Source organism: Melanostigma gelatinosum (genome assembly GCF_949748355.1).
Source record: "Melanostigma gelatinosum genome assembly, chromosome: 22".
NCBI classification, from domain to species: Eukaryota; Metazoa; Chordata; class Actinopteri; order Perciformes; family Zoarcidae; genus Melanostigma; species Melanostigma gelatinosum.
In genome coordinates, this window is record NC_136655.1 from 12,959,281 (window position 1) to 13,081,176 (window position 121,896).

Below are 121,896 nucleotides of genomic sequence, written 5' to 3' on the forward strand. Positions count from 1 at the left end.
GCAAGCTGGGATTTCAACACGCGTGCTGTCCAAATGCACCAGATGAGAAGATACTGAAGCCTGCAGCTGATGTATTGAGGGCTTCGTCTCTGTTCACGGAAAAGAGACCTCTGTTCGTGGACAAGAAGATTTAAAGACGGAGGTTTTCCTCTCCCCACTGCTCGACTCTTAAACATCTGGACAACAGAGAAGATGCAGCAGCCCGAGAAAGACTTTGTACTGAGTTTTGTGGACTGTTGGACGAACTCCGTTGCAGAGCAGGAGGACCGAGGGTCCGGCCGGACCTTCGCTCCTAACAACTCCAAAAGAACTTTTTCATCGCACCATTGAAAATCCAGCTCCAACCGAGCCGTCTCGGCAACTAAAACTAATGAGTATAATCGAAGAAGATAATTAAATTGACTAATCATGTGTAGTGACATTTTATGTGAGCTGTAGCTGTAACCCCTGCAAACTAACTAAATATAACCTGCAATAAATATCTAATCTGCATTTAAAGTGAAATCCTCAAGTGCATTAATTTGCCGAAGTAGTAAAGAGTTCCTCGTGACAGTAAAAAGTTAAAGCTATTGTATGTCTAACAACTGAGTTCTGAAAGGTTATCCTAGAGACCGAATCCACTTAACAACCCCTTACGGTTTTAGCAAGAAGTAATCCTAGCCGTTAAAACCTAACCTGGCATTTACCAAGAGCACGGATCCATAAGAGGGAAGCTGCCATAACCGACGCGACTGGTAGGAGCGCCCGGGGTCAGGGTGGCCCCTCGACCGAGTGCACTCAGACCGGAGGAAGCAGGGTAGACGTCGGGAGTAACGGCAGTTAGAAGAGCCAGGCGAGTTCCCTCGCAAGAACACCAGCTCGACAATCTTTTAATAGAGAGCTGAGTCAGTAAGTAGCCCCGTATCGGGCCAGAAGTACCCAGGATCTAACATGTGGCGCCCATAACGTGGGGCTCGACGGAAAAGGAGTACGTTGAGTCCAAAAGAAGAACCCCGGCAGCCAAGAGAGGCTGTCGTTCGTGTACGAAAAGACCTGAGGTGAGGCGTTGGGGTAGAAAGTAAAGCTGCCCAAGCCACGAAGAAGTCCGATGGCGAGACATCCACGCATCGAAGCTGTGTGTGGTATTTACAAGCCAGCACAGGAGAAGCCGCAGGCGACGGGGAGCATCGACCAGACTCGCCCGACCTGTAGAGGGGCCAGAGCCTGATCCCATCCCTTCCTCAACGCGCGACGAGAGGCTTTGGGAGGAAGGCGACTCGAGACAACAAAGACAAAGACAAAGTCCAAGATGCAAGTGCAGCAGAACGGACCAGATGTTCCAGGGACCGGCCGGCAGACGGAGGCGACCCAGCGGGACGAGCCAGCGGCCCAGATGAAGGAATCGCCACCGGACGGCAGAGAGGACCCGATGGCGACGAAGGCAGCCCGCAGACGACGACGACTCAGCAGGACGTGCCAGCGACATCGACCCAGGACCCGGCAGCAGACGGCAGCGCGGACCAGGAGGAGGACGGCGCTGGAGCTCGAAGTGGTGCACCAGAGGGCCCACACGCGAGAAGAAATTCACTGGCAAGGAAACGAAGAAGTGGATCGTTTCGTCCAGATGACACAAATTGTCTTTGTTGGGATCGAGAAGTGGGAAGAATTGCCCAAAGGAAGGGTAGTCCCAGAAGAGAGCGTGGAGGAGGTGGTGCAGGCAGTGCATGGCGCACTAGGATATGCAGGCACCGTTCCAACGCAAAGGGAACTGGAAAAGCAGCGACTCTGGATTCCTGAAAAAGAAGTCCGCAGAATCCTAAAAAAACTGTGAGTTGTGTGGTCGATACAACGCAGGAAGGAGAGGACAAAGGGAGGGGAGGACTCACCATTAAGAAAAGAGGAATCCAAGGAGTAGGGCAGCTGAAGCCAGTTCTGCATTAGGAGAAAACCAGGAACTCAAGAATGGCCACCAACATACAAGATTTACCACCCTACGTCAGAGTGGCCAATGTCAAAGGGGTGGTTAACATGAGAAGGAGTACTACGGGGCTCTGGGCAGGAAGAGCCCTGAGGAAGTTGGGTTGTGCAAGAAGTGATTTCTCTCCGGAGAAAAAAGAAGTGTTGCAATGGAGAGAAATTAAGAATGACTGTGTGGTCTGCCTGCTGCCGACCACCCTAGCCGTTGCATGGCAGGGACCCGGAGACCAGAAACCACTCCGGGTCACAGGAAAAAGAAAAGAGTTTAACCGCATGCGCCATAAACCGGTGAAGGTTATGGATGCATGCATATGCGGTACATGCCGTGTGGAGAAGTTAACAAGGTTAACCTTCATCACCGAGTGGTGATCGACAGCTGGGAGCAGGCATCAGGACCGTCTTCACCAGAGGACGACGTGCTCGTCATCACTGCCCTGGCCGACGAAAGCTTCCTGTGAGATTCCTACTAGCTAAGGCGAGGCAGCCTGTGACCTCAAGAAGGGGATGTCAAGAAGAGTTGAGCCCACAGAGCTGCCTCGAAAACATGCATACACGATCAGGGGAAGGTCAGGATATAAAAAGCATAAAGCATATACTCAGAAATCAATAGTTAAAGTGTAATCGAAAGATAAAGTGTATGATCATTATATAACAAAATGTTTAATCAATATGTAACGAATGTTTAATACATAGAGTGATTTAACAAATGTAAACCTGATAATAAGTGTTTAAGTGTATCTGAGTATAGTGCAGTCTGAGTGTAGAAAGTACGGAGAAAGAGGAAGTAAGCAGGGTGTTGGCTTCAAGGGATGGGGAAATAATGATGGTTGAGAAGAAAAGACACAAGGCACAATAATGATGAAGGATGAGATCAATAATCATTTTATAAGCAAATGTGTACTAACCAAACCGATTTAACAAATGTAAAAACTGATTAACAAATGTTCTGTGTGACCGGAGCTGCGATGTAAGAAAAGTGCTTGTCAGGATGACTTGCAGAAATTAGGAGAAGACTGTTGCAAGAGATGAGTCAGAGGCAGGAAGCCTGGACTTATATGGACATGTTCGAACCCAACATCCTTTCCAGAGGGTGGGGGGGATGAGAGCATGTATTGAGCAGGAGGGGGGCTAACAGCCCAAATGATGAATAAAAGAAGTGGTTTGCTGGCTGCAAGCTGGGATTTCAACACGCGTGCTGTCCAAATGCACCAGATGAGAAGATACTGAAGCCTGCAGCTGATGTATTGAGGGCTTCGTCTCTGTTCACGGAAAAGAGACCTCTGTTCGTGGACAAGAAGATTTAAAGACGGAGGTTTTCCTCTCCCCACTGCTCGACTCTTAAACATCTGGACAACAGAGAAGATGCAGCAGCCCGAGAAAGACTTTGTACTGAGTTTTGTGGACTGTTGGACGAACTCCGTTGCAGAGCAGGAGGACCGAGGGTCCGGCCGGACCTTCGCTCCTAACAACTCCAAAAGAACTTTTTCATCGCACCATTGAAAATCCAGCTCCAACCGAGCCGTCTCGGCAACTAAAACTAATGAGTATAATCGAAGAAGATAATTAAATTGACTAATCATGTGTAGTGACATTTTATGTGAGCTGTAGCTGTAACCCCTGCAAACTAACTAAATATAACCTGCAATAAATATCTAATCTGCATTTAAAGTGAAATCCTCAAGTGCATTAATTTGCCGAAGTAGTAAAGAGTTCCTCGTGACAGTAAAAAGTTAAAGCTATTGTATGTCTAACAACTGAGTTCTGAAAGGTTATCCTAGAGACCGAATCCACTTAACAACCCCTTACGGTTTTAGCAAGAAGTAATCCTAGCCGTTAAAACCTAACCTGGCATTTACCAAGAGCACGGATCCATAAGAGGGAAGCTGCCATAACCGACGCGACTGGTAGGAGCGCCCGGGGTCAGGGTGGCCCCTCGACCGAGTGCACTCAGACCGGAGGAAGCAGGGTAGACGTCGGGAGTAACGGCAGTTAGAAGAGCCAGGCGAGTTCCCTCGCAAGAACACCAGCTCGACAATCTTTTAATAGAGAGCTGAGTCAGTAAGTAGCCCCGTATCGGGCCAGAAGTACCCAGGATCTAACAGGTCTCAACCTTACTTTTCCTTTGATCAAAGTGTCGATGCATCACCGTCTCCTGATCCAGTGTGCTATTTCAGTCCGGCCCCCACCTTCCAATATTCCCCGGCACCGTCAGCACGCAGCAGCATTCAGTGTACCTCTCCGAAACCTTTTTATAGTCGAGGTCTCATAACTCAACAGCCTACTGTTTGCCTCCCTGTAATTGCTCTCTTAGCTGAGGCTTCATGAATTATCAATGAGGCCAGTCTAAACATTTTAGTAAAAATAAGCACGTTTGTGTCTCGTTAGAAAGCAGAAAAACTGGAGAAATGTACTTTTTACTGCACTACATTTTGACAGCTATAGTTACCAATTACATTTCAGATAAAATATGATATAAAAAAAGTCCAAATAAGCTCCATCATAACCAAGTACAACAGTAAAATACTGCTCATACAACATCAGCTCAATATGATAAATATTAGTGCAGCACTCAGAGGACAGTTTTCAGCTTTTTGATACTTTGAGTTTTCTTAATAATATTCAGCACTTAAGTACTTAGTTCAGTAATAGAGTAGTTTGAAATTTTGGAAAATATACAAATTTACTTTCTTATCCAATGTGTTGGATGAAAACATCATCCACATCCAAACGCTACACAGCTACAGCCCGTTAGCTTAGCATATCACAACAGGGAGAAACGGCTAGCCTGCCTCTGTCACCGACTGTCATCACCATGTGAGCCTCTTACACTCTGGGTTTTGGGATATTACTTGTACTTTTTTCTACAATGCGGCATTGATACTTCTACTCTGAATACAAAAGATAATTTAATAATAAACGATACAACTGATGAATGAATAAACATCAGTTGTGAGTAGTATTGTCCCATGATTGTCCCCAGAAACGGTCCATAAGAGTATCAGGACAAAAACCAACTGTCATACTTTTAGTACTTGTATTTGGTGATAAGAATTTTATACCAAAGTCAAATTTTTTACAACTTTTCTTATGCTGGAGTATTTGTAGATTGTGGTTTTGATACGTTCATTAACGTAAAGGATCTGACTAAGTGTCATGAACTCTTATACTCTACATACCCTAATGATATACGAACTTTGTTAAAAAGAAATTCAAATCATTATGTCCCATGATGATCTAAATGAGTTTCAGAGGCTTGATTTCCACCTCAAACTTGTCGTCTTCCCCGTCAAATTATTCACAACAAAAAGTTCAGTTGTTGGCCATAAGCTTCAGTACGAACGTGAAAGTCAAAACAAGTCCAATTTCATAATCCCAAACAGTTTCATGAAGGACATGAAGTCAAACTATCAGAACGCCATCAAGGTCCAAAGTAGGTCGCATCACCAAGTGGCCTTCTTGTCAGCTCTGTGAAACGAATATATATTCGTGTCACATTGTGGTCTCAGAGCGTCCTCGCGGAGTCCGTCCCGTAACTGGAAGGACGCGGGTCTGATGCCCGCGACAGCCCGGTGTCCTTGTGCGAGAGTCCCTCCGTCGCTGTGCATCGCTGTAGATGACTGCGGGACAACATGGAGGAGAATAAAGAAATGATGGATGAAAAATGATGTTTATACATGACAGCCAGTCAGGTGCGTGGGAGTCAGCAGGAAGTCCGATGTGATTTCAGCCTCGTGGGTCTCTGTGTCACGCCGTTGCAGTTTCTCATGTGTTGTTTGATTCAATTAAATTGGCTGCGGTGCTTTTCGTCTTTTTCCCGTCTCACTCAACACCTCAAAGGAAAAATGATGATTAAAACCTTTGTGGCAGTACCTGGAGTTGTGAAAAGCCAGAGCTGATTGAAAGGCTTTCTGATTTTTACATGCATCAGAATATGAAATGCCATTCTTCTGTTGTCCCAGTTTGACAACAGGAGAGGAATTACATTCTGTATCACAGAGCAGATAGGAGGACTGTGGTTTTCACATTAAACAGTGCGTTTAGTTGCTTTATATAAGGTGTTATCTGCTATTTAAATATTTATTATTTTGTTTTACATTATGGTTTAACCCCCACCCCCCACCCCACCCCATTTAGCATTCATGAGCACTATGTAAGCGGTTTACAACTGACGTTAAGTAACGTAGCTGTGAGCACATACACATTGATGTTTGCAGCATTTTTCAATAATTATAACATCTCCGTCGAATACATATTTCATATTGTCGCAGCTGTGTTTTCCGATATTGTCATTCATTATGTGTTGACACGACATCGTGCACTTCTCCCACTGGAGGAGTTTGTAGTTGACAAATCAGCTTACAGCTGCATCATAAAGCATGTGTTACCCTTTATTTATTCATTCAACACATTAAGCCATTCAGTGGTATTTACAGGGATTGACCCACAAACACAATATTATGTGTAAACCTTTCATACGATAGCATTGAACAATAATAACCTCAACATCCTTTTGTATGCATTAGTTTACAGTACCGGTGACAAAAGTGAGGCCAAATAGAAAAACACAAGGTTCCCTGCCTTTACCTGCTGTCTGCCTACTGAAAAAAAAAGAATAATAGAATACATACGTGAAAATACATACCTCAGACGCACACGGTAATGTCACAACCACACACACACACACACACACGTGTCTAATGTAGAAAATAGATTTTTAATGTTCGCTCGACTCTAAAACAATATCCTCGACTTTGCTGATTATGTCTCTGTGGCAAGAGTTCTGCCCCTGCCCGAAGAGAACATGTACTGTTGCCAGAACAAATGATGAGATCAGTCGCGTTTAGGGGCCACACAACGTGCCCGAAGTCATTTCCGTACGCGTAAACAGCCCAAACACAATCAAAGTGCAGCTAAATCCTGCCGGCAGCGTGGAGGGACTGATCACTGCTTCTGTACCGTAATCTGCTATTCATTACCAATTCACAGCGGGGTGGACTTCTCTTTAAAAAAACAAAATGAAGAAGAAAAGCTATTTAAGAAATCACATGGGAGAATAGGAATACATTACACTCCGAGGGAGCCCGCCATGTATCATCATTATCAAACAAACAGCCAGAGCCTGAGTCTGGTGCCTGTACGTGTCAAAGCGTGATGCTCTCTGGATGCTTTCTCTCCCTCGGCCCCTTCTTGCCTTTCATCCCTGACACCTTAGAGCACACAGAGGAGCGTTTGGCAAGTTTTCTTTGCTCTGTGAAATAATCATGGCTGCATTATGAGTAACATAAGGTGTTTTGTTTTTGTTGTATAAACTGGTATGACAAAATCCTTGCTGTGTTTTTACAGAGAGTGGATTTTATATTCAGGTTCAACATGGAGCTGAAAGAACGTGGAAGCGAAAATAAACAGCAACAGAAGAGGAGTGTCAATCAAAACATTGTGATATTCGTGTGTGAAACATCTGTCGAGGCTGCAGCCGCCGCGCTCTTAAAGCTAAACGGGAGGATAAAGCGATCAGATATAAACTAGGTGAGAATGTGTGTCTGTGATGAAGACAGCAGAACACTAATAAGTGATGTGGAAAGCAGTGGTTGTGCGTTCTCAAGTTGTCTCGCCATGTTTAAGAGCAATTTTCCCGATTAATTCCCGATTAATCCCGAGCAATTTAGATTTTGTTCTTTGCAGCTCTGTCTTCACTCGTCACTAAAGGCGTTCTCCTGTGACAGGCTCAGCCGGCTCAGCCTCGGCACACTTCCTTCTGTCTGTGAGATCGGAAACCCAGAAATCACCACCTCGGATTAGTCGCAGCTAATAAGCGCTGGGGGGCATGAATAGCGTTGAATCTCGCACGCTTTGATGAGAAGAAAAGGCGAGGAGTGAGGTGTCGAGGAGCGGGGGAAATCTATTTTTAGGCATCTAATGGAACTTTTCAACGCCGCACCGACGACAGCAGAGAAGTTGACAGCCGATTATGAAACTGTCTTAATTAGCTCCCGAGCGCCAGTATGTCTGTTAGCCAATGATGCCTCCCACCCAGCTTTTATGTCGAAGGGCCAAGAAAATGTGGATTCATTTTGGACTTAGTGTTGGCGCCAATGTGCGCGTGACTTTTTATGTGGAGACTCCATGAGCAAAGTGGCACAAGTTCCATCTTCACCAATGGCGACAACAGTTGTAGCAAAATGTGTGATCTAAAAAACGTCAACTGTGAAGACCAAGGGCTTCTCTCTCTCTCTCTCGCTCTCTCTCTCTCTCTCTCTCTCTCTCTCTCTCTCATTTAGCCCTGATGTTTAACACCATTGACGTGGAGCCATGGAGGCCAATTTATGCACCCGCAGAGGAAGAAAACAGACCAGCAGCAAGACTGGGTTAAGGGTCTGGGTCAGTTGGGGAAATCTCTCACCGTCACTGTCTTCCTCTCCTTCCGTGTAAAACCTTTGTTGTACCTTTAAGTACCCCCAATAGTGACGTCAAGGTGTACTGACAGTCTGGAGTACAGATCTACATCACTGCAGCGTCAAGTTGAGGGAAAAAAATGACAGCATTGAATTTGCACTTATTTTTCATCGTTTTGGCCATCATTCCTGTCAGTGATACCGGGTTAACTGCTGGGATCTAGAGACAGAAATGATGCCAGAACTATGAAAATAATGTTCGATTCACTGTGTTTCCCTCAAAGTGCAAATTCAATGCTGTCATTTTTTTCCCTCAACTTGACGCTGCAGTGATGTAGATCTGTACTCCAGACTGTCAGTACACCGTGACGTCACTATTGGGGGTACTTAAAGGTACAACAAAGCTCTTCTTACCACAGAAAACAGTTAGAGGTGAAACAGACCGCAAACAGTCAGCCAGAGAGGGCAATGAAACCGTGATTTAGTTCCATTATAACCAAGACTGAGTTGAAGCGAAGTGACGGCCAATAAAATGCTCTTGGAATTGTGTTAGATAAAAGTGTGTGTGAGGACAAACAACAAACTGAGAGGGAGGGCAGCCGTGCCAGCTTATCATAACTGATCCTCACACACACACAAGTATTCACATTCCGAACGTGTTTGTATTACTACGCTAGCTGATGGCGAGCGCTGCCGACCTGAGCAATAAATCAGCAGCGCCTCGTGTCCCGTTATCTCCCGCTCTTTTGCGTTCGACCTCTCTCGCGTGTCGGAGCGGAAGCATGGCGGCTCCTCTCTGCCGAGGGCTGGCGGGACGAAGAGGCCAGAGGAAAGGGGGGGGGGGGGGGTCAATTTAATTACTCAAGGCGATTGAGCAGAGCGCACAGGCTTTAAAATGAAATTGCACCTGTTCTTTTTTTTCATTTTTGTGGTTACACTCCCCTCTCCGCTGTTTTACATCACAGAACAACGAGGCTCAAGTTATTTTAGCCGTGGCCCTCGTGAGGCTTATAATCCAGGCTAAGTGACAGGCTAATTTGTGGTATTAGATTGCTTTCATCGGGTCGTTTGGGCCTGCTTTGAACGTTAGCGGTATGAAAAGGCAGCTCTGCCTCAGCGGTCACATTGACTTGTATGCTGTGTGACTGCTGGGGGGGTGGAAGTGGGAACTGAGGGGGAGGGGGGGTTACAGCGGCTCTCAGAGGCCATATTTCCTCAGTCGTGTTCAATCTTCTCACTGCAGATAGAGAACAAGCACGAAGGACTGAGCCAAAGGTATGAATATCGCAGCCGTGTGGCAGGAAAGTTTCCAACCAGCCGAGATCAGTCGGCTGTTCAGTCCGATCACAATGAATTTAGTCGGTTTATAACGAGTGACGAGACTTAAAATGCACTTCGGGTCCACGGAGTGAGAAAATGGGCTTTCCGCAGAAATCCATCAAAAGGCACAAGAGGCGACTCTAGTGGTGCTAAAAGTAAGACAAAAACCGCTGTCTCTCCGTGAAGAAATCAAAGTCTGTGCATGTGCGTGCGTACGTACGTGTGTGTGTGTGTGTGTGTGTGTGTGTGTGTGTGTGTGTGTGTGTGTGTGTGTGTGTGTAAATGCCAGGCTAAAGCCTCGCGATACGCCCTGAAACACAGACACAAGGCCGTTCCCTTGAACAATAAGATGGGACCCATTGCTCAGTCAACTTATCGCTGATGACCGTTCACGGTGTCAGTGGCCAGAACAAGTAATTAAAGGCAATAGAAAAATGGAGGATTAGTTCAAATTAATCCGCAACTTTCCCCCATTTTCTCGCAGAAAACACTGAAATGGAGGGATATGGAAATCTGCCGGAGCATAGCAGAACTAATGGCTTGGCAGCTCTCGGCTCTGAAACGAGAAGGGCCTCATGGATCCGCCGCCCTGGCTAAGATGGCTGAGCCAGATTGCATGTGGATTTAAGTGAACATGGTGGCCCCCGGTCCATCTTCAGTCAGAGAAAATGTAATGTATGACAATGAATGCTAAAATATGAAATTCCACATTTAAGGAATCAATCCACAGAGAGTTCAGGGTGCAATTCACGCCTGAGCTTATGAAGGTATATGCTGTTGGAGGGGGGGGGGGTCAGCAGGAGTCTGCAAACGGCCACATACTCAAATAATAGTTGTGAAAAAGTTTTGTTTGTTCCCAATGCCATTGAAGTGATTTACCTCGTTCACACTGGTTCAAAAACACTTACGATGTGACACAGTGCTGTGGGATTATCTCACCCGATGAGCAGACTATTGGTGAATTCAATAGATATCACAGGGAGCTTTTTCATCATTTACACAATGTGTTTCAGCAATTTAAAATATAAGAAAGTGAGCCTTTTGCTGTGCATTGGCAAAAAAAAAGAAGTATCCTAATAATAGGGCTAATTAAGTCAATGTTAAAGCACATCTCCAACTAGAACGGCAATAATAATACTGAATAAAATGTGACAAGTTGTAATAAACGGAGGAATTTCAGCACATTAGTGGCCCTTAATATTCTTATTGGCTCATCATTTAACATTGTGTTATGTCCATGATGGCAGATAATGTAATACTGTGATGTTCTCTTATCAGATAATTGATTACACACACACATTATTACATTATTGCATTTTTAAGCCATGTTAGGACAATTTATTACATTGCACCAAGTTATTACATCATCTATCAACAACATAAGGGAAGACTAGAGTGCTGTGTGTGTGTGTGTGTGTGTGTGTGTGTGTTAGTCTGACACCTCAGAGAAACTGAATTAAAATGTACAATTTACAAAGTTACAAATTGGAAATGAAGGCTTTCGGAGTCAGAGGCTGGATTTGTTTAGCCATGTTATAAAATGATATCTTTTTTTATGTATGTCATATCTAAACGACAGTGGGACGTTTGTCACGGCACCTCAAAAACAACTCACGTAGTTAAAGGCGCAGTAAGACAACAATGTATAGACTCATACAACCATAATCCTTCACAACGAACCCCCACCTGAAGTGTCTGTCTTTGACCCTGCCCTCTGTATTTTCTGTATAGTTTCTCATTTTGCTGTGTTCGGGACGTTTCGGGGCGTCCAGGTGCCAGATCGTAAGCACACAACCAAGAGGAAGCTAGGAAAATGGCGGACTCAGTGCCAAAACAAAAAACGTGAATATAAGCGAGGCAAAACACCAAGCGGAGGAAGCTCTTTCCAAAACCGGAGTAAGTCTGGGGTTGGCTTTCACCCGCTGGCAAGCACCGTAACCCTCGTTGAGCCGCGGATGAGGGGCCAACTTTGAATGTTTTGTTTACAAACCGCAACCGACAAATCCTCCTCATTGTGCCTTTAAGTCTATGCATCTAAAATGACCCGGTTAAGGTCTGGTCGAGTTCACTGTCATGATTTGAGACCAACTCCATCTCCAGCATCAATGTCCCACCGACTTGTCGCTGCACTATAAGAACATCATCCTACTTTGAGTCGAAGCAGGTCATTTCAATCCCTCTGAACAAATAACTACTTTCATGTTACTTTAATGCAAAATCAAGATCTACGGTCTAAGGGTCGGGTAATGCTCGAAGTTCATACGTCGCGTTGTCCTGAACGTCTCCTAAGTTATTCCACATCCAAAATAACCGGATAACTCAGAGAAAGCAGGAAATCAGAGAATGCACTTAAATGCACTGTAATAAGCTCATTACTGTAAATCCACAAACACAATTAGATTTCTGTTCTACAAGAGAACTTCACTGGTACGACTCAATTGAACTGCTTCCTGATTGTGTGTGTGTGTTTGAGAGTCTGTCGGCCGAGTGAGAGGACAGACTCTATGGTGATAGCTTGAATATATGGAATATATAGTTTTAGTCAGACTTTTGATGGAAGTGTATTGAATATGATAATGCTTGCTATACATGGATATCACTTCTTGCCACTCTGCTGCCACATTGATTGTGATTCTGTCATGTACGTTTCCATGCAAAGCTGATTAAACATTTTTAAAAAACAGGGTACATTTGGTGCAGGTGAATGCAACACTGCTCGACAGCTGACTAATTAGGCAAAAGTGCTGAGTGGAATCTTTCCAGTTTAAATGATACAAACTGATCTCAGTCATTCTTTAGTGACTCACCGTCGAGTCCAAATCTGCTCGAAAAAAATGGACAATTCAGAGAGAAATTAATTCCTTTCATAGAGCGTCTTTGAAATATACAATCCATAGCAAGCCCCCCCCCCCCCCCTCATAATAAGAAAGTAGAGGACATACAAAAGAAAGGTGTGGGACTGCGTTCGTGCCGTCTGACGGCCCCACTCAGTACAGCCACGACTGACTTCGACAGGTGCCGGCGGATAATTGGGCGCCGTGCCGGCTACAACCGCAGCGCTGCTGTCTCCTGGAGCTCATTACTATCACTCAGAAGTTCCCCCTTAAAAAAAAAAAAAAAACCTCCACAGCCACATGACTCGACGTATTTGGTAAAACGGCGACTGAAATCTCTTGAAACGCTGCCATTAAAGGGCCTGTCACTCTGCGAGCTGTTGAGGTGCTGTTTGGATGGGTAAACGATTGCACTCAGCATGAGATTCGACACACAGTTTCAACTTCATGCAAATGCATGCACGCGTGAGGTTCAGTCAGTCCTGGTATGAAACAAACGTGTATTAGCTGGTGAGCGCAGCTTGAAAGCGGGACTTTTTCTGCCTGCCTGCCCAAAATGTTTGCAAAAGATGACAGCATTGGTAATGAGCTTCAGTGAGCCAACAATATGTTCGCTTTCCACGCATTTACAGTTTCTGTTTAAAATGTTGATATACATTTTTGCTCGCTGATTTGGTCTTTTTTTGGCATTTTAGCCTTTATTACATAGTTAGAAATAGACGGAGACAATAAGGATGGAAAGACTTGTGGGAAGATTCCCACTAAGAAAGAAGGATGTTGCAATTACCCTTATGACTAACTGACAACCCAGAATGCCACCCACCAGGGCTATTCAGACTGAATATAGCCCTCAGCAAATCACTGCTAGGGTTGGTGGTGGTGTGTTCCCAGTGAGACACTGGATGAGTTTACATTATACTCCATTAACGTAGTTTTGTACAAGAGTGGGCGATGATTTCTGTTTCTCCATCTCAATGTTTGTTAGATGAATTGTAAAATTAGCAAAATGTTCCAAACTATAAGATGTCCAACTGGTACGAGAGTTTGCACATCATTTTTTTTTAAGATGTTTTGCCAGACTACCGTGCAGTGTTTTACCAGAGCATTCTGTGACGTTGCAGCAACAGTTAAACAACGCTTAACCTTTTTGCAGATGACACTGCACTATTTTTTGCTAACGCCGTCTGCGTTCACCCCGGGCTAAAGTCGGTCTGAGCGCAGCTAAACGACAATTAACGACGAGCTCGTACTTTCAACATTAACGGCTGCACATGCTTTCTTCGGCAACTGTTTTCATTGGCCTATAAGCGAGGAAACCTTTGGGTTGAGATTATTTTGTCACATGTACTCTTAGCGGTTGCTACACAAACATTGATCTTACTGGGTTTAAAATGGGACTTTTACGTCAAGCCACTGTAAAATAGAATGCCTTTATTGTCATTGCACACATTGTACAATGAAATCTGCCGTGCAGCTCCTGAAACTCTACATTTAACATTCATGGCACAATTCAAACAAGATTAAAATAAATGATTCGTCTCTCACCATTGACTACCATACATATTTCGACTGAAAAATCGTGACTGAGATGACAGCTTCAATGGCGCAAGCGAATGCAGCGGTTTGATATCAGGTTCACTTACACGGTTGGGATGATTGTCATTGTAGATGTTGTGTTTTTAATGTCACTAAAGAAGATATATTTTAATTCAAACCCAAATCAAAAGTCAACATCTGCATTGGTTGCTAAACACGTGTCGTTAGTTGTGATGAATTTTCTTGAGCTTTTGATAGCAGTGTGTTCTTGTAAACAGGGCTCTGATACCTTCATGTGCAAAACCACACACACACACACACACACACCCCTCAGTCTCATTACAAATACAGTGCTATGCTGAGCAGATGCTCCTCAGCATGTATCACATCTAACACCTTTGAATAAAGCCTCCTCAGGATGCAGATTGCCGGGGTGTGCTGATACCCTGAGTGCCTTCATGAAGTGGATGTTAAGAGAGTATTTACATTTTATTTTACGTTTTAGTCTCCACATCTGCCCTCGTATCACAATCTCTTCATGATCTAAACCCAAGCCGTAAACCCGTAAAGTGTAATATCATCACGATTTTAGTGAATTACCAAGAAGAGCCAAGAGTTACCTTGAATCGAGGTAAAGATGTACTTCTTTGGTATCCCAAGTTGGGGGACTCACGTGAGGCTGATTTAACGAAAAAAATATCAAAATAAATGGAAGGATCCTACAATTTCCATGATGCAGCTCAGCAGTGTTGTAGTACGCACGATTGGTCTTGGTCTGGAGGCCGGTTGCATTACCACTTTTCTTGAAGGTCTCGTCTCGGAATCAACCCCGTTTTTGTCTTGGTCTCGGACAAAGGGGACTCCGTGTTTATTTCTAAATTACTCAATTATTTGTGCATTGTCTGACTTACCATTACTGTGACTTTTCAAAGATGACAAAGGACTATTGCCATACATAACACAATGCCTTTTGAGTATTTTATCAAGACATTTCTCACTGTGCACCAATACACACATATAGGGAAGTGAAGAGGAAAATTCTTGTGTTTGTATTCTTGGTCTTGACTCGGCTCAGCCTCGCCATGTCTTGATTTTGACTTGCTCACAACCCTTCAAAGTCTTGGAGGGCGGGCATTCCGCTTTCGCAACATTGCGGTTCCGCCACCGTGGTTCAGCGGCGGCTTTATAGTCGCTGACTGCTGTATGCAGGTGTTGGTGCTGGCATCGAGATTATTTTAAAACAGTACCCGTCCGTAGGTTCAATTAATTTCAATTACTGACTAGATTCGTTCTTTCCTTTAGGTGAGTGGAGAAGTTTACACACAGCACCCATCAACATACATTAGTATTTGCTAATGTGATGAATTCATAGCAGCTCACCTGATCAGGATGGGATAGTCTCCTCTCCAATGAAAGAGGTGTTTTCACATGTACAGTACTGCCTGATGACGCAACAGTCATGTGTGCTGTCTGAGGAGGAGAGACTTATTGCAGGTGTTTCTGGTTCTGTAATTAGCTGTCAGCACCTTGAGATTGAGCATGTAATTGGTTCCGATGCTGCTGTTGAACTCATTAAAGTTGACTATTTGAGAACTTGATTTGCTCCGTGTCCTTCAGAGTGACTCAAAAGAAAAACATTCAGTTTAGGGAGCAAACCGATCCTCCGATAATGTGCGCAGGCGTCTTAAAAAGAAGGAGACGGCTGAGAAGCTTACTGGGTCATCCTCCTCTGACAGTCAGAACCAATACTTGACCGGTCACAGGGCATTGATTGGCACTGCGTTTCCTCTATCACTGACAAACATGACACCCTCCATCAGTGCAGTATATCTCATATATTTGGATTTCACCACAGCCTCTCCAGAGATGACACCTGTTGCACCAGAGAAATACACCAAAACGACACAGAAACAGCACTAAACTGTTTTAGTTTTTTAAGATGTAAATGAGTAAGTTATGAAAGTGAACAGTTACAATGCTCACCGTATATGTCTGAAGCTGCCGCATGTTGCAACGTATGGTTATTAAATGATGGACCTTTTGCATAATCATCGGAAACCACTCTTCACTCTGCTGTTATTAGCTCTGTGTTGGTCTCCACTGACTCCTGAGATAAATTAAGAAGAGAGAAACTCTCACCAGCTACTGGGTTGTATGTCATCCGGTGCTGGGGACGAAAGGTACAGAGATTCTATCGGAGATTTCTACAGAAAAGCAGCTGCCTGCTGTGGCCTGAAACAGCTTTGACAGTGGTGGGACTGAATCAAAACAGTGAAGTTGTTGGCAGTTGGATAAGAAGATCAACAACACTCTTATATCTGTCAGGATATAAAGCTAGGGCTGTGCAAATAATCCAATTTAAATTCCAGTTTTGGCTTTCTAACAATCATGAAAACAAGACAATCGGCATAAAGCGATTATTGTACCGCATTCCGTTTCACCACATGTCTTTTTCCTTGTGTTTTAAATCCAGCGCGCCCCGGGGCCCGAAAACACGCTGCTGATGAAATGAATATTTTAATATGAGTCTTTCCGGTAACTATAACAGATTGGCAACCGTCTCAAGTGGCACCTGCAACATCTGGCATGTACATCAGCAAACCAACAGATCCCAGAGCCTTGAGACTGGAGCTCAGTGGGTTCTGCAGTCAGGGGGGGGGGGGTCCGATGTACTCGCAGGGCAATGTGACTGCGTTTCTTCTTCTTTCTCTCCCACAAGTGTATAGTAGCCTGACGTTGAGCCAGAGCGGATAGGGAGCTACAGAGGCAAGGACGTGATGTCGAGTGTATTCATCAACGCCTCCACCGCTCCTTATTCTCCATCAGAAATTGTTTTGGTGTTTTGATTGCAAGAATGGCAGCTGATCACACTTGAATACACAAGACAGTCTGTGTGACATTTGATGCAACACTATGAGCCCACAGTAGAGCAGACTACACACAGACCAGCTTTATTGTTACACTAACAAAACGTGCTTCAATGGATCATAAAATAGAGTAGCCATACACATTTATAAAACTACAGTGATTGATTTTGTTCTTCATTGATGATCACGGCATTCGTGTTGTTGAAAGGTCACCAAGTTAGCAATCGATTAGCTGTGGGCTGACATGGCTGGCCTAATCGTGAACGGTCTGCTGTATTTTACCTCTGATCACGTATTTCATTCCTTTTCTTGCGGTTCAGTCGAGTGTTGGGTGGATCAATAAAAGCATCAATACTATCAATACTGAATCTTCTTCTGAGCATCAGTAGGACTGATACAAAAATGGGTCCTTCTCTCTTCTGCATTGTACCCATTTTGTTATTTCAGTGCAGAGCGAAGAGGCTGGCTCAGGAACAAAAAACCTCTGTTGTCTTCAGGTGTTCACGCTCCGGGTATGGCTGCTGGCTGTAGCTTCATGGTTAACGTACAGACAGGAGAGCGGTACTGATCTTCTCCTCTGACTCTCCAAAAAACAACAAATATATGTATTTCCCAAAATGTCAAACTATTACTTTAATGTTTGGCAAATCATTTGGTCTTTATGGAAATGAAGAAGTAGCCTATCAATGAAGGATTACAGATTACATTGAAAAGCATGACACATTGCTCTTCCCTACATGATAGCGTACAAGAGCACAACTTGATACTCATTAAGTTGATATGGCTAACGTGTTATTTACACATCCAACAGACGCAGGATTTAGTATTATTTGGGGACCTCCGGTAATTTATTTGTGATAATTGCGGAGGTTGTCTTTAATCTTAATCCCGTCCGTAATTTACACACCAAACACAGAGGTCATGCGATGATATTAGCGCCATGCCATATATTGTATTATTATTTTTTTTCAAGTTTTTTGTTTTCTCCACGCCTTTATTTCTGACTCATTGTCGGTCAGGAATTATTGAGGCTGCGTTTGCAGTTACAAATGGAAGTTTTTTCAGAATTTTGGGTGCAAATTCAGGAGGTCCATCGTGTTATTTTTGGTTGTATAAATGTAATTTATGGTGCTGTAAGATTGCTGCTAATCAGTACGTGCGTTCGTTTGTGTGCAGAAAACACAAGTGAAAATGTTGTTTTATGGAAGGCTAAACGCTAACAAATATGGATTGAAGCAGAATATTTTACGAGACAAAAACATGTTCTTAGTTTTGGAAATGATTACTGTCATTAGATAGTAATCATCGCTCGCTGTGTGAGGGAGAAGGAGAGAAGGTGGACTACCGGACGCAATGTTTCTGAATCAATTCTGCTTCCGAGAAACGTTTGCAAACCGAAAACTAACATGTTTTCTCCCGCTGCCTCTTGGTTTCTCCATCTCTCTCTCTCTCTCTCTCTCTCGCTCCCTCCCTGTTTCTACCTCTCTCCCTCTCTCCCCTCATATCTCCAGCTGTCGCCTGGTAGAATGTAAATGAGGCTCTCAGCACTGAGTCTATGATGGTGTCAGCCCTCTCCTTTGTCTCTGGTCTCATTAGAGGCCAAGCGTAGCTGACATTTACCCAGCCGCTGTGTTGACTAGCTCTTCATGCGGGCCACATGGGTCAAAACAATACACAGCGAAACTTCAACAATCCAAATCTCTTCGGAAAGGGAGGTCGCTGGGGTCTGTAAAATAACTGAATGTTGACTAAGCATCTGTAAGTTGTCAGTGTGTGTGCATTAACGTCAGCAAGACAAATTCCTGGCAGCTGGACAAATTAAGATTCAGAATTAACGGCAAAATGCTCCACATTTGTCTTATTTTTCTCTCTGCTCAAAAGAACGCTCAAACTCTAAAGGTCGTTCTGCTCAATAACCTGCGTGATTTCACACATTACTTACTCCCAGTCTGCCCAGTGATAACGTCAGTGCACTGCTATCATCTTAAGGAGATAATTCAAATGTTCTTTGAATTCGGGGGGGGGGGGGACAACAGCCGCCTCCTGAGCCCTACAGTGAGCTGGAGGAACGGCTTGAAATTAATAGGATGGCCACAGCTATTTCCTGACTCTGCGTCCTCTTGGGACCCCGCAGCTCTGTTTTTCTGCGGTCCTCTCATCCTGTTACTAATGCCTGAGTCTGTGTAACCCTTATCTCCATGCTCACGACATGGCCTGATAGGGCTCTGTGTGTAAGCAATTAAAACAGCTTATTTGCCAGATAAGTGGGGGAGAGCGGTCAGATTGAAAGCCACAGGCTGCCAGTATCGGGGCTTTAGGTTACAGCCCCCCGGGTTAAATAGCCCGGAGGCACAGAGTGAGCCAAGCGAGGCGCCCAGCTCAGTGTTACTGTGTGGAGGGGCTGACACTGTGCCAGAGGGAAACACACACAAGGCCCGCAGTATGTTTTCCACAGAACCAACATACACCAGAATGAATATTTGACCATCCTCATAAATAAAGATAAGTGTAGCTGTAGAAAGGATAACTTCCTGTGTTCATTGGTGTGTGGATTTTAGCAGCCGTGCACAGATAGAATGTCATATTTTCATATTCTATCTCCATGTCAATTGAACAGAAGTAATTCTCTGTGAAGTAGATCCTGTTTGTATATCAAAGCCTGTTTCCACTCCTGATTTCTAGCAGGCAGACAGGTGCAATCTACTGTATTCAGGGATAGAATACATAAGAAGGAGTTGCTTTAATATCACTGTAATACTAATCACAACACAGAGATTAATTTAGTGCTCTGGTGTCCAAACAGGAGGTCTCCAGCTTTGAGATTTATAGCAGGTAGCTGCACAGTTACCTTTAACTCCCCTGTTTTTTTGCTGTACCTATAGCCTGCGCTTTGGTGTAATGTTTGTTCCCATAAAGATTTGACCTTACTGGGATGAAAAATGCCACGTCCAAAAAAGCATTTTTGCTAAAGTTCCCACAATACAATGACTTGCTTGTGTGAGTAATGCTTGCTAAAAACTACAATGCCCAGCTGTTCAAGGGAGATACTCTTTCAAAGGTTTACATCTTCAGGAGGAATGAATTAGCATACAGGGAAAGGAAACGTATTTAGTACAAGCTAGCATAACCTGCTTAACGTTAGCATCATTGTTGACTCTGCATGAGCTTGATGGCTAGTTAGAAACAATTTGTCCAGGTCAACTAAGCCGACTCTTCTCAAGTACTTTGAACCTTTTTGTCTTTATGAAAAGGCGGTTGCAAACAAGTGGCTAGTGGTGGCATGGAGCCATGCTGTCGTGGTGTAGTTTGTTTCTAGCCTAATGTTAGCTTTTACTTCTGGTGATTGTATTCACGCTTCATAAAGTGGTTTTTAATTTGTGAAGATTATCTAAACGTGTGAGAGTCATAAACCCTTGTTAGCTTTTTTTCTGCAACAATCCAAAAGCCAATGGAACAATCCCATTGGCTTTTTTTTGTCGAGGGAACCAGAGCGATGCTAACTTCTGGGGTCGATACAAAGATACGTCATCTCTGCAGCACTCGACTGTCTTTTTTTTCCTTCTGCTCTACTCTATTCTGTCAGCTTCCCTCTCTCACTTGATTGTAATGTAACAGACGGATCACATCTCCCTCATGACTGACAAAGGCAGCAGCTGACAATAGCCTCAATAAGCTGAACGATAAGAACGAACAGAAGAAGGACAGACAAATATAATTAAACAAAATAAGAGACCTTGAAATACAGGAAATGATGAGTTGACAGCGTCACAACTACATTTTGAAAGAACTCCACCACATCAGTCACATTGTAATAACGCAGCAGATCGACAGGCGATATCAAACAGCTCACTTCTTCAGCTCAGTCAATTATCTTTTGGACCGACCACAACAGCTTCAGATGTGGTTGCTGGTAAATTTGCTCACAAAGGATGACATGACAACATGTGTAGATTGGACAAAGAGAGAAAAAAGAAAACACAGGAACAGAGGCTCTCTGAAGATTACGCGGCAGAGTAACGGAGACGGAGAAGAACTCAACCTTGGCGGTGACCTGAACAAACTGTAATGAGTTCTGAACTTCTGCCTCAGCTCAGTATTGTTGTGGTTTCCAGAGTGCTGAGAGCTGGTAAACAGGATATTGAGTCCCAGATGGGTTTAGCTCGCATCATGAAAGTACTGTAGGCCCACAGCTATGCGCATACCATCAGCCATCGAAAATGAAATGGAGGGAAGGGAAGGGGATGGGTGGGAGATAGGAAGGAGGGGCAGGGGGAGGGAAGAAAGATGTTTCTGCTGTCCGAAATGCATGTTGGTGTGTTTGTTTGGAGGCTTTCGGAGGCTAGACTTATCCTGCGTGACGGGCACATGTTTATGAGCCACTGGGCCACACACAGAGCAACACTTGGACGCTGCTGAAGAGATAAAACGTCCCACACTGGGGAGAAACCCCAGACACACACCAGCGGATCTGCGTTTTCTCTCGCTGTCGTTTTCAGATCCTCTCACACTCTCGTCGTCTGTCTCCTCCTTTCCTTCTCCCTCTGCATGAAATAGGATCACGGTTAACTGATCACAGCTGCAAGTCGATCCATTTCTTTAAGAGGTTAAAGGAATATTCAATATTTTTCTGGGTCCTCTTTGGGGGGGGGTGTGGTCGCCATGAGTTACTATAATAATTTATTCACCGATAACATAGCTGTGATTTCGGGGAATAGGGACACCAAAAGCCACAACTATACAACTGATTCAAATAGGGCAAGCAGGCAGCGCAGTATAAGTACGTACTATTCTGCGCCATACAATCTGCATGAATGCCAAGTAGTGAGCCCTTTATGTTGAGAGGGGAAGAGTAAGGGTGGATGTGTATGTTTTGTTTGTTGCATCAGTGGTATAAATTATTTGAAATATTTTTTTTAAATGCTTATAATCGGCTTACTACTATATTATAGTGTGTTGTGAACCATTTATTGAATGTTGATACACTGCTTATTAATGCTCCATAAGGGGGGGGGGGTTAACCTTAACCATGATCTTTCCATCACCTTCACTTCACAGTACTTGCACAATCGTGCAGATTTTGTAGAAAGACAGACATTTACAAAGTTATTCTGTAATTTCCCGTTGCGTTTTTAAAATGTGCTACTGGACTGACGGTCAACGCTGAACCCCAGAGTGGCTGCTTACAACCGATAAGTTGCCAGATCTGTCTCTGTACTAATCATTGCAATATAATTATTTTGTCAGCATTGACAGACATGACTCACTAAGCAGGCGAGGGGATTAGAACCAACAACCTCCGGGTTCACAGTGTGGGTACCTGGAGTTTACAGCAGTGTGGTTAGAGGGTGTTTAAGCAAAAGAAAGGCAAAATTAAAAGTAGTGGTGATCACACTTTTGCTCCAACAAAAGTCCACGGCAGCAATTCTTAAAAACAGGGCCAGTCAAAACAAAGCCCCCCCCCCCCCAAAAAAAAACTGACAGCAGGAAATGAGACAAAAATCTAATCAGAAGAAGGACAAGGGGAGGAGTCAGGAGAAGAAGACAGAGGTCAAAGGAGAAAATGTAGAGGAACCTTTTGTTATTTATTATTTAATCTTTTCTGCAGAGCTCCTGTTAATTCAACAGCTGATACATTTTTTGTTTTTTTTTTACTCCAAATGAAACGAGCTGCAGATCAAATGGAATGTGAAAGAGAGTGTATGTGGGGGGGGGGGAAGCTCTCGCTTCCTACTTCCATCAAACACCCGTTCAGTGGGTGCCAATCAGCCGCCGATATCTTACACACATTCCATAGTTTCAGGAGAAGAAAGCGCATCGTCGCCGATCAAGCACCTGACCTCCTCCTTTCATCTGGAGCGACAATGCAGAAATCGAACATGTCCTGTCTCATCTTCAACACTGTTCTCTTAGAACAATGAGGAGGAAACCTGCCAGCTGTAATGTCATCATTTCTGATTCCGCTGCGGTTTCACGAATTAAAAGCATTTTTCTGGAAACAGGTGACGATGTGCTGCTGCAGATGGCTCCGTTTTAAGATAACGAGTTAAGCCAGTGTCGACCGACTGAGCGAATTAGAATCAGTTCACGGTTCAGTTGACTCCCGCAGCGTCACCTCCAGCATCGGAGATGACGCCTCGTCAACGAACAGAGAGATCAGTGTGGAGATCATTTCAGTCCGTCTCTCACATGAACAAGCTGAATTGTCACGGTCGTCACGAGTGTAACTCTTCACATCGCAGTTTACAGGACTGTTACAGCTTACAAATCATCTACGCTGTTTTTCGACTAAAAGTAACCTTTTGTGCATGTTGTAATAATAAATAACATTCTCATCCATCCACCTGTTTATCCTTGATAGTCAGGGGGGGGGGGGGGGGGGTGGCCGGAGTAGATCCCAGCTGACATTGGGTGAGAGGCGTGTACACCCTGCACAGGTCGGCAGTTAATCACAGCGCTGGCAAGCACACTTTCACACCTACAGGCAATTTCAGAGAATTAACCCAGCCTGCATGTCGTTGAGGAGGAAACTGTTGCACCTGGAGAAAGCTCAGGCAGGCACAGTGACAACATGCATGCACCGCACGGAAAGAAGAAGAAAAAGCCGGCCTGCAGAACCTTCTTGCTGCGAGGCAACAGTGCTAACCACTGCACTGCTGGCTCTGTTCAGGTACACCTCTAGAGCGAACTCGCAGGCCTTTCGCACAGTAGACGTTTGGACTTGTCATAGAAGGGAAAGTGCAGATGTTACTAATAACATTAATGATGGCTCTGTTCTAGCCGAGTGGTCGTCTCTAGATGGTAGGCATTGACGTCGAATGGTTGAGGTTGGGCGTTGATCTCCAAAGGTTACGGTTGGGATAGGTTATCGGGCAGCATAGGCTCGCAGGAGTTTTCGCAATTTGTGGGGTTAGACCTATTAAAGTGTCCCAGTAAGGCGTGACAGTGAGCCAGCATGCACAGGACCCTGAAACTGAAGAGGCTAAATGGAATTCAGCCGTATAACTTTCTTACTTCCTTGCGTCCCTTCATTTGCTTCTGTTACAGTGCTACTGTCACTATCGTGGACTTTTCACAGCACTTATTTGTAAATGTAGGTCCAAAAATGTATTATGAAAAATGTTAACAAATAAATCAGCGACCAAGAAGACAGACCAATTCAAAGACCCCCCACTGTTGGTGTGTTGCATGTCACAGCTGTTCGGCGGCAGTGCTAAGTCGACCTTGTTGGCGAGGAGCAGCGGACCGTGACGCCTCGGTGTCATCGCTGTGGATCAATGGCGAGGCAGCACGAGGACGAGGTCACGCGACCCGCCCCCCAAAAAAAGGTGACATTGGCTGATCCGCCATCGCTGGCCAGACAGCCGGCACCAGGTCGCCCAGCTGGAGGGGGAACCGGTCTGACCTGAGCCAGGCGGCGCCAGAGCTCTGAACCCGATCGTTCATGGTGGAGGAGCTGCTGCTCGTGCCTCCAGCTGACTGGGGACTGCCTGGGCTGCCAGTAGGAAGTAGGAAGTAGCTGCTGGCTGCTAAAAAGCGGCTTCAGGTTGCCAGATGACGTCATGTGCGATTTTGCAATCCTTCTGCTCTGTGCCGAGAGACGGCATCAGTGGACGAAGTACTGTATATACCCTCGATTCAAGTCAGAGTCCCAATTCACTCATGTAGTACCTTTACCGGTAAAGGTACTACATCAGTTTACCAGTAAAGGTACTACAATCAAAAATGTATGGAAGTATTTGCAGCCAAATGTTTTTAAAGTATTGAAGGTAAAAAGTAATTGCCACTTGGACTGATATTATACTTTACATTCAGGTTGTTTGTAACTGTTCATACAGTTACTCAACCTAGGGTTTGGGTCCCTCCAAAAGGTCGCAAGATGAATCTGAGGGGTCATGAGATGATTAATATGGCAACAAAGAAGAAAATGTCCTGCTGCACAAATTTCTCTCCGGTTTAGTACAAGTCACACAGTTACCGGCGGAGTGTGAAGATTGACCGAAGTAGAAGTAGAAACATTAATTGGAGTTTTGCAGTTTGTGTCTTTTTTAAGGCATAAATGCTCTAATTGGTGAACTTAATTGGTCCAACAGTTTATGACTGGAGGTCAGGGGAGAGGTGAGGAAGGAGGAAGCTAAGTACACAAAGTGCATTCTCAACCATGCAAGTGTGCTTATAATTAAGGCAGTGAAAAGAAGGAAACAAAAAGGTGTTGTTCTTCGAGCAGCTCCATCTCTGATAAATATATGCATTACACTCTAATTTTGACACCTGCCCCGTCTCTGCTCCACTACTCTTTGGTGAGTGTTTTATTCTTTTATTTCTGTCTGCAGTCTGTTCCTGTCCTCTCGATCATCCCTGTGTCGTAAACCGACAGCATGTCATGTCGTTCTTGTTGTACTTAGCAAATGAAAAGCATGAGGTGTGTGGCTGCAGGCGGAGGACATAGGCCCCCCCCCCCCCCCCCCCCATACCTCCTACCGCTGTGTCAGTGTATTTCATCATCAGAGGACTCACTCGATTAGCTTCAGGTGAGCTGACATTAGTCTCGGTGCAGGAGGTCAAATCGATACGTGGCTATTAAAATGAGTTGATTTCCTGTCAGCAGTTTGGTCGTTCCACTGACACCTGCCAATAACACCGACGCACAAGATGTTTATACATCCAGTATCAGTTCAGAGATCTTATACAGACCAGAATATGTCTTTAGCCGTGAGTTGATCTGCTCCAGACTGCAGTGTAGACGTTGTTTACCTCTACTGACTGCATAAAACTCAACCTGGTTGTATATTCACTGAGGACTCGATGGAAGTATAAGCACTGATTTGGTGAAATAAAAGCGAGTTGATGGCAGGGACTAACAACTGGGAAATTGCACTTACTGAAGCCCACATCTGAATTAAACTAAAACATGATTCATGTTACACAGGGGTCTGGTTTAGATGAGGTCATGTTTCAAAGAGAAAAATCGAGCAATTAGACAGACCCTGTAATGATATGAAGTCAAATAAAAATGAAAATAACACCAAATAAAAACCCATGTGAACAAGTATGAGGCATCACTGCACTAGACAGGAATGACTCCAACAAAGATGATGTGTCTGATGTTTGTTAGTGGAGGAAAGTTCCGTTGATGCGTTCTCCTGTTTTTAAGAAATGTATTTGATGAATCAGTCACAGATAAATGAATGCAAATGAAAAGTACAAATGTGAGCCTCAAGAGAATGAGGAGTGACATTTAAACCGGGCCCAGTAGGCTACTTATTTCGGTCCTGATTGGATATTGATGCGGGGCTGATGGTCAGAGAGGCTCTCTGTGCGCACTATAGCCGGAGAGGAAACTCCCAACGGCCCCCGAAAGAGGGCAGAAAATGACCGTTGGGCTCGCGTAGATGGCTCTTACCTGTAATTGTCCCACTCCCTTCCCGCGGCTTAACGCCCTCTCAAACCATCGGTGGGGCTGCTGCTACAATCCAGTGGTGTGTCTCTGATGTGGAGACATTTGCGTCCTAGACTGGCGCAAAAAAAACCACAAAAAACGGGAGTGGTGCCTCTTTTTTTTCCTTCTTCGGATGAAATCAAACAGCCTTGTCAGAATCACACACGAGTCTTCTTATTCGGCAGCGTTGCCATCTCATCCGCCACACAGCCGAGATTCTCCTGCATCCAAACCTCTGTTTATTCCGTTATAGTCCAGAAACACTCTGATAATACGCTTTAATTGCGTCCCGCTGGTGCGCCTTTGGTGGCTGACAGTGACCCAGACGATCGCAGCGCACTGTAACTATGAATGTAATAATTTGTCAAAGTGGGATCGATCCTGATCGATCACTTCAGCCCGCAGTCTTTGCTCCGCCGCGTCCTTCCCCAGTCTGACAGCTTCAGCTCTGCGCGCACTAACTTTTATGGAGACTCCGGAGCGCACAGCGCTACGCCGCTACCTCCGCCGCTAACGCGTTACAGTATCCCGATTACCGTCAAAGCACGTGTGTCATATGCAGATGTCACTTGTTCACTTGAACATCACCGGTGCAAAAAGAAGGGCGCGTTGCTTCTGTTATCGCCTCCAAATTGAAGCTCGATGTGATCATCAATAACGCTGTGATTAGATGTGGAAAAGCACTAATGTCGAAACGAAACCAACGATCTGCGCGATCATGATACGTCAAGGCTCATTTGGACATTTGTAGAATAATGATGCATTGAACTGAATTATTCCGATTTTGTCACACGCCTAAAGACAATCACTAATTTATGAAGTGTGACGTAAAATAATGTAGAAAAGTCCAGCTGCAATTAGTGAATTGCTGCATTGAAATGGAAATGAATAAGTAATAAATGGCATTGGATTAATAATTGAGCAGTGATAATTTCCCACCGAGACATCACCAAATGCAAGACGTTCACAAAAGACTAATATGCGATCATTTCTTCCATCCCCCAAAAGTTGCAACAATATGATGGAGTGCAGCAGTATTTAATCCTGTAAATGACCCTTTAGGCACGTTTGATTAACTGCAGTCAGAAGCCTCTGCTGCTCCGCTCTCACCAAGGAAAGATAAATGAAAAAGGTGCAGTACTGCCATCATGTGGACATTTGACGTTATTTCGGCACCCTCGATGGTGGGTGGATGCTGGGGGAGCGGCTCTGAACCACGTGGGGCCCGCCGTACCGTTTCTGTGGTTCCAAAAGATACAACATGGGATCAATACCTTCAGCCAGGGGCGTTTCTAGGATTGAAAGAAAGGGGGGGCTTAGCCCCAAGGAGAGGGGCCAGTTTGTGTGCGCTTTGCGCGGCAAATTGTTTTGGGGCCCATTTGGGCCCATTGTTTCAGACCGTTCATAGATTGGTTCAATCAGAACGAGTGTGATTTTGCTCTGTAGTTTTGCTTGCATTCAGTATATGATGACACAAGAGACAACAACAGTATCGAGTATATATTATGTTGAACCAGATATACAGGTTTTGTTAAAGTCACGGTCAGAAAGAATTTAAAGGTGGCTGTACTCAGAAAGCAAATCAAAAGGAGATATACAGTGTTAATTAGTGGGTTTAAGAAGTGCTGGAAGCTGGATTTTGTTACCTTTCAACGTAGCTAGGCTAGCTGTTACCTTTCAACATAGCCAGGCTAGCTGTTACCTTTAAACATAGCTAGGCTAGCTGTTACCTTTCAACATAGCTAGGCTAGCTGTTACCTTTCAACATAGCTAGGCTAGCTGTTACCTTTAAACATAGCTAGGCTAGCTGTTACCTTTTAACATAGCTAGGCTAGCTGTTACCTTGCACAGCAGCTGGATTATTGTGATGTCACGTGAGAGTTGGAATAATGTAGAACTTGGTGGAAACTCAGAGATAACATGTAAACTCAATGTGTGCTTAAATCCACATTCCTCTCCCCCAAGACACAAACATCTAGTTGCCATTTTGAGGACATATGTAGGACAATAGATGGTTTATCATATTCCTAATAATGGGAGGTGGTGGGTGGATGTTATGCGGCAGGTGGTGGGCCAGGTTCATTTCCCAGGCATCAATCAGATGAACATTCAGTCCTTTGAACATGGCTCTGAGCACCTTATCACGCTGCAGCGAGTACCAGTCGCTGTTGGTAATCGTCTCATATAACGTCAAGGCTTTGGAGTTTGCGGTCCGGATGACGATCAGCGTGCCTGGAGCCCTGTCCAGCAGCCGCACCACCGCCCTGCGGATGCTCTGTAGCCTCCTGATGTAGATCTCCATGGGGAAAGAGCCGAGGTGAGACCAGATGCCAAGGACTACAACGATGTTGTTGCCTCCTTCTAAGTCATCTAGTTCATTGGCAATGTAACGGAGTTCTCTAGTTGGGACGGCAAAACGGATAGGAGGACCGTGGCAGCGGTACGTCACCAAGATGTTGTTTACATAGTCCAAGGACATGTGAGGTCCACTTCTCTCCACGCTGTGCAGGTCAAACTTCTTAAGACCTGAAAGTATGACAGGGGGAACACATTAAGCTGCAGTGGGAAAAAAAATCATTTGTTGCCAGAAATCCCTGTGGATCAGCTACCTGGTAGAGCCTCGTTGAGGAAGTCAAACCACTGCCTGATGGTGGAGTCTCCATACATGTGGACCACCTTGCCTTTCAGACACTGACTGATGGCAGACGCGCTGAATTTGCGGACTGTGGTGCCACCTAGTGCTCGCCACACACCCTGGTAGTAGTAACCAGAGGGTCCAGATGTCACAGTGCTGCTCTTCTCCTTTAGCTGACCTGAGGAAGTTAAATAATACGGTGGATTTATCCCATAAAAAAAACAAAAACCAAGGTATAGAGTGATTGTATGAAGCTTTGATGGACTGTCCTTACTCCTGAGAGACTACATACACTGCTAACAGGAAGAGCAACATTCATCAACTTTTAGCCTAGTGCTCCATGCTCCCAGCATTCTTTTATTGTCTGTCGGACATTCAGTTTTGAATTATTGTTGTTATCGTCAGCAGTAAAATCTTGTTGTACCTTCCAGTTTTGGCAACACAGTGACATTGGAAGGTCCTGAAGCCTGAATGGAGACTTTCATGTTAACACCACTGAAGAAAAAAGCACAGATAAAAAGGTCTTAAACATACAACAACTCAAATAAAAGTAAAGGGGAACAACATTTGAAATCATTAAATACAATTAAAACTAGAAAGATCCAGTCGTAAAATGGGAAAAAACGGCTTGAAAGTTCATTCAATATCCCACAAAACTCAATCCCTAAAAATCTATTTTGCGAGTTAAATCTGCACTTCTACATTTTTTCAAATAAGCAAATGGGTCAATGACTATGAGCAATCTGCTGCACTGTATGTCGCTCGCACTGATTAAGACACAGATAATTCTTCCCTGACTTTGCAGTTCCCTCAGCTCTACGGAACATTGTAGCATCTTTCAGCTCATTGTTTTGGTTTGACGGTCTTGCAGGTACCAATTAACACAACTCCAAATAAATGTTAATGTTTCTCCATGTCTTCTATATATTTAAATCGTCCAGTGTTTGCTCACACTTTAGTCATATCAACTTTATAAGGTGTTCATATGTCAACAGCTTGTTTTGCTGCCCCCCAATTGGCAGAAAATAATAATGTGTGTTTCTCAAAAGACCACATCCAAAATAAAATGTATACATTTACAACTAGAAAGGTGCACTCAGTCGAGGGAAGTTCTCCGCCTGGTGTGTCTGGAATGACCAGTGTTGGATTGTGTCATTGAAGGAATACAACCCACAATTGGCTAACCCCACATCATCAGTTGCCTGTTTAGCTTGTGTACTGGTAGTTCCACTGGGCGTTAGCCAAACACATCATCCAAAACAATGAAAGTGAGCTGCAAAGCAGTGACCAAGAGGTACGCAGCAGTTTGTGTACTGGTAGTAATGTTAGCTGTAAGCCAAACACAACTCAAATCCCAACACTGTGGGTGCAGAGTAGCAGATACAAGGGACCAGATAAGCACTCTTATTACCGGTACAAGCGGTCCCGACTGACCAGTGGCCAGTTAAGAGTAGTAAGTCACTGGCAGTGTTAAACAGGCTGTAAAAAGTGTTTTGAGAAAGCATGAGTCAATGCAACCATGAGAGGTCCAGGAGCATGCAGTCATAACTGGGCACACAAGAGTTTATGCAGTTCGCTGCATCAGAATGCGAGATTAGCCGTGGACAGATGCAGAGGTGCACACTCACTCAAGGACAAACGGACGCATGCACAAACAAGACCAATCACATGATTATTCTGGCAGAGGTGATGAAAAGTAAATTAATAACAGAAAATACAACCCAATGTTGAAAATGAAAGTCAAGTAGTATTTGTATTTTCTTTACATCTCAAGATATTTAGGGTCAATAATACTGCCTGTGGTAACAAACTTCTATGCCTGTCTTTGTCTCTCTGCTCCTTCACCTTTTAAAGAGGTCCTTCTCCTTGGCCTTGAGATTGTTTGTGTATCCTCCCATATGGTGGTTGATCCTGGCATCACAGCTCATGTTCTTCGGCTTGTAGCAGAACCAAGGCTCACCTGTACGGAGGTCAGTGTAGTTACACAGTGGCTGCTTTGTTGGCCGTAAGCAGACGTTACAGAGGGTGGTTTCAGAGAGTGAGCCTGAGCGGAAGAGGCTTTTGAAGTAAATCCTGTCAGGCTGTTCTCTGGTCAGCCTGTTCAGCACTGAGATGCCCTCACTATGGTGAACCAGCATCACCTGATTGGAAAGAGAACCAGAGTTTTCAATAGAAAGCTACAACTCGTGCCTAAAAATGACACATTGCTTTTGTCTGAAATGAAAAAGTCCCGTTGTTTATAAATAGACTTACATTTTTGAGTGTTAAATTGGCCACTGTTACCATTATAAGCTGCATATGTGCAGTACGAAAAGTGAACGTTAACCGGCATAACAACAGTAACCAAGGGAGGGCTGGCTTAGTGATCAATCATTTAGAAGATAAATTGTAGTGTGTAGGATTTAGTGACAATCGCATTACAAAATAATGCGATATTGACTGAGTATCAGCAGAAAACTGCACTTTAAAAGGCTGATGAATTATTATTTTCTGTTGGTGCCTTCTGTGTACAATTGACCCATTGCTAAAATCAACCATTGAGCCCACACTGTCCCTGAAGAATTATTATCGAAATACAATTTTTTTTTAAAGCAATGACAACAAGTTAAACAGAAAAGGAGAGGCTAAAGCCCACAGATCACAGTGTAAAATATAACCACCAGATCACCTGGCCTTGGGAAAGACAAATGAAGCAAGAACACTCCTGTAAAGGCTCCACAGCTTTTTATGAAGAAACTTAACATTTTAGAAATGTATATATTTGGCTTACGAGTATCACTACCTCGAAATGTTTAATCATGACTCGCTCCAAATCCACGAAACCAGCCTAAAATGGAGAAAAATCTGAAAATATTGCACGACAGCCAAATAGTTGTCAGACCGTGATCGGAGCTGGCAGACGCTACGCTATGATTGGAAGGACCGAGTGAGCAGAGGTGTATTCAGCTGGTTGCAATGCGCAACCTCACCACTAGATGCCACTAAATCCTACACACAGAACCATAAATGTGATTGTGATGGGAGTTTTTAGCATCACCTCAACCTGTGCGTCTCCTTCCCAGAGTAAAGAGAAGACAGCAGAGTAGCTCCCATTCAGATGATCCACCACTTGCCCAGCCACACCTGCTTCAAGCGTCTGGTTGTGCAGACTGGCGAGTAGGAAGTCCCCCCCAGACTTCTTGGGACGACCCTGGAAGTCAGAGGTTTGTATCATGACCTCCAGCTGATCCCCTACATGCCACTCTCCCCCTTTCCTCCCTGGTAGAATGATGAAGGTGCTGTGGGCTGGATCACTGGTCTGCTGCAGGGAAATAGGAGCTGGCAAAAGTGGAGTTTCAGGCCAAGCAGTGGAGTCGAGTATGAGATATTCCTCCAGAGCGTCCTCAGGGGACAGTGGCTGGAAGGTGCAGAAGCTGTGAATCTCGTTCGGGTGAGTGGAGACTCTCGGCATGATGATGGTGGAGTTGAATTTAGGCTGAAACTGGCAGTGGGTGGAGAGAGATGGTGTCAAAGATACATCAAAGACATGCACTGAAAATAAATGAACCAAATAAAGTAAAAGGGCCAAGATTTGAATATTATTTGGAGGGTTGCTAACAACTGTTCTCAACATTAACCCAGGGGGAAAGTTTCAAGATAATCTTGCTTTCTGTTTTACACAAGGCAAGAAAGTGAACGTTAAATTCAAAGATTGTTTTTTCGTGTGATTTCAAAGTTTTGTTCACTGAAATTCATGTTTTGGGATATTCAGTCAGAGATACAACTCTGACAGATGCAAAAAAAGGCAGAAAATAGAACCTGTTACAAAAACTTTCATGGGGCTTTTTAATAACTATACTTCTGACCCGTTTGTTGAGATGTATGTCTCAGTAAGAACGAATGGGAACCAGTGGGTTGTAACACATGGAGGTTTGCTCTAAAGTATAGAATACTGCCAGCTTTATCCTTTAACTACAGGAGCTGCTGCTGTCAACAAGCCAAGGTGCAGGATTGAGAGGGAAAATACAATTGAACTCAAATTGTATTTATTTGCAATGAAGACCATTAAAACACACATTTTAAAACAATATCCAAAAACCTGACTAATATTCAACATTTCAAACAGGGTCCCCCCTTCACACGATCCCACTAAAACGAAGTTCTCACCTCCAGAATGTCCATGTGACGTAGCACAGAGATTAAGACAAAGACATTCAGGAAGAGGAAGAGGGCGCAGAACTCCCTTCTTGTACAAAATGTGGCCTTCATGATCAGTGATTGGTCTTCACCTTCAGCATCAGTTACTTTGGTACTGGATTGAGAAAATATATATAAAAAAACAAATGGTTATTGACACTTTGTAATGCTGAAGAATATTACTTGTTTAAATCTGAACTCAGTTGTGAAATCCTCCCTCTCTATACTAATAGTGTGACATGTTCAGCTTTCAATCTTTAGGACCAAACTAAATCCAGTCACCCAGGAAACTCCTTTGATTGATCATCCGTCAACCAAGACCACAACCAAAGACAGCATCCCCTCTCTTGCTGTTCAACATGATCCATTCTATCATGTACACTTTGCAACATCATTCAGTCCTTTGTAATCCACATCACACTCTGCAAAGTAACCCTTCAAACAAATATCTGTTTTCACTCTCACGATACAGATCAGAGGTGCTCGTGTCCTTCTGCTTACTACAGTTTTTCACAGTTGTTCAAATCTGGACAAGTTTTATTTTCAGTTCTTTGACATGATTACTATGACTAATAACTGCAGTGTTGATTGTATGTGTTCCTGAAAAGGATCTTGCGGAGGGGACATGGAGAAGAAAACAAAAAATCAACTGTTGAAGAAAAAGAAAAAAGAGCAGTACAGTTACAAGATCTCGCTAGTTTGATGAGATATCGCAAAAGATGTCAGGTAACAAAAAAAACAACGACCCAAAAAATCTGTAATGTAGGCTACATCTAACTAAACATAGAAACTAAACACAACAATGGAGCGCACACACCTGTGGGAGTGATGCATTTTTACCATCTGAAGCGTTGCATAGCTCTGAAACAGCTGTGGCAATCACAATTAAACATGATGACAGCTCAGCAAACTGAAAGCTTTACCTCATGTCTCGATGGTTCAGAGCATCACGACATTAACACAATACACACATCACCACAAAGAGAGATAATATGATTCAAGGCTACAGCACGAGGCGCAACCTTTGCTAAAAAAGAAAGATGGAAGGCTCTGATGCTGATGTAATCAGACCACAGCGTCATGCAAAAGCAGAATATATTTGTCATAACCGGTTCGACCAGTATGATCATAGCCTATGCTGATCAGCCTTTTGTGTTCATGGAATTTATTTAATGAAGGTTAACACAGTGAACGCCCGTGCTGATGGCACTTTGTTCTGCGCAGTACTTCTCACGGATTTATCAAAAATATTTGTGCCCTCAGATGCTGCAGGGACTTCATCAACTGAAGGAGCTTTTCATACAGTAGCCTATAAAGCAGCTGTAGAAAGCAGATACTGTGTGAGTCACCGACATTCATTCATAGAATGATGCAGACTGATTTAGGCCCGAAATGTAGGTCTTATAATCAGTCCTATTTTAACCAGTGTTTGATTGAATTAAATATTTTTTATCTAAAGCATTAGTCCCAAGGGTGGAGGCATATGCACAGTATGGACGCGTCCCTCCCAATATTTTGGGAGAACGAATCGTCTCCACCAATTGTAACAGGAAGGCACGGAGGACAGAAATTAGTGGCAGCGCAGCAATCACAGGCAGAGTCAGTACTGCAGGTTTTTAAGGGTTTTTAATCCAACAAACCTCAACCAACACAAAACAACAGAAAACGTAGCTCCTTCCAGAGCTCGATCAGTTAACTCTATCACGAAACTAAAACAGCCGGGCCGCTAGCCGACTTACCGGGCTTAGTCTTCTTCTCCTCTCTGCTCCGTTTCTCCCCTGTACTGGCCTTTTGTTCCCCTAACCCAGTGGTTCTCAAACTTTTTCTGTCGCGCCCCACTTTGGAAGAAGAAAAATGTTCATGCCCCACCGCCCCAACAAAATTGTAACAAAATGGTCTATGTTGAATTTGTATTGAAACAACATTTTGTGACTCCTCCATCTGTGCTTTTTCAAATAATAGAATAAAGAAAATTGCAATCACTTTTATGTAAACCAGATTGCTCCATCAGACAAAAACAGATCAAATGTGCAATCACTTTATTAGAACAATGCAAATAAAGTTATATCTGTGCAAAAAAGAACTACAATTTGGCAAAAAATAGCTTATTGCAATTGGCTGCAATTGACCTGTTTTGCACAAAACATCTTTTTAAGACAACAATAAAGTGCAACCTGTGAAAAACTAAACAAAACAAGTTTCATACTATCCGCAGCTAGTTTTCAGACATAAATCACAGACTGGTCTCTCCTCATCTCCTACCGCGTTCACTGTGAAACCCAGAGCAAGAGAGGCTTCATCATATGTTCTTCTTGGCTGCTTGCTGTTCGTCTCAGATGCATCGCTTGCGGTTGCTTTTCTGTTCCCGCCTGCCAAATGTCTCTTCATTTGGAACACTAAGCCACACATGTGAGTCGCCAAGGATCATGGCCGTCGCGCATGCGCAAGCGTAACCTGTTAACGGCGTTACGTAAACATTTACACGAAAGTACAGGCATTTCGCCATGTATTTATGAATTACTTTTTTAAAAAAAGAAAAAAGTTTTTAAATGCAAAAATTCTGCATTTCCCCCTGCGCCCCACCTGTAATACCACCGCCATTCACAGTTTGAGAACCACTGCCCTAACCTGATGCCAGGTATGAGGTCACCGAGGTATTTATTTCCTAAAAAGCCCACCGCCTCTCTTCATTTGAATGACGCTTGAAAATGACAGCCATCAGTAAGACAGCTACCTGTGGTGGTGAGGTGACTGGAGAAGCCATGTGGACCACCGCGGCGTCTCCATTGCGCTCTGTGCGGCTGACAGCACATCTATGGTCACTGCAGCGATTTAACACTCAAAAACTAGATAAAAACTGAAACTGTACTTGGTGATATATGCACAGTATTAGAAGATATTATCGCTGTCGCTCTATTGTGCCATTATTTCATGCTATTTGATGTGATCTTGGATTTCTACAACCGATGATGATAATTTCATCAGCTGATTCACAGCTGACTACGCACGTCTGTAGCACACAGTCCTCCCTCTCCTTGTGAATGTGAAGGTGAGACAGTACTGATGAAATGTCTGATTAGAGATTTGAGGGCAGATGAGGACAAACAGACTGACGTCAGACTGGTTTGTCTCGTGCTTCAAATCTCTCTCAGCTCTACTGGATCTCAGGTTACAGGTTCATAGTAAAGACTACAGCCATGGTGTCAAAGAAACCAGACAATCTGACCGAATAGACTTCGTAAATCCCAAATCTCGTCAATACTCTGCTCAGTGTTCACATTGAAATATCCTGTTATAAAAACTGTTTCTACAGCAATGTGCAAACACAAGAGAACAAGAAACACAAGATGAAGATGAATTTAGTTCAGCTTTCAGACACTGCAGTATGAACTTGGGGAACATATAATATAATAATATATTATTCTAAAATGGGCCTTCTGCATTATGAGCATCTTTGCTTGAGGTACTTGAGGTATATTTTGATGATAATACTTTTGCACTTTTACTTCCATCAAGTTTTGAATGCATGATTCTATAAACTGGTCATACATCTTTAACTTTATGTAAATCTTAAATCAACAAAGTATCCAATAACTACAGTTGAGTAAATGTAATGTAATGTACAAAGTACAAATTTCCCTCTGACATGTAGCGGAGCAGAAGTATGAAGTAACATATAACAGAAGTAGTAGAAGTAAAATTAAATGTCACAAATACAGTATATTAGAACGGTAACTGATGCTGATTCATGATAAATTAAACTTCATATGTACTTTGTTTCAGCGTTTCATGTGTCTTACCTCAGCAGAGATTCATTTGGAGATTCTGTTCATCACAGTGTGATCCGTCACTTTATCCCACAGGTTGACAATAAACGTTCTCTGTGTTTGACTTTCAGGAAATTAATTGAAGGGTAGTGACATCAAACAGCACTGCATCATGAATCACTGTCACAGCTGGAGACAACATTAGAATCTCATGTTGATGACGCCTTCTCTTCTTAACCACTCCCATGTGCCAAAAGAGCACAGAAAAAGCAAAGAATATGGGCTTCTCTGTTGAAGCTTTAACATACCTAAATTGAAACAATCCTAAAAAAAGAACAAAGTGATTATCGTGTCCTCAAGCTTTTCTTGACCTTTGCACTCTGACTGTCACTTCCATCTAAATAGCTAAAAGTTTAATTCATGTGAAGTATGGAAGATTGAAACTCCCTAAATTAAAACAAATCAAATTACGATATGAAGTTAAATAGATATATATACATATAGATGGTGATATGTATTTTTTGGATGCAATACCTCTTATAACATCAGCATACCACTCCAGGGATATGTTTCTACCACTGAACAACATCAGCATACCACTCCAGGGATATGTTTCTACCACTGAACAACATCAGCATACCACTCCAGGGATAGGTTTCTACCACTGAACAACATCAGCATACCACTCCAGGGATAGGTTTCTACCACTGAACAACAGCATACCATTGGCCACTCTTCGATCTTGGCGCTACTAGTCTGAGGTTATCCTCATGAGATCAGTTAAGCCGGTCATTAAAAATGTTATGGTTTTATTTGTTTTCTTCTAAACATGCAGTACATTGTGAATTTTGTGATGTAATACAAATGTCCCTTTATTATTTGTCTTGGGAACATGTATTAAACTCAGTAGCGGCTGGTCAATAGAGGGCGCTAGGGTGCCCCCCCCCTTGAGGCACAAAATAAATAAAAATAATAATAATAATAAATTATACAAATTATACAAAGACATGCATGTCTCATGCATGTCTCATGCATGTCGCTGGAGAAAGCGCCCACAGGGGTCGGGTCTATGAAGCAGTTTAGCCAATTGCTGATTAAAGATATAAATGTGTGACATACAATTTAGCCAATCAGTGTACTCAAATAGTTTCAGCATGCTCCGTCAGGAATAGTCTCTACAGGCGAGGGCGAGCACGAGCACTATTCCTCAAAGACCCGTTTGAGAGGAGAACTTTGGCGGAAAAACTGCAGTGAAAGAGCTGATCCCAGATCAGCCTGAGACAGCAGACTAGCGTGAAAGGGAAGCAGTACATGCAAAGCTTCTCGACCAGCTGTACACCAGAAAGGTTTGGCCAGCTGGATGCAGTCATGCTAATGACTTATTTCAATTTTTTAAATAACGGGGACAGATCGAGCATGGACAGTTACAGGAGTGAGGGATGAGGAAGTGAGGAAACATGAGAACACCAGGGCACACATGGAGAACTCTGTCAAGCTAGTAATACGAGGCAAAGTGAACATATTTTCTTCTACATAGTTGTCCTCTGTCTCATTTGCTTAACCTGGTCATGAAGGCATCAACATTTAATTGAGTAAATGAAAATGTGTATTTGTTGTGCTTCATTTCTTTGTTTGATTTGTTTCAATTTAGACACTTTAAGTCTTCCATACTTCACAGGAATATGTTATGCTAATTACAAGAAAGGCCCATGCTCATCGGACTCAAATCTTAGTGGCCATTATTGATTCTTTCTGGACTGATTATCAGTCTGTACTACTGTCAGGATACAGTGACAGTTTGAGCAAATATGACAAAAGCGTCATCTTTATTAAAGTTACCGACTGTACCTTTTAATACTAGATGCAAGAGCTGAATCTTAACTTTAAAAATACGTTTTTACTTTACTTTGTTCAGCTTTCTTATGCTTGACTGATTTTATAAATGAAAGTATACATACAGAGCAGTTTGCAAAGACTAAGTGCATTTATTCCATGATGAAAGACCTGAGCATAAATACATACATTAAAGATATTTGTTTGCAGAACCCTTGATTTGTCTATTTCTTTAATTCCCGATAGAAAATCACACTAATTGATGAACAATGAGTACACTTTATTACTACATGAGGACTTTTCTGTCAACAATATGTGCCATCAATACTGAACTGAATATCAAAAGATGGCATCATGTAAAAATATTACTGTTACATTATGAAAATAATCTTGTTTTCTGTTCTTTTGAGCCATAAAACACATTCATTTTTCTTGAGGGAGATTTTCATAAATATATGGCTGTTACGGTAAGGGTATAGATTAATGTTAAGGTGTTCATTATACATTTCCAAAAACAAGGGAATCACTGATGGATAACAACAGTATCTAGAGCAGGGGTGCCCAAAAGGTCGATCGCAAAGGCAGTGCGGGTAGATCGCATGCCAATCAAAAATAATTTCCATCCTCCCAATGCAATTTGCCACTTGATTGACGTACAGGGCAGCCAGTCTGAGATCACGTATTTTCTAACACACGGGTCACCACGTATGCGCGAGCTACTGCAAAACTCAGGCGAGCTAATTAATCTTCCAATTTATTTCTATAACAAGCTAAAGCTGCAGCGCCATGATTTGGGGAACTGCCAAAACCTTGCGTCAGAGCTGGAGACGCAACGGAAGGTGCGTGTAGCAGTTGCGTACTCTCGGTTGCGTTGTGTTTAATTCACCACACGATATCTTTTGATGGCTCCAACCAGACGTTTATTGATATGACAGAATATGGATAGCTGGTAAAAGACAGAACAGCTTCAGTGACTCTCATAGACAACGTCGTGGTCACAAGCTCCGGAACACTGTTAAATCAAAGGGACAAATCAGTTAACTAAATCAGTTATCAGTTAAAACCATTGTGGGGTTAGACCGGAACCGGAAGGAGAGTTGTTGTTGTTGTGTAACACACTGTAGTAGTTCGACGACGAATGTTTGCTAGAGACTCGGAAATAAGAGTGACGGTTGTGATGAATAAACCTATTGAAAGGACCCTGTCTGCGACTCTGGAAGTGGAACATTACAATACGTTGTAAATGATATTTAAACGAGGAAATAAAATGAAAATGATAAGGATCAGCAATAACTTAAATAATATAGTAATACGAGCAACCATTGGCCAGTGATGGCAAGTGGAATCATTAACTATGTTACACGCGCACAGATTGACAAGTGTCTGTCAGAGTTTGACAAACGCTTTCAAGACTTTGCTTTACTCGAGCCAGTTGCTACCCTTATGTGCTACGCATTTCGGGAAGATTTTGAGGTTGATTCACTCGCATCAAAAATTGCAACGCTGTTTCACCTGAACTCGTCTGGAGTAGAGGATGAGATTTTTACACAGGGTGACATTCAGCCGAAATCCAGGGCTCATGGACAGTTTGGGAACTTACTCACAGAGGAAAAGTACCCAAACATGAGGAAATGTGCAACCTTCTTGACTGCATTATTCGGCTCTACTTATTTATGTGAGTCAGCCTTTTCCTACATCATGAATATTAAGTCCAAACACCGTTCCACCGTGACTGATGATCATCTGAAGTCTGATTGAGGCTGGCTACCAGCAGCTACTATGCAACCCTGGCTGATTCCATTCAGTGCAAGTCATCAGAGTAAGGTAATGACCAAAAATGTACAGAATTGTATTGTGCCATAAGGTTATGCAGGGTACAACATATATTGTAAATATAATGTATACTCAGTATATAGCCTATATATAAATAAATAGATATTTTGCATTTTTTTATGTCGGTAGATCATTTTGACTTGGTCATTTTAAAAGTAGCTCGCAAGGCGTAAAAGTGTGGGCACCCCTGATCTAGAGTATATGTTATATTGAGACAGATATACAGGTTTTGTTAAAGTCACAGTCATCAAGAATTTAAAGTTAGCTGTACTCAGAGAGCAAAGCAAAAAGAGATATACAGTGTTAATTAGTGGGCTTAAGAAGTGTTGGAAGTGGGATTTTGTTACATTTCAACATAGCTAGGCTAGCTGTTACATTTCAACATAGCTAGGCTAGCTGTTACATTTCAACATAGCTAGGCTAGCTGTTACCTTGCACAGCAGCTGGATTATTGTGATGTCACGTGAGAGTTGGAATAATGTAGAACTTGGTGGAAACTCAGAGATAACATGTAAACTCAATGTGTGCTTAAATCCACATTCCTCTCCCCCAAGACACAAACATCTAGCTGCCATTTTGAGGACATATGTAGGACAATAGATGGTTTATCATATTCCTAATAATGGGAGGTGGTGGGTGGAGGTTATGCGGCAGGTGGTGGGCCAGGTTCATTTCCCAGGCATCAATCAGATGAACATTCAGTCCTTTGAACATGGCTCTGAGCACCTTGTTACACTGCAGCGAATGCCAGTCGCTGTTGAATAGCGACACAAAAAGGTTTAAATCTTTGGGATTCCCTGTCCGGATGACGATCAGCGTGCCTGGAGCCCTGTCCAGCAGCCGCACCACCGCCCTGCGGATGCTCTGCAGCCGCCGGATGTAGATCTCCATGGGGAAAGTGCCGAAGTGAGCCCAGATGGTAAAAACTACGACAGTATTGGGGCCTCCGATTAAGTGATCTAGCTCATTAGCAATGTAACAAAGCTCTCTCGTGTCTAAGGGGTCAAAACGGATAGGAGGACCGTGGGAGCGGAACGTCACTAAGATGTTGTTTGCATAGTCCAAACAAATGTGAGGTCCTGTTCTCTCCGGGCTGTGCAGGTCAAACTTCTTAAGACCTGAAAGTATGACAGGGGGAACACATTAAGCTGCAGTGGGAACAAAATCATTTGTTGCCAGAAATCCCTGTGGATCAGCTACCTGATAGAGCCTCGTTGAGGAATTCAAACCACTGCCTGATGGTGGAGTCTCCATACATGTGGACCACCTTGCCTTTCAGACACTGACTGATGGCAGACGCGCTGAATTCGCGGACTGTGGTGCCACCTAGTGCTCGCCACACACCCTGGTAGTAGTAACCAGAGGGTCCAGATGTCACAGTGCTGCTCTTCACCTGTGTTTGACCTGAGAGGAAGTTAAAGAATAAGGTTGGGGTTATCCCAAGAAAAAACAAAACCAAAGTATAAAGTGATTGTATGAACCTCTTAAGTACTATCCTTACTCCCGAGAGACTATGAACACTGCTAACAGCTGAAGCCACAGAACTCTTTTGAAATTGGCTGAATACTGTTAATCTCTCTTCCGGAGAATGCTACCCAGAATAATGTATTACGCTTCTTCCTGAACTTTCTCATAATTTGTCTTTGTACGGTAAACTCGTACGAGTGTACCACAACAGATTCAGCACAACAGATCCTAACTTCAGATAACCGTGTCAATGACCAGCGTAAACATGATGAATGCCACTTATGCGTAAATGAGTGGGCATTCAAGAGAATTATAAGTGACCCCAACAATAGCATATAACGCTGTCATATGTCCTATATTGAAGTCCTGCATTCAGAGATCCATAAAGCAAAGTCTCTCATTTTTAACATCAAAGGACCTGCTAAAGTCAAGGGATGGGATACAATTCATGTTATTGCCGTGTCACCTGAGGGTCGCACTGTCACTGAAATAAAGAAAAAATGGTTCCATATGAAAAATGTCTCGTCATTGATGACTGCAACAGAAAGGGGTCAAATAATTGAACTTGTTTTGCAGTATGAGATGGTCGTATACTGTAGATATTGGAGTTACACAATAGCATCAAAAGCCAGTACAAATGAATGATGATGAAGTTAGTCTGTATGAATACATTTAGAACTATATTAGCCTATAATTTGAAATCGCAGAGTAAAATGTGAACATAATTATTAAGTGTAATTTATACAGGTATTTCAGACTCAATATTGACTGTTATGACAACTGTAATAAACTCGTACAAGCCACTAAAGAACAAATCTGTTTGTAAGTGGTTCTTGCATGAGGACCATTGTCTGAAACACATTTTGTTTTGAATTATTGTTATAGGAAGTTGTGGCAGTAACAGTAATAAATAAAAATTCAATATCATGCTTTACCTTCTTTTTGTGGCAACACGGTAACACTAGCAGGTCCTGAAGCCCGAATGTAGACTTTCAAGTTAACACCCCTGAAGAAAAGCACACATAATATATCTCTTAAAAACACTTCAACATTAAGGACATAGATACAAAAGGAGGGCAAACATTTAAAATAATTTAATCAAACTAGAAAAATCAAGCACTCAAACACAAATGGGAATCAACTGCTAGAAAGTTCATTCAAGATCACACAAAACTTACTTTGTAAATGTAATGGCACTAATTCAAAAAAGTAATGGGTCCAATGACTGTATAATGTTCAAGGTGCCACTCACAGTGATGAACCCAAAGATAATGATAACTATCTACAGATTGTTTAGCATCTTTCATTTTAGAGTTTTACAGGCGGCAAACTAAACTGTTTTGGTTGAGTCTCACCGTTCTCATCAACATATTTTATGGATGGAGCTCTTTCATGCCGGAAACCTAATAAACCAATTGACCCGTTGGCTAGTCCTGCCAATCTAACGCGCACTGGTCAATCAAAGTGGAGCTTTGGCCAACTCTGACAACTATACAGCTCTGCTCTATAAACTCCAATGCAATCCTTTCAGATTTACTTCATTTTCAGGCTCGTTTTGTTGATCTGGAGCTAGTCATGGTTAAACGTTGTGTAATAGTGAAACTCGTTGCCCAGAGAGGTTGGAAGGAGATATGCATTTCTAAAATGTTACGTTTGTAGATTAAAACGTGTGGAGCTAACATCAGCAGAGTACTTTAGCACATCATTAACTCGGGTTCGGACATATGCTATGCTAGCTACTAAAGGTTAACTGAATGTACGTCGTGCTCAAGGACACACCGACATGCGACTAGTGCAGTGATTCTTAACTAGTGGGCCGCGAGCGCCACCTAGAGGGCCGCAAAAAACTTTCAGTTTTGCACCTGTGGGCCGCGAGGGCCGCGGGACCGCATAGGTTATCAATTGAAGACACCAGAGATATCACTGTTGTCCATGAGACGCTCAGTTACAATATAGCTTCCCACCACCTGGTGGCGGTAATGTGTCAGTCAGTTGTTTAACAAGCTCCAATAAGCAGAAGAAGACACTCAGCTAGCCGCTAGCCTGTAGCGAAAGTTATGGATAAGTTATTAAAAAGAAAAAATGAAGATGACAGTGGTGCCATACCCCCCAAAAGTCTAAATGTGTGCGCAAGTACAACCCTGACTTTCTTAAGTACGGCTTTGTGAACGGAGGCAACGAGGCAGAGCCAAGTGCTCAGTGTGTGGAATGTGGGCTAATGCTATCAAACGAAGCACTGAAGCCTTCGAAACTAAAGCGACACGTAGCGACGAAACATCCAACGCTCGTGGGAAAGCCGGTGGAATTTTTCAAGAGAAAGGAAAATGGGCTACAAATGCAGAAAAGGTCTGTCGTGTCACTGACTGGTAACTCAAAATGTGCTTTGAAAGCCAGCTACCTCGTAGCCAGACGTGTGGCACAAAGTAAGAAACCATTCACCATAGCGGAGGAGTTGGTTCTGCCTGCCGCTGTGGATATGTGCCGTGAGATGATTGGGGAGGCTGCTGCAAAGAAGCTGCTGACTATCCCACTCTCAAACGACCCTGTGAGTCACCGTATCGCGGACATGGCCTCAGACATACAGCTTCAGCTTCTGGAAAGAATAAAAAGTAGCCCATTTTACTCTTTGCAACTAGACGAGTCCACTGATATCACGAATGCCGCACTGCTGCTGGTTTTTGTTCGCTATCGCTGGGACAGTAGTTTGCACGAAGACATACTGTCAGGATCCAGGATCCCTGTCTGACCTGACGTTCCATGGCCACACCCTTGAGTGTGCACAGCTGAGGACACTCCAGCTGATCACCTCCTGCTGCCTGACACACCAGACTCAGGGCCCACTAATGAGTCTCCTGGCACTACATAAGCTCTGGCCCTGCAGTCTGGGGTTGTCAGGTCGTACCGTCTTTCACCCGTGTCAACCCCGTGGCGTCCTCTGCCCTCCTTGTGTGTACGGATTACACTCCGCCGCTCTGCCCTCCTTGTGTGACACGGACTACTCTCGCCGTCAAGCTGCCAGCCCTCCGGTGTCGAGCCACGGGCCTCACACCGTCGCTCTGCCACTCTGGTGTCGGACCACGGGCTCCACACCTTCACACATTCAAAATAAAACCTGTTCATAGTAACTTCTGTCTCCTGTGGTCTTGCGTTTGGGTCCTACCTGCGAACTCCCACATAACAGAACGACCTGACCATAATGGACCCAGCAACCACAGGAGCAGCTACACTGTACGGCCCTAACAGCCTGCTGGAGGAGGTGAGAAGTGTCACTGCTGAAATTTCTCGGATTGGCTGTTTCGTGCAGGAACTAGCCCGGACAGTCAGGTCTCCACCAGTTCCAGCACCTGCACTATTCCCTCCAGTCCTTGCTCCGCCGGTCTGGGAATCCCCTGTGCCGGCTCCAATTCCCTATGATGGAACACTGGGGAAGTGCCAGGGCTTCCTGTTGCTTTGCCGACGAGTGTTTGACCGTCGGCCTCAGACGTTTGCCTCGGACGGGTCCAAGGTCGCCTACGTGGTTGGATTACTGCGGGGAAGGGCTTTGGACTGGGCTGCGAGAACATTAAGTTTTGATCGGCCTAATACTGTGGGTTATGTGGACTTTGTGGCGGCTCTGATGAGAGTTTTTGACCCTCTGGGGGACTCTGATTATATGGCCAAGCACCTTCTCAGCCGGAGAGGGAGCCAAGCAAGTGTAGCGGAACACTCGGTGGCCCGGCTGACTCCGGCTCCCCGTATTCGGACAGCATTGCAGCCAGCTCCTGTTCCTGTCACCTCTTCGCCGCAGCCAGCGCCGGTTCCTACCGCCTCTGCGGCACAGCTTTCCCCAGTCCCGGCCGCCGCCGTCTCCGTACCGCAGCGACCTCCAGTCCCGGCCGCTGCCGTCGCAGTGCAGCAGCGACCTCCAGTTCCCGCCGCTGCCGTTCCAGAGCAGCAGCGACCTCCAGTTCCGGCCACCGCTGTCTCCGTACCGCGGCGACCTCCAGTTCCCGCCGCTGCCGTCCCAGATCAGCAGCGACCTCCAGCTCCCGCCGCTGCCATCCCAGAGCAGCAGCGACCTCCAGTTCCCGCCGCTGCCGTCCCAGATCAGCAGCGACCTCCAGCTCCCGCCGCTGCCATCCCAGAGCAGCAGCGACCTCCAGTTCCCGCCGCTGCCGTCCCGGAGCAACAGCGACCTCCAGGTCCCGCCGCTGCCGTCCCGGAGCAGCAGCGACCTCCAGTCCCGGCTGTCGTCTCGGAGCCGCAGCTATCCCCGGACCTCGCGGTCTCGGAGCCAGAGCCGCTCCCGGCCGCTGCCGCCTCTACGCCAGCTCCAGTTCCTGCCGCTGCCGCCTCTACGCTGCAGCCCGCTCCAGTTCCTGCCGCCTCAGCGCCGCAGCCAGCTCCAGTTCCTGCCGCCGCAGCACCAGCTCCAGTTCCTGCCGCCTCAGCGCCGCAGCCCGCTCCAGTTCCTGCCGCCTCAGCGCCGCAGCCCGCTCCAGTTCCTGCCGCCGCAGCGCCGCAGCCCGCTCCAGTTCCTGCCGCCGCAGCGCCAGCTCCAGTTCCTGCCGCCGCAGCGCCAGCTCCAGTTCCTGCCGCCGCAGCGCCAGCTCCAGTTCCTGCCACTGCAGCGCCAGCTCCAGTTCCTGCCGCCGCAGCGCCAGCTCCAGTTCCTGCCGCCGCAGTGCCCGCTGCTGTCTCTGAGCAGCAGCGACCTCCCGTGCCCGCTGCCGTCGCGGGGCAGCAGAGACCTCCCGTGCCCGCTGCCGTCGCGGGGCAGCAGAGACCTCCAGTACCTGCCACTGCTGCACCAGCATCCTATTCTCCAGAGCCCTTCCGCCCGCCCGGCCGTCCACCGGAGCACCCGTGTCCGGAGCCCTTCCGCCCGCCCGGCCGTCCGCCGGAGCACCTGTGGCCGAGGCTCTTCTGCAGCCCCGTGGCCGGTCAGAACCAGTCACCCCTCCTCCGGACCCCCTCCGCCCACCCTCGCCGGCCTTCTAGCTGTGGGGCCATCCCTCCTCCGGACCCCCTCCGGCCGCCCTTTTTTGTGTCTGGTTGTACGTCTGGAATCCGTACCTTAAGGGGGGGGGGGTACTGTCAGGATCCAGGATCCCTGTCTGACCTGACGTTCCATGGCCACACCCTTGAGTGTGCACAGCTGAGGACACTCCAGTTGATCACCTCCTGCTGCCTGACACACCAGACTCAGGGCCCACTAATGAGTCTCCTGGCACTACATAAGCTCTGGCCCTGCAGTCTGGGGTTGTCAGGTTGCACCGTCTTTCACCCGCGTCAACCCCGTGGCGTCCTCTGCCCTCCTTGTGTGTACGGATTACACTCCGTCGCTTTGCCCTCCTTGTGTGACACGGACTACTCTCGCCGTCAAGCTGCCAGCCCTCCGGTGTCGAGCCACGGGCCTCACACCGTCGCTCTGCCACTCTGGTGTCGGACCACGGGCTCCACACCTTCACACATTCTAAATAAAACCTGTTCATAGTAACTTCTGTCTCCTGTGGTTTTGCGTTTGGGTCCTACCTGCGAACTCCCACATAACACATACTGTTTTGTGGAGAGCTACCAACACGAGCTACGGCTCAGGAATGTTTCGGCTGCATGGATAACTACTTCACTGAGAACGGCCTGGACTGGCAGAACTGTGTTGGGGTGTGCAGTGATGGTTCAGCGTCAATGACCGGCAGGCATAACGGCGTCGTCAAGCAGATACTTGATCGTGCACCAGAAGCGAAATGGACCCACTGCTTTCTCCACCGTGAAAGCCTTGCAGCAAAAAATATGTCCCCAGAGTTCCATGAGGTGATGGATGCGAGTGTGAAAACCATCAACTTCATTAAAAGTAGAGCTGTGAACTGAGGACATGGAAGCAGATCATGTCCAGCTGCTCTATCACAGTGAGGTGAGATGGCTCTCAAGAGGACTGGTCCTCAGTTGTTTGTTTGAGCTGAGGAATGAGGTCTTCTCTTTTCTCACTGAGAAAAAATATCCTCTGGCACATTACTATGCTGACACAAAGTTCACAGCGAAACTTTCCTACCTCTGTGACATCTTTTCACTGCTGAACCAGCTGAACATCTCACTTCAAGGGAGAAATACCAACATATTTGTTGTTGCAGACAAACTTCAAGCTTTCAAAACAAAACTTGCTTTGTGGACAAAGAGGGCCCAGGAAAAGAGGATGGACATGTTTCCACTTTTGTCTGACATTTTGGAAAACTCTCCTCAGGTGCAGATCAGTGACTCAGTCTCTCAGCACCTCTCACAACTGGCAGAGAAATTCGATGACTACTTTCCTGAGGATCCCAGAGACGGACACGTGGATTTTAGACCCATTTTCTGTGGATCCCACTGAAGAAGATGTTGCTTTGCCCCCACATCTGGAATCCCAGCGACAGCACTTTAAAGTTGCAGTGGGGCAAACTGGACCTGGGCTCCTTCTGGATTGCTGTCTCAAAAGAGTACCCATGTCTAGCACTGAGGGCTGTGAAACACCTTCTCCCATTCACGACCACATACCTGTGAGAATCAGGATTCTCCAGTGTGGCCACAACTGAGACCAAAGCCCGAAACAGACTCAGAGCAACACTGGAGGCTACTCTGAGAGTGAGCCTTTCCCCCATTCCACCCAGACTGGATCCGATCGTGTCTGAGAGGCCCAAGTGTCTCATTAAGAGGTGGGCACGTATGAGTTCACGTATGATAAGGCTATATCTTCATTTGCACTTTATTTAAATTTTATTTCTAGTTTATTTAATTTGAAACTTATTATTTTGAATGTATTTATTTTATTACCACATATTATTTGTCAAATTTGCATTTTTTTCTCAGATTTTTTGAGAGACCCTCTTTTTTTTCTGTAGTGAAATCTAATTCTTGATTATTTTTGAGTTAATAAGCCTGACTTGAGCCTTTACATTTGTTCTTGTGTTAGCTTGATTTGTTCCATGAATTGTTAGCCTGTTGGGCTTCTTGTTGTGTATGCAGGTTTACATACACATGATAAATAAATGACTTTGTGATCATCACATTGTATCATCTCATTTATTTGACAAGGGTTTTGCTTGTTAAACTGTAAGCGGATTTAATATAGTCATTGAATACAAATCAAACCAAGAGTGAGATCAATGAGTTAAACCAATACAGTGTTAATATTTGAATGGGCCCGGGACACTTTGTGCTTGAAAAGTTGGGCCCCGAGGTCAAAAAGGTTAAGAATCCCTGGACTAGTGGATCGAACAGCCTATCCTCTGATTGAAGGACAACCCTGCTCTCCACTTCGCCACAGTTGCCCGCCAAGTGAAGGGCTATTTTTACTACCAACCAGTTAACCGCAGACAGACACTGTTAGCGACTAGCAGGTTGAACATAGCGCCACATTTAGATTAAGTTAGTTATTTCCCTCCGATGTCGGTGAAGACCAAAATACAGCTAAAGGGAGAAGAAATATTAAACACAACTCCAAATGAATGCTAATGTCTCCATGTCAACTGGTGTTAAATAGGCCAGTGTTTGCTCACATTTGAGCCATATCTACTTTACAAGGTGATCATATGTTAACAGCTTGTTGAGCTGCCCCCAAGTGGAAAAAAATATCTTTATATTCAATCTTAGCTGCATGTAGTTACAAACTTCTGAAACATTCCACCAAGGAGTTACAAAGGTAACACTGGATGTACGTATTTAGAAGTCACACAAAATTCCAGTCTCTCTGCCTCCTCACCTTTGAAAGAGCTTCTCCTCATTGGCATTGAGAACCTTTGATTTCCATCCTCCATTGTAGTGGTTGATCCTGGCATCACAGCTCAGGTTCTTTGGCTTGTAGCAGAACCACGGCTCGCCTGTACGGAGGTCAGTGTAGTTGCACAGCGGCTGCTGGGTTGGCCTGAGGCAGACGTTACAGAGGGTGGTTTCAGAGAGTGAGCCTGAGCGGAAGAGGCTCTTGAAGTAAATCCTGTCGGGCTGTTCTCTGTTCAGCCTGTTCAGCACTGAGATGGCCTCACCAGGGTGAACCAGAGTCACCTGATGGGATAGAGAACCAGAGTTTTCACCAAGTCAATCATGGTCAGCATATCAATTGAGACAAATACATTGAATAGCTCCACACGTCACATTTATAAAGATTCAAGACAATCATCTCTGGAGAATTGTCAATTCATCTAAACCAGAGGTCTTCAACAGGGGGTCCGCAACCCCTAGGGGGTCCGCAGAGGTACTGCAGGGGGTCCTCGAAATGTTTGGTTGATTAGACAATAAAAAAAAAAAGGAAAAAAAAAAAAATTCTTAACATGAATCTGTCCATGAGTTCAGTTTTGTATGCAAGATAACAGGTATGTTTATGCATGGCAGTGGCACGAATAGGCCATCACTCATTTTCGTTTCCACATTTATGTTTAAGATAAAAACATCAGTTTGAATAGCTTGTATGCATGATTATCATGCAATTGACAGACAATGTTGACATTAGCATTGGTATCAGCTGACAAGGTATGTTTATGAATGGCAGTGGCACGGCCTCCCTACTCACTGTACCTTGCACATGTTTAAAATAAAAACATGAAAATATTAACCTGTGTATTATTTGAATAGCTTAGTGTTGAATGCAGAATAAAGAGGTATGTTTATACATGGCACTAGGCCCAGTTTAACATAAAACACAATTTTATACAATATAATTATATAGTCGGGGGTCCCTGCTCCTTTGGGGGTCCTTGGCCTGAAAAAACGTTGAGGACCCCTGATCTAAACCCTTCCCTGAACAGCGATTGTACAATCAAAGCTTAGCAACAGTACCTAGGCATGGCAGGTCTGTCAAGCTCTAAAACATGTTGAAGTGGTGTGCATGGGACTATAGCAGGAGAGATACTCTGCATGGTAAGTGTTTAGAGAGGGAGTTGTCTTTTTGTGAACTTGTTCAAAACTAAAAAACACAAGAGAAACAGTCCTACAGATTAAGGGAATTAATTCTGTTTGTCTGCTTTCATGTAATCTGCTAATTTTAGCATGAACATCTGACCAACTGGCTACCTTCATAACCTGACAACCAACCTGACATTATAATATAGCCTTACTTCCAACACCAAGGAGTATGTAGAGGTTAGGTAAAGATATATTTTTTAAAGTTACCTTCAGAACTAGCACATCTACTGTGTAGTATTTCCCCAGTATGTGTGAGCCTCCTGGCTGCTGCTGTTCGAGACTAAACTGACGTTGGCAGTGCTGTCTTGTTTCATTGGATTTAAAACCCCAGCCGATCTTGATATCTGAGACGTTGTGTGCACCATCCACATCAGCCAAACAAGATTATGTCAGCATTTTTTAATTATTATTATAATACAAGGACTAACTAGGTAGCTACAGGTAAATACATCTGCTAATGACAGTTTGCAGGTGAAAATAAATCTACAATCATGAGAACCTGCTTCGGTCTGAAATTAAAGAGTCTGAAATGACTGAGACTTTGAGTGTTACATCTGTCCCTGTCAGCTGAACAAACTGCATATGTGCTGTGTGAGAAGTGTAAGTTAACAGGCATAGCAACAGTTAGGGCAGGGCTTCGTGAACAATGAATTATGATGTTAAAAACACTTACAATGTCATTACATTAAACATCATGGTTTTAGCATCACCTCAACCTGTGCGTCTCCTTCCCAGAGTAAAGAGAATACAGCAGAGTAGCTCCCATTCAGATGATCCACCACTTGCCCAGCCACACCTGCTTCAAGCGTCTGGTTGTGCAGACTGGCGAGTAGGAAGTCCCCCCCAGACTTCTTGGGACGACCCTGGAAGTCAGAGGTTTGTATCATGACCTCCAGCTGATCCCCTACATGCCACTCTCCCCCTTTCCTCCCTGGTAGAATGATGAAGGTGCTGTGGGCTGGATCACTGGTCTGCTGCAGGGAAATAGGAGCTGGCAAAAGTGGAGTTTCAGGCCAAGCAGTGGAGTCGAGTATGAGATATTCCTCCAGAGCGTCCTCAGGGGACAGTGGCTGGAAGGTGCAGAAGCTGTGAATCTCGTTCGGGTGAGTGGAGACTCTCGGCATGATGATGGTGGAGTTGAATTTAGGCTGAAACTGGCAGTGGGTGGAGAGAGATGGTGTCAAAGATACATCAAACATATGCACTGAAAAAAAATGAACCAAATAAAGTAAAAGGGCCAAGATTTGAATATTATTTGGAGGGTTGCTAACAACTGTTCTCAACATTAACCCAGGGGGAAAGTTTCAAGATAATCTTGCTTTCTGTTTTACACAAGGCAAGAAAGTGAACGTTAAATTCAAAGATTGTTTTTTCGTGTGATTTCAAAGTTTTGTTCACTGAAATTCATGTTTTGGGATATTCAGTCAGAGATACAACTCTGACAGATGCAAAAAAAGGCAGAAAATAGAACCTGTTACAAAAACTTTCATGGGGCTTTTTAATAACTATACTTCTGACCCGTTTGTTGAGATGTATGTCTCAGTAAGAACGAATGGGAACCAGTGGGTTCTATTTCATCCTTACTGACCGCCAGAGGCAGTGCTTAACACTGGATGTATTCCGTCTCGCGCATGCGCAGGTCGAATATTTATATCAACAAAGTCACTCGTGACCTCAGGTGACTCCCGTCGTCTATAAGTTCCGGTGTCATCCTGAGTTCAGTCCTTTTTTTCTTCTCGCTACGCAGGTTGACTACCATGGTAGTCGAAAAAATATATATTTTGTCTAAGAGCAAGATATGTTAAAGTTTGTCGCGGTAGCCTTGTGACCACCGGTCGGGGTTGCGGATCTTCGCCCTCCAAAGGCTGCGACAAGCGGTCCCTCTTGGGAGGGAACGGCGTCGGCGCCGTACGGACCATCGAGCCCCAGTCTGGGTCGTGCGGACCCGAATGGGCAGCAATCGGTGAGATCGACTGACATTGTTAACCATTGTTCGTTGTTGTTCCTCGGTTTGCAGAGCGTTCCGCTCTAGCTAATCGAGGGGCGGGCCGTCACAGTAAACATAAGCGGCCGGATCAGGAGCGTTCGCCGGCTTATTCGACTGAGCTGATACTCGTGTCTAAGCTAAATACTCTGATTGTGTAGCCATTAATTGTTGTGAGAACATTACGGCCATATCAGTTAGCGGATATCACAGTTAGCGGAGTGCCCTCGCTCAGGCTAACTGGTAGCACACCAGGAGTTCCAGCAGCTATCTATCGTATCTACTATTATCTGCAGCAACTATCCTAGTGGAGAGAGTGTCCCCGCTCCCCTCTCACTAGAAGGACGGTGTTATTTACCTATTTTCACAGGCAGGGTGCTCTCGCTCAGGCTAACTGGTGGGACACCAATATCTACAGCAGTTATCCAAGTGAGGAGTGTCCTCGCTCCCCTCTTGCTAGAAGGACTGTTCTCCTGACCTGTTCACAGTGGCAGAGTGCTCTCGCTCGGGCTAACTGGTGGGACACCAATATCTACAGCAGTTATCCAAGTGAGGAGTGGCCTCGCTCCCCTCTTGCTAGAAGGACTGTTCTCCTGACCTGTTCACAGTGGCAGAGTGCTCTCGCTCAGCCTAACTGGGGGGACACCAATAGCTACAGCAGTTATCCAAGTGAGGAGTGTCCTCGCTCCCCTCTTGCTAGAAGGACTGGTCTCCTGACCTGTTCACAGTGGCAGAGTGCTCTCGCTCAGGCTAACTGGTGGGACACCAATAGCTACAGCAGTTATCCAATTGAGGAGTGTCCTCGCTCCCCTCTTGCTAGAAGGACTGTTCTCCTGACCTGTTCACAGTGGCAGAGTGCTCTCGCTCATGCTAACTGGTGGGACACCAATAGCTACAGCAGTTATCCAAGTGAAGGGTGTCCTCGCTCCCCTCTCGCTAGAAGGACTGTTCTCCTGACCTGTTTTCGCAGTGGCAGAGTGCTCTCGCTCAGGCTAACTGGTGGGACGCCAATATCGGCCGCAACTATCTGAGTTAAGAGAGTGTCCTCACTCCCCTCACTGACTGTCCCCGGCCGCTCTCAAACATTCAGCAGAGCATCCGCTCAGACTGGCCTAGAGAGTCGGCCATGTTTGACTTTCCCGGCTGTAGGACCTGTATGGCTCCTCTGCAGCCTGATGATGGCCATGACCTCTGCCCCGCTTGCCTTGGCATCGAGCATCTGAGGGAGGGCCTCTCTGAGAACCCATGCATGAACTGTGGCATCATGCCTCAAGCAGTAAGGACTGCTAGGCTCGCCGAGGCGGAACGCCTGACTGGTATGGTCGACCTCCCCCTGTCGGGTCAGCTGAATCCAGCCCGACCTACCCGTTCCAAGCGCAGGGCCGCAGAAACTGCAGGGGCTCCCTCCAAGAGGGCTAAACCCAGCGGGCTGTCTTCTAGAGTGGATCTGCTGACCTCCGAGCTAGCTCAGATGAAGTCGCTTCTACTGGCCCTCCAACCCAGTGTAGGGGGGGCGGAAGCGCCAGATCCACCCGCGGCTGAGCTTTGCTCAGAGGAGGACGTGATGTCACTGGCGGCGTCAGCCACGCTCTTTACTGAGTACAGTGAAGAGCAGCCCTCCCAGGCTTCTGGACCTGCCTCCCGTTCCTCAGCTCAGGGCTCTTCGGAAGGTGCAGTCGATAGCTCCATGGGGTCTGTCATTCGCATGGCACTGGCACGCCTGCACTTAGATACGCAGCAGCCGGAACCCCAGCCTGCGAGTGCCTTCTTCAGGCGTGTTCTCGCCCCTACCACCTTTGCTGTTCCGCCCTCCGAGGAATATCTGAGGGAGCTACATGCATGCTGGAGGGACACCAGGGCTCTGTCCCATCTTACATCAGAGGGCCGAACCCTGGCGGCCATGCAGGACGCGGCAAAGTTTGGCCTCACCCGTATGCCAGCTGTTGAGCCGACTATTGCGTCCCTCATAGTTTCCCCTGAGGAGACCCTGAGGCCCGATGCCAGGTGCCCTCGACCCCAATGTCGGGTCACGGATGACATGTTATCCAGGGCTTATGACACAGCAGCACGCATGGGTCGTATTGGCAACTCCCTCTCCCACCTCATGCTTGGCCTCTCAGCTTCTCTGCAGCAGTCTACTTCCGATGCCTCCGCAACCAGCCTCAGTGATGCCTCACTGCAGGCGTTTGCGCTCATGTCGAGGGAACTTGGACGGCTGATGTCCACCCTGGTCCAGACTCGCCGCCAGGTTTGGCTGGCGCAGTCACCCCTGTCTGAGGCATGTAGGAGGACCCTCCGTACTCTCCCAGTGGAACCGGGTGAGCTGTTTGGGTCAGCTGCTATACAGGCGCTTCAGCGGACTGTTGAAGCTAGCCAGACCAGGCGGCAGTTCTCTGGTCTTCGCAGGGACATGCCCGCACCCCGCAGACGTAGGGGTCCTACTCTAGCCACCCGGGGCCATTTTCAGCCCCCGGCTCACCCCAGTAGTCGCCACAGGCCTCAGCGTACCGCTGGGAGGCCGGACCGCTACCCACAAAACCCTACCTACGTTCCCCCTAGACAACCTCCGGCCTTGGGGACTACCAGGCCCCCCCCCCGAGCCTCGAGAGGCAGGGGGTACAGGAGATGATGTCTCCCGGCCGGCTGTCGGTTATTTCTCCCAGCAGCACATCAGCTACTGGGCAGCTCATGCTTTAGACCCCTGGGTGGTGTCCACCCTAACCCGGGGGTACAAGCTTCAGTTCCGACGCCGGCCACCAACCTCCAGCCGGGTCACAATGACCAGTATCTCCGATCCGGTAAAATCCCTAGCCCTGAACCAGGAGTTAGCCACGCTCCTGGTCAAGGGTGCAATCGAGAGGGTGGACCCCCTGTCACAGCCCGGGGGGTTCTACTCAACTTACTTTCTTGTGAAAAAGAGAGGCGGCGGACTGCGCCCAATCCTGGACCTGAGGGGACTAAACAAGTTCCTGAGGGTCTTGCCATTTCACATGCTGACCACAGCAGACGTCCTTCGGGCGGTTTCCAGGGGAGACTGGTTCACGTCTGTCGACCTGGCGGATGCCTATTTCCATGTTCCCATCGTACCTCACCACAGGCGGTTTCTCCGCTTCGCCTTTCAAGGCGGTCACTTCCAGTTCAGGGTGCTCCCATTCGGGCTCTCCCTCTCCCCACGGGTGTTCACAAGGTGTGTCACTGCTGCCCTTTCCCCCCTGCAATCACAGGGCATGAGAATACTGCCGTACTTGGACGATTGGCTGATCTGTGCGCCATCCCAGCTTCAGGCGGCGCAGGACACTGCTCGCCTTCTTTCTCACGCGGCCCGGTTGGGCCTCAGGGTAAACATGGAGAAGAGCTCCCTGAGCCCTTCTCAGAGCATCACCTTCATTGGTGTGGCTCTGGATACAGTCACTATGAGTGCCTGTCCGTCACCCCGAAGGGTGGACGACATCCTCCACAGCCTCTCTCCCTTCCAAGGGGGCAGGCGGGTGCCCTACATTCTTTTTCTCCGCCTATTGGGCAGACTGACAGCCGCCTCGGCGGTCGTTCCATTAGGGTTGCTGTCACTGCGACCCCTGCAGAGATGGCTGAACAGCTTTCACTTGAATGCCGAGTGGCACAGATACAGGGCAATAGTAGTATCGGAGCAGTGCCTACTCGCCCTATCCCCATGGAGGGAGCGGGCATACCTGACGAAGGGTGTCCCCATGGGTTCGGTCCCATTCCGCAGAGAGGTGGTCACAACAGATGCCTGCCTCTCAGGATGGGGTGCAGTGTGGCAGAACAGGACTGCTCAGGGGCAGTGGTCTGCTCAAGACCACATAGAGCATGTCAATGTTCTAGAGCTACGGGCTGTGCACCTAGCGCTCAAGCATTTTCTGCCATACTTGAGGGGCAAGCATGTGCTTGTCCGGTCGGACAACACCTCGGCGGTGTTTCACATCAACCATCAAGGGGGCACCAGATCTGCAGAATTGCTACGGGTAGCCCGTGCCCTTCTCACCTGGGCTGCCCCTCGTCTTACCAGCCTTCGGGCAATGTACCTACCAGGGGAACGGAACCAGGTCGCAGATTTTCTGTCCCGTCACAAGCCTCCACCGGGGGAGTGGCGGCTCCATCCAGAGGTGGTGCAGAGCATTTGGGGTCTCTTCGGCAGAGCAGAGGTGGATCTCTTTGCCTCGGAGAGGTCGACCCACTGTCCCCATTGGTTCTCCCTGACGGAGAGGACCAGTCCTCTGGGTCAGGATGCCCTGGCTCACACGTGGCCACAGGGGCTTCTTTATGCCTTTCCACCGGTCCCTCTGATCTTGCCAACACTTCTCAGAGTCCTTCAAGAGGGCCACAGACTCTTGTTAGTGGCCCCCTTATGGCCAGCCAGGATCTGGTTCTCCCTACTGCACAGACTCTGCTGCGGGACACCCTGGCACCTCCCCGACAGGAGGGATCTCCTGTCGCAGCTAGGGGGTCAGATTTGGCATCCCAATCCCAGCCGCCTCCAACTATGGGTCTGGCCGCTGGAGGGCCCGACCAGCTGCTGACTGGCTGCATAGAGCCAGTCAGAAGAACGATCCTGAATGCCAGGGCACCGTCTACCCGGCTGCAGTACGAAAACAGGTGGGGGCTGTTTTCTGCCTGGTGTGTGGTTCGGAACGAGGACCCGGTGCAGTGCCCCGTACCTGTGGTACTTGAGTTTCTGCAGTCCCTGTTAGATAAGGGCCGGGCTCCCGCTACCCTGAGGGTGTACGTGGCCGCTCTTTCATGGCACCATGCTAGGGTCGACAATGGCACAGTAGGGAGCCACAGACTGGTGTCCCTCTTCCTAAAGGGTGCTCGGCGGTTGCGTCCCCCAAACGCCCCGAAGGCCCCGGCATGGGACCTACATTTGGTATTGGACACCCTGTGCTTGCCTCCTTTTGAACCCCTGGCACGGGCAGAGCCGAGATGGCTGGCAACCAAAACGGTGTTTCTCCTCGCCATCACGTCGGCTAAACGTGTAGGCGAGCTGCATGCCCTGTCGGTGAGTGAATCGTGTCTGAGGTGGAACTCAGATGGATCGGGGGTTACTTTGTGGCCTAATGCAGCGTTTCTCCCAAAGGTGCTGACACGCTCTCATATCAACCAGCCTATCCAGCTTGCGGAGTTTGACCCCCCATCGGGTGAGGAGAGGTCAAGGCTGCTATGCCCAGTGCGGGCCCTCCGAGCTTATGTGGAGGCCACCGCTTGCATACGGCGGTCGGAGCAGCTCTTTGTCAGTTATGGTGGGCCTAAGAAGGGCTGTGCTCTTTCGAAACAGCGCCTGTCCCACTGGATAGTGGAAGCCATTGCCCAGGCATACAAGGCGAGCGACCGTCCGCTACCATCCGGAGTGAGGGGCCACTCTACCAGGAGTGTCTCCACGTCATGGGCAGCCCTGAGAGGTGTGCCAGTGGAGGATATATGTGCTGCGGCCTCATGGGCCTCACCGAGCACCTTCACCAGACACTACAGAGTGAACGTTGCCACCCCTCACCCACTGGGGAGGGTTCTTTGGCCAGCTTCCTCTGCCTGAACTATACAAGGTGGGTACTTGTGATTCCTCGTGACTTTTTTGGTATAAGTCATCCAGTGTTAAGCACTGCCTCTGGCGGTCAGTAAGGATGAAATAGAACGAAAGTTACGAACGTAACTACGGTTCTATGAATCCTGGATGACCGCCAGAGTTCTTGGTCACTCGGAATCCCGTGAACTCGCGAGAAGATTCCATAGGACTGAACTCAGGATGACACCGGAACTTATAGACGACGGGAGTCACCTGAGGTCACGAGTGACTTTGTTGATATAAATATTCGACCTGCGCATGCGCGAGACGGAATACATCCAGTGTTAAGCACTGCCTCTGGCGGTCATCCAGGATTCATAGAACCGTAGTTACGTTCGTAACTTTCGTTGTAACACATGGAGGTTTGCTCTAAAGTATAGAATACTGCCAGCTTTATCCTTTAACTACAGGAGCTGCTGCTGTCAACAAGTCAAGGTGCAGGATTGAGAGGGAAAATACAACTGAACTCAAATTGTATTTATTTGCAATGAAGACTATTAAAACACACATTTTAAAACAATATCCAAAAACCTGACTAATATTCAACATTTCAAACAGGGTCCCCCCTTCACACGATCCCACTAAAACCAAGTTCTCACCTCCAGAATGTCCATGTGACGTAGCACAGAGATTAAGACAAAGACAGTCAGGAAGAGGAAGAGGGCGCAGAACTCCCTTCTTGTACAAAATGTGGCCTTCATGATCAGTGATTGGTCTTCACCTTCAGCATCAGTTACTTTGGTACTGGATTGAGAAAATATATATAAAAAAACAAATGGTTATTGACACTTTGTAATGCTGAAGAATATTACTTGTTTAAATCTGAACTCAGTTGTGAAATCCTCCCTCTCTATACTAATAGTGTGACATGTTCAGCTTTCAATCTTTAGGACCAAACTAAATCCAGTCACCCAGGAAACTCCTTTGATTGATCATCCGTCAACCAAGGCCACAACCAAAGACAGCATCCCGTCTCTTGCTGTTCAACATGATCCATTCTATCATGTACACTTTGCAACATCATTCAGTCCTTTGTAATCCACATCACACTCTGCAAAGTAACCCTTCAAACAAATATCTGTTTTCACTCTCACGATACAGATCAGAGGTGCTCGTGTCCTTCTGCTTACTACAGTTTTTCACAGTTGTTCAAATCTGGACAAATTTTATTTTCAGTTCTTTGACATGATTACTATGACTAATAACTGCAGTGTTGATTGTATGTGTTCCTGAAAAGGATCTTGCGGAGGGGACATGGAGAAGAAAACAAAAAATCAACTGTTGAAGAAAAAGAAAAAAGAGCAGTACAGTTACAAGATCTCGCTAGTTTGATGAGATATCGCAAAAGATGTCAGGTAACAAAAAAAACAACGACCCAAAAAATCTGTAATGTAGGCTACATCTAACTAAACATAGAAACTAAACACAACAATGGAGCGCACACACCTGTGGGAGTGATGCATTTTTACCATCTGAAGCGTTGCATAGCTCTGAAACAGCTGTGGCAATCACAATTAAACATGATGACAGCTCAGCAAACTGAAAGCTTTACCTCATGTCTCGATGGTTCAGAGCATCACGACATTAACACAATACACACATCACCACAAAGAGAGATAATATGATTCAAGGCTACAGCATGAGGCGCAACCTTTGCTAAAAAAGAAAGATGGAAGGCTCTGATGCTGATGTAATCAGACCACAGCGTCATGCAAAAGCAGAATATATTTGTCATAACCGGTTCGACCAGTATGATTATAGCCTATGCTGATAAGCCTTTTGTGTTCATGCAATTTATTTAATGACGGTTAACAGTGAACGCCCGTGCTGATGGCACTTTGTTCTGCGCAGTACTTCTCACGGATTTATCAAAAATATTTGTGCCCTCAGATGCTGCAGGGACTTCATCAACTGAAGGAGCTTTTCATACAGTAGCCTATAAAGCAGCTGTAGAAAGCAGATACTGTGTGAGTCACCGACATTCATTCATAGAATGATGCAGACTGATTTAGGCCCGAAATGTAGGCCTTATAATCAGTCCTATTTTAACCAGTGTTTGATTGAATTAAATAGTTTTTATCTAAAGCATTAGTCCCAAGGGTGGAGGCATATGCACAGTATGGACGCGTCCCTCCCAATATTTTGGGAGAACGAATCGTCTCCACCAATTGTAACAGGAATGTGAAGGTGTGACAGTACTGATGAAATGTCTGATTAGAGATTTGAGTTGGCTTATATCTTGTACAGTTGAAAGGTGCTTCTGGAATAATTATGTCTCACTATCACAAGCACAAATAACTTTGATTATTTTGTGTCTATTTCTGTTTGAATGTTATGATCAAGTGAATATAGCCTGCACTCTATCAGAGGTGGTGAAGTTAATATTTATTTGGAAGACAAGACACACAACAGTGAGATTTACTGGATGCCTTATCAAAAGTATTTTCTATTTGTTTTGGTTTTACAGGGCAGATGAAGACAAACAGACTGACGTCAGACTGGTTTGTCTCGTGCTTCAAGTCAAATCTCTCTCAGCTCTACTGGATCTCAGGTTACAGGTTCATAGTAAAGACTACAGCCATGGTGTCAAAGAAACCAGACAATCTGACCGAATAGACTTCGTAAATCCCAAATCTCGTCAATACTCTGCTCAGTGTTCACATTGAAATATCCTGTTATAAAAACTGTTTCTACAGCAATGTGCAAACACAAGAGAACAAGAAACACAAGATGAAGATGAATTTAGTTCAGCTTTCAGACACTGCAGTATGAACTTGGGGAACATATAATATAATAATATATTATTCTAAAATGGGCCTTCTGCATTATGAGCATCTTTGCTTGAGGTACTTGAGGTATATTTTGATGATAATACTTTTGCACTTTTACTTCCATCAAGTTTTGAATGCATGATTCTATAAACTGGTCATACATCTTTAACTTTATGTACATCTTAAATCAACAAAGTATCCAATAACTACAGTTGAGTAAATGTAATGTAATGTACAAAGTACAAATTTCCCTCTGACATGTAGCGGAGCAGAAGTATGAAGTAACATATAACAGAAGTAGTAGAAGTAAAATAAAATGTCACAAATACAGTATATTAGAACGGTAACTGATGCTGATTCATGATAAATTAAACTTCATATATACTTTGTTTCAGCGTTTCATGTGTCTTACCTCAGCAGAGATTCATTTGGAGATTCTGTTCATCACAGTGTGATCCGTCACTTTATCCCACAGGTTTACAATAAACGTTCTCTGTGCTTGACTTTCAGGAAATTAATTGAAGGGTAGTGACATCAAACAGCACTGTCACAGCTAAAGATCAACATTAGAATCTCATGTTGATGACGCCTTCTCTTCTTAACCACTCCCATGTGCCAAAAGAGCACAGAAAATCCAAAGAATATGGGCTTCTCTGTTGAAGCTTTAACATACCTAAATTGAAACAATCCTAAAAAAAGAACATAAAGTGATTATAGTGTCCTCAAGCTTTTCTTGACCTTTGCACTCTGACTGTCACTTCCATCTAAATAGCTAAAAGTTTAATTTATGTGAAGTATGGAAGATTGAAACTCCCTAAATTAAAACAAATCAAATTACGATATGAAGTTAAATGGATATATATATATATAGATGGTGATATGTATTGTTTGGATGCAATACCTCTTATAACATCAGCATACCACTCCAGGGATATGTTTCTACCACTGAACAACATCAGCATACCACTCCAGGGATAGGTTTCTACCACTGAACAACATCAGCATACCACTCCAGGGATAGGTTTCTACCACTGAACAACATCAGCATACCACTCCAGGGATAGGTTTCTACCACTGAACAACAGCATACCATTGGCCACTCTTCGATCTTGGCGCTACTAGTCTGAGGTTATCCTCATGAGATCAGTTAAGCCGGTCATTAAAAATGTTATGGTTTTATTTGTTTTCTTCTAAACATGCAGTACATTGTGAATTTTGTGATGTAATACAAATGTCCCTTTATTATTTGTCTTGGGAACATGTATTAAACTCAGTAGCGGCTGGTCAATAGAGGGCGCTAGGGTGCCCCCCCCCTTGAGGCACAAAATAAATAAAAATAATAATAATAATAAATTATACAAATTATACAAAGACATGCATGTCTCATGCATGTCTCATGCATGTCTCATGCATGTCGCTGGAGAAAGCGCCCACAGGGGTCGGGTCTATGAAGCAGTTTAGCCAATTGCTGATTAAAGATATAAATGTGTGACATACAATTTAGCCAATCAGTGTCCTCAAATAGTTTCAGCATGCTCCGTCAGGAATAGTCTCTACAGGCGAGGGCGAGCACGAGCACTATTCCTCAAAGACCCGTTTGAGAGGAGAACTTTGGCGGAGAAACTGCAGTGAAAGAGCTGATCCCAGATCAGCCTGAGACAGCAGACTAGCGTGAAAGGGAAGCAGTACATGCAAAGCTTCTCGACCAACTGTACACCAGAAAGGTTTGGCCAGCTGGATGCAGTCATGCTAATGACTTATTTCAATTTTTAAAATAACGGGGACAGATCGAGCATGGACAATTACAGGAGTGAGGGATGAGGAAGTGAGGAAACATGAGAACACCAGGGCACACATGGAGAACTCTGTCAAGCTAGTAATACGAGGCAAAGTGAACATATTTTCTTCTACATAGTTGTCCTCTGTCTCATTTGCTTAACCTGGTCATGAAGGCATCAACATTTAATTGAGTAAATGAAAATGTGTATTTGTTGTGCTTCATTTCTTTGTTTGATTTGTTTCAATTTAGACACTTTAAGTCTTCCATACTTCACAGGAATATGTTATGCTAATTACAAGAAAGGCCCATGCTCATCGGACTCAAATCTTAGTGGCCATTATTGATTCTTTCTGGACTGATTATCAGTCTGTACTACTGTCAGGATACAGTGACAGTTTGAGCAAATATGACAAAAGCGTCATCTTTATTAAAGTTACCGACTGTACCTTTCAATACTAGATGCAAGAGCTGAATCTTAACTTTAAAAATACGTTTTTACTTTACTTTGTTCAGCTTTCTTATGCTTGACTGATTTTATAAATGAAAGTATACATACAGAGCAGTTTGCAAAGACTAAGTGCATTTATTCCATGATGAAAGACCTGAGCATAAATACATACATTAAAGATATTTGTTTGCAGAACCCTTGATTTGTCTATTTTTTAAATTCCCGATAGAAAATCACACTAATTGATGAACAATGAGTACACTTTATTACTACATGAGGACTTTTCTGTCAACAATATGTGCCATCAATACTGAACTGAATATCAAAAGATGGCATCATGTAAAAATATTACTGTTACATTATGAAAATAATCTTGTTTTCTGTTCTTTTGAGCCATAAAACACATTCATTTTTCTTGAGGGAGATTTTCATAAATATATGGCTGTTACGGTAAGGGTATAGATTAATGTTAAGGTGTTCATTATACATTTCCAAAAACAAGGGAATCACTGATGGATAACAACAGTATCTAGAGCAGGGGTGCCCAAAAGGTCGATCGCAAAGGCAGTGCGGGTAGATCGCATGCCAATCAAAAATAATTTCCATCCTCCCAATGCAATTTGCCACTTGATTGACGTACAGGGCAGCCAGTCTGAGATCACGTATTTTCTAACACACGGGTCACCACGTATGCGCGAGCTACTGCAAAACTCAGGCGAGCTAATTAATCTTCCAATTTATTTCTATAACAAGCTAAAGCTGCAGCGCCATGATTTGGGGAACTGCCAAAACCTTGCGTCAGAGCTGGAGACGCAACGGAAGGTGCGTGTAGCAGTTGCGTACTCTCGGTTGCGTTGTGTTTAATTCACCACACGATATCTTTTGATGGCTCCAACCAGACGTTTATTGATATGACAGAATATGGATAGCTGGTAAAAGACAGAACAGCTTCAGTGACTCTCATAGACAACGTCGTGGTCACAAGCTCCGGAACACTGTTAAATCAAAGGGACAAATACTTAAGCTAACTGTTGTTAGCATGTTACTCATGCTAAATGCTAAATCAGTTAAAACCATTTGCTCTAGAAATTATAAATTAAAACAATTATACAAACAAAAAGGGACTTCTAGACATCTCTATATATATCTCTCTATATATATATATATCAACCTACCATGAAAACAGCTTGCTTCAGACTAGTTCATGAAAGCTGGGCGCACCGCTAGAGTCTGCAAGCAGCCAGCAGAGGGCGCTGTTACACACAACCCACTTGTCTCCATGGGGAACTAATGATACTGTAGCGACCCTGTAAAGTGGGTTTGCCGGTTCTGTGTCGGGAGCTAGTGATTGTGGGGTTAGACCGGAACCGGAAGGAGAGTTGTTGTTGTTGTGTAACACACTGTAGTAGTTCGACGACGAATGTTCGCTAGAGACTCGGAAATAAGAGTGACGGTTGTGATGAATAAACCTATTGAAAGGACCCTGTCTGCGACTCTGGAAGTGGAACTTTACAATACGTTGTAAATGATATTTAAACGAGGAAATAAAATGAAAATGATAAGGATCAGCAATAACTTAAATAATATAGTAATACGAGCAACCATTGGCCAGTGATGGCAAGTGGAATCATTAACTATGTTACACGCGCACAGATGGACAAGTGTCTGTCAGAGTTTGACAAACGCTTTCAAGACTTTGCTTTACTCGAGCCAGTTGCTACCCTTATGTGCTACGCATTTCGGGAAGATTTTGAGGTTGATTCACTCGCATCAAAAATTGCAACGCTGTTTCACCTGAACTCGTCTGGAGTAGAGGATGAGATTTTTACACAGGTTGACATTCAGCCGAAATCCAGGGCTCATGGACAGTTTGGGAACTTACTCACAGAGGAAAAGTACCCAAACATGAGGAAATGTGCAACCTTCTTGACTGCATTATTCGGCTCTACTTATTTATGTGAGTCAGCCTTTTCCTACATCATGAATATTAAGTCCAAACACCGTTCCACCGTGACTGATGATCATCTGAAGTCTGATTGAGGCTGGCTACCAGCAGCTACTATGCAACCCTGGCTGATTCTATTCAGTGCAAGTCATCAGAGTAAGGTAATGACCAAAAATGTACAGAATTGTATTGTGCCATAAGGTTATGCAGGGTACAACATATATTGTAAATATAATGTATACTCAGTATATAGCCTATATATAAATAAATAGATATTTTGCATTTTTTTATGTCGGTAGATCATTTTGACTTGGATCATTTTAAAAGTAGCTCGCAAGGCGTAAAAGTGTGGGCACCCCTGATCTAGAGTATATGTTATATTGAGACAGATATACAGGTTTTGTTAAAGTCACGGTCATCAAGAATTTAAAGTTGGCTGTACTCAGAGAGCAAAGCAAAAAGAGATATACAGTGTTAATTAGTGGGCTTAAGAAGTGTTGGAAGTGGGATTTTGTTACATTTCAACATAGCTAGGCTAGCTGTTACCTTTAAACATAGCTAGGCTAGCTGTTACCTTTTAACATAGCTAGGCTAGCTGTTACCTTGCACAGCAGCTGGATTATTGTGATGTCACGTGAGAGTTGGAATAATGTAGAACTTGGTGGAAACTCAGAGATAACATGTAAACTCAATGTGTGCTTAGATCCACATTCCTCTCCCCCAAGACACAAACATCTAGCTGCCATTTTGAGGACATATGTAGGACAATAGATGGTTTATCATATTCCTAATAATGGGAAGTGGTGGGTGGAGGTTATGCGGCAGGTGGTGGGCCAGGTTCATTTCCCAGGCATCAATCAGATGAACATTCAGTCCTTTGAACATGGCTCTGAGCACCTTATCACGCTGCAGCGAGTACCAGTCGCTGTTGGTAATCGTCTCATATAACATCAAGGCTTTGGAGTTTGCGGTCCGGATGACGATCAGCGTGCCTGGAGCCCTGTCCAGCAGCCGCACCACCGCCCTGCGGATGCTCTGTAGCTTCCTGATGTAGATCTCCATGGGGAAAGAGCCGAGGTGAGACCAGATGCCAAGGACTACAACGATGTTGTTGCCTCCTTCTAAGTCATCTAGTTCATTGGCAATGTAACGGAGTTCTCTAGTTGGGACGGCAAAACGGATAGGAGGACCGTGGCAGCGGTACGTCACCAAGATGTTGTTTACATAGTCCAAGGACATGTGAGGTCCACTTCTCTCCACGCTGTGCAGGTCAAACTTCTTAAGACCTGAAAGTATGACAGGGGGAACACATTAAGCTGCAGTGGGAAAAAAAATCATTTGTTGCCAGAAATCCCTGTGGATCAGCTACCTGGTAGAGCCTCGTTGAGGAAGTCAAACCACTGCCTGATGGTGGAGTCTCCATACATGTGGACCACCTTGCCTTTCAGACACTGACTGATGGCAGACGCGCTGAATTTGCGGACTGTGGTGCCACCTAGTGCTCGCCACACACCCTGGTAGTAGTAACCAGAGGGTCCAGATGTCACAGTGCTGCTCTTCTCCTTTAGCTGACCTGAGGAAGTCAAATAATACGGTGGATTTATCCCATAAAAAAAAACCCCAAGGTATAGAGTGATTGTATGAAGCTTTGATGGACTGTCCTTACTCCTGAGAGACTACATACACTGCTAACAGGAAGAGCAACATTCATCAACTTTTAGCCTAGTGCTCCATGCTCCCAGCATTCTTTTATTGTCTGTCGGACATTCAGTTTTGAATTATTGTTGTTATCGTCAGCAGTAAAATCTTGTTGTACCTTCCAGTTTTGGCAACACAGTGACATTGGAAGGTCCTGAAGCCTGAATGGAGACTTTCATGTTAACACCACTGAAGAAAAAAGCACAGATAAAATGTCTTAAACATACAACAACTCAAATAAAAGTAAAGGGGAACAACATTTGAAATCATTAAATACAATTAAAACTAGAAAGATCCAGTCGTAAAATGGGAAAAAAACGGCTTGAAAGTTCATTCAACGTCCCACAAAACTCAATCCCTAAAAATCTATTTTGCGAGTTAAATCTGCACTTCTACATTTTTTCAAATAAGCAAATGGGTCAATGACTATGAGCAATCTGCTGCACTGTATGTCGCTCGCACTGATTAAGACACAGATAATTCTTCCCTGACTTTGCAGTTCCCTCAGCTCTACGGAACATTGTAGCATCTTTCAGCTCATTGTTTTGGTTTGACGGTCTTGCAGGTACCAATTAACACAACTCCAAATAAATGTTAATGTTTCTCCATGTCTTCTATATATTTAAATCGTCCAGTGTTTGCTCACACTTTAGTCATATCAACTTTATAAGGTGTTCATATGTCAACAGCTTGTTTTGCTGCCCCCCAATTGGCAGAAAATAATAATGTGTGTTTCTCAAAAGACCACATCCAAAATAAAATGTATACATTTACAACTAGAAAGGTGCACTCAGTCGAGGGAAGTTCTCCGCCTGGTGTGTCTGGAATGACCAGTGTTGGATTGTGTCATTGAAGGAATACAACCCACAATTGGCTAACCCCACATCATCAGTTGCCTGTTTAGCTTGTGTACTGGTAGTTCCACTGGGCGTTAGCCAAACACATCATCCAAAACAATGAAAGTGAGCTGCAAAGCAGTGACCAAGAGGTACGCAGCAGTTTGTGTACTGGTAGTAATGTTAGCTGTAAGCCAAACACAACTCAAATCCCAACACTGTGGGTGCAGAGTAGCAGATACAAGGGACCAGATAAGCACTCTTATTACCGGTACAAGCGGTCCCGACTGACCAGTGGCCAGTTAAGAGTAGTAAGTCACTGGCAGTGTTAAACAGGCTGTAAAAAGTGTTTTGAGAAAGCATGAGTCAATGCAACCATGAGAGGTCCAGGAGCATGCAGTCATAACTGGGCACACAAGAGTTTATGCAGTTCGCTGCATCAGAATGCGAGATTAGCCGTGGACAGATGCAGAGGTGCACACTCACGCAAGGACAAACGGACGCATGCACAAACAAGACCAATCACATGATTATTCTGGCAGAGGTGATGAAAAGTAAATTAATAACAGAAAATACAACCCAATGTTGAAAATGAAAGTCAAGTAGTATTTGTATTTTCTTTACATCTCAAGATATTTGGGGTCAATAATACTGCCTGTGGTAACAAACTTCTATGCCTATCTTTGTCTCTCTGCTCCTTCACCTTTTAAAGAGGTCCTTCTCCTTGGCCTTGAGATTGTTTGTGTATCCTCCCGTATGGTGGTTGATCCTGGCATCACAGCTCATGTTCTTTGGCTTGTAGCAGAACCAAGGCTCACCTGTACGGAGGTCAGTGTAGTTACACAGTGGCTGCTTTGTTGGCCGTAAGCAGACGTTACAGAGGGTGGTTTCAGAGAGTGAGCCTGAGCGGAAGAGGCTTTTGAAGTAAATCCTGTCAGGCTGTTCTCTGGTCAGCCTGTTCAGCACTGAGATGCCCTCACTATGGTGAACCAGCATCACCTGATTGGAAAGAGAACCAGAGTTTTCAATAGAAAGCTACAACTCGTGCCTAAAAATGACACATTGCTTTTGTCTGAAATGAAAAAGTCCCGTTGTTTATAAATAGACTTACATTTTTGAGTGTTAAATTGGCCACTGTTACCATTATAAGCTGCATATGTGCAGTACGAAAAGTGAACGTTAACCGGCATAACAACAGTAACCAAGGGAGGGCTGGCTTAGTGATCAATCATTTAGAAGATAAATTGTAGTGTGTAGGATTTAGTGACAATCGCATTACAAAATAATGCGATATTGACTGAGTATCAGCAGAAAACTGCACTTTAAAAGGCTGATGAATTATTATTTTCTGTTGGTGCCTTCTGTGTACAATTGACCCATTGCTAAAATCAACCATTGAGCCCACACTGTCCCTGAAGAATTATTATCGAAATACAATTTTTTTTTAAAGCAATGACAACAAGTTAAACAGAAAAGGAGAGGCTAAAGCCCACAGATCACAGTGTAAAATAGAACCACCAGATCACCTGGCCTTGGGAAAGACAAATGAAGCAAGAACACTCCTGTAAAGGCTCCACAGCTTTTTATGAAGAAACTTAACATTTTAGAAATGTATATATTTGGCTTACGAGTATCACTACCTCGAAATGTTTAATCATGACTCGCTCCAAATCCACGAAACCAGCCTAAAATGGAGAAAAATCTGAAAATATTGCACGACAGCCAAATAGTTGTCAGACCGTGATCGGAGCTGGCAGACGCTACGCTATGATTGGAAGGACCGAGTGAGCAGAGGTGTATTCAGCTGGTTGCAATGCGCAACCTCACCACTAGATGCCACTAAATCCTACACACAGAACCATAAATGTGATTGTGATGGGAGTTTTTAGCATCACCTCAACCTGTGCGTCTCCTTCCCAGAGTAAAGAGAAGACAGCAGAGTAGCTCCCATTCAGATGATCCACCACTTGCCCAGCCACACCTGCTTCAAGCTTCCGGTTGTGCAGACTGGCGAGTAGGAAGTGCCCCCCAGACTTCTTGGGACGACCCTGGAAGTCAGAGGTTTGTATCATGACCTCCAGCTGATCCCCTACATGCCACTCTCCCCCTTTCCTCCCTGGTAGAATGATGAAGGTGCTGTGGGCTGGATCACTGGTCTGCTGCAGGGAAATAGGAGCTGGCAAAAGTGGAGTTTCAGGCCAAGCAGTGGAGTCGAGTATGAGATATTCCTCCAGAGCGTCCTCAGGGGACAGTGGCTGGAAGGTGCAGAAGCTGTGAATCTCGTTCGGGTGAGTGGAGACTCTCGGCATGATGATGGTGGAGTTGAATTTAGGCTGAAACTGGCAGTGGGTGGAGAGAGATGGTGTCAAAGATACATCAAACATGCACTGAAAAAAAATGAACCAAATAAAGTAAAAGGGCCAAGATTTGAATATTATTTGGAGGGTTGCTAACAACTGTTCTCAACATTAACCCAGGGGGAAAGTTTCAAGATAATCTTGCTTTCTGTTTTACACAAGGCAAGAAAGTGAACGTTAAATTCAAAGATTGTTTTTTCGTGTGATTTCAAAGTTTTGTTCACTGAAATTCATGTTTTGGGATATTCAGTCAGAGATACAACTCTGACAGATGCAAAAAAAGGCAGAAAATAGAACCTGTTACAAAAACTTTCATGGGGCTTTTTAATAACTATACTTCTGACCCGTTTGTTGAGATGTATGTCTCAGTAAGAACGAATGGGAACCAGTGGGTTGTAACACATGGAGGTTTGCTCTAAAGTATAGAATACTGCCAGCTTTATCCTTTAACTACAGGAGCTGCTGCTGTCAACAAGTCAAGGTGCAGGATTGAGAGGGAAAATACAATTGAACTCAAATTGTATTTATTTGCAATGAAGACTATTAAAACACACATTTTAAAACAATATCCAAAAACCTGACTAATATTCAACATTTCAAACAGGGTCCCCCCTTCACACGATCCCACTAAAACCAAGTTCTCACCTCCAGAATGTCCATGTGACGTAGCACAGAGATTAAGACAAAGACATTCAGGAAGAGGAAGAGGGCGCAGAACTCCCTTCTTGTACAAAATGTGGCCTTCATGATCAGTGATTGGTCTTCGCCTTCAGCATCAGTTACTTTGGTACTGGATTGAGAAAATATATATAAAAAAACAAATGGTTATTGACACTTTGTAATGCTGAAGAATATTACTTGTTTAAATCTGAACTCAGTTGTGAAATCCTCCCTCTCTATACTAATAGTGTGACATGTTCAGCTTTCAATCTTTAGGACCAAACTAAATCCAGTCACCCAGGAAACTCCTTTGATTGATCATCCGTCAACCAAGGCCACAACCAAAGACAGCATCCCCTCACTGTTAATATATTGTTCAATTTGAAGAAAAAAGTATCGGTTCAGGCACCGTTTAGGCACCGGTATCGTTTTAAAAGTATCGTTTTAGCGCCGGTATGGGAAAAAACCCAAACGATACCCAACCCTAGATTTGAGTTGGCTTATATCTTGTACAGTTGAAAGGTGCTTCTGGAATAATTATGTCTCACTCGCACAAGCACAAATAACTTTGATTATTTTGTGTCTATTTCTGTTTGAATGTTATGATCAAGTGAATATAGCCTGCACTCTATCAGAGGTGGTGAAGTTAATATTTATTTGGAAGACAAGACACACAACAGTGAGATTCACTGGATGCCTTATCAAAAGTGTTTTCTATTTGTTTTGGTTTTACAGGGCAGATGAAGACAAACAGACTGACGTCAGACTGGTTTGTCTCGTGCTTCAAGTCAAATCTCTCTCAGCTCTACTGGATCTCAGGTTACAGGTTCATAGTAAAGACTACAGCCATGGTGTCAAAGAAACCAGACAATCTGACCGAATAGACTTCGTAAATCCCAAATCTCGTCAATACTCTGCTCAGTGTTCACATTGAAATATCCTGTTATAAAAACTGTTTCTACAGCAATGTGCAAACACAAGAGAACAAGAAACACAAGATGAAGATGAATTTAGTTCAGCTTTCAGACACTGCAGTATGAACTTGGGGAACATATAATATAATAATATATTATTCTAAAATGGGCCTTCTGCATTATGAGCATCTTTGCTTGAGGTACTTGAGGTATATTTTGATGATAATACTTTTGCACTTTTACTTCCATCAAGTTTTGAATGCATGATTCTATAAACTGGTCATACGTCTTTTTGTAAATCTGGTCTATATATATATATATATATATATATATATGTATATATATATATGTATATATATATATATATGTACATATATATATATATATGTACATATATATGTATATATATATATATGTATATATATATGTATATATATATATGTACATATATATATATATGTATATATATATATGTATAAATATATATATGTATATATGTATATATGTATATGTATATATATGTATATATATATATATATATATATGTATATATATATATATATATATATATATATATATATATATATATGTATATATATATATATATATATATGTGTACACCAGACGTCATCCCTCTGACAGACCTTGACGTTCCAAAGAACCTCACTTTAACTGACTGCTTTGAATCACAAGGCATCCGGCACAACGCATGTTGTTCTTGTAAAAAGCCGATCCTGCACATCAGACTTGTTTGGCTGACTGTTTTCCTCCTGTAGAACTACGAAAGTGACATTTCTGTGTAATACTTGTGTTTATTATTATAGCTTGCTATCTGAGAAACATGATCTCACAAAACAGCCTGTGCTTTCTTTTATTCTACTTGTTAAAGGAATCAATTGAATTGACAGTTGATTCTGAATGTATATAATGGTCATATGTGATCATATCATGTGCATATGTAAACCATTTTTGGTATTTCGATAAATTGTAAATACTTTAATGGCCATAGGAATGGCCAGAGGGGGGAGTTGTTGTGGCAATTCATCATGTTCTGTTAGATATAACTTCTATCGCAGACAAGGCCATCCGAACTCATCCAACTACAACTGCAGTACTCCAACCGTAAGAGCCCAGACGGTGGCTCAGCCGTCCTGGAGGAGAGCCAGAAACCATGAATCAGATGACTACGATGCAACCACACATATTCCAACCCATGCCAGACCAGAACCTATGCCAGCATTGCTATTTAGGTTCAAGCCGGCCTGTCCAGTGTTCAGAGAGTTGCACGCTATCACACGTAAGAAAGAGACGACTTCACACCATGTGGAAAGGGGAAGCTAGCACACAGCTGAGGTTGAGGTCAGAATGAGCCGACTGTGGAATCCAAATCATGTCTATGATGTACATGTAGAAATAAAAACATTGGCACTTCCTGTGTGGTGTTCAATGTGGACTCTTGTATTGATGAATATCAATTGTGCAACGCATGTGCAGAAGTTTTGATTTACACATCACAGAAAGAGCCTCCCACTGATTATCAAGCAGATCAATTGGAAGAGTATGAATGTTTTGCCAGTGGTGGATTTGATACGGATGGGAAAAGGGTTAATGTCGGTCATACTACCGGTTACTGTAAGTTGTGAAAACTATGACCATTCCCACTCTCCATTTGTTAAATAAACAAACAACAGACATAGCTGACAGGTATTGAATATGTTGTGAAAATGTTCTACTGAATATAATGATGAAATGGAGAAAAATTCGGGGTTTGAGGAAAGCGCTAAAGTAACTGTACGGGACTGCATCTGCGCGTCCTGTGTCCAGCACGACACCATCTGCACTATGTTTGATAATATTTGTTTAAAATATTAAAAGGCACAGCCTCTTGTGCGTTGGTGACACTTGTAGTGCAGTCATAGTTAGTTTATCGATGTCGTTCTTTCTAATTTAATCTTTGATTGTTGCTCAATGTAATCCAGAAATATTTCATGTTATGAGAAATCCTTACAGTTTACATTTTTCCCTCTCAGCGCTTGTGAACGCCGTCGTGGAACTTCCAGCACCGATCATCGGGATCTTCATGCTCTTCCCCATCGACGAAGGAGTGGAAGGTGAGTTTCAGGATGGTGATGATCAGCTCTTCCCTGCAGGTCAGTGGCCTTGGCACATTGCTGACGAGGAGGAGGGAGGCATCAGGTATGTGGAAGAAGAAGAGGAAGAAGAGGACCCTCTTACCCAGCGGTTACCAGCTCCGGGTGTCTTGGAGAGGTTGCGACGGCTGCTTCGTGGTCCCTTTCCCGCTGACCATCGTCCTCCGCCCCCGGTCGCCCAGGGGTCAGAAGAGGATCGCACGGAGCAGGTAAGTCTGAAGAGGCAGAGGAACGGTGAAGACGACCAAGAGGACGCAGCAGCCTCCTCTTCAGGCCTCGGTCCCTCCACAAAGAAGAGCCGGATAGATGACAACAGACAGTCTCCACCCTCCACTCCAGGCCTCGTCTCCCCCTCACACAGAAGATACTGGCAGTGGGCTGAAGACAGCGACTCGGATTGAGACCGACAGCCTGTTTGTTGCTGGACTGTAAAACCTTTGTGTCTGGTAGGACTGATAAAGCACCAGACAGCCTTCCCTTGCGTCTGGCGGGGTTGGCGATAGGTAGCATCCTGCAGCAGAGCTTTTAAATATCTCTTTTATGGATTTTCCTTTCTCAGTAATAGTTGATGCTATGCAGAAACCAGAGGTAAGTTAACAGTGAATGCCTGTTATTCTGTTGTTATTTTTATTTATAAAGTCTAGATGAAACATGAAACAAATACTATAAAAATATATCTCTAAACCAAGGGTGCAATTTATCCTTTAACTGAAAATAAATGACTGTAACGTAATCCAAAATACCCATCGTCAAGAAAACAGAATTTAACAACAAAATCACAAATAAAAAGACGAATAACCAGTATTGAGGTTTCAGAATACAACTAACTGAATACCCTTCCGCTCACAGCTCCCTTTTCAGTGTGTGTGTGCACGTGTTCCTGTTTTCACTGCGCACGTCTACCTTTTCAGTGCATACGTCCCATTTTTTCAGTGGTTGTGTGATCATTTCAGAGCTAGTTTGAACATTTTCAGTGCTACGCACCGTTCTAATGTCCTTCACTTTGTTCGTCAGTAAGTGAACGTATCACCGTTCATATGCACTTCAGTGCTGGCTTCCGCAAGGTTTCAATATTTTTTTCCAGAGAGAAGTTATGTCGGCTTCTGTGAAGTACTGCCAACGTGCTGTCAGTCACCGGTGAGCAGCTCCACTGCTAAAAGCGACTGATTCGGTCGACTCTAAGTCACCGCGGATTTACATTGTTGGTCGTTGGAGGCATGGCCTTTGGGAGTGGGCTCTGGAGCCTGAAAGCATGACATTGATTCAACTAGGGCAGCGGTTCCCAAACTTTTTAGGCCACGCACCCCCTTCTACATCCCGACCGGGTTCACGCACCCCCAACCCCCCCCCCCCCCACACACACACCTTAAAAAAAAAAAAGCAACAGAGCCGCATAAAAATCGGACGAATGAGAGAACAGTTTGCTCGCGCGTGGCGTTTGTTTACAAGATAAAAAACACAAAAACTCTTCCTGCGCCGTGCCTTCGAAAAGGTAACGGACGTAACGTTACGCAGGTAACGGACGATTGGCCAGATTGGCCACATCTGTAGGCTCGTCTACTTGCAGAGAGTAAAACTCACTCTTCTTCACGCGACCGACTAATGTAGCCAGGATGTCTTCGGACAAAGCATCGATGCGCGCGACAGTGTTGTTGGACACCGGGATCACGTCCAACTTTTTCGCTTCTCTCTCTCCAATCATACATTCCACCATCTCTTTAACATTTTTCCCTCTCCACCACCGCCTCTCCTCCCTATTACGCGGTCAGAATACTACCACAACACGCCGCCTGTCTCCGGCAGAAATGCGCTCATCCACGCACGGGAACAACACCGAGTTGTAATATATACCTCCATAACACCCCGCCACTCTCGGCTCATACCTCCCCAGCAACGAGGCACATCACCGGTCACAATACCTCCAGAATGTCCCCCGGGTGAAATCCGGGACTTGGTTTTATGGTTCCGAGTGGCGGCGCTCACTCGTTGGCGCTGGGACGCGAGGTCTCCAGCCGCCCCCGCCGCGAGGCACCCGATCGTCAGGTCTTCAGCCCTCGGAACAGGCCGCGGGTCAATAACTCGTGGGTGGCGGGGCAGAGGCGAGGCAGATCACAGAAAAATAATAAAGACTAAAGTATGGCAAAGATATGTTGATGAGAAGCGTATTTGTACGTCAAACACAAACGTAATCAGGGAGAAAATACGTTCGTGGTAAAACGTAATTGAGAATGCATTTTAGTTTTGGGGGAACGTAATTTTTAGGAGACAGGACTGCACCGCCATTACATTTTTCCTCTCGCGCACCCCCTAGAGGCAGCTCGCGCACCCCCAGGGGTGCGCGCACCCCACTTTGGGAATCCCTGAACTAGGGGAATACTGTCATTAAAGGTCAAAATACAAAAAAGGTCAAAGTCACAACTGAGGAGTGACCCAAGGTGTTTGTGTACCATCTGAGGAGGATGCTTACTTTGTAGATGTGTATGAAGTGTGCATGTTCACTGGGGTTTATCACACCGTGCTGTCCTGATTGGTTTGAAGCTAATCCCTGAAGGAACATGAGCACTAATATCCATCCTCATACAGATTAATGCACACACACACACATATATAAATACAAAAAGACTTCTGCACGCTCTCTCTCTAATAGTCATTCATCAGTGACTTTTTCTGCTCTGATCTTCAGGCGAGGTGGCACTGTTGATGAAGCTTTAGGACCTCGACCCCAGTTGTGTGTGTGTGTGTGTGCCTCCCTTTGTTAGCTGTTACCACTTCCTTGACTATCTCGCCACACCAGTGTCATGGTTTCTCACACGGGGAAAGGCAGATGTCACACTCACAACTTATAAAGTTATCTAACGTCACACGCATGCACACACCAACTGACCTTGGGGATGCTGTCATGTGTGCAGCCGTTCCCATTTTACACACACACACACAATGTGGACATTTGACGTTATTTCACCAAAACTCACCGACATCCTTCCTGCAGAGAAACCGGAAGCCGCTAGAGGAAAACAAGTTGATTCATCTTCAGGCGAATATCTGAAGTATAACTAAGAGAATACAGTTTGATCAAAACATGTTTATTCCATGGTGAAAACATTCCAGCCACACACGCGCACACACACCCAATTTTCTTTTTACAAACAGCGAAACTCCACAGTATAATGCATGTGAGGAGACGAAACAAAAAATCATCAAAGTGACATTAAAGCACAACGTGATTGGCTTTTGCAGTTCATTCAGAAATAAGAGGGAACACTTAGAAAGTCTTTTCAGCTCTGTCCATCGGGAGAGAAGCACAACTGATGCTGTTTTTTTATTTTCTTTGTACTTTAGGAAAATATCATCCTAAGGCAATCTTGAGAGAGATTCCGCGTCCGTCTTGCGTGGGACAGACGCGAGCGAAAACGTCCACGCGCTCCAGATTCAACGGCGATTGTTCAGGCTGCTTCTGAAAGGCATCGGCGGCTGTAGTAGTAGTAGTAGTGAGTAGTTCACGGACTCCTTTTCCCAGAGTTCCTCAGCATTCCTCTTTGATGTAGATTTGTTCGTCCGTGTCGGACTCCAGGTGCTCCAGCCGGTCCGTCTGTCCGTTCATTATCTCGTCGGGGGTTTTCATGAACCTGGTGGACGTGACACATTTATTGAAACTTCTGTTGCAGAATAGATCCGAATACGTCGTGACTAGTGTGACCAGCTATCTTTGAGTTGCTGTACCTGAATAGAAGTCTTTGTCCAGGCTCTTTCCTGATAATGTTCAGTTTGTAGTAGTGTCTCAGTGCTCGCGACATCTTCTCGTACGTCATGTTGGTCCTGTTCTGCAAGAGGTGAAAGAACAAAAGTGTCGAAATGAGACGTTTTCTACATCTTTGGATGACCTGATCCATTTAGAGCGGCACTAACTAAACCTTTGAACTAGAGATGCCCCATCAGGGTTTTCTATATTGATTGTGATCACTGATGAGCCGATACAGATTGTTTGTTGTTGCTGTGTTTTGTAATAGCAGCTAGTATACAATGTATGTTAACTGTTCGCTCGTTTATTTAGCCGAGCAGGACTGTGCTGCCCACCGGCTGCTAGCAGCGTGTCGCACACCTGAGCACAGGATGTGGTGTTTCTCAGCCACACACCGTGTCCAAGCACTTGTGTAATTCTACTTTGTCCGATCAGAGGCCCGTCGATCGAGGACTCCCTACTTTAAACTAGAGAGGACAACTTGGAATGTGCAGTCTGATCATAGATGACAGCAGCTGCACGCCTGGAGCCCGCTGTGTGTGTGTGTGTGTGTGTGTGTGTGTGTGTGTGTGTGTGTGTGTGTGTGTGTGTGTTTACCTTGTGATTTCCCCAGAGCCTGGCCAGGCCGTTGGGGTCCATGATGCGGAAGACTTTGCACTCTGTATCCTCCCAGCGGATGTAGTTCTCGTACCTGCTGTCTGACAGGAGCTGGTAGACGTAGTCCCACAGCAGCCTGCAGTCTGCATGGACGCGACAGGGAAACACACGGTGCGTTTGTTTTGTGATGCCCAGACAAGATAAGTAAGATAAGTCCTGTCTCTGTGAGTGTCTGCTCACATTGTGCTGAACCTGTAACCGTGAGAGGGCTAAGTGTTACCTGCTATCCGTCCGATGGGTATTTGTGGCTCTTCTGGAGGAGACACGGGCATGATGACGTGGTTCCTGTAGAGCGCCTCCTCCTGCTGCTGCAGTAGATGCTGCTGCTGGGACAGGGCTATCTGATGGTGGTGGCCGTGGAGTTTCCCCTCGCGTCCGTTCTCCAGCGTCGCCTGAGACGGGGGCCCACCGCGGCTGTGCCTGAAGTCCATGGCGGCACCCCCGCCGCTCCTGCTCGGGCTGAGGAGCAGGGGGTTCATGATGGTGCTGGGCATGAGCTGGATGACGCGAGGAGGGCCCGCCTCCTGGCCCCCGGGGCTGCCCGGGCAGGGGGCCTCTCGGGGCGTCGCGCAGCGGCCGTTGGACGCGGCCGGGGACACCGACAGAGGGTACATTTCCTCGGACAGGTGGTGGTTGCTGTCGGGCAGCTGGGAGAAGGTCTGGAGGTGGTCCTCGTTGGCGGCGCGGGGGTGGTTTGGCTCCGGAGGGGAGCGCCTGGCGGTCTGGTGGTGGGGGGAGCGGGAGCGGTGCCGCAGCTCGATGGTGGGTGGATGCTGGGGGAGCGGCTCTGAACCACGTGGGGCCCGCCGTACCGTTTCTGTGGTTCCAAAAGATACAACATGGGATCAATACCTTCAGCTAATTTACACCATTTTATGTTCAAATAGAGCCAACACAATGTTGTACAATAGGAAATTCATAACATTTGATGGTTCCAGCTTCTCAAACAAGAAAAGTTGCTTTTCTTCGTCTTGCTTTGTATTGAACTGAAGATCTTTGGACTGTTTTATCAGACAAACCCTCAGCTCATGAAATCATAAATGGTGTTAAATCTGAAGTTGTAAGAAGCCCGTCTCTACTCGTGTCTGTTCAAAGTAGAGCGGTGGATTGTAACTTTTCATAGTTTTCACAGCCTTTCAGAGATTTGACAACTTGTGCAGTAATGCGTCCCCACTGCAGAGGTGCTTATCACCACTAGGTGTCAGTAATGTCCTGCAGTCAGGCTGAGAAAGCTGATTATATTCTTTGTTCCTGTAGAAGTTCTCTGGAAGTGGTGGGAATTTTGCTTTGATTCCTTCAGGCACAAGCAACATGCAAAACCCCCCAAAAAATGTACAAAGTGGTTCCAAACAAGGAAGATGGTCATGACAAATAGCAGCACAGCTGCATCCAGCCACTGGTGATCAGCGGTTTGTTTCAACAGAGCAGCGTTTCCTGGTGGAGCAGGTTTTACTACCTTTTACTTTTCAAGAAAATAAAGTGAAGTAATGTAATTATCATGAAGACTCAGCTACAACTTTACATTTGGTACATGTAATTACAGTCTTAAACAAGTAGCTAATAATAAGACAACTTATATGTATGTTGTATATGTATGTTATATATATATATATATATATATATATATATATATGTTTTTTTACCTTAGAAAAAGTGATATCCCGATCACAGGATCTGCTATTGTCATGAAGTCGGTGTAAATATCTATCGATTATCGATGACAGTTGGACGCATGTATAATGTTGGAAGTATATAAATAGCTGCAGGATGATTGATCTGAATCAGAAGTGTGTTTGCACATCCTGATTGGTGCATGAGAATAAACACAATGCGATAGTGTAAGTAATAAAACAACACATGTGATTTTATATTTCCCATTCTTTATTAAGATGGCTGCTAGATGTAGCTGGAATAGTCTCACAGATGCTGGAGGAAAAACTGGGAATGTATTTATTCATAGCAACAAAATTCCGGAGCCACTGATGGAGGAACGGAGGTTCCAATAACCCAAAACCAAAGCGCGGGTCTGCAGGCGATGCCGTTCATGGGACTGACCTTCAAGCTTCAGGTGCTGCGCAGCGCCTTCAGGCAGCGAGTGGAAGGAGTTCCCGGGGAAGTAGGCCGACGGGTAAAAGACGTGGGGCTTCCTCTGCTTCAGGATGTGCTGCAGCAGCTCGTACAGGACGTCCCCTGCAGAGATGCAAGAGGTCAGAGGTTAGCACAGGTAGCCTGCGTAAAACGGGAAGTTAGTGCTGGCGTCATCGCGCAGAATCCAGTTCCCCTTCTTCTTCTTCTCTGCTTTCCAGGCAGCGGGGAGCTTGAGCAATAATGGAAGAGTCTCTGAGGGGGCAGACGAGTGACGTTTCAGAACGAGGCGTGAAGGCAACTCAAGGCTTTTTAGAAAGATCATCCGAGTCTGTTGACTCAGTGAGTGCACAGCTTTAAGATCAAGTCTGTCTACATCAGGCGATGTTCGTTAGTGGCCAACGTGAACTAGATGTTGACACAAGCTCGATATGAAACCGGCATTCTGGCATTCTCCTTTAAGTGCTGGTACAGTAGTGGTGACACCAGGCACAAAGCCCCGAGCAGGAAGCTCACTGAATCATTAACAGCTGTTTGTTTTGCCTCAACACCGCCGGTGGCGGCGGCTCCTCTCCCGCCACCGGAACGGAACACTTCCACGGTTAAAGAATAACTCGGATTTTTTTTAACCCTTACCATAACAAGGAAATGATTCTCTTAAAGGAAGTGATGTTAAACGCACGCACACACACACACCTTTCAGTTCTCACTTTCTGGTCCTGTGGCGTTGAGTTGCAGTGTGTGGGGGGGAATTCCCGCTTCCTGATGCTTTGACAGTTTGCTTTGATTCTGCATTTTATAAATGCTAGTTTCAAACGTCACGTGTTGGCTTAAAGCTGCTCACAAAAGAACATGTTTACCAATGTGACTCACAAAGACTTTAGAGAAACAGGAGAAAGTGTCATCTGACAGCCAGTCATAGCCGATAGACGCGCAGCCCTTTGTGGCTCTACATCGGTCCCATTACAAGTGTTCAAGTCCAAACACGTAGCTGTAACGTAGCTCTACTAACTGCGTGGCTTATTGTGGGATGTGAGGTTAAGACATGCCAGGAGAACAAAAAAAGTGTTATTCTTAGAGCGTTTACAGAGGAAAATATGGCACACAGCAGGGACTGATGGGAACTGCACTCTTACAATCCCCTAAAGGAGGAAACGGACACAACGCCGGCCAAATCATTTGCTCGCTTCCCGAAAATGACTTTTTTTCTACTGATGTCACTGACAACAGGGCCAAGACGAACCCATATTAAAATATAATCAATCGCTGTTGGCTTTATCTCTCCCCATACACTGTGTTTTGAAATGATGTTATCATAGCGTCCACGGTTGCTGATGCATGAAACCATTTTACAACTAAACGATGTCGGTGTCGCTTTGAGACGACTGAAGACAAATAATAAAAACCTGCGATGATGAATCACGGTTTCCAATTTTTTTTTGTCCCCCCCCCCCCCCAAACCACGATTTCTTAACAGGATGTGGACATTTCTGCAGAGTTGAAATGGAAACATGAGCCTGACAACAGCTGTCAGCTGGGCCACGTCTCTCTAGCTGCAGCTTGTTCCTCACGACGCGGAATCAAATGTAAAGGGGACACGTTGATACACTGAACCAGAGCTTACATCCTGGTTGGTTCTACAGAGGATTAATGACGTACTCAATGAATCGGTTTAAATCAAATAAATAATAAATAATACGCATAAATAAATGCTGTGTTAAATAATAAATAAAAGTGTTGAATTAAATAAGATATAAAATAAATTGAATAAAAGCTGAAATAAATACATAAATATTATGGTAAAATTGATAATTAATAGATAATAAAGTAAAATAAATTCTAAAATGATTTGATGTATTCATCCATCTTAAGATCTTGCAGGAAGAATAAAGCTCAGCTTTATATGGAGCGGAATCGATCCTGTCACCAGTTGGTTCAGTTTCATTCGTTTATTCTTTTCTTCATGAATTCATTTATGTCCCTGTTTATTTCAGCATGGATTATGCATTCATTTTCAGTCCTCTACATACGGCTCCCATACTTTTCCGGACAGAAGATGACCTTTTTATTCCAGGCTGTGGAGGGTTCCTCCCTCATCTTATCTTAATATTTCCCAACGCTGACGGCTCACTCCGTCCCACTCTTATGACCAACACAGCCCTGACCGACCATGTGCTGTGCACAGTTTCCGAGAACACACGAGACTTTGAATCCTGATTCATGTCAAAATAGAAATCCAAAAGCCTGCAAAGGAAATCAGTTGACTTATTTTGCATTATTGTCATGCGCCCGGCAGCTGGCGTTGCCGGGGAGACAGTTGGGGTTGGTTTGCACTTCCTGATAAACCGTCCTCTACTTCCTCCCCCAGCAGCCTCGCTGTAACGGCTGTCGCCTGACACTGCCGCCTTCCCTCCTCTGCACTTTATTGATTTTTTTTAAAGGGTGTAGTTTTGCTGTAAACACATTGATTTTAAAGCTACATTGGCACAACTTTTCATGTACAAATAAACTGTAATATCGGTCGAAACCACAAAGGGACACATTGGACCCCTAATTTGTTGTGAGACAAATGTGTCACCATAGAGGTTTATTTCCTCTCATCTGTGAGGACCCCAAACTATTGGTGGAGTCCTATCAGCCTTTTTAACACTGCAGGTGTTACTTCTTCTTCTTCTTTGTATAGCTGCACTTATTTTCCGTGATTCTTTTCTGTTTCCATGATCTAAAACTGCTCCGTCTCCCTCGCTGGTAACTCCTGTTTCCCAGTCTTGTTATTGCTCCAGTTGGACTATAAGAACCATCTAATGCAATCAATGAAAGTGACTCATTTTAAAAACCTTTCACTGATGTCTCCAGTTTTTCCAGTCTGGACTAAACCCCTATCATCTTTGTGAAATTCGTGAGGAGGTGGAAATAAGGCCAAACAAGTACCGGAGTGGGGCGATCGATAGCGGAAGTCCTCCTTGGTGAGCAGCAGCAGGGCTTTGCCGTTCATTTGGAAAGAGCCACTGGTGATCGGCCGCAGGGCGAACTCCTTCTCAGCCCACCGCAGCCACTGGGCCACGTCGTCCCTGCTCCAGAAGACTGGCTGCAGACCTGCAGGTGGGGGGAGATGATGGAGGAAAGGGAGTTGAGACCAGGGTTTGGGTAAAGAAGCAACAAGGCAGAGGGGATGGCGGAAAGGAAGGAAGGAAGGAAAAGAAGGATGAGCTCAGTGGAGAAGGGTGCAGAAGGATGGGGGTTGGTGTGTGTGGGGGGGGCGGGGAAGAAAAGAAGGAAAGGCAGGAAGGGGGGGTGGGTGAAGGGAAGAGAGGAAAGGGGGAGGGGGAGAGGAAGGAAGGAGGCAGAGGCAGTAAAAAGGATATTGAGGAAGTGGAGATAAAAGCCAAAAGGAGGGAGTGATTACGGGAACGGCAGCAGAGATAAAGAAAAAAAAAAAAGATGAAGGAGGAGACCGAGTCAGAAAGGGAGAGGAGGTTAGAATGAAAGATGAGGAGATGATAGGTTCAAGGGAAGAAAACGGAACGAGTAACACGGATAAAAGGAGGGAGAAAGAGATTGTATTTGATCCGTTATAATGTGTGCAGTCAGAGGACGGACACTTTATTAGTTTGTGTCTAAATGGACAAGGACACATGGAGGGAAAGACAGCAGCGGAAACAGCTCTTGTTTCCCTCCCTCGCACTCTGAAATGTTTCTTTCACTGCCGTGGGAACAGGAGTGTGAAACATCTGCACTGGTGACCAACAAGCATCTTAGAGGCGTCACTGGGAAAATAGCAATGAGCTCAACTTGAGCGTTGTGCAGAACGGTTGCAAAAGCATTTCTCAGATCAGCTGTGAGAGCAGAAATAACCGAGACATGGAGTCAGAACAGAAGCTCATCTGGTTCGATCAAATTAGATTTATTTTCCACCACTGAGACTATTTCTGAAATGTTTTCAAACTCCGATATTCTTGACATTGTCTGACATAACACGATTTATATTTAACATTACATAAAAAACGTTTTACTTTGGTTTATACAGATACGGCCACCTCATCGCATCATTTTGCAGTCTTGGTGTAACCCAAAGATTTACAGTATGACTCACACACACACACACAGACACACAGAACAGTGTATAGCTCCGATCAGAGCATCCGTGACACCCACACTACTCGTTTCTTACATCTCACTTATCGGCCGGCCTCAAACACTTCCTCTGGGAGTCGGACAGCTGTTATCTCGGGCCGCCAATGTCACTGTCAGACAAGAAATAGGAACCGTGCGCTCGCTTTCAGCCCCCCCCCCTCAGCTCCCCCCTCAGCTCCCCCCACCCCACCCCCGTCAAACAGAGGAAGTTTTCACAGAGAGCGATCAATATAAAATGAAACACTGTCTAGATCGTCAGATTTCCCATTTCTCCCCTTCCCTCCCAGTCCTCTGCAGTCGCAGAGCGGTGCTGCCGATAAGGCCGGGAAGGCCTCGGTTATCTGAAGCACAGCTTACGGCCTGTCAAGCTCTGACCCTCCGCTTGGCAACAGACATCCTAAGAAAGTGTCAGGCATCGGGAGGCAGGTGTTTCACAACCACAGGAGCGAGTGGTGGGCCGATAGCGAGCCGTATTTCTTCATATTTCTTTCTGGGTTTCTGGGATTGGCTTCGTCTCTAGCCCCGAGTACGTTTAATATGCTCTGTGTAAATCCTCATCATGTAAGATTAGAGCAGTATAGGTAACTTTTTCATCAATAATAAGGTTGTTTTTGTCCCTTTTGTAGCTTCTGCAAATGATTTGATGTTACATTTGACTGGACTATATAACAAGGATGGATCTAGGATGCACTGGAATACTCCTACATCATTGACCTATCAATATTGAATCAAGCCGCCATCTGCACTGCATGCAGCAGCTGTACGCTGGTCTCTGGTGGCTGACTTGTGAGAGCGCCGGGGCCGGCAGCAGTGAAGCCCGGGTCACGGCTGCGGTATGCTCTCTCCAGAGCCGGAGAGAGGCGCTGCTCTGCCAAAACCCCTCCGAGATCCGGTCCGCCGGCCTCAGCCATCTGCACAGAGCCCGAAGGAGGAAGCAACAAGGGAAGGAGGAGGAGGAAGGGGGCGCAAACAAACGTGTCCCACAACGCACTTTGGCAGGAAGCAATCCAGCGTGGGCTCCGTTTCAGAACAGGAAACTTCCTGCGGTAAGGTTAGAGAGCGACGCCGGGGAGGTTTATTAGCAGACAGCGGGACGGAGACGAGAAAAATGAAGAGTGGAAACGGAAAGGAAAGAGTGATGAGAGCAGCAGCGCACAGAGTGTGAGGACCAAACAAAGACGCAAGAAGAAGAAAAAAGAGGAAGGAAAGTCAAACAGGAAGAGAAACGGATACTTGGCCGGCGCTCAAGTGGAGTTCACAGAGCGGGACATTCATGCACAGCCCTGAGTTGTTGCTCATGTGTGATTCTTGTGACTGCATACCTACTGTGGGACGTAACCAATGTGTGAAGCGAAGCCTGCGAGCTTGTTCATATACATATATCCAACGCATCCTCCGTTTGTAGTGGTGCGCTCTGCCGACTCTTCTACTGCCACACTGCTCCCCTGAAAGCTACGCCACCGCTGCAGCCGTTCATACCCAACTCCACCCCCAGCATGCTCTCTCTCTCTCTCTCTCTCTCTCTCTCTCGCTCTCTCTCAGGTGTGAGTGAGTCGCTGAGTGAGAGGTTTTTTGCGATAATTTTTTTCCCCCCCTTAGTTATGTATGATTAATTTAGTCTAACTTTCGTTCTACCATGTGTTTACTGAGTGTAAGAGGCTCGCGAGCTTCTTCTCTCTTTTAGCATCGGTTTTTAGTCTTTTTAACATGGTTTTTACTGAAAGGGTTTTTATCATGGGAGCTGCCTATAAGAAAGCAGAAAAGGAAAAGTGGCAGCTACTGAACTATCTTTCGGGGGAAGCCAAAATGGCCATTTATTTGAGTAGAAAGGCCAGAGTGGAGACCGGGGAGGGGCAGGAGGCCGGGGCAGTCTGGCTATGTAATATCAGGGCCAGACTCTGGCTAGAGTTCAGGTTTTACACCCACATTGGAGATTTAGACGCTTTTAAACGACGTTGGTGTTTTGAAAATATTGTTTGTTCCATTGTAAAAGATAAGTTGGTGTTTGCACAGGTGTTTACTTGATGGGTTATGTGTGGGTGTGTAAACGGAGCAATCAGTGATTTTAATGCATTTGCGCTTTAACTGTAAAAATTGATAAATGTGAATAAAGTGCTTTTGAAAAAAATCTCTCTCTCTCTCTCTCCTCTCAGCAGGCTGCCAAGACTATGACGGTTGCAGGTGAATCACAGAGATTTACTTGCAGCTTGATCTTACCGGATTCAGCCGTAAAACCTGAGTCACATTTAAGTTGCGAGTTTGGGGACCTTGCTTTGTACCTCGCATCCATGCGATGCAGACAGAAAGTGAAGACGGAAAACCTTCTGTCGCAGTGCAGCCAGTGAGACAAAAACATCCTTTGCTTACTTCGGAGGTGGAAAGTAGAAATGGACGGGGAGTGAGAGGAGAACAGACACGCTGTTCCCTCGACACGTTCACACACTTCCTCCGATACATTTTGTCCTCTCTGGTTTTCTTTTACAGAATCTGTTACAGACGTGTCGCAGGTTACGGGAAGAAAATCAATTTCAGTCTTCCTCGTCATCGGTCTGCCTTTGTTGAATGCATCTCAGATTCACTTTGTTCATGGGAGCGTGTGTGTGTGTGTGTGTATTTACATTGAATAAAACCCTCGAGCACGACAGCAGCAGGATCCCAAGCCCTTGACTAAACCGTGGGCTCCTAATCCTCTCTGATGACACATCATTTTCACTTTGTGGTTTCTCAGGCCCCCGCTCATGCACAACTGACACACACACACACTCACACACACACAGAGCGCACAAGTTGCCAAGGCAACTCATAAGCGCTCGTGATGAATGAAGGGAAGAGGAGGATGAGATCACTGGTATCTTGTTTCGTTGTTGCGGTACAGAAGCCCTCAACTCCCCTCGCAGCCAGACGAGTTAATGAGGTCCGTCCTGCAGCGGAGCGCAGAGGTCCCGTCCGTTTAGCTCTGCACGTCCCACCAACACTCGCACCGCTGCCACACCGATCCTTGTGTTCCTCTCAACGGCTGCCTCTTGATACCTCGACTGACAAACAGTGACTTGCGAGTGTGACCCCCCTCCCCCATGTCCCATTTTAAAAAGGGCCAAGATGAAGAGACAGTCTGTTTCTGAGAGGGAACTGATCATTTTGCCTCCGATTTATCCGATTGATTTTAGGTCATGTTGCTTTGTTAGCAAGCCAACTCTTCTCAAGCTCACGTCAACTACTTACTATATACACGACGTGAGTTTAGAGAAATACGTGAAATGACAGCAATCTGTTAACGCCGCATTACGTGGTGGCGGCACGGAGACAGTGCCAACGAAAAGACGATTAAGAGCATTTGTCCTGATTGGCAAACAAATGAAATGCATCCACGTGAATATGCAACAGTCAGCGCGAGTGACGTAGTATCAGGCAGTGAGAGAGACTCACTATGGAGGGAGGGGAGGTGGATAGGTCAAACACAGGACAGGATTTTCAACTTTCAAAACTGAGCACAACGTATCTGATTCACTGTATTTTGGTGGTTAAGCTCAAGACACACCTCCATCACTGCTGTGGACCTTCCTGAATGAACAGGTTGTTTGTAACTAGTTCTCTCATATTTAGCCGTTGAATTCAACACGTTTTCAGTAGCACTGGTTGATGAATGAGGAGAAGAGCTCAGCTTCCGCTGCATATTCAATGAGAAACCGAGCCATGGAGATCTAAGAAAACTAAAAATGTTTTGAAAATAATAGATGCTGATTGAACTAGTCTTGTTTTGTAGCATAACGAGTAACTTTTCCCAAAAGTAATGTACAGTCATTACTAAAAAAAACAAAATGCAGTGTTGCATCAGTTCGGCCGGGACTTTGCTCAACAGCTCCTTAGTCACTCAGTTGTTCAGGAAATGTTTGCCTTTTCTCCCGAAGCAGAAGTAGGCGGATATTGGTCTTGCTATCTCAATAAAGAAAAGTTTTTTCTTCCTCCAGACAGAGGAGGAGGAGGAGGAGGAGGAGGAGGAGGAGGAGGAGGAGGAGGGCTGACCATGACCTTCTGACACCCTGACTCAGGGACATGTGGGGATGAGAGCTACACCTTTCCACAGTCAATGCTCACACTATTCATCTCCCCTCGCCGCTTTGTGTGTCTCTGTACATTAATTCCCTGTCAGGTGGGAGCAGCAGGGCAAAATCCTCCTCCACACACACACACACACACACACGCACACATACACTCACACACACACACACACACACTTTTACTTTTGAGTCAACACAAACCCCACCCCTTCTCTCATATTCATCCTCCGCTTCCTCCACCGACATGCGAGTGCCCGTCCAGCGAACCTGGACTCCATCCAGTCAAAGCAAACATGAAACAGATCATCAATCACGCGGAACGTTTATGGTCAGGAAGTAGAGCGACCTGTTTTTCATAGCTTGTTGTTGAGCACAGGAGCAAGCCGGCTCTTGTAGGTTAGTTCCTGAATCCAGCGTCAACTGCCACTCTTCCTTTTGTTCAGGAGCCAATTTTTTTTTTCCTCTCACAAACAAAGTGCAGAAGCTTCAAAGACATTTGTTCAAATCAAAAGGCCCCTGCTTGTCTGAACCCCCCTCACACACACACACACACACACACACAGACAATACTCCTTTTCTTTCCATGTGGAGAAAGTGAAGTCAGCATTTTGTGCAGTGTAACTCTTAGGCGATCACTTCTACTGCAAGGCTTCCATGGCAGTGTTTCACAACCGTTCCGTGTTAAACGGTGTCTGCTCGTGGTCCGCTCTCGTCTCAGGTTAATTATGTCTGCAGCCCGTACGGAGGTCAATCAAACCGCCTCTGACATTTACATCGCTTTTAGAAGTAAACCTAATACGTGAACAGTCTGTTCTCACTTAGCCGTCTCGACCTTTCCACACATTGGGGACCGTTGGTCACTGATTAATGTCATTTATTTCCATGTGTTCACATTGCAGGGCTGAAGGACTTTCAATGGAGGTTCGCAGTGGAAACCATAAACCTCAACTCGGAATATTGTCTCCATCTTTCTTGGCAAGTCTTCAATTCTGTTGGGCTGTGACAAGGAGAACTGAACTCATTCAACTTGTCAGAACCAACTTACAAGTCGCAGTCATTTGTTAATGTTAAAGTATTCACTTAAGCTCTTCATGGGCTTGGAAACTTGCAATCTAAGGAACTATCGCTACACACTAGCTTTAGCTTTAGCTTTAAAGTTAAGTATATGGTGCATACTGAATTACAATTAGCATGTAGTATGGAGATGAGACAAAGACATGAAGTTTGATAGACAAGGGTGTTGCATTGTGGGAAGCGTGGGATCCAGTGGTTTTGGATAATGGACCAGATTAGCCAATAGAAGTCAGGATATCTCCGGAATGCCCCTTTAATAGTTTGCCTGTTGAGGAAGTTTAAGTTTGTGTAGGTGGTCTGCTCACTGCTAATTCTAAATACCCTGCATCTCTTCTTCTCCTTCTTATTCCAAACATGTCAGGGATATAAAACACGTCACCACCAAACTAAGTGTTTATGGAGCAAATGGAAAAGATTAGCTGGATATTTATGGGGAAGTTCAGCATTTTGGGCTTTTCCTATTAAAGCCTTAAAACAACACGCTGTCAGTCATTAACACCAGTGTGTGTTTATTGTGACGTTTAGAGTAAAGCAATGCCCCCCCCCCCCCGGGTCAGAAACGCCATGTGGAGTGTGTCACGGACAGGAAGAGAGAAGGGGGCTGCGCTCAGCTTACTCGCTGGCATGTGAACAGTTTCCCTTTCAGAAGAGAGCGAGTTTTAACACACACACACACACACACACACACACACACACACACACACACAGACAACAAAAACAACAACATTTATTCAGGAAGCGCCGTCTGCCCACTCAGGAAATTCCTGAGGACAAGAGCTGCTTCCAGGGGCAGGAAATTTCCCCTCAGGAAGACCAAACACACACACACACACACACACTCTTTATAACACCAATTTGCCCGCACAGTAAAATGGGTAATATACAACAAAGAGACAGAGCGAGAGAGACCAAAGGAAGTTGTGTGGGGGGGTTTGCAGTCATGTACGGTAACACAAACGCATACAGTACACACCTACACTACCTCTGGCAAGCTTTGCACAAAGACACAAGATTCACTCACACTCATCCACCCACTCGCACAAGCATGCATAGTGCAAAGCCAGCTGTGTGAGCGCGCACACACACACACACACACACACACACACAAGTCTTGTTTCCATGGACATGGATCTTTTAAAGCCTCCAGTAAGATATGTCTACTCTTGCAGCCACTCTGCTTTGTATCTCATGCATGTTTATTGTTAAATAACACAGGAAGGCCTTGTGTTTTAGACCTTTAAATAATTCAGTGTTTTCCCACTGACTGGCTCTCGGCTGCGTCACGCTCCGAGTACGTGGGAGCCGTGTCGAGCGACGTTGCCGGGATTGCGATCGAATTAAAACCCCGACGAACCCAGTTCCGTCGGTTAACGTCAGTGCTGCTTTGTGGCGGAATCCCTCCCAGGCCTTTTAGCATTTTGACAAACAAACAAACAAACAGAACATCACGGGTGGTTGACGGCGCTGCTTAAACGATGTACATTTGTCTACTCGCTGACTCCGGAGGATTCTTGGATGAGTTTACGGTTTAATGGGGAGTTTTTTTTAAAGCCATAATGGAATTAATAAGTCACAAGCAAACTTGGTAACAAGACAATAGTCCTGATGAATAACCAACAGCTCTCTGGGTTACATAGCTTACCTGCTAACTAAACCCACTGACAAGCACGGAGCTGACTTGCTCTGTATAAAGCAATCAGCGGGATCAATCTGAGGCTGTTACTGTCTGAGTAAATACTTCACAATGAAATACTCGTGATTTTTTACACTGTTTTGGTTTATAGTTTTGAATGATGCCTCCCTCTTTCATATCACGCCCACACATTATGGAATTACAATGTTAATAAAATCAGCTTTGACTTTGAAATCTATTCGACAATATCCACTGTTTTTTTTGTGTGTACATAAAGTATAGTTTTAGAATTTATTCTGTCAAACATATTGGGAACAAAACTGTTTTTCAGAACAATCTTATCTTAAAAAGTTACCATAAAGCACGTAGCACATATTCAGAGGTGTTTATATTTAAATGTCTTTTCCAATGAAAAGAAGAAATATTACAACATTTGAAACCTGCTAAAATTCAAAAGAGTGAGCAAATAACCAACACACATAAAAAGGATGTTAACGCAAATTGAAAGCAAGTTAATAAAAATGCATCACAGTGAGCGATGACAAAAGAAGACGATTTATTCCGAATCTATTTCCACAAGGTTAGGGCTTTGTCGTGTGATGTCTGGCTGAAGGGGTTAAAATGGAGCCTGGTAGCATTCTTTAGTGCGAGGAGCAGGCTGCAACTCTCCCCGATCTAATCCACTTCCTCCCCAGGAAATGGAGAAGGCGGATTTCTGCCCACACTGCAATTTCCTCCCTCATTCTTTTTCTTTCTGTCCTTCCCCCCCCCCCTCCTCCTCCCTCCTGCTGCTCTCTTCCTCCCCTCTCCCTCTCCCCCTCAGGACAGAACTCCCTCTGAGTGTGGGGGTTAATGGGCAGCTTGTTTTCCAGCACGTGTGTTTAGATAGGCAGGAGAAAGGACGAGCAGAGGCGTTTGAGGCTCCGTGACAAAGACGCGTCGATGTCTGTCTGAGAGCCCCGACCGGCAGCAGCCATAAACTAAACAGTGACATTTTCCTGAACCGCAGAAGTGCGAGAGTCACGGCTGTGTGAGGAACTGTGTCTGCGACCTGATTAAAACAAAGAAGGACTTCCGCATGCCTGCGGATGTGAACTGACCCATCGGTTTACTCGACAGGAAACTCAACGCGGACCTGTTGAGCGTTCTTCCTTTTTCTGCAACAATGCAAAAGAGGAAGTGGGCCGAGGGAGTTTCCTGCGCGTCTCATCCTTGCAGAGCAGCCCCCACAGAAAGCCCTGAACTTCACACTCGCTCGAAAAAAGACAAATAAATAAAAACGGGTTAAATATTGACGGAGGCACGGACAAAGCAGACCAGGGTTGCTCTTTGACCGGCGAGCCTATCTCTTGGCACGGCTCCAGCCCCGCCTGCTCTACGATTGGTTCAGCATCAGTGAGCCGATGCAAATCAACCCAAGTGTCCCATTGAAATATGGAAACATATTTCAAAAGATTGTTTTCCTTGACCGCCTCACCTGCAGGCCGTTTGCTTCCCCATTGTTGTCTCTCTGGGTTCGTTTAACTCCACAAAGTCCAGGAAGTGTCACAGCTGACCACTCCAGGTTAATCTAACACCTACAATTGGTTTTCTGGCAAGTGGAAAGGTCGCCTTTGTTGTGTTGCCGCAATATACTCGGTTTGTTCTGACTCAAAGTAGCCCATAAACAGACCACCGGTGCTTCTAAATAACAGCCACATGACTTCCAGCGAGCTTGTTAACCGGTCTCATTAAAAAAAACGAGTTGGATTCCAGCAAAACCGGCTGTAGCTCATCCTGCCGTTCACACCAGCCACCTGTGTTGAAGCCTACAAATGAAGCATACCTAATGTTAAAGGTGCTTTGTGGAGTTGTGTTTGCATTCATTGTTACTCACAAACACACACACTGTGTGCGTCCTTCATAAGCGGGCTGAATGTATGAACTTCCTCATACTGCATTCGCAAAACCGATCTTCAAACCTTTTCCTGCGTTGTTTACATTTGTGTGTGCTCGCTTGCAGGCTTCTTCTTCGTGAGCACATTTCGACATTCGTTGGTGCGTTTCAAAAGCGTGACGATGCAGTTTTTGCTTTGATGACTTTGGGTAAAGGAGGAAATGCTTGAACACCGTAGCACAAGTGGCATCACATCAGCCAATCAACTCAGGAATGTCAAGTTTTACAACAACTTCTTAACTATTCGCTGCTCGGGCTGTGCGTCGACAAGAATCTGGCAATATGATGCGTATCACGACATGGGGGGGGGGGTCACGTTTGGGTACATCCTAGTGTCCTAGTATCAATCCTAAATTTGGAAAAGTATAAAGAACACTAAGATCTGCATTTATCACTGTCCCTTTAACATCAAACCTCATAGCACTGCAATCTGAGCCAATCTTTGCATGTAAACTGTTCCTTAAAGAAAAAGATACAATATCACAAAACATACTATCGCAATACTCATGTGTATCGATATTCTCTTAAACCACTATTTGCTACCATGTGGTACTGGTCATTCCAGATCAAGTAAGATAGAATAAGGAAAAGTTCATTGGTTATGAATTTAACTTTCCCTTCTATTATTTAGAATACGTTACTTGACTTAAACCCCGCCCACCAAGCTCTGATTGGCTCACTTGCTTTTCAACAGGAAAATGGCCGCCATCGAGCACCCAACCTCTACGAATCAACAACGAAAGCTCAGAAGCGGGAAGAAATTCAGACCTGCTTTTACTCCATGACGGTGAACATTTCACCGCCTTTATTTTTCCCGCCATTGAATTACTCGTGTTGCAGTTGCTGGTAGAGACAAGTGCCTTTACGGAGGCTCAACGACGCCTTCGAATTCAACGGTGAGAAGAAATGTAAAGCAGATGTCTTGTGTACTGAATATGTTTCGTGAAAACATGATCCTTAAAGAGGCAAACACGATGACCTCAAGCATCAGTCGGACACTATGTCGTACTGTTTGGCTTTCCAACTGTGAATCCTGCTCAGATTTTGCAGGGGTCCTGGTCCCCTTACCCCCCAGCCCTCCTCTTCAGTTTGTCATCTTTCCACTGCGTGTTCCTCCGCTCCACATTATCTGCACCTGACTGCTGTGTAACTGTTGGCTGTTCCGGTGCAGTAGGTCTGTCAGTTCCAGTCCAGTGGTTCGAGCGCGTACGGTAAAAGGTGCCTGACCCCGGATCTGCTTCAACGCCTCCCAGCTGAGAGGTCCAGCATGACTCATGCGGTATATAATATGTATGTCTTGTAATGTAATGTGTGTGATAATGTGTCTGGGTTCTATTAAAGTGATATCTCGGGACATATTTATTTATTCATGTTGCCTGATAACACTTGCAGAAGAAGATGCCACAGTCCCCACCCACACGGTTTGATTGACAGGTGATTTCTGACAGAATATTTACAGCGCAAGACTCTAAAAACGCTGACAAAAACAAAACAAAAATCAATGTGTCCTGTTCAAATGTCCGGCTGATCAATGCGTGTAGGAGTCACTGCTCATCTGTGTGTGCGTGAGTGTGAGTGTGTGTGAGAGTGTGTGTGACTCACGCAGGTGCGCAGGCAGCCTGGCAGGCTCGTCCTCCATTCGGCTGGCTGGCCTCGCGGCGGGAGCATGGACGGGGGAGGAAGTGGAGTTTGGCAGCGGGTTCGCGGAAGGACTGAAAGAGCTCCTCTCCTGCTATGAATAGACACAGAGACACAAAGCATGGCTCACAAAGCTCCACGACGCACCGGCCCTGAACCCAAACAGCCCCCCGCCAACTCGCATTTGGCGGGGGACATTCGTGGCTCAGAAACAACACAGCTGGATTTTCATAATCTATCATTTGATCTATAAAATGTCTGAAAATATAGAAACATTTCCATCACAGAGCTTGGGCACCTTCAAGTGTTTGACGTTTTTTGCTCAATAAATGAAAAACTTCATCTTTGGTACAAATTGTTTTGGCTGACGTTTTGGCGATCGACCAATCGATGAATCTATTTGTCATTTCAGAACAGTCTTTGCAGCATAAACGCTGGGTTGTAATGATGCACCGATACCGATATCAGTCCAATACTGACTCCAACGGCTGGATCGAGTATCGGTCACAATGGGCCGATCCGGTAAGGATCAGTACATTTATGTCCATGTGTGTATTTGTTACATTTTGTTTAACTTTTTAGAGTTTGACGTTATGAGTTCGGATTTCTTGTTTTGTCTCCATCAGTCCAAAACTTGCAGAATATTATGTTTACGACAATATGACGAAGAGACGCAGCCATTCTCACAATTTAGTTTTAATTTGGTCTTATATCAAACCGAAGATTTTGGAGTTTGTCAGACAAAAAACTAAAAAAAGATTATAGGACGTCACCTGATGGGCATCTTTCACTATTCTATTCTCTGGCATTTTATGTAAATATGGAAAAGAAACAGCAGATACTTGCAGCCCTACAATAAACCTACAAGTATAAATGGCACATTTGATTCAATAGTAATAACAATATGTCATTTTTAATCTCGTCAAGCACAACTGTTCTCTGCACCAGGATAATTGACCTTCAGAGCAACTATTTTAGAAGTTGTTTCTTCCAGATGTTTTGTATCAGAGTGGTAAGTATAAACTGTGTATCTGTATTTTGGCCTTTACAAAAATACAGTGCCTTGTTTTTAATGGATTGGATGGTACAGGACAGATGTGGTAGCAACAAGTAGTACGGTAGTAGTTGTAGCACTTTATGAAGTCCAGTTTTCCCAATTCTCTTTGCCACAGAAACACCTGTTCCATCTCCAGGACAGGCTCAAACACCACACACACACACACACACACACACACACACACACACACACACACACACACGCATGTGTGCGACCATCATGTCTGAACTGAGTCTATTCAAGTGAGTATTTTGAAGAACATAAACCCTCAACTGCAAAATGTTTCTCTGTGAATTCAGATCAGATCTTCTTCATCCTTCCCCAAAAAATGAAAAAGCCAAACATTTCCTGGTTTCATTTGCTGCATCTCTGTTTTATATAGTTCTACATCAGATCTCTTTGGATTTTGTCGTTCGGAGACAACCAGCGATTTGAGTACGTCTGAAACATTGTGACATGCATTTTCACAATATTCAGAACCCTGTATAGGAATAAGCAAATAATCAATTGTTCTTCAAAAGAACAGTTGTTAGTTGCATCCCTCTCAGGGTACTCTAAGACGATTGACACTCGAGCGCTGTTATCGAATCTAGGTTATGGTTGGAGTTTTACCAGTCTGTGGTCATTCTGTCATTCTGTGGACTGATGGTTTCCATTCCTGCAAATGAGGGCAGAGCATGAAGCCACTTTAGTTTCTTAAGGAAATGAAGCGCATTTCTTTCGCTGCTTCTCCCTCCAGTTTCAGCCGGCTGTCACCACCCAGCAGCCGCTCCGAGACCTGCGCACCAACCGTGTGCACCAGGAATTTCCTTTGGAAGCCAAGCAATAATCTTTCAGGCTTTCCATTTCCTCCGCTCAGAGGCAAAAAGGCCTCTCTCTCTCCCCCGTCCACTCTCTACAAACTCCGTTGTCTAGAAAAGGGAGACACTGCAGGGAAAAAAGGCAAAGCGATTTGTGACAACTGGCAGGGTTCATACACATTTGGACCAATGGATTTCCATGACTTTAAACCAAATTTCCATGACCAAACATTTTGTGAAATCTCGGTGTACACATGAAAAAGTGAGAAAATGTAGTATTTAAATTAAAAATGAGAATTCTAAAGCATACAGCATACCTTAAATGACACAAATGAATGAGAGGCAATAGTTTGATTAGAATAACAGCATTTATATACTCTGACAGGCATTCAGTAGGATCCAGCTAGTGCACACATTGCATTCCCTTTTAGTGCAAATTTTAACAAAACGAGTTGGCAACTAACTCTTCAAACATAAATCATCAAAAACAATTTCACATTTAAACAGGTTTATAAAACAACATTCACATAACAAGAGCTTTTTTTGTGTGTTTGACTGACACACACAGACTTGTCCCTTGAGAGGCTCGTAAGAGAGAATAGCTCGTGGCAACCTTCTCTTTTGCAGTTCGGCAGAAGCTGTTAGATTTGGTGATGAAGGTCAGTTGGTTTGTAGCTTCTGCTTTCTCAGCATATTCATCTGCTGATCTCTCGAGTGCGCTAATATCCGTCTCCATTCTTGCCCTCTTCTTTTTTAAGTCATCCAGCTCATCAAATTGTGCCGCGTTCTGGCTATCGGGGAACATTCGGCGAAATATCAGGCTGGCATCTTCTGACGATTTAAATGAAAAGTGGGAATTGGCAACCTTCAATGCCCACATTACCTCCGCAGTAAGGACGTCATTTTTTGTTACAGCGCCATCCGTTATCGCCGCCTGCTTGTTCGCCGAAGCGAGAGACGTTCTGCTCGGCGTCGCAGTTGCCCTCGCTGTGGTTAGAAAGCCGGCGATGGGGGAGCGCTGTAGCTTCGCTAGCTAGAGCGCTCTCCTGTCGGCTCCCCCCCATGTTAGAAATATGTTAGAAATATGTTAGAAAGCGCGAATAATTCGCACTGCGAGTTTGAGAGCGTATGCCTGTTTATAGCTTTCTTTTAAAAGCATATTAATTATTTCAAACTCAGCGTAAATGTACGACATGAACATATGAATATAAAAAAATTCCAGGACTTTTCCAAACATTTTGGATTTTATTTTTTTCCATGACTTATCCAGGCCTGGAAATGACCATTTTAAAATTCCATGACTTTTCCAGGTTTTTCATTACCGCACGAACCCTGAACTGGGCTGCAGCATTGAGGTGAAGGGGAGTCCTGGTGGAAAACTTCTCTTTTTGTGGAGTGCTGATCGTCTTCCTGCAACCGTGCAGAGACGGATCAGACTTCCCCAATGAGAAGACAGCCCCATCAACAAAAGGCCATATAGCACTGTCAATGAGCTTGCATTGAGGCCGACACTGACTTCCCAAATAATACTTCCATCAGGGTCCTATCAGGTCTGCGACTAACATGAAATCAACAATTCATCTGTTAGATAATTAGCAGCAAAAGGTCAAAAGAATAGTAAAAACAAAAATGCATGTCACAAGTTCGGAGAGCCCATCTGTGTTGTTTCTTCTGACCAACAGCCCTTAAATCCTCACATTTGAAAAGCCAGAATTAGTGAATATTTGCCTCTTTTGCTTAAGTGCAGGACGGAAACAATTAAGCGATAATTAATTTCTCTTTTTTTGTCTCGTTCCTCTGGGACTCAGAGCAGGTCTGTCTCACAGACTCTATTCGCTCACCATCTTCCTCTTCCCCGGGGCTAGGATTGTAGATTATTTTCAGTACCGATTGATGAATTGAATATTTAGATTATGACACAACCACAAAGTGTCTTTAAATTGTTTACACAGTCTGATCCGCAGCCACGAAAGCCAAAAATATTGATTTTAATCAGTTTTAAAAGACAAAGAAAAGGAGCAAATCCTCACATAGAGCAAATGTTTGGCCCAATAAATTATAATGAATTTATGAACCTAAAGTTGGCCATTCATTTTCCAACCATCCAATAATAGCTATAAAACAGAGGAAACCTTTCACTTGATGTGTTTACTATATGGTCACTCAACTTGCAGTGTACTTTGTTGGTCAATGGCAGGACTCCTATCCCAGTACAGTATCCCCAATGTGTAGCACCCTAAAGGCCTCTCCAACAGTGGGCTCACAGCCCCTCTGTATCCACACCGTGCTGTTGTGACTGCACGAGAAGCCTCCTGAACGCTTTGACGCGTCAGTCGCTGCGCGCGTTTATAAACGCGTTGTGTGTCGGTTAACAACGTGTTGGCTCCCCGTCACTTTAAATCGTTTAAATCAGTCGTTTTATTCAGCGTGTCACGAGCCGTCACGACTTCTTGCCGTGATGCAGGAGTGGAGGCGAAGTACAACAAAAAAAAAAGCGTGGAGCCGCCGCGAGCAACAGATGACGAGCAAAACAAACGCGCCGCAAGTGAATGGCGCTGCGCGTGGGTGCTACACACGTCTGTTAAGAGGTGTTATGCTACACCGTTTAAATCCACGTCGTGAGTTTTTACTACGAGGGGTTAAAAACCCCAAAAATGTAAAGTGTGAAATGGAAACAAAGAGGACCGCGTTACCTTGTTCGCAGCGGAGGAGGATTCAGACATTATCTCCCGTCAACTTCTCTCCTTCTCCTTCCACTTTTCCGTTGTGCCCTCTTCTTTATCTCCGTCTCTTCCCTGTAGAAACGCACTCAGCAGCAGCCCGACTGCTCGGCTTGTTGTTGTGGGAGAAGTTCTTCTTTTCTTCACATAGCCTGTTTTTTCTGTTATCTGCTGGCCGGCTCCATAGCGCGGCTGTCGGTGTGAAAACTTCTTTTGTCTGCGTGTGTTTTCCCTTCATATGTCGGCAGCGTGCTGGTTAATAATCCCTTCCTGGAAGAGCAAGTCTCTCGCTCTCTCTCTTTCCCTCTAGCTCGCGCGCTCCCTCTCTCGCTCTCTCTTTCTCTCGCTCTCTCTCTCGCTGTCTCTCCCTCCCTCGCTCTCTCTCATTGATCTGGATGTGTGTAAAACGGCGAAATGACGTGAATTCCCAGCATTGAGCCTTGCCCCCTTTTAAAGGGAAACCCGTAGCAGCAAGCCGCAGCAGGTCGCAGCTGCATACACACAACTAAACAGACACACCGCTGACCGACCGACAGTCTTGCTCTTTTTTAAATGTATTGTTCATCAAAACTTCATGAAATTATTTCTCAAATCTCCCACAGGCGTTTGACTTAGTTGAGATCTGGAGATATGATTTACATTATTATCCGTTGTTTGTGCCCTACAGAGCATCTGACACGCGACAAAGGTCCCCAGTCTGGACACAAAGATGCCCCATTCATTTACATGGAGCCATCGTGAGCCTCCAGGTCCCATTTGACAGGGAATCTGGTTTGCTTAACGGCACACAACAACAACAAAAAGAGAAAGAATGGTCTTGTTAGCTTTAGATTTTGTGGTGGCAGCAGATCACTTCCAACATGTACTGCGTTTTGTCTTGAGGGAGAGGGAGGGGGACAGGAAGCAATGAGGCTGATGGGAAATATGCGGCTAGTTAAAAATGCAGATGAGTGAAGCTGAGGGACACTGACCGTTCATCCTGATGCTGCAAGATGAGACCTGGTAAATAACTGCACTGGCTTGTTTCAAGTTATTTCATTTATTCATTTACTACAACATTTAATCACAGTGGTTCAAAAATCTACAGAAGTTGATCTCAATATTCAAATGTATTCTTTTTTTTTTTAAACATTAACACATTATGCAGCGTGCCAACATTTGCATAATGTGTTAATAATAACAAGCTCATGTGCTAAAATGAAAATGAATAAGTAAAATATAGATTCCACAGTGATTTCATGAGGTTATGGTTTTCAGAAGATGGTCTACATTAAGGACACATTTAAAAACAAAACAGTTGATCAAATATCAGTGTTCAGCAATGATATACATAATTTTACTGTCAGAATAAAATGTATTCAATTTGAACCACGGGGAGGGGGGGCACATTGGGTTTGATGGGTGGGATTGACAGAACACATTATTAAAGTGTTAAATGTAATCCTACTGTAATACAACTCACATTACACTGTAATAACGCTATTTGACAGAAACACAAGATAATAGTAATTACTGCCGGTCAGGAACAGAAAATACAGATTATTCAAGAAGATTATTAATTCATGTATCGTCTTTTTTTTTTTTTTTTTTTACTTCTGCAACAAGTAAAACAAATGCAACCAGCTGATATCATCTGGCAGAATGTGTCACGTGATCCAGATGACTAATTATGTGACTATGACTGCAGATTACTTTCTTCATTATTTTTTTTATTTACTTCTGGTAATCCTGCAAATACATATATACATATATTTGTCAGATTATTCATATGTTTTCATGTCATTCTACTAACACAGGAGTGTGTGAGGTCACATAACACGGCGACGCCCCCAAGCGGAGGAGAGCAGCGTTACAGCATCACTGCTAAAAATAGACCCAAGTTAAGTTTCGGTTTCCAATCACCAGAAATGACGCCGTGCTTTCCGACTCCGCTGTAACCTGACAGCTGCCCAGCAGCGTCTTTCTTGTTGGCTTGGGTGGTGGCAGGAAAGAGCCGAAGGAGCCGACCCAACACGATGGAGTTGGAAATATTGAAGTTCATCTGCGACAATAAAGGATCAGTCGACACTGATTATTTGATGTTTAACCTCGGCTCGGGCCATGCTATTGACGACATCATCGGCAATCAAGATAAATTTGCTTTGTGTTGTCCCTTCGGGCAGCCGAAGGTGGTGGCCAGGACCAGGCTGAGGCTGTGCAGAGTATATAGCTCGGAGTGTCCGGGGTTCTGCTCCTCGCTGCACATGTGTAAGAAGTTCCTCTTCACCGGATCCTGTCCGTTCACTCATAGCAGGTAAATACGTCCGCGTAAAGTGTCGGGCTGAACTCGAGTCATAGCTGGGCAGGAGAGGCCTGTGACTACTTCAAGTTGTTGTTCTTTTTGTTTTTAAGGGGTCTTTATTGTTGAAAATCGAATTATCAGCATTTTCTATATTCGGTGCTTTTATTGACTTGTTTTTAAGGCCTTGATACGTGGTGCGTTCAAGGACTGTTGGTTTGCAGTGTGTTAAAGAAAGACTAGCATGGACACCATGTAGCTACAGGCTAATTAACACAATGAAGTCGGACGGCCCCTTGTAGTCTTGCAGTAGCTTCAAAGTTAAAAGTGATGCTTTTTAAGGAATATTCCGACATTTTTGTTAAAAACCACCTCAGGCAGAGAGTCAGGCAAAATCACCACTCAATGAAAGTTCCTCGTAGTAGCTTTAAGTGCCAGACTTTGTGGAGTTTTTCCTGGCAACCAGTGTATGTTTTAGCTAAATGCCGTACAAACATGAGCGGTAATCGATCTTTTCATAATTATTAGCAAGGAAGAAAATAAGCATATTTCCCAAAAAGTAATTCCGCAAATTGTGAAAACATTTGTCACATACTGTGTATATATTTAATGTACATTTCATATGAACCCCATTCTACAGTAGTAGTTGTAGTAGTAGTAATACCACTAGTAGTAGCAGTAGTATCTTGCTAGCTGTGTTTCACAGTTCAGGTGCAACGGTGACCATTAGGTTTGTATCAGTCATGAATAACACGTCCATTACCTCTGTGTAGCTGCTACTATAACTCCCATTTGTTTAAACATGCTGCTTCAAGCATGTCTATGTAGATGTTAGACTTTTCCACCGACACATGAATGAATAAGAAACTTTCATATCCATTCAACATGTCCTCTTATAGCTCAATTGTATATGTTGCATTTACAAAATGTCATGCGGGATTTTATTCTTTTCCGAAGCAACCGTATTTTTAAAATCAAACTCACATACGTGCTATGTGTCTTGTGCTCTTTGGTGACAGGACAGGATGCAAATTCTCCCACGAGCTGGACTCGGATCACAATATGCTGCTGCTGAGAATGCATGAGCTGGAGAGTCTGAGCCGGACGGAGCTGTGCACGCTGCTGCTGCAGAGCGACAACTGGCTCCTGCCTGCCGTAAGTGTGACTTCAACCAGAGCAGGTTTCCCTATTCAGACTGTTGGATCTGTTGCCTCCGCGTATGGAAGGGTACACCGATCCTGAAAACAAGTTCTTTAGAGTAGCAGGAGTGTTAATGACACATCTGCACATCTGTATTTATCACCTTAAAGGGCCTTTCCTTGCCTTTTGCTTCGCTTGGTTGTAACCACCTTTCCCCCCTCTCCCAGATATGTTTCAATTACAACAACGGTGCCGGGGAGTTCGGCCTGTGTAAGGACGGCTATGGTTGCAAGAGGCTGCATATCTGCGAGAAGTACATGAACCGCGACTGCAGCTGCGTCAAGAACCATGATTTTAATGCAGCACAGCCATGCAAGACCCTGCAGGAGAGAGGCGTGCCCGAAGACCTCATTCCCTCCCTGCGGTCTAGTTATGGGAACATATCGGCTTTGAAGTACATCGACAGACAAGGGGGCAACTCCTCCACTGGTGAATCCCCTGCCGCCGCTGCCAACAACACTGATGCAAGCAGCGACGATGGTTGGAATCCAGAACAAAGGCAGTGGTACAGAGGGAGAGGGAGAGGTGGCTACCCGGGCAACAGAGGCAACAGAGGCTACAGAGGTAACAGAGGTAACAGAGGCAACAGAGGCAACAGAGGCAACAGGGGAAACCAGGGCAACAATCAACCGCAGCCACGAACCTCGTCCCCCGATGACGTCAACGCTGACATGGACAATTTCGATCTGTACAGCAAAGATGGACTGAGCGGGGAGCAGCGGCCGCTAAACTCCTCCACCAGTGACATCTCTGACGACGGTCAGAACAGAAAACTAAATCCGAATAAAACGTCAACCGCCGCTGGAGAGCGCGGTGGAAACGCCGGCGGCAGAGGCGGCCATCAACATCTCCCGGGATCCCGCTCCACTACCGGCATCCCTGGTGCCGCCAACGACGATGCCAACAGCGCCGGCGGACCGGGCACGAGGCAAAGGCCCGTCAGAGGTGAACTACGCCAGCTGCAAAAGCTCTCATTCAAAATGACCTTGGAGAGAACCGTAAAATGTAAAAACTAAATCGTGCACTTTTTGTTCGTGTCCTTCAGATAAAACCGAGATATGCATGTTCTTCATCAAAGGACGCTGCATACATGAAGACGGTGAGTAATCAGTGACACATGACAGTGAGTGCCGAGGTGCGATTGTCACGGGTTTTTGTTTTGTGGTTCATTTTGTCTTTGTGACTCTTCTCAGAGCGATGCTTTAAAGCCCACGACAAGATGCCGTACAGATGGGAGGTCAGAGAGGACGACGGGTGGACCGCCTTGCCTGATAACGAGGCGATCGAGAAGGACTACTGTGACCCTGAAAACACATACAGGTGCTCTCTACTGACGTTCAGTGGCATCGTAGTCCTTGGAAGATGTTATTCTTTAACTCAACCATCTCAAGATGTATGCGGGAAAAAAACAATTTCCGTTGACTTTACAATGACAAGAAAAATGATTTCTGCTCATTTTTTCCCCCTTTTTTAAAAACAAAAGTTTGACATTTTAAGAAAAAGTAATTTCAATTTGTTCGATTTAAAAGTTTGAGGCCAATCTTATGTCAGTTGGGTAAATATGGAGGTCCTGTATGGAGACTGAGGGAAACAGCTAGCTTGGCTTTGACCAAGATATCAAACTATCGCTCACTAATCAACACATTACGTCTCGTTTGTTTAATCCCGACAATAACCATATTGTAAGAACAAGAATACCAATTTCTTAAAAAGAATAAATGAAATATTGAAGGAATTTAGCTTCTTTAGTTCAATATAATACTGGTTTGTTGGGTGGGACATGAAGCAGAGGATCAATATTGATCCAAATAAAAACCACTGTGTCGGTGTAACGTGTTAAAATGAAGTGAACTGTGTGAATTAATGGCTCTCTATTTTTGCTGTATTTTAGTAGCAGCAGCCCACCGGTGTATTTTGACACGATGACCCGCGGGTCGAACGCAGTGCGGCGACTCTCCACCGCGAACTCTTTGCTTGAGCCGACCTTCATCCACACCACTGAGTGGGTTTGGCACTGGGAGGACGAGTTCGGGAAGTGGAACGTTTACGCTTCAGCTGTGAGTAACTGGAGTTATTTCCAAGTTGGATTTAGTGGCGATCAAACAATGGATTAGTTCTGTAACGCTATATGGGTCATTTTCTGAAATAGGGAACGTCCCAGCCTCCCCAACCTTACAGCTAATCAAGGCGTCTATTATCTGACCGTGACAGCGCAAGTCTGATCAAAGGTCGAGTTCGTTAATCCAAAAAAAAAAAACGTCAGAAAAACCTGGTAAACACTGGCACAGTTCCTCATAGATAACAGTGTGAGTTTAGCAAACAGAGGAGCAGCATGAAAAAACAGCAGCAGCAGCAGCCAACAGTTCCATTGAGGATATGCGCACTGACAACATGCCACCGCAAGGAAAGCTAGCCGAGATGATTTGGGCAAAAAAAAAAAAAAAGAAGGTAAAAAAGGTCAATTCACCCCTATTTCAGTGACATTTTGCAGTCGTGCCACAACCCTAAATGCTGCTGCGGTGACAACAGTCCACTGCAGCAAACTCAAACTTTAGCACGCTAGAAATCATATTATCACGTTATCAGTTGATACATAGAGCTCAGGCGGTGTGGCAGCATCCCTGAAGAAAGAGATGAGCCGCAGCCGAGATTGTAGCCTGGTTGCATAAATTAGAATTTGTCATGCTTATATTGGACTGTTGAATTAAGAAATAAAGCTTTAAAAGGCGGTTACTGGAGCTCCCTCAGCTAAAGCCGATCCAACTTTCAAAGCTGAGCCCGTCTCAACATTTTGACATTTGTCCTCGTTCACACTTCCACCAAGAACGTTACGGGAGGTTACCGATTACATTCAGAGCAGCGTGTGAGCACAGCATTAACGTTATGATTAAAAGACTAGATCAGACTGCATATTCACGTTGTTCCTCACACTCCAGTCAAATTCAATCATGCACTGAAATTTAAGGCAGATTTTGAAATCTTCAATTTGGGATTTTTTTCCCAAATTTCCCAGATGAGACCAAATGCTTGAGAATGATGCAAAAATATATAAATTGAGTTTTGGACAGCAACAAATACAGCATTAAAAGAGAAAAATATGCATATTTGGTTTCTTGCAGAGTGTTAGATTTGAAGATTATGCTTATGCTAAGCAAAGCTAACCGGCTGCCGGCGCTAGCTTTGTATTGTATCGTTAGCGTACGAGATAAGTGTTGCTTAGCAAGAAAGCAAATAGGTGAGTTTCCCAAAACTTTTTTCTTTAAAACACTTGACAATTACACTGAATTAACTGCAGTAAACACTAATTTGAACGTTTTTTTCTGCAGGTATTCGTCTTTTTTGCACACGATACCGACCTGCTGGTCATTGGTCACCATTTTGTTTTAATGTTTTGAGGTAAAAATCCGACTCATCCGTCTTGTGTTGCAGGCTGCTGGACACAAAGCAGCGGACATGGACAGCGCTACACTGGAGCGGAGGTTTCTGTCCAATGACAAAGATGTGGTGGACTTCACCGCCGGTTCACAGTCATACTCGCTCAGCTTCCAGGGTAAACAAATGTTACGCAACAGATCTCTCTGTTTACAGTTTTGTGCATTTTGGAATATTCAAGCAGTATTCTCATCTTTTCTTTTCTCCCAGACATGATACAAACAAACAGGCAGTATGGCACCAAGAGGGTTGTGAAAAGACGGCCCCAGTTTGTCTCCGCGGCGGATGTCCTAACAAAGAGAGTGAGGTACGACATCTCAAATGTGCTGTGTTGGCGCCACTTATGTTTTCCACCTTTTTAAGAAGCATTTTATTCAAACCCCTTCACAATAAAGCTAATCCTAATCCTACTTTGCTGTCTGACCACAGACGGCCTCCCGGTCAACAGAATTTCTCCGCTATTCCCGACAACTGGGACAAGACGCAGGTCCCACAAACAGGATTCAAGGTATCGTGAATACATCACACCTTCAAACTGTTTTAGAAAAACAAGACGCCAAATCCACGTCATCATTTTCATGATGTGAATATTTGCTTATTGTTCGTTTTCTGGGTGTGATTTATTCATTGTTTTGACAAAAGGGAGGAAAATAAATCAATGTAGTGTTGTTTGCCAGCAATCTCAAGTTTCCAACATCGAACGAAGATCATACTGTAGGCTACAGAGCATAAAAGTCAATGTTGACACTGTGCTGTTTTAGCAATCAGCAAATGTTTTATCAGCCGTCGGAAGCTACTTTATTTTAGTTGTGCATTGCATTGTGGGAACTTGGTGCCCATCAACACCACACTTAAAAATCCAAAGTTTTTTTCTTTGTCATCTTTCCACCATGAATGCACTACAGCAGTGGTTCTCAAACTGTGGGGCGCACCCCACTAGTGGCGCGGTGGTATTACAGGTGGGGCGCAGGGGGAAATTGTTGTGGAATATTTCTATGAATAGTCGGGAGAAGAGTGTCAAAGTGTTATCAAATCAATGTCAAATGAAACAGAGTCTTGATGAACGATCAAAGTTGTAATAGTCAATTTATTTGCTTGCAAGCAAAGAGAACACAGGCTCACAGATACATCACCGTCATCTGCAAGAGGTGCTCTGACGACACATTCAAATGCATGGACATTTATGCCCAGCCAGCATGCTGTTATCTTGGTTCGCAAACAAGAATAAACAGAAGAAGGAAACCAGTCAAGGCAGATGTTTTTCTTTGAAGCATAGTGTCCTGTCTTTACGATAACCTGAAGGCACTTTTTTACTGTTTACAAACCCCTTTGTTATCAGTTTGCCCCACAATAAACCATGGATACACCCAGCCAGATGCGTCCTTTGATGTCACTGTGACCTGGTCAAAGAGTTAAGTCACAGTATGCAGAGACGGAATGAACCTGTGAACCATCACACATCATATATGCCTGCAGAGGGTCATGCCCTTCAGCTGATGCCCATCAAGGGAAATACCGCAATCATGACCCCTGTGTGTGTCCCCGTCTTTAAAGACAGAAACAATGCACAGGAACAAACAGATAACAAGATAAACAAGGTTTAGTGCCTGCACTTCTAAAACTTACATTCTTTAACCCTAAAGCAGTAGACTGACATATTTTCCCATAACAAAATGCAGAATTTTTGTATTTCAAAAAAAGAAAAAAATGTTTTTATTTTTTTTAAGTAATTCCAAATGAAGAGACATTTGGCAGGCGGGAACAGAAAAGCAACCGCAAGCGATGCATCTGAGACGAACAGCCATCAGCCAAGAAGAACATATGATGAAGCCTATCTTGCTCTGGGTTTCACAGTGAACGCGGTAGGAGATGAGGAGAGACCAGTCTGTGATTTATGTCTGAAAACTAGCTGCGGATAGTATGAAACTTGTTTTGTTTAGTTTTTCACAGGTTGCACTTTATTGTTGTCTTGAAAAGATGTTTAGTGCAAAACAGGTTAATTGCAGCCAATTGCAAAAAGCTATTTTTTGCCAAATTGTAGTTGTTTTTTGCACAGATATAACTTTATTTGCATTGTTCTAACAAAGTGATTGCACATTTTATTTGTTTTTGTCTGATGGAGCAATCTGGTTTACTTAAAGTGATTGCAATTTTCTTTATTCTATTATTTGAAAAAGCACAGAAAGTCACAAAATGTTGTTTCAATAAAAATTCAACATAGACCATTTTGTTACAATTTTGTTGGGGCGGTGGGGCATGAACATTTTTCTTCTTCCAAAGTGGGGCGCGACAGAAAAAGTTTGAGAACCACTGCACTACAGAATTCCTCTGGTACGCGATGGGGGCACAGCTAATGTTAGCTTGCGCGGTATCCATATTGTCACGATGGCACGAGATCACGCAAAAGTCCATCTGGTCAGGTTTCAAGTAAAGCGTTTGTGTGCGGTAAGCCAGAGCACGGACCAATCAGGGTCCGGTGAGGAGCCAATGGCAGCTAAGGGCGGGGCTTAGGTGTGTTCGAGGCGACACGTTGAGGCGACTGTTTGTTCTAAACAAAAATGGCGACTCCCGAAGAAGTTTGCGTAGATGCTACAATAGCATCAGTTACATCAGAACTGGAGAGTGCTTCTTAATGGAAAGAAGAGCAAACAACATCACTGACGGCTTTTCTCGAAGACAAAGATTTTTCGGTCTTGTCGCGACGTGAAACGATAGCGCTTCCGAAAGTCTATTTCTCTTTTTATTGTCATTAAAACCTGTTAAAAGAGTAGCAAGTGTTCTGTGCCACATTGTCAACGCGACTAAAAATACATGGGTGAGTCACACTGGTACACATGGGTGTGATGTTCCTTCATTACAATGAACATGGCATTGTTGTTTATCAGTCCCAAATACACCAGCCGACTGCTGTAAATAGTCCAAATGCGTATTAATCTGCTGCTGAAAATAGTCCCCAACAAACGCAATGTTTTCTCCTGTTTATGTAACGTTGGATAAAGATTACAGTGTTCAGCTGTTATAGGTTGTTTGTTTTTTTTGTAGATAAAACTACACATGACTCATTAACATTTACATTCCATTTATTTAGCGAACGCTTTTATCCAAAGCGACTCAATCATGTTGGCACCCCCTCAAAAGAATCATGAAGATTTACATCTTCAGTAGGAACCAGTGGCGTTGGGGCTGAGTGCCACAGACAGGGTAAAAACTAACACACTCTTGGCTTTGATCTTTTGTTGTAGTTTTTTACAATAATCTAAAATAATAATAAAAAGAAACTCTGGCTAAAATGGAGAGAAATGACTGCTTGGAAGGATAGAAAAACAAGGACAAACTGCTTGACTGGTGTGAAGCCCCTGAAACCAGGCCAACGTCAACCAGTCCAACCTGCTGCACCTGTAGGCAAAAGAATTTACAGCAGCAGCTTTGACCCACAGAGGTGCTGATGTGTGCCGTCTACAGGCAAGACAAGGTAATAAATATTGCAAGTCATTGTGCCACCAGCAGCTATAATAAGAGCAAAACATTCATCCTCCAACATTGAGGCTGCAGGTTGAGAGGGAGCTGCCTCGGCTGTATCAGCCTGAAATTACTGTTACCCAGTACAAAATGATAACAATAGTGACTTTAATAACAATTATTATAATCATCACCAGGCTGATCACCATTCTAGTAATTATGAACTGTATGGTAGTAATCATCAGCATCATCATAGTATTAATTAACAGTATACGAATCAATCATCACCGTGGAAAAATACAGTATATACATACAATACAAATAATAGTCATCCTAATAATACAAATACAATATTTAATAATGGCATTACTAAAATAATGGGATCCTAATACTACCATTGACTTTTCCCAGTGGTGTATAAAGTACCCAAAAGCTATACTTGAGTAAAAGTAAAAGTACCTTACTGGAAAATGACTCCAGTAAAAGTAAAAGTCACAGAGTAAAAGTCTTAAAGTATCTGATATTTATTGTACTTAAGTATCAAAAGTAATTTTCTGATATTAAATGTACTTAAGTATTGAAAGTAAAAGTACAAGTAAATGCTGTTAATAAAAAAGCAAAGGGTCAGAATTTTGAGAATGATGAAGTTTATTCTTTTAAGTGCTGTGGCACCATGACCAAGGACATGGAGCGTTGTTGAACATAATTGGGTTGGCTGTGATCCATCCAGGAGCAACAATGTTCAACATAATATATTGTATATAAGTATACTTTTGCATCTACTATGAACTTATCATCATAATTCTCTGAAAAGCAATATGACACTATGAAGGAGTTGTAACAGTGCGTTTATAAGTATGCTCATTAGACTAGAGGATGTAGAGGGCAAATGCATAATATTATGTTCAGCAAAACATATCCACTTGATGCATCAGGTCAGTGTTTAGAGAAAGGACGCCTGCCTTGTAAACTCCTATGGGCCTGATTTGAACACAATAAAGGTTTTGCTGAAGCTGAATCCAATTGGGCGACTGCTACCATCATAACTCCATCTGATCATCCACAACATGACTCAAATATCAAAACATGATCAATACTAAAGCAGCAGCGAAAGGAACCCAGTCATTACTTGAAACTGAAACATGTCCTGTTCATCTTCAGAAGACAATTCTATTAGAATGTAAAGAAGTTACATTCTAATAGAATGTAACTTCTTCACATTCTAATACAATGTAACTTCTTTACATTATATTAGAATATAAATAAGTTACATTGTATTAGAATGTAAAGATGTTACATTCTAATACAATGTAACTTCTTTACATTGTAATACAATGTAACTTCTTTACATTCTATTAGAATGTAAAGAAGCTACATTGTATAGAATGATTCTGTTGAAGTTATTCCTTTTTTAAATGTTTTAGACGAGTCACTAATCACTTAAAAGAGTGATTGTAGCTGATTTAACTTACAGACATGAGATTGATCTTCTCATGTCGTTCTTTATACAATGATATTAATTCATCTCCGTTTTATTGATATCTTACGAAAAGTTACTTCTCATTTTTCGTGCGTTTTTCCTGCAAAAGTCCAGCAACATGAGTCTGTTTTCGCTTGTTACATGCGTCTTTTCAAAATAAACTTCCATCTTCACAGGAAACAACTAAGGTTTAGGCGATGAAACTACTTAGTTCGGTTCAGGAAAAGATCGTGGTTTGCGTTAAAATATCTACGGAAGTCACGTCACAAATGAATCAACATTGGCTTCTCGTTTCACACACGGCACAAACTGCGGCCTCCTGGAGGAAACATTAACGTGATGAACCAATCATTTAACTTGCTGCTAGGACCACTGATTCACCAAAGCTGCTTGCTTGCAGTCTGTGTTCCACCACAGTCCCCGACGCTGCTCTCATGATTCATTTTGTTTCTAAAGATAGATTTGATTTTGTAGCGAGTAACGAAGGTTTCAGGGGAAATGTATCGGAGTAAAAGTATCAGTTTTCGTTGCAAAATGTAGTGAAGTAAAAGTAAAAGTCAACAGAAATATAAGTAGTAAAGTACAGATATCCAAAAAAACGACTTTAGTACAGTAACAAAGTATTTCTACTTCGTTACTGTACACCACTGACTGTACCTAACGGCTGGCTCAGGAACTGTTATCTGTCTGACTCGTGGTGAGACATGTAATGATAACAAGATCTCACTGTTAGGAACTCAGTAACGAACACACGAGAGGTTGGATTTTCTTCAGTTCACGCAGATTTATTTGCATCACAAAGTATACAAGTAAGCCGAGCTGTCCGGAGTCAACTCACTTCACAATAGCATTGTTCATTACTTTATACCCCCTAAGTCTCCCCCCCCCCCTCGGCGATGTCCTCCTCCTCCTCTGAACTTTCACCGAGACAACTGACACTGTGCACCTTGGACAAGTCATAACAGAGGCTTTTTGGATTAACCACAGTCTCCTTCCCCACTCGTCTCCTCCTGATTCCACCTCTGGCCGCCCGACATAGCGACTCTTGTCTTTTCCCTCCGTTAGAAATCTTGCCCTACTTGTTTATCTACGTTCCCCCCCCCCCCCCCTTATCTTCACCCGGGCTCCAAGGCCGCTATACCAGACTCCCTGTCTCAGTGACGTGAATAACATAAGACAATGATACAGACCAACATCACAGTATGAATGTGAATATGCATGGATACATTTGGAATTTAGTTTCTTCTATGTTTTAACTTCCATTGGTCGGTTATCTAACATAATAAAGAGCTCATGCCTGCCTTTGTGGACCTGCTACTGTCCCAGGTTTGTCCTCATGTTTTCTCTGTAACATTTCACTGTATAGTTACTGAATCGGTTGACAAATAGTTAACGTATTAAATTGACTTTCTCTGGCTCTTTTAACTTCTCGCTGTGGTTCTAGACTCTTCTAGATTGGGTTTAGGTTGAAGTGATACAAGTTCAATCTGAAAGAACATGATCAATTGCCCCAACAATTCCCCCCCATTCAAATATTTGCAATTTCATCACGTCATCATGTTTTCATGATCTTGATATATAAAAGAGGGCAAATGTTCTAAAACATTTACACTAATTGTATTGAAGTGGTGTTCTTATCGCTTTGATGAGCCAGTTGAAGGAAGGGATTATAACCTGTTTGGGACAGTTACCCGGACCCTCTGTGGGACTGAAGTCACTGAGTCTGGTTCCACTCCATTCCTGGGCCTCGTACCAAGGACACGTGTGTGAACTCCCCCTTAAACAGCTCAGATTGTGTGGGAGACAGAGAAACAGAGACAGCAGCAGCATTTTATGTCCAATAAATGTTCATTATACCATCATACATAACTTCGCTCCCCTCTTGAAACAATACTTCCTCAAATCATTCATCTAGTCCATCGAACATATGCGCGGTGCATTCTAGTGAATCAGCCTGCCTGTGACATTCTGAACATTTTTACCTTTTAATAGTTGATGTGACTTGTGGTAACTTTCTAAACCCTTCATTTTCATCCAACTACATCTGGTATGTGGGTGCGAGTGATGTTTGTATGGCTTCGAATGTGTGTGTTAAATGTACAAGTTTGTCACATCAGAATCTAAAGTCAACTCACCCTCTGTGTCCATCACTGGGGTCCGCCCCGCCGCCTGCTCCTCCCCTCCTCACGGCTGATGTTGAGCCCTCCCACCAGTCCTGTTTCCATGGAGATTGTGGGCAGTCTCTTAGACAATGTCCAAGTTGCCACATTGATGGCACACTAAGTTTTCAGCTGGTGTGCGTTTCTCAAAGTCTCTGCCCCTGAATTTTCCTCTTCCTGTTGTGGCCTGATTCCATTGTCAGCTGGGCATCCTGGAGTTGTTCTCTGTCGTTGTACTGCTCCTCAGCGTGCTCAGCATGTTTCCTCCCACACAATTTTGTGTTCACAATTTGTTTCTGCTGCCCCCAAGTGGCCACGAATTGCACTAATTGTTTGCCTGGGTAAAAAAAATAATTCTGTTTTCTTTGTGTGTTTTCCAGCGAGTCCCCCTCCTGCGCTCCTCGGATGGCTTTAAGGAGCTTGAGACTCTTTTCTGTCAAACTATGAGAGGCTTTGACATTGTCAAAATAGAAAGGATTCAGAACAAACCTCTTTGGGACTTTTTTCAATTGTACGTATGTAATTTAAAAGTGTCATCCGTCCGAATGGTTGTGTGTTTAATATCTTCTCAGCTAGGTTGTCATTGGATCAAATAACCACCACACTCTGGTTGTTAAAGCAAGACCATGCAACTTTTATCAAGAAGGAATAACACATTCACCTTCTAATAACACATTCACCTCATTCCTAAATGTATCAGCTTGATTTACAGTTTCTGATTTATTCTTCCTAAATATAGCCAGAAGAATCAGATGAAGAACAGCAACAACGGGCGCAATGTGACTGAAAAACTGCTTTTTCATGGCACGGACTCGAAATACGTAGACGTCATCTGCCACACCAACTTTGACTGGAGAGTTTGTGGAGTTAATGGGACTGTTTTTGGCGAAGGTGAGTTGAAGAAAAATGAATTGTGGGCCACATACTGATGAGAACAAAAGATGTGCAGTTGTTGTATTGAATTAAAAAGAAAGTTTAGTCTAAGGATGGGAAGGTTTCTTAGATTAAAGCTACGCATCTCACACAAATTTAAAGGGACAGAGATGTCTGACTTCTCTCCAGTGTAATGGAACTCAGCTTGTGCTCAAAGCGCCCCCAAAAATGTATTTGAAAAACTCAACAACAGTGTCTCTCTCCAGAAAACTCAAGTGCATCCACAGACCTTAGTAGTGAGCAGGTCATTTGGGAACTATATTCTTTCTAACGGACTACAGCCGCCAACCGTATCACCGGGCAGAAGTTGTACACATTAATGGCGTCCTCTTCGTCTGAGCTGTAAAGGTAGCTAGCTCAGTGGTGCTAGGTGAGCTAGCAGTGTAGATTCATGCCTCCTCCGGCGCAGTGATACGGTTAGCGCGTGTAGTTTGGGAGTAAATTGAATATCTTTGGGTTTAGACAACTTGGGCGCTGGGAACTTATTCATGTGACAAAAAAAGCTTTTTCACTCTTTTCTGACCAAATTCAAGAAAGCAATTTGCAGATTAAGCAATAGTTAGAATAAACCCTCGTGTATTTTCACATACAGCATAATGGCAATACAATAATCCATTTTTTAATCTCCAAACACAGGTAGTTACTTTGCCCGGGACGCGAAATACTCACACAGCTACACCGGTGTCTCTGATGTCAAATCCTTGTTCATCTCCCGGGTGCTGGTGGGATCCTACACCAAGGGGCACTCCAGCTACCGCCGACCTCCTTCCAAGGACAGCGGGGACATCAACTTCTTTGACAGCTGCGTAGACGACGTTACGGACCCTTCCATCTTCGTTGTGTTTGAAAAGCACCAGATCTACCCCGAGTACCTGCTGCAGTACAAGACCACGCACCCACTTGTCTCCATGTATGGTGCTGCGGCAGTGCCGGCGCCAAAACCGGTACCGGCACCGAGACCAGCTCCCCAACCGACCGTGTCAGTTTTTCAAACGACCACACCCTCGATCCGACCCAGCACATCAGTTTCTCCACCCATTCCACCCTCATTCAGACGCAGCACATCAGTTTCTCCACCCATTCCACCCTCAATCAGACGCAGCACATCTGTTTCTCCACCCAGTCCACCCTTATACAGACCCAGCACAAGAGTTTCCCCACCCAGTACATCCTCACACAGATCCAGCACATCGCCTTACCAAACCACACCCCCGTTCTACCAACCCAGCCCAAGATTTGCCCAACCGTCTCCATCTCCTCCACCTCCCTCACCGAAACCAAAGAAAAATGATACCTGTGCCATTGCTTAGGGACAATGGTGACATGAGGGCAGGCCTTTTTTTAAATGCATAATGATAATTCAAGGAGCTTTATGGTGCTTGTACAAACTGCTTTGGGTGGTTTGGCAATGGTATCCATTAAAGAGTGCAATGAGGAGTAGAGTGGCAGTTGTATCACTTAAGAGTGCTCATTTATGTGGAAGAACATTCTAACTGTAGAATAATAATTCATCACATGGATAAAAACAGTGTTAGAAAAAAAACAAAACACAGAGAATAGGAAATATTCAGTTCACAGTAGCCGAATTTCCATCCAAAGGTAACTCAACTTTTAAATTTGCAGAAAAAAAGCATCTGCAAAATGCGAACTCATGCACGTTCCTGCCCGCTGCTGTTGTGCTGTTTTCCCAGTCGGGGGGGCCGTTAGAGCAATGCAGGAGACGAGGCAGCAACAAGAGACACAAGACAGCGTGATATAGAAATATGTCATTTCTGTTCGCTTCGTGCTTCGTGTTTAGCGTGTAGCGTCTCCACATGCGTCTTATTCGTCGGGATTTATTCACAAGGCGTGGGTCATGTCATTCATCAATACATCAACTCTTCCACTCAAGACTTTTTTGCAATATTTAGACTTTTTCTCTATTTCCGTCATGTCACTCTGGGTTTTGTTCGGGGCATAAAAACAGACGGATGGAAAAGCACTTTTTGAAGTGTGGTTCACCGAAATATATGTGGAATTCATTTGAAAACGACAGAAATTTGCTCAGGAAATTGTATACATCACAAAGACATTCAAATACTCATGGTTATTATGTAGAATACATCCTATATATTAACGATCACAGACAAAGATGCTGCTGCACAGCTCCTCTACCAGTAGAGGACGACAAAATCCTTATCGGCGTCCTAAAATGAGCCATAACACGAATAGCTTCATACAGATAAGGTTTTGTAGTGTGTATGTAGGCTGTTTGAAGTTCAAGCACCGCTTGTATGTTTGATTTGGTGTTGAGTGTGACTAAAAACTAAAGAAATCAGTGTTTTCCAAATTGTACTGGTTGCAAAACAAATTTTGTGCATTTGAATCAATGAATAAATGTAATATTAACATAAACTGCACACAGAAGCAGCGTTTTATTTTCAGGTTTGCATCTTAAAGCTGCAGTTCTCTCTGTCTGTCTCATATAAGTGAATTGAAAAGGCCACCAGCGTTGAGGGTTGAGCCTCTTAGTGAAATGAGGCAGGTCATGAAAAATGATCAATGTGGCTGCTGGAGCTTTCCTGTGACATTAGACATTAGGCCTGGAAACCCCCACCCACACACACACCAGTATACTTACACTAGCAACCGCCTCCTCTTGTGTTTCCTGACAATCTGCAGTGTGAATGTGAATATGTTTGCATGTTAAGATGAGATTTGACTTTACTTATGCACCCTGACTTATTCACATCTACACCTTAGGGATGTTTAGACCTCATGAATTTGTTCTAAACTGGAGAGCATTTTTCGATTCAATGATTCTTATGGTATGCAGGCATTTTGACAAATCACAAGACCATCAAATGTTTGTCCAGATATACTTTGACCAGTGCAAATAAAAACAATCCTAACAGAAGGAATCATTAGAATAACCCACCTTGGTTTGGATCAAAGACAATTTCAGATGTACAGGTGCCCAATACAGCATTCAGAGCATATATATTATAAATATACACCAATTATAATTTCACTGTGGGTGTGTGTGGCATACAGTACGTACTTAATGAATAGAAATAGTCCCATGCAAACCCCGTGCCAATGCAAAGTAAAATTGTATTGTTGTTTGAACAATTCATGTGATAACCAAACAGAGGATTTACAAGCACTACTGGATACTTGGGGGGTTTGGTGGTGGAGGACTGCTTTTCCCAAGGGACCCGCTCTGTAAATGGTGAGCACTAATTAAGGACATTTATTCCCCTTTGGGTTGAACACATGCGGCCTTTTCTCCGTGCAGAACAGACGGACAGCTCTGATGGTACAGTAGATGACGGAGAGACCATTCCCAGGGTGAGAACGGATTTGCCTGTCACTACCAGTGCATCCATTCCTCCGCTCCATTATGCGTTTGCTGCCCATTGAGACGGAGCTGTCTTATGGGAAATGCAGCTGTGCCCCGCGGGATGCGACAGCCCACCCAGTGGCAGTAAACACCCCCTGACATTAAGCAGCCTTCTTTCTGCCTGCGTCTGTCGTTCGTCGGTAGACAGATCAGATCCTCCAGAGCCAGCTGCGAGGGGCTTCCAGGCCTCAGCATATCGGGAGATCTGTTTTTCCTGCATTACAAGAGCTTATGAATTAAATATGACTCCTTTCCCTTGTTTGTGCGCACCCCTGCTGGTGTTTATGTTTCTGCTGAGTCACGGCCGTTTTTGTTCCAGCTGATGACTGTGGAATCCCACAGACTTACACATTTGGCACAGAAGCCTTTAATTGAGAGGAAAACCAACTTTCTGCTCCATAGAGACCAATGTTAAATTTTGCTTCAAAAATATCTTCCACAGAACACGGTACCCCATTTCTAGATCGCCAGAATAACTTTGGAGACCAAACTTAACTAAGACAACACGGAGATGGAGAATTAAACTGGAGTCTTGTATTTATTGAATATTAAAATGTTTGAAAACCTTTTTTTCAACAAAAGTTCAAAATGTAAAAGGGGTAAATGGAGGTGAGTCCAACTATATCTAGCTGGTATCGCTCCACCTCCTGCACCAGCTCCGACTCTTTCCCCGCTAGCGTGGTGACGTTCCACGCCCCTAGAGCTAGTCTATGCCGCCGGCGATCGGCATGCCCAGGCCTCCTGCCCGACCTGCTGCCCGGTCTGCATAGCACCTGACCCCGATGCATGTCCCTGCGGGTGGTGGGTCCACAGGGTGGCTGCTCCATGGTGTTTATTCGGGCTGATCCCGACCGGGCCCCATGGGCAAAGGCCCGGCCACCAGACGCTCACCTACGAGCTCCCCTCCTGGGTCTGGCTCCGGGAGGGTGCCCCGGTTTCCCTGGTCCGGGCGAGGTGGCTAAAGTCCGTGGGCTATCTATGGGTCGTTTTGAACCGCTCTTAGTCTGGGCTCTCCCCTGAAACCTCTTTGCCTTGGGCTAATGCCCCGGACAACATAGCTCCCAGGATCACTGAGCCACTCAAACTCCTCCACCACGATAAGGTGGCGATTCGCGGAGGAGATTTATTTATTTATTCTTATTTTATTTATTTTTTTGATGTATATATATATATATATATGTGTGTATATATATATATATATATATACATACTTTTTTTTTTTTTTTATATGTATATATATATATATTTTTTTTTGTATATATATATATATATATTTTTTTTTTAAGGTTTGCAGGACTTCTGCGTCTGGCAAATAGTTCATACACAAAGAGTGGTTAGGGTTAGGGGCTCCAGATCCTTGATCCGGTCAAGGATCTGGAACCAGGGTTAAGAACCACTCTTTGTATAGTAACTGTTTTCCAAACTGTCTGATGTTTACTGTCTGATGTTTTGACAGTAGGGAGCCGGGCATTAGAAGAGTTTGAACCATTTTTTCTTCTTCTTCTGCTTGTTCTTGATCTGGCTCTGAAGATCTTTTTCAGTGGCCTGAAGATCTTCGGTGGCCTGAAGGAGGGAAGACTTCTCCTGATGCCAAAGAAAACGTTCAGTTTCGAACAGATCTTCTGTATTTTTCTGGGCTGCTATGATCCTCTTTGTCAGATTCAGATATATCTCCAAGTCAGCCTTGGTGGTAGTTTTATGTTGAAGATGCTCAGTCTCCAGCAGGTCCTGTGTTTCTTTCAGAGCTGCTGCGATCCTGTTTGTCTCCACTCTTTGTTCGTCGAGTTGGGCTTGGGATGCCTGGTCTCTTTTGACCATCTGCGTAGCTTTCTCCTCCAATGTTTGAAGAGTAGCTATGTTCTTCAGCTGGGCATGATCGTGGTCCCTGCAGGTTTTTTCCAGGTGTGCCGTGAGGGATGACTGTTCCTGGAAACGGAGACGCTCAGTCTCCAGCAGGTCCTGTGTTTCTTTCAGAGCTGCTGCGATCCTGTTTGTCTCCACTCTCTGTTCCTCCAGCTGGCCTTCATGGTCTGCCTGGAATCTCTGCAGGGTCTGCTTAGCCTCCTTCTCCATTCTTCCAGAATCAGCTGTGGTCTTCACCAGAGTATGATAAAGTCCCCAGGCTTTTTTATTCCGATCCAAGTAGCAAGACTTCTCCTGTTGCCACAGTACATCTCTGTCCTTCAGCTCATTCTGAGCCTTGATAAAGGCTGCCTTGAGCTTACTGTTGTCATCTCCCAGTTCAACAATTCTAGCCTGATAGAGATTCTTAGATATCTCCAACTCAGCCTTGGTGGTAGTTTTATGTTGAACACGCTCAGTCTCCAGCAGGTCCTGTGTGTCTTTCAGAGCTGCTGCGATCCTGTTTGTCTCTGCGCTTTGTTCGTCGAGCTGGGCTGTATAGAAAGCCTGAGCTTTTTCCAGCTTCTGTTTTACTGCTTCCTGCTCTTGTGCGCGAATGGATGCGATGACCTGCACCTGGGAGTGAAAGTGGTCACAGTTGTTTTGCTGGCGTGCTTTGAGGGAGGACTTCTCCTCTTGCCATTGTAGATGTCCATTTTTCAGCTCCTGTTCGGCCTTATGAAGAGCCTCGCTGAGCTGACTGATGACATCTAAGTGTTTATCAACAGCAGCCTGACAGAAGTTCTTGAATACCTCCATCTCCTCCTCGGTGGTAGTTTTAGGCTGAACGTGACGGGCAGACTCCAGCAGGTCCTGTGTGTCTTTCAGAACTGCTGCGATCCTGTTTGTCGCCGCTCTCTGTTCGTCCAACTGGGCTTGATAGGAAGACTTCTCCTCTTGCCATCGCAGATGACAATTTTTCAGCTTCAGCTTGGCGTTAGCCTGACAGAACATCTTAGATATGTCCATCTCCTCCTCGGTCTTTTCGTGGAGAACATCTAGAAAATGTTGAAGACGGTCTTCATTAATTTCTAGGAGGACTCTGTCCTTGGTTGTTGTTCGGGTGAGCCTCGCCTCACTGTCCAACAGTTCACATCTTACTTGTTCCTCCAGTGAACTGAGGTAAAAATCCATTGGAGGTTCAACCTCTTTGGAATTTAATTCCATCTTTGAACCAACTTGGTTTCTGGTGTGAAATACTGTACGAGAGTTTTCCATTGCAATTGTGTTTCTGAACCAACTTGATGAGTACTTTGAGATACTGTATGAGAGTTATCCAATGCAATTGTCAAGTGTGTCTCTGAAAGAATTTGCTATCAGCTGTTAACAACGGTGAGGGACTATATGTAGCTGAGAATCCGTGATGTCATTAGGAAAAGATTCTATATCCATGGAGACCTCAACATTAAAAGGCACAGAATCTGTGATGACAAGGACAACATTCTATATCCATGGAGACCTCAACATTAAAGGCACAGAATGCGTGATGTCATCAGGACAACATTCTGTCCATGGAGTCCTTGATGGCGTCGTTACTATGGATACCAGATTGAATGTTTATCTTTGAATTTATGAATGTAATGATTTCTCATGTTCCTTACAATATGGCAAAGAAATGAAACTATATATATATATATAAAAATAAAAAATATAAACTCTTAAAATGCTGATATAAATGATTGTGTCATGTTTTATGTAGTTGGGCAGATAGTAGATTAATGGTGCAAATTATGATACAAGCATGAAATCTTGGTATCTGGTCAAACCTACCTGATTGGCCATTCAAAAATCCAAGATGGCCGCTAATTGGGCCTCCCGAAAATTTGGTTTCTTAATAAAACTTTGTATTTCCCCGATTTTAATGATCTTGGTGTCTTATTTGTAGGTAATAAAAGATGCTTTAATAATTACCCACAACTACAACACTAGAATAATGAATGTGCTGATGTCATTGGACATTTAGTGGAAAGATTAACAAATATAAGTGTCAATTAATAATTCAACTCTTTTATTAAAATAATTTCCTTGAACTGTGTTAAAATTGAACATTACAAAAA

General features: G+C 44.5%; 6 protein-coding genes across 7 annotated transcripts in view; 1 reads left to right on the forward strand and 5 right to left on the reverse strand.

Moving 5' to 3' along the window:
- The window catches only part of LOC306795737 (chemokine-like protein TAFA-2), a 52,566-nt gene extending 25,812 nt beyond the window's left edge, over positions 1–26,754 (reverse strand). The window contains exon 1 of the mRNA XM_079294339.1: positions 26,306–26,754. The gene's annotated coding sequence lies outside the window, so the exon portion shown is untranslated. The remainder of the gene's footprint in view (positions 1–26,305) is intronic.
- A 1,562-nt stretch (positions 26,755–28,316) lies between these two features.
- On the reverse strand, positions 28,317–37,009 carry LOC306796119 (NXPE family member 3-like; the record flags this gene model as incomplete). The annotated part of the gene is made up of 7 exons (XM_079294894.1): positions 36,953–37,009; positions 33,123–33,267; positions 32,014–32,457; positions 30,822–31,117; positions 29,401–29,471; positions 28,951–29,154; positions 28,317–28,867 (listed from the first exon to the last, which is right to left on the reverse strand). The coding sequence occupies exons 2-7, from the start codon at positions 33,222–33,224 to the stop codon at positions 28,317–28,319; spliced, it is 1,668 nt and encodes a 555-aa protein (XP_079151020.1). The 5' UTR covers positions 33,225–33,267; positions 36,953–37,009.
- Positions 37,010–41,149: 4,140 nt separating this feature from the next.
- Positions 41,150–61,788, reverse strand: LOC306795696 (NXPE family member 3-like; the record flags this gene model as incomplete). The annotated part of the gene is made up of 7 exons (XM_079294285.1): positions 61,708–61,788; positions 59,124–59,268; positions 51,673–52,116; positions 49,767–50,065; positions 42,988–43,058; positions 41,786–41,989; positions 41,150–41,703 (listed from the first exon to the last, which is right to left on the reverse strand). The coding sequence occupies exons 2-7, from the start codon at positions 59,223–59,225 to the stop codon at positions 41,150–41,152; spliced, it is 1,674 nt and encodes a 557-aa protein (XP_079150411.1). The 5' UTR covers positions 59,226–59,268; positions 61,708–61,788.
- A 4,415-nt stretch (positions 61,789–66,203) lies between these two features.
- LOC306796120 (NXPE family member 3-like) lies at positions 66,204–71,106 on the reverse strand (the record flags this gene model as incomplete). Its single annotated transcript, XM_079294895.1, has 6 exons — positions 66,204–66,754; positions 66,838–67,041; positions 67,285–67,355; positions 68,706–69,001; positions 69,898–70,341; positions 71,005–71,106. The coding sequence occupies 6 exons, from the start codon at positions 71,104–71,106 to the stop codon at positions 66,204–66,206; spliced, it is 1,668 nt and encodes a 555-aa protein (XP_079151021.1).
- Positions 71,107–77,159: 6,053 nt separating this feature from the next.
- etv6 (ETS variant transcription factor 6) lies at positions 77,160–99,892 on the reverse strand. Of its 2 annotated transcripts, none has more exons than XM_079294720.1 (8): positions 99,588–99,892; positions 95,002–95,128; positions 83,496–83,660; positions 80,535–80,669; positions 78,700–79,296; positions 78,420–78,562; positions 77,804–77,904; positions 77,160–77,709 (listed from the first exon to the last, which is right to left on the reverse strand). In XM_079294720.1, exons 1-8 carry the CDS (start codon positions 99,615–99,617, stop codon positions 77,607–77,609), a joined length of 1,401 nt encoding a protein of 466 aa, XP_079150846.1. In that variant the 5' UTR covers positions 99,618–99,892; the 3' UTR covers positions 77,160–77,606. The 2 variants fall into 2 exon arrangements, with proteins under 2 accessions (XP_079150846.1, XP_079150845.1); XM_079294719.1 differs by having other exon boundaries at positions 95,002–95,131.
- A 1,661-nt stretch (positions 99,893–101,553) lies between these two features.
- Positions 101,554–116,938, forward strand: LOC306795745 (protein mono-ADP-ribosyltransferase PARP12). Its single transcript, XM_079294347.1, has 12 exons — positions 101,554–101,907; positions 102,912–103,047; positions 103,260–104,037; positions 104,138–104,191; positions 104,286–104,412; positions 104,984–105,149; positions 106,522–106,642; positions 106,735–106,831; positions 106,954–107,032; positions 114,003–114,133; positions 114,362–114,513; positions 115,192–116,938. The coding sequence occupies exons 1-12, from the start codon at positions 101,630–101,632 to the stop codon at positions 115,863–115,865; spliced, it is 2,793 nt and encodes a 930-aa protein (XP_079150473.1). The 5' UTR covers positions 101,554–101,629; the 3' UTR covers positions 115,866–116,938.
- Positions 116,939–121,896: the final 4,958 nt, after the last annotated feature.

Bases quoted from the DNA above. Each gene is read 5' to 3' on its own strand.
- LOC306795745 (XM_079294347.1), top strand. From the start codon at position 101,630: ATGGAGTTGGAAATATTGAAGTTCATCTGCGACAATAAAGGATCAGTC. The intron at 101,908-102,911 runs GTAAATACGTCC...CTTTGGTGACAG, and splicing joins TGTCCGTTCACTCATAGCAG to GACAGGATGCAAATTCTCCC. The intron at 103,048-103,259 runs GTAAGTGTGACT...CCCCTCTCCCAG, and splicing joins ACAACTGGCTCCTGCCTGCC to ATATGTTTCAATTACAACAA.
- etv6 (XM_079294719.1), bottom strand. From the start codon at position 99,617: ATGTCTGAATCCTCCTCCGCTGCGAACAAG. The intron at 79,297-80,534 runs GTCAGTCCCATG...TTGGAACCACAG, and splicing joins GCAGCACCTGAAGCTTGAAG to AAACGGTACGGCGGGCCCCA. The intron at 77,905-78,419 runs GTAAACACACAC...CACCTCTTGCAG, and splicing joins GGCTCTGGGGAAATCACAAG to AACAGGACCAACATGACGTA.